The sequence below is a fragment of the Solanum dulcamara genome, chromosome 10 (genome assembly GCF_947179165.1).
Source record: "Solanum dulcamara chromosome 10, daSolDulc1.2, whole genome shotgun sequence".
Lineage (NCBI taxonomy): Eukaryota > Viridiplantae > Streptophyta > Magnoliopsida > Solanales > Solanaceae > Solanum > Solanum dulcamara.
In genome coordinates, this window is record NC_077246.1 from 11,474,065 (window position 1) to 11,618,243 (window position 144,179).

At 35.7% G+C, this 144,179-nt stretch overlaps 2 protein-coding genes and 1 non-coding gene across 6 annotated transcripts; 1 reads left to right on the forward strand and 2 right to left on the reverse strand.

The window, feature by feature from the left end:
- Positions 1–7,323: 7,323 nt before the first annotated feature.
- On the reverse strand, positions 7,324–7,396 carry TRNAF-GAA (transfer RNA phenylalanine (anticodon GAA)). The gene has a single exon. It is a non-coding gene; the product is annotated as a tRNA-Phe (tRNA).
- Positions 7,397–24,407: 17,011 nt separating this feature from the next.
- On the forward strand, positions 24,408–38,321 carry LOC129870365 (dihydrolipoyllysine-residue succinyltransferase component of 2-oxoglutarate dehydrogenase complex 1, mitochondrial-like). Its single transcript, XM_055945126.1, has 15 exons — positions 24,408–24,598; positions 24,689–24,760; positions 24,874–24,948; positions 25,813–25,873; positions 25,955–25,982; positions 32,203–32,273; positions 33,307–33,381; positions 33,466–33,521; positions 33,601–33,645; positions 33,754–34,035; positions 34,138–34,232; positions 37,099–37,189; positions 37,275–37,385; positions 37,541–37,735; positions 37,818–38,321. The coding sequence occupies exons 2-15, from the start codon at positions 24,710–24,712 to the stop codon at positions 38,007–38,009; spliced, it is 1,428 nt and encodes a 475-aa protein (XP_055801101.1). The 5' UTR covers positions 24,408–24,598; positions 24,689–24,709; the 3' UTR covers positions 38,010–38,321.
- Positions 38,322–38,366: 45 nt separating this feature from the next.
- LOC129870364 (uncharacterized) lies at positions 38,367–82,983 on the reverse strand. Of its 4 annotated transcripts, none has more exons than XM_055945123.1 (23): positions 82,741–82,983; positions 75,578–75,799; positions 74,445–74,475; positions 73,803–73,987; positions 72,082–72,238; positions 71,326–71,422; positions 70,634–70,803; positions 66,799–66,971; positions 63,971–64,159; positions 63,797–63,886; positions 60,899–60,979; positions 58,970–59,113; positions 58,645–58,727; positions 51,374–51,515; positions 51,175–51,258; positions 48,649–48,810; positions 48,485–48,572; positions 47,400–47,477; positions 43,709–43,775; positions 43,537–43,636; positions 39,259–39,375; positions 39,114–39,170; positions 38,367–38,860 (listed from the first exon to the last, which is right to left on the reverse strand). In XM_055945123.1, exons 1-23 carry the CDS (start codon positions 82,858–82,860, stop codon positions 38,723–38,725), a joined length of 2,775 nt encoding a protein of 924 aa, XP_055801098.1. In that variant the 5' UTR covers positions 82,861–82,983; the 3' UTR covers positions 38,367–38,722. The 4 variants fall into 4 exon arrangements, with proteins under 4 accessions (XP_055801098.1, XP_055801097.1, XP_055801099.1 ...); XM_055945122.1 differs by having other exon boundaries at positions 63,971–64,162; XM_055945124.1 differs by lacking the exon at positions 75,578–75,799 and having other exon boundaries at positions 63,971–64,162.
- Between the last annotated feature and the right edge of the window lie 61,196 nt (positions 82,984–144,179).

Here is a 144,179-nt window from a genome sequence, read left to right on the forward strand (position 1 = left end):
TAGTGTTTTTTGTGTTTTTAGTTTGGAATTGTGCATGATTGTTACTTTTTTGGTGATAGTAATTTTTGTATGAATTTGTAAATAAATTTGAGTTTTTATTTTATTTTACCAAGTATGTGGTGTTGGTTGGTATGCGTGCTGTATAAATAATGTATAAATTTTGTATACATTGAATTAGTGGTATGGGTTTGGCATGTTGTTACTGATGGACCTAAGTGATATATTGTGTGTATCCGTAGCAGAAAGTGTAGTTGTGGTCGCTGTCAACTTAATGAGATGTCTTGCGGTCATGCCATTACTGTTCTTAGATGAAGAAGATTATTGCTCTTCGTATTACAACAATAAGAATTTTCAAGACGCATACGCAATTTCAGTTAAGCCTCTTTCGTGCGAAAATACTTGGGATATACCAAGATACTTGTTGGAACCTAAATTGATGTTGTTGACACCCAATTTTGGCTCTCTGTATTCAAAATTAACGTCTTCAGGCTACTTGATCGTTAAAAAACACAAAATATAATATTTTGTTTTACACATTTTTTTAGTTTTAATTTTATTTATTTATTTATAATTATCCTTATTTTTTAGCATTTTCATGAATTTGTTTTCTCATTTTTTAAAATAATTTATGAATAAACATTCTTAGTTTCGTAAATAATAGGATTCTTATCCATGTTGACATCGATCCTCCACAATGCAAATTAATCATCGAGCTTCTCCAATTTTAAACAATTTGAAATAATTAATCTTTTAAAAATCCAAAAAATAATATTTTAAATACTTTAAAATAACTTTGTCATTTTATAATTTTTGAATGATATATATAGTTATATATAATTATTTATATAATTTATTACTTTTTATCATTATTCAAAAATAATCTCAAAAAGATTTTATTTTAATTAATTAATTCGTAACTTAGTGTTGACATCCAATTTTGACCGACCTATAACCCATTTTTCGATTGTTATTTAATTAAATGTGTATTCTTTAAATTTTTATTTATTGTATGTTTGAGCTTACATTTGGTATAATATTTAAAATTTTATTATTGTTATTATTATATAAATAATATTATTATTTACTTCATTGGTTATTAATTTAGAATATTGATTCCAATCATCCATCTCCTTTTGACTAATCCTACATAAATTAAAAGGAAGACAATCTTATTTTTTTTTCTTCTTTCAAAAGAAGACTAACACATACTACTCTCTCTATTATCTTCTCTTTTTCTCCCTCACAAACACACCACTCTGTCCATTCTTTTCTCTTTTTCTTCCTAAAAAATACACCACTTTCTCCATTATCTTCTCTTTTTCTCCCTCAAAAAGTCTCAAAAGAAGCTTGTCCTTTCATCTAGAACAAAGCAACTCCTCTCTTGTGGTAAGTAAATCAAATTCGATTTTTTGAAACTGCATAGCTGTTAGTAATTTTGACGTATCTCATTGTATAGATCTTTGTTTTTAGTAAATAAATATGTTTTGGAAAGATGAAACACGTACCTACAACTTTTATGTTTATGTTGGAGCCTAGATCTGCTGTTATTGGTTCGAAAAATAGGACGCAACATAGGACAAGTTTTGTCCAGATTTTTTATTTAAAATTCCAGCATGTACAACCGCTAGTATTTTGATCATATATTTTTGTACAAAATGTATTTTGTACTGATTCTTTTCCTTTTGCAAGCTTAAGACATATATCTACAACTTTCATGAAGGACATAAAGTCCAGTTTTGCCGTTTGGAGTTTCAAATTTTAGATACAACATGAGGTACATTTTTGGTCGGATTTACTGTTTTGATAGCCTTAAGTGTTGTTGTTTGTTGTTGTTGTTGTTGTTGTATAGCCTTAAGTGATAATATGAAATATTACTTCAAATTTATATATAGTTCAAATTGTAATTGGCCAATGAAAAAATCTTTCCGTCGATTTTCGAGGCCTCCCCATTTTAAAAAGACGGAAATTTTAGTTTAAGTTTATATTAGACGTTATATTTTGCAAGTTAAAACAAAGTCCAATAGTGTTAAATCAATAACCTCCGGGTGGCTCCATCTTTTGGAAACAACAAATAGCTATCGCGATGGTAAATTCGGTAAGAAACTAACAAGTAACACAACTTTATCTCTCCTTTTTTTTTTGTTTTTTTTCCATTGTTATTTTACTTTCTTTTTTTTGTTTATAGATCTACTTTGTTTTATGATAGATATAATTATTGTGATGTGTTTCTATTATTTTTTTTACTTTATTATTGTTGTCTCCATTATATCTCTTTATTAGTGATATTTATTGTCATATATGTTTGCTTTTGATTATTTTAATTGATTGTTTAAAAGATAGATAGTTTTGATCTACTTTGTTTTATGATAGATATAATTATTGTGATTTTTTTATTATTATTTTTTTACTTTATTGTTGTTGTCTCCATTATATCTCTGTATTAGTGATATCTATTGTTTGTTGAGTGAAAATTATTATTTTATTTTTGTTTGACTACTTTTGTTAATAGTTTAACTTCATTTGTTTTGGCTATATTTATTCATCACTTTTGTTTATTGGTGGATTATAATTGATGATTAGTGTATACTTTATTTATTTATAGTTATCTTGTATCTATTTTTAACTTTGTTTGACTACTTTTGCTAATAGTTTAACTTTATTTGTTTTGACTATATTTATTCATCAAAGGATTATAATTGATGATTAGTAATAATTTATTTTCTTTAATACATGATTTCTTATTTAATGGATGTTGATATTATTGTTTTTTATTCTTTTTGACTATGTAGGATATACTAAAGCTAGGTTAATTCACTTGTCATTAACTTTAGTATTACTATTTTATTTTTTATATTATCATGTGTTTAAGTTAATTGATAAAATCTTCTCACTTATTTTTTTTGTCATATTGTACCTTTATTTTTGTGGGTGTTGGTGCTTGATGATGTAAATATTCACTAGTTGTTTTTTTTTCTTTTGTTATTTTGTTTATGTTACTATTTTTTGTTGAATTATTGTTGTTGGTTTGAATTTTACATCTTTTATCTAGTGTATTTTTTATTATGTTATTAATTACGCTATTATTGTTTCACTTCTCAAATATCTTATATGTTGTCTCTATTATGTCGATTGTTTCATCAATTATTGGTTGTCATGGCTTTCACGCTATTTTATTGAAATAATTTTATCATTTTTAATTATTATTATAATTCATCATATTAAATAGAGATTACACTTAATAGGTCGATGAAGAAATTACCGTCGATTTCCAAGGTCTTCCATGTTTATAAGACGGGTTTTATTTTTAGTTATTATTATTATTATTATTATTATTATTATTATTATCATCATCATCATCATCATCATCATTATCATATTTATTCCTTACTAACACTTCTATTAAGTCTTTTACAGGTACTCAGAATTGCTTCCTGAGAAAGCTATTCGAATTAAGTTCGAATAAGATGTTTAATTTATTATTGTGTATATTATTGACGTTAGGAAAACATTAGGTCGTTCCTTATATTATTGTTTAAATTTATTCTTTATGTATATTTCATTACATATTTGCGCAATATTTTCATCTCCTCAATTTAAAAGCTGAGTTTAGCTGGGACCTGCAGTTGTGGATTTCGAAGGATGCTGATACCTTCCCTTTGAAATAACTTGAACCCCTTACTTAGGATTCATTGAATTTGTAGACATTTTTAAATAATTGAATGGTCTCTAATTATCCTAAAATTATGGTGACTCCTTAAATTAAACTATTTTCTTTTAAAATCTCTTTTGAACAATTGAATTGATTTTTTACGGATCCCCATGACGTTCTAATAGGGATGTAACACTTATTACAGTTACGCCTCTGAGCTTACTATAAAATAGAATTTTATTTTTTGTAGTATATATACACACATATTTTAAAATTATTTTGATAATAATTTATTCATTATTAATATTTTACCAAGTGTCTGTATAAATATTCGGAGATATTTTCTGCAAATGATATTCAAAATTATTTTTCTTTTCATATGATAAAAGAGTTCTTTGTTCATATGAATAAAGGGTTATTCTTTTAATATTGCATAAAAACTATCTTTTTTATATACATATACCTTTCTCATATTTTTCTACACATAATTGGTGATAATATACTTTACTTACTTAGTACATACTTTTTTTTATATATACATATATTCTTATACAATTTTAGTGTATATATTTTTATATATATGTTTGTTATACTTGCAAATAATAATTTTATCTCCTCCCTTTTTGATGAATTAAGTCTAGTTGGGTACCACATTTTGTGGATTTCGAATGATGCCTAACACCTTCCCTTTGGAATAATGTAAACCCTTACCTAGAATCTAAACTGTTTTTTCGCAGATTGAAACGTGAGTCATACAGGTCATGCATCAAATAGGTTTTCCTTATTTTCCTAAATAAATTAGGTGGCGACTCCATACAATAATTAATCTTTTTCAGAGTCCATATGTTGTGCTTTATCTAACCTCGGTTAAAAATAGGGCATAACAGATGTCACCTGGATTTAGGAGAAAGGTAGGGTGGTCAGCTATTGTACGTTGGAAGGGAGTTGGTGATATTAAATTTAAGAAGGCTAAGGTCATCTACAACACATGTCATCGAAAGGGTCACAACAGGAAGACGTCTAGGAATTATGTTCCTGAAAGTTAATTAAGAATTATTATGTTTAGATTTATTTTAGTTTGACAAACACATGTTGGTATTTTTTTGGTGCTCTTTTGGTAATGAATTTATAATTAATTATGTCATGTTAGTTTTATTTTGTGTATGAAACGTGATTAATGTCATTTGTATCTATTATTTATTGAATGTTGGACGTAATAAGTTTGGTATAAACTTAGCTTTAATTTGAAATTTAATTAACTTTGTACCCCGTTTGTAGGCTTAATAATATACTCGTGTATTATTGTGTATGAAATCTAACTCTTAAAATGAAAATTAAGTATAACAATATGGAAAAATTAAAAAATCTATTGTTGGTATCACACTGGCCTACAAGTTGAAAAATACTTAGTGGTAATATAACAAGAAACTTAATTGAAACAATGTATGAATATGGTATGTTATATCAGAATTGAACTGTCATTTTTTTTACTGGTGTTTGGGTTAATATATTAAAACTTGGTGGTTCAATCTCTACCGTAGCTTCGTCCTCTATAAATAAGGGACTCTTCCGAGGTGTATGATCAACTTTTTGGGTTTTCTCCATTATACAGAACTCATCTATACACTAATTGAAAATTACGTTTTAAAAATGGTGGGGGCTGAAGAAATACAAATTAAAGAAAGAGAAATTACAAAGAAGTTGACGGAGGTAGTTGTATTAGAGACATGGGGGAGGGGGGGGGGGGTTGTCAGTTGAAAAAGGAAAAATGATTCCTTGTTTGTAATGAATATTATTACACATAATTAATGCATCATTTTTTACTTTCTCTTTCTTATTAATTGTGAAAAGATTTAATATGTTTAAATAATTAATTTAAATAGTTGAATTATAAGAATCTGTTAAAGTCTATAATTAATAATTTATAAATAGTAATTGCACAAAAGTTCATTCAGCTGTAATATAAATCCTTAAATAGATGTGTGGTGTGATTTTTCCTAATAATAAACCAATACATTTTTTTTTCAATTTATCGATTAATTTAATTTTTACACACTCCTAATCACGAGGGAAGCACATATACGTTATCAATTAAAGAAAGCACATCGAGACAAATAGGAAAATTGAGAAATTAAAAAGTGGATTGGTTGGTACAACGTTGAATTTTCTATGCAAACTTTCACCCATTGAACATTTGGACTTATTATTCTGATTAGTTAATAACTTTTCGTACATCTGTTTATATATGGGTGTTGACCTAGCCCCTTGTTAATCAAAATGAATTATTCACACTTAATTTGGTTTTTAAAGAGGAAATAACACATTTATTTCACACGTGAATAGTTGCAACGACCGGTCTTAATTATAATGTTGGTATGGACGTTAGTAGTGGAGCCAGAACTCGGCTAAGAGTGTGCAAATTTTTTCGTGGATTATGATAAAAATGTGTGAAATTAAATATACATATATAATCGTTAATATTTAACTTCTTTATGTCATATAATTTTTAATGGAAGGTGTGCACTGAACTATCCTCCGCCTAAGGTGGCTCCGTCCATGATGAACATTTAAGGTGTGTTTGGCATTGAGAAAAATATTTTCAGATTTTTTCATATTTGATTGGTCGAAATTTTTTCAAAAATATTTTCTCTAGGAAAATATATTCTTTAAAATAAAAAAAAATGACTTATCTAGTAAAAGTAGCAAAAATAAGTTTCATAAATAACTTCCGTACTAATTATTTCCTCTCTACCCTCCAACATATCCCACCCCCACACTCCTACCCTCCATCGACACTCTTATAGTATTTGTATAAATCATATAAAATGCTTTTGAGATAATATTTTTGCTTAGTTATCAAATATCTGATAAAGCATTTTCCTTCCTATGTACCAAATTAACACACCCCATGGTCATGGCTCGTTTTAATTGACTCTAATTGAGATAACGATCTTTACATGGAAATTGCAGGAAACAAGCTGGAACAATTCAATGCAGTGAAAATTATTAAAGGAAACAAGCTGGAATAATTCAATGCACTTCATTTTCATATTATATTATTATTATTATTGATTGTCCCATCCACATATATTATATATAATATATAGTGCCACAAGACCCCTCATTTCATCAGAAAATTTGAACACACGTATCCATATTTCATCAGTACTTTCTATGGCTTTGTTCAATTTTTGCAGCTGTTTCTCTGAGTCGTCAGACTCAGAGTCCAGCCAACTCGTCTGCAATGGAGACGTTTGTGTTTTGCGTGATCCCAAGTCTTCTGCAGACAACAATTTCAAGAAGAAGAACAAGCAGAAGCGAAGCCTTAGAATCCAATTTTCTCAAATTTCTCTATGCGCCAAGTTTCAAAGATAACATGTACGTATTGTTCAGAGGCAGATCGAAGATTGAACTCATTATGCTTTTCATTTTATGGGTTCGAAATTTAATATATGTTGTAATTTTTTTTAATATTCTTGTAGTTTCTTTTTTTTCGATTTATATGAGACTATCTATTACTTTTTATAGTTTGTTAGTAGCCTTGGAAACAGCCTTTTGAAGAATACAATATAACGCGTGTTCTCTCACTCCGTTTACTTGGCTCCAAAAATGTGAAACACCAAAGCAGTAAACTGCTCTCTGTAGTCAGATGAAGGAAAAAAGGAAATCTGAAATGCGGTGAACGTGGATCGAACACGTGACCTTCAGATCTTCAGTCTGACGCTCTCCCAACTGAGCTATCCCCGCTTTCGTAACCTGTTTTATTATTAGTAATTATTACCAATGTCTATGGCTAATAAATTATAATACTAGTGCTTTTTAAGCAAAATAAAGCTCTCTCTTTCTCTGTCAGTTTTCATGGGAAATTAATAATCTTTAACTTATTTCCACACTCCCAAAGTCAATTAATAGGTCTAAGGAGAGTTCATGAACTTCTTGCTTTGTCATATGCTTTCCCCGATAACTTTGTCCTTACAAGAATATGTGAATAATAAGATGATTATCCACTCTACATGTCATGTCATGTTAAAAATGAAATTTTATTGCCTATATATAACTAAGTTTTATACTTCAATATATGATATCTGGTGCAATATTAATAGAAATTTGGTGTTTATAACATTTCTCCCCTTTCATTTGTTGATCCCTTAACTTCTCTGATGCAATTTGCATGGTCTAGTTTCTGGGCAAAGTAATATACTCCGAGAATACTCTTTTAATACTTCTTTCATTTTAATTTATTTTATTTTAAAAAAAAAATCATTTTAAAAAGAATATTTCTTTTCTTTCTTGATAACTTATTAATTCCAACTTTTCACATGACATACTTACGATCACAAGATTAAAGGATGTTGTGATAAATTTGATATATATTAATTAATTTAATACAACAAGATTCAGAAATTTCTTTATTTTCTTAAATTTTGTGGCAAATCAAAATAGGACAAACAAATTAAAACTAAGAAAGTATTAAATAACTCAAACTCATATATATAAGTACAAACCAAATTTAGAAGAGTAGTACTTACTGAAATATGGACGGGCAAGACAAAAGGACATTACATCAACTATTTGGTCTGATCATAAGCATTACTTTAATGCACCTAAAATTTAGACACTTTTTGAATGCTTAAATGAACCCCCATTAGTACAACTTTAGACGATGATTTATAACATGGTGAAAATTGAATTATTGTGTTTTATGTTGCTGTGGACAAACATAAGTGTTGAGGATAATTTGGGATTAGGTTGAACTAACATTGTAGCAAAATGATGTCAAAATGGATGTTGAAATCAACAAGAAGCTATAGGGATTCTTCGTTGAAGCTTTGTGTGGAGAGATTTTGGTGTTTCTGATCTGTATTTTGAGAGAACAGAAGAAGATGAAGAAAGAAGAAAAAGAAAGAGAGAAAGGGTAACAGCAGCAATATTATTTCATTGTGTTGACATCGATATTTCTCATCAAATTACACTAGCTCACTGCTATATAAATCACAGTGATTAGCTTCTAAAACAGATTTTGTTATTCTAACTAATTGTTAGTTAGTTAATTTTAACTGCTAATTGGCAAATGACTAATATACCCCTCCTTCTAACTAACTTCTCATTTACCTGCTAACCTTCTTAATCATCTTTATATCACAACAGTTTCAGAAAGCAGAAATCAATTTAGATAGGCTTTATCGCAATGACTTATATAAGGTGTCAATCACACTTTAATGCATAAACACTCAAAAAGAGTAGTTAAGTTCTTAAATTTGTCTTCTAAGCCTTTTAAAATAAGATGGCGTAAAAGAATCTTCATGAGCTCCTCTTGTCTTAACCTAAACTATCCAATGAGTCAAAAAATACTCTCTTTAGTCTATATTAACTAAATTTATGAGGCAATTGCACACCCATTTAGAGAAAAAAATTACGGCATAAATTGAACACCACTTTTCACTTTTGTCCTTTTAATTAGTCTCAAACTATTCTTGAAAATAGAAATAATTCAAAGTAAAATCATAAATATGAGCAATTAACTCTCTTGAACTTGTCTCCTAGAAAATTGATGAAATTTTCAACAACTCTCTTGAACATACTCTCTTGAACATAAATATGTCATTTAACTAAGCCTCATTTCACATTCATGCTCTTTAACTTTGGGTGTGCACAAGTACACACTTAAACTTGTATAAAATTGAACAAATAGACACGCACGTCCTACTTGACATCCTACATGGCAATTTGTGTCCTACATGTATTATGCCACATAGGATTCATGTGTCTACTTGTTCAACTTTATATAAATTTAAGTATGTGCTTGTGGACACCCAAAGTTGAAGGACATAAATGTGAAATGAGACCAAGTTAAAGGATACATTTATATATTATGCCTTAACTTTATTTTGAACATTGAAAAAAGATTCAAAAAAATAATTATTATGAACTAGAGGAAGTAATATGTCACGCCCCCAACTAAAAAAGGGCGGACATCGAGGACTAATACGAGAACATGCTAATATATGTATTAAACTCATACTAAAGTTGTAGACTTATAAGCAACAAAACATATACCAAGACACATACTAAAATATAGGTAACAAAAGGGCTCATTGGGCTACTTTACAACTGAAACAAAATTATGTTTATGAAGCCTCTAAAGAGTCTGTAACTGGAAGCTGATAACTTGTCGGGACAGATCCCCGACCTATCATTTTAACATATGAACATACTTAGAAAAATATAGGTTCTAGGTGTCTGATAGTTCCAAGTAGAGGTGGAGCTTACCAACTGGCAAACTGGAAGTCCCTGGTCTACTGGTAATGTCTGTTGTCCTGAGTACTTGAGCCTGCATTAATAGAAATGCAGCGCCCCAAAAATAAAGATGTCGGTACATATAAAACATGCATGTATCGATATGTAAAGCAGACTGAATAATAAGTAGACATATAAGAACGCTCAAATGAGTAAGATATCAAATAGGCAAATCTGAGCATATGCATGTAGGAGATATAATTCAGACTGGAACTATGACTAATCGCGAGGGTTCTCATCTAACATTTATGTCTTGTTCATTTTTATATAAAATTTTTAGAATTTGCTTAAGTGACATCTTTACTTCATTATGTAGATTTTTTGCTCTTTTCTAAAACTAACTGTCAGGAAGTCACATGATGACCTAGTATCGGTGATTAGTGGCACATGTATGGCATATGTAGCCCATTGTCACATTCATGCGTGAAACCTCAAAATCTAGGTAATGAGGTCTGTTAAGGTGCGCCCCTCGGGGCTTCTATATGGTCTATCTGCAGGCCTGTATAAGTCAGGTGAATCCATGACGAGAAATTTTAACTAACTCTATTTGAATTTTGTGCATAAAATAGCGTCACATGTAGTAGTCTTAAAAATACCCACCCCACTCTATAGAGTAGGTTATAATCTCAACTTGCATATAAAGGCTTGTAATAAGTAACCCATGAATCATATACTCGTGATACAATTATCGATTATTTTCTTTAGCTTAAGACTTATATATCTATGTGATCTATATACATATGGATAATCTATGGCCAACGGGTTCCTATAAATTTATGATACACATGTACCTTGTAACTTCTAAGAGTTTCAACTGAAGACACATATTGTGACGTGAAACATATGACTTCTCTAACTAGAAAAAGAGTACTATAACTCTATAGGTTTAGACTTCAAACATAGAAAGATTTGCAAAATAGTAATACTTCATGTAATCTCATATGACATTTATATTAGGACCATGCGACTCTGGGTCGTGCCTTAATGGCAAAAGAAGTTTTAGCTTTACATACGTTACTTCGGGACTTATTATCTTACGTTGTATCATCAAACTCCTTTGCTGAAACTTTATCTATAAGATAACATCAGATAGGGCAGTATAATAAGCTAATCAAGAATCACAACAAGGCCGAAAACATAATAACAATTCATGAGAGACAAGCTCAATAATTATGATAGATAAATATTGGCACACCCTTCTCTTTTTCTACTTTCTAAGAGAGCTCATGACCTCACTCCTAGATCCTTACTCCACAAGGAACTAACCTCTTAATTATTCAAAATATTCATATAAACTCAAACTCATGGCGTTCGAACACCATCTAGTAAGTTCTTTGTCAAACAATGCCCATTTCTCTTACAAGCCCATAGTTTAAGTTGGTAGAGAAATACTACCATCAATGACACTAATAGGAGCTAATATAAATAGCTACAACATATTCTTAAGCAATTTAGGCATTTCATCAAATATTTGGCGAGCGGCAAGCTTGGAAAAACTATAAAAGTTGCATTTTCTATACCTTAGCCTTCCATTTTATCGTAACAAACTTACTATCTCAATATAGTACAATAAAACCCTCTTTGAATCAATAAAACGTCCAATACATCCTTCTATATACTTTCTCCTCACAAAGTACATCAATTGCAATGGGTAAAACATGGACTCACGACTTTCTATCACTATTCTGTGAGTCCTACCTGTAAATTAAACTTAAAACATATTTTAGAATCATATTTATTAGGCCTAACCCATCGGTGTCCCCTTAGAGTTGGCATCAACTTTCAACTTAGACACCTAAACCAGGAAATATTCATTTTAGACACCTAATGTAAGGGTCTGATGTGTCATTTTGACACTTTTTACACAGTTGGCACCTCGCGTGTTTTCCATCTACCTGAGGCACGTAAAAGCTATTTTTTCATCTGATATGGCATCAAACAAGGCCTATAACGGTCATATCTCTCTTATCTATATATTTATGCCCCGTCTTCTTCATTTTTACCCTAATTTCTTAGCTTGTTTCTCTGATTTGGAAAAAGAAAAAGGCAAAAATCAGTTTTCTCTTCTTCTTTGTTTTTCTCTCTTTCATGTCACTCTCCTCCTACACTTCCATGTAGAGCTTCTCCAACTCTTCCATGGCCTATTTGTATGAATGTCGATATTGTAAATATTGTAATGAAGCACTATTAAAGACTTCTTGGACCCAACTAAATTCAGGTCGTAGATTTTTTAATTGTAAACTTTCAAAGGTAAAGTAATTTTTTATGTTAATATTTTTACTCATATATTGCAACTTTTATTCAATGTGAATCTTAAAGCTCCATTTATTTCCGGTAAGTACAACAAAAGAGGAATAAATATTTTTTGTTAATTGTGGGCTTCTAATTTATTTTTTTTGATTGATTTTGTAGAAAATAGGTGGTTGCGATTTTTTTTATTGGTATGAAGATCGACACCTTCCTCAAGCAAATAAGGTGATTTAGGGTTTGTTGAAGAAAGTCAAGGCTTTTGATGAAAAAATAAATCGAGCAAGAAATATATTTATTGTTGGTGTGATCGCTACTGAGTTGGTAATGTTTGGAATATGGAGATTGAAGCCTAATTGTTCAAATGTGGTGTGTTGTTCAGGTATAGGTGGTGGTCTATCATTAGGTATTGGTGGTGGTGTAGTATTATTTTGATGTTGTTGTTGCTGTAAAGTTGTCTATGTTTTGGATGAAATGAATCTTCATGTTGTTATTGTTGCTGTAAATTTCTAGCTAGGCCACATTTGTATGTATTTTGATGTTATTATTGTATACAATTCACAATTCACATCTTGTTGAAGTGAATACATATTTCACGTATTAAAAGTTCAAAATCCTATAAATTGTTGGATATTATGGTAGCTTTTCATTGCCTTCATCAATGGTATTCTGCAGCATCTCTATTTGAGAAACAAGGCAACAATTGCATTATGTGACATGACAATTTAATACCAAAAATATTTAACAATATCATAATGTAACTCAAAACATAATCCACAATAAACTCAAAGTTATCATTATGCTAAATATCATAATCAGTGGACTGGTTTAACAAGGTTACAATCCTCAAAAGTGATTGCGTTACATAGCAAAAAGTATTCAAAACTTCAAGCTGTTGTTACTTTTTCTTTTTGTTTGTCATTTGCTGCAACTGGGAGGTAGTGACAGCATCTCTATTTTTTCATCTCAAGCCTCTAGGTTTAAAACCAAGGTCTATGCCTGTTGAACTTGCATCCTTAAAATTTGAACCTGTTGGTAGAATTCTTTGACTTGAAGTCTCTGGCTGTTTTTACAGAAAAAGAGAAACCAAAATTAGTAAGTAAGCTGCACTAGTAAAGATTAGTATGTAACCAAAGGAGAAAACAACATACATTGAGTATTTGGGTTCCACTTGCACTTGTGAATATACCAAATCTAACATTACTTGATATACCATATGATGGCTTCTTTGTCCCCCCCTCTTGCAGAGTCTTCTCCAGTTGCTGCAACTCCTCTCTTTTGTCCAATAGTTTCTTTTCTCCTCCGAGGTAGTTGACTTGTTATTCCTCTTGTAAAAGGAATACTTGTATCCACATATGATGGTGGTTGGCTTGAGCTTGTATCATTCACCTTTTTAACTCTACTTGTATCAGCACAAACTATTGTTGAAGAAGCATGCTTGCTTGATGTTGTTGATACAAGTTGGTTGAATGTTGTTGGTTAGGTTGGCTGAAGTTTTTTGGTTCAGGTTGACTGAAGTTTTTTTATTCAGGTTGGCTACTTCCTTGTGAGCTTTGACCAGTAAATTGTGAATTATGGGTAGTTGCTTCTGAACTTTGACCAGCAACCTGAATATTTAAGCACAAAATATATGTTCATTAAAAATTCAACAAGTGATTAATAAATACATAAGCAAGTATAAATTATGTTACCTTGCAATATCTCTTGTTATGACCTTGTTGTTTACACATGGAAGAAGTCTGTTTCACCCCTTGTTTGGACATTTTTCCATACTTCTTTCTTGGTTCATCTTTGCCTTTTCTTCTATTTCTTGCAGGTCTGCCAGGCATTGGTTTAGGTTCAGGAGGTTCAATCCTTGGATTGTTAGTTTTAGGCCATTCTTCATATTTGGAATTGGTTGGATGAAATGACTATAAGCCTTTAAGAAGGTATCCTTATTTAACCAATGCTCCACAACAGGTTCAGGCTCTTGTTCTATGTGGCACAAAGCAGCAATAGCATGTTGGCATGGAATGCCTCTCAGTTGCCAAGTTTTACAACTACAAACTCTATCAACCAAGTTAACTGTATGCTTGTACTCCCCTTCTCCAATCTCAAACCCAACATCAGCATTCCAAAGCACCTTGCATGTCCTAGACTTGTCCTTATTCTCCTCTAAGATAAGTTTAGCCATAGGTACAATATCAGATATCCAGGTGTTGGCAAACTTAATCATGTCCACAGTTCTTGTCATTATCTTTCTCCTAATTTCCTCCAACATGGTTATTATAGATTTGTATCTACATGATATGATCCATGAGTTAAAGGTCTCATACATGTTATTTTCAACTACATCATATTTGGAATGCTCTTGAAGAATGTCCTAACCCATGACACCTTTGGATAATGCAATAGGTCAACACAAATATCCTTACCAAGTTTGCTCATTTTATGAAGCTCATCCTTGAACTTCACTTCAAAACTTACCTTTCAATATCTCCAGAATTGTTTTCTCCTTTCCTCTCTCTTCCAGGTTTGATTCCAATTAGACCATGTCTAGCACACCTTCTAACTTCAGCATTTGATAGCAGTTCATCAACAACTGCATGAAAACCCTGCAAAGAAAACAAAATGCAATTCAATACTTAATAGATAATCTAATAGCTTTAGCAAATGTAATATGTAATTACCTTTTGCTTATCTACCATCATAGTAAGACCCTATCCAGTACCCAACTGCAGGTCCTCTTTCAATTAATTGATAAAGAAATTCCAACTATGCTTAGTTTCCTTATCTACAACTACCCAGGCTATAGGAAACATCTGATTGTTTCCATTCTTGCCAACTGCTACTAGAAGTTCACCCTTACAAGCACCCTTTAAGAAACATCCATCAAATCCTATTATTCTTCTATATCCTTTTTTCCACCCCCCTTTTTAATGCATCCAAGCACATATAGAAGTATACAAACAAATTCTTTTCTGGTGCAGTTTCTCTATCCATTCTTAAAAAAACAGAACTACCAGGATTGATCTGTTTTATAACCTCAGCATAATCACATAATCTTGCAAATTCCATATTCCAGTCACCCATGGATTCTCTAAGAATCATTAGCTTTGTCTTGTAACAGATGGTCCTACTAACATATAATCCTAACTTCTCTCTGCATAATTCTTGTATTTCCCAAATCTTTATGGATGATTGTTTATTTATTTCATCCCTGAATTTGTTTGCTAGGAATTTACTTATACACATTTTGTTCTTATTTGATGAAGAACACTTATGTATAGGATGGTAGTTCTTGATCAAAAAGTTACTACAATCTCTATCAATTGCACCATAACACAACCATTTGTATTTTTCTTTGAATTTACATTTAGCCCTCACTCTATGAATTTCATTAGGCATTAACTTAATCTGATAATTATTTTCTACTACATAATTTGCCAAAGCCTTTTTAAATTGTTTAGCATTTTCAAAAATCATTCCAAGTTCAAAAATAGAGACTTCACATTCAGCAACATACCTAACATTTTTACTCGTCCTTCTTCCTGGTTGATCAACACCCCTAACAGCTACTACATCTAATACATTTGTGCTATTATCACTATCACAGTCTGAGCTATCAATATACTCTTCATCTCCTCCTAATCTGCCAACATATCTATCCTTCTTATTTCTTCCAATATCTTCAAAGCCTCTATCAATACCAGCTTCACCTACTGATATTTCTTCAGGTACTTTCTTTTTTCTCTTAGGATTAAGATTTCTTTTGTTCCTCCTTTCAAATCTAAAGGATCTCAATTTTTCATCAACATCTGAACTATCTTCATTAGGAATGACATTTATATCTGAGTCACTACTTGCAGATCTGACTCATTCACATCTGAAACAGCCTCATTCTCCATATTTCCAACATCAACAGAGTCTTATCATGGTAAAAGACCAGATGGAGTTGGCAATTCCTCTAACTCATCAATTTCATGGACCACATAAACATGAAAGTCATCACCATCTATTAAGTCTTTCACATAGTCTAACAATTGAATATCAAAAGTAACTTGGACAAATTCATTGTTAATTTCATTTTGACAGTAAAAACCCTTCACATTTGTGTATCCAAGGTCTTTAGTGTATGAAAGAAACTCAACAAGAATAAAATAATCTTTATCAATGCCAACGACAAATACATCTACTTCTCCTTTGTAAGTAGGGTTAGGGTCTGCAATAACATGACCCCCATAATAAAAACATGTTAATATATAGTCGTCCATATCACAAAAAGGAAATACCCAAAAAGCCCTTTACTTTATCAGTGCAATTTCAAAAAAAAAACCTAGTTATAAAATGCTAACAGAGAGTGGACACAACCAGAACATACACCTTCTTCTTCAAGGATGAAACATGCAAACACAAGAAGTAGTTGATAGAAATGTCAAAGCCCAACAAAAATGCAATCTCCAACACTTGATTTCAACCTTTAAACCTGGAAATTGGCAACACAAACTAACATAATAGTTAGTACTAACTAAGAATTGAATGAAAATCAAGAAAGATTGAACTTTCATACACTTACCTAGGTTTTGATCGGTGAACTTGAAAAGGGTTTCGCCTTTGAACTGAAGAGACAATGGAGAGACAGTGTTGAAGATCAACTTTTGACCATTTAATCTTAAAGTTATATGACGTGTAAAGTTGGTAGTGTTGGCAGGATATAATTGGTCAACTGATCTATGTGAAGGAAAGTGTAATACACGCTCTAGACTCCAACTTCAGATTATTTAAAAAGTGTCAAAATGACACATCAGACCCTTACATTAGGTGTCTAAAAATGAACATCTCCTGATTTAGGTATCTAAGTGAAAGTTGGTGCCAATTTTAAGAGGCCATACCTCTGTGGAAATTAAAACCACTCCTTACACTTTGTACTCTTCAAGAACAACACATTTTCCTTTAAGAAAATACTTAGTTAAGTATATATTTATGATCATTGTAGAGGAAGACACTTGATTCTTGAAGAAATCAACTAACCTTAAACTTGGGAGAATTGGAGATGATCAAGACTTGAAGAACGCACTTGAAAATAGTCCCAACACTTTCTGTACTAAATGGGAAATGAAATCCCTGAGTTCTATTATAAAAACAACAACTTTGGCTGATTTTTTTTAAAGTGTCACATGTCCCGCAGTGATTGAGAAGTGCGTGTATTTGTCATAGAATTTCCATAACTTTAATTTTACTCCAAAGTCACATTGATGATGAGCGGTTCATTTTGCTGGAAACTAGACTCAAATACCTTTAACTTGATAGGCATATTCAGTCTGATTAAATATATCACTGAAACAAAGTGATTGTAAGCCTTCTAACTCCTTATATATTAGAATATATGCTCATTCAAAGTTAGATGATAAATGAAATCATTTGAAATATTCCTCCGAAATGACCCTTAAACTCGAACCTTTTCTTTAATGGTCTCTTTGACTTATAACTTTGGTGTAACACTTCAAATGACTTAATATAAAAAATACTTGGTATTCATAACCATTTTAATAATATTCTCTCCAAATCACATTGATGCATCAGTGTTTACGAGTTGCAAACGTATGTTAAGTTATGGGTTATTACATAATACCAAGCTGTACAAAAGTATAAAAATATGAAATAGAGTACAAATGCTCAAAATGAAGGGTTGAATTTATTTAGACTGGTCTTATTGGTATCATTATTGTCAACCAACAAAGCCCTTTCAAGGGTATCAATCTCAAGTTCAAGTTTCTGAGAAACTTCATTGATATCACCAAAAAAATTTTTAGACCAAATACTAAGTTTAGTAGCAATTCTTTTAAGCTTGTAATATAGGATCCACATAGGGTTGTCTTAGGGCAAGTTTTAAAATTTTGGATGATTTATAAAAGCAATTAAACAGTACAAGTATAGTGAAAATATACATATACTGAAGTTGAAACTCAAATCATGAAGCATAAATAAGCAACACATGAAATACACTAAACTTGAATCTATTCTCACGCGACTTAGAGCCCGTTTGGATTGGCTTATAAGTTGCTAAAAACAGTTTATAAGTTGTTTTCAATTTTTTTGAGTGTTTGGTTGGCCAACTTAATCATTTTATGCTTAAAATAAGCCCCAAAAATAATTGGGCTTGTTTAATTTAGGCGCTTAGTTTATCTAAAGCAACTTATAAGTAAAAAAAGTATAACTTACATAAATCCCATAGTGTAAGAAGCAAATTACATCTTATTCCTGCTCTTTTTCAATTTATAAAAATTTCCTAAAATATGAGTCATCCGAATACATCTCAATATGCGTGATACATAACAATTGATACATTAATTAGCTGCTCTGTTTCGATTAAAAGGAAAATAAATCATAAGCATTAATATGAAATCCACAAATCAACACAAATCACGTTGATGTCAATCTCTCCCAAGTCATAACAATTTCAAACAATTCAAATTTCAAAATTCCTTCTCTCACATCTCCTCCAAATCTTTCCAGATTCAAAAAAAATTAGAAAAATTATCTGGTACATGATGAATGTATCTATTTTGTTGAGACATTCAGGAATATAAAAAAGCGATGTGAGTTATGAATGATACAAAAGTGATGGAATAGTTGTTGGACAAACTACGGCTTCACCCAAATTGTAAAAATTTCTTTCAAAATCATTGAGAATTATAGAGATATATCATGAATATCTCAATTTTGTTGAGACATTCATGAATCTGGAAAAACGAGGTGAGTTATGAACGATACAACACATGTATTATATTGTGTAGTAGATTTTTTTTATATGATGTTGAGATGAATACATAAATCATGATACACTGTTGTTATGATATTGTATACATTAGTTTGTCCATAAGGTGTTTGATTTTAGGTCTATACATTAATGAGTGGTAGTTATTAGGTATCAAATATAGGCTCTATAACCTTTATGAATGTATCATGTCCAAAGATTTTTTAGATTTTTATTTTCGATCTGGATATATAAGACTTGATACATTACTATTCCTAACATCAGTCGTAAATTGCTAAGTAGTGTACTATTACCAGATACATTAGAGAAGTAAAGATTGTCCGTAATGTATTTTTTTTATATTTGTTCATTATCGTGTTGTCATTATTAAGTATCAGATACATGTATTGTTACCAACGAATGAGTAAGTAACAATAATTTGTATGAACGTATCATGGCTAGTAATGTGTATTGAATACATGTAATACAGAGTACCTATTAATATGAAATATTGCAATTAATATGTATCAATTACATTGCAGTGAATATGTATCAGATACATGTCATGCTAAGGACCATGCAATAGAAATGATAAGGGGTGCTAAGGACCACCACTGGAACTTCACTAATGTATATGTGTGCATAATACACATAGATGCAGTCAAAAGCTCAATATACTTATGTATCAAATACATTATATATTTGGAGATAGGTTCATTTAAAATTGATACACTTAATGTATCACTAAGAGTATGATGTATCAAGTCCATCATATTTTGTATCAGATGAAATAATTTTAAAAATTCATCATGTGAAATTTATAACTTGATAAAATGCATTTGATACATTTTCTTTTGATAATTATATATCAGCTAAATACGAATTTAACATTAAAGGAACAACACATTGTACAAACAAAATTAGGGTTTATATGTATCTGACGATGCAGAATCAGGATACATTCAAACCAATGAATCAACAGAGCATCTAGTAAAAAATCTCAGTCACCAACTTTATGCTTAACGTTACAAACTACAGCACCTTCAGGTATAGATCTGAGAGCAAGTATATTACCAACCATAAGATTAGCTTTTTTTCTAGAATAAATAAACTGACCAGTATACATCCCTTCTTTAGCAACGAACAATTCCTCCTGATGCTATCAAAATTTTGAATATGACAAATTTTAAAAAAATAAAACACAAAGATGAACTGTAAGTTGGAGAAGAAGAAGAATTAACTATGGAATAAGTTAAAATTGATTGACTGGAGAGAGAACCAATTTGAAATTCAATATTGTAATTGTTGTGATTGAGGGAATGAAAATAGAAAGAGGTTGGAGGAGAGAAAATAGGAAGAGAAAACGCGAATTTGGGAGTTGTGGAGTAATGTATTCGGATGATTTGTGTTTTGGAGGAAAAAAGGGGATTTTTGAAATATTTTGAAATGGTAGGAAATAATAGAAAATATGATAAATAAAGATGTATAGATAGGTAATCCCCCCCCCCCCCCCCCCAAAAAAAAAAAAGAAGAAGAAGTTGGGCTATTGACTTATAAGTTAATTTCAACTTATAAACTGCTTTAAATAAGTCAAACAGACACTTAGTACATATTTGTCCATGTCATATCCCATCTTTCATAGTGGGAATTTATTTACAAGCAATTCTACGCGAATCACTTATAACTCTGGCATTTACCTCTGATCGAAGCCAGTAGGTCTTGACGGAGTGTGCCTCTATGAAGATTTCTAATTAAAACCAGACTTTACATCTATAGCAACTATCTATTTAAGCAAAATTATGCTTAAGTATTCAAGCGGTCATTACTTTAGACACTTGAAACATTATCCAATTTAGATTATGTTCACCCACTCAAACGAATTAAGTGGTTTAAATTCATGATTTATGCATTTTTTCAAGCTATTTTATGCTTATTGTTACCTTGTTTGACTTTGATTTAGTAGCAAATACACCTAACTTGTATTGATTATGATATAACTGACTAATTTAGGCATGCTATTAATTCATTCAATGATACGTAGTCAAATGTTAAAAAAATTATTTTTAAATAATAATGCAATTAAAAAGTTTGATACCCTTGTAATATTAGTAAGAAAAATTGACATATTTGTTTTTTTGATTTATCCTACTTATCACAAGCATATGTTTTTTACAAATTATCATAAATCTATGATATTAATTTGTCCAAATTTAGGTATGTTCTTCAACATAACAAAATGTTTTCTTTATTTAGACTAAAATAAGAGACTCTTTTAGAACACTAGGAATATTTTATTCTGAATTAAAACATAAGAAACATCAATACACTGTGAATATAGTTGATTGTAGGTGAATTTACCCAAGAATGGAAGAAAAATGAAAATAGTTGGCTAAGTATTGAGAAAATGCAAAGTCATCATGCAGTGATGCCCATCACAGAGAGATCTAGTCCATTAGAAGGAGCGACATGGTGCCTCAGTTGAAGAACCTCAGAGTTTTGGCCCCAAGTCCCGGAGACAAGAAGTCACCATAATGCGGTACTCAATGTAGTAAAATTTCGACAGGGCACCACGATGGAATAGATATCAACCAAGAAATTTACTAAAGTCCAAGAAAGCAGAGAAGTCAGTGCCACGCGATGCTCAACGCGATAAAATTCACCAATATGATGGGCAGTTCACCGCAATAGAACATGAAGAGGTCCAGGAATTTTTCCAAATCCAAGCCAAAGAAGATGCCATTGCAACGTGGTGCCTAGAGCGGGAAGATTCCCCATGATGGCCAATACGCTCTACTATATTTGGATTCTATCATAATTGTGTTCTATTTAAGAAAGATTTTCTGGCTGAAAAAAATATTTTCTTGATGAAAAGGACTCTATAATATCTCTTTTCTTGGTTTGGGAGTCACTATCGGATAAAAAAGTGTTATCTTTAGAAAATCGAGTTTTCTTTTAATTTGATTCAAATTGGTGGATATTTTTACATGTTCCACTTTCAAGAATGTAAGAAGCCTCTTCATTTGTTATGATATTCATAGCTTTTGTGTGGAGAACAGATTGAGCAGGCCCTATGTTGAAAGCAACAACAATAACTCCTACCAAAAAAAATATATTCTCAAGGCATTCATTTTAAAAACAATGTCATTTTCAACCTTAGAGAATGAGCCTAGATCAGGATCTATAGAAATTGGATTAGGGGGCTTATCGTCAAGGTTGTTGCTTTGCAAAATTTTAACCAAAATGTCTATCATTTGCATACTGATTTGGTTGTGAAGCAAATTAGTCGCCATATTAGAGTTATCAACATGTGACTGAATCATAAGGTGGTTGTGTGGGCCTCTTGTTGTTTCTTTCATAAGGGGCACCCAACTTCTAAAAAATGTTACTTTTTGTTGCCTTCCTAACCTTCTTTGCATAAGGTATTTCATTGAAGGGTTCAAACTTAGACTTCTTGATTTTAGCAAACTTTTACCACTCTTATTATTTTTGAAAGACTAATTTGAGAGTTCATTGTGGTCTCAATAAGAGATGATTCTGAAGCTTTGTTGTTTCTAGTCTCCATACCTATGATCTTGAATTGCAAGAATTTGGAAAGAGTAATTGTCTAACTGGCTTGGAGAGTTATAGCGTTGTTCTTAGTTTCCTCTGCCGTCCTTTACTAACATTGGTCCATGATTCTTCGGTCGCACCAATTTTTAATTCTATAACCTCTCCTAATTCTAAGACAATAATAGTATTTTTATCCACTTTCATATTCTAGAAAGTCTTGCTCTTAGCAGGGAAGGAGTAGCTTATTTTTCTGTAGGCTCTTAAAGTAGTTTGCTTCCCAAAAGTATAAGGGCCTTTGAATTTAGGGTGTTGAGTCCTGCATTTTTGGTTACTATGGCTTTGGGCCTTACGGTGAAAGCATAATTCGCATATGGATTCATACTCAATTTTTGCATGATTATCTCCTTCATTCCTGCTTTGTTTTGTATCTCAATTAGAACTTCATGGTAAATGGTCTGATAATGTGATTTCCACTTTAATTTTGATAATAGTAGGCCTAGTCTTCAATCTATTAGCTTTATAATATATATATACAAATTAGATCTCAAAATCAACACAAAACATTTCATTCGAAGAAGTGCTACTACTAGACTTAGAGGTTAAACCCAACAGGGGGCAAGAGTAGTCTCAATCTCTGGCTTAACTCTGGCTTAAATCGATAGTCCAATTAGAAGTTTCATTTAGATGTCACAGATCGAAATAATATTTCTGCTATACACATTCCTATGATATTCTTCTAAAGCAAAATCAATTAAAACATGATGAAGATTATTCACGTCAATCTCGATAGCTCCTTTGATAGGCATAGTTCTCCCAGTATTAAGATCTTACCCTTTCAATCGAGTGTCAAATTCCAAAAAATTTACCTAATAGTCAAATCGACAAGTCTCAACTAGATTGACATGCTCTTTCTTTGAGAAACACACCTCTGATTTTTTTTTGGCTACCAACCCCTAGAGAGGATGCTCTAGTTGGACTTTCCTCTTTGTAAAATTTACTTTGTTGATAGTCTCTCTAAGAGATGCTAGAAAGTTCAAAGATGGATCAACTATTGAAATATGGGAAAAGAATATTTGTACCCAAAAAGGATAGCTATTTACTAGCAGCTATTCTCTTAGTTTTATACCTTCTGTTTTTCACTGCTAATTCACGTTTAAAGCTTGATATCATCAAAATATATATATACTCTCTATATATACTCTGATGGTATCAAAAAGAGCAATACTTAATTACTCCTTGATACTATTAGATTACATATATAACATGCGGTGTTTCAGTAAAAAGACTACTCAATTACTGTTGATATCATCAAGGTATATAAATATCATCAGAGAATTATATTCCATCTGAGTATATACATGTAGATACAATCAAAGTGTATATATACTCCGATGGTATCAAAGATGAAAAAATAGTGTTTCAATGAATAGAATAATGGGACAGTCGAGTAAATAGTTTGGGCCATGGATCCAATTCGGATAAATAATTTGAATTAATCCCAATTTGAATAAATACTTTGCCTAATGGGTACAATTTGTGTAGTTTTCCTTCGAAATATCGGGGATATATCCAATTCTCTAAAATTAGAATTTACTAACAGAGGGATCTTTTGAAATTAAAGAGGGGAGGGGGGGCACTAGAAAGGGGATTGGGGTGAGGTGGGGGAGTCTGGTGGTGCTGGAGCTGGACGGAAGGCCCTCTAAAAAAGGTTAACAGAGATCGTTTTCAAATCATGTGTTAATGTTTGAGACAAAGAAGAAAAGTGGAGAAAAGAGAAATGTAGAGAGATCGATTTGACAAATGCTGAAAATGGATGTAGTAAAGGTGATTTAATTACAAGCTTAGGGAATGAATAATATATTAACCTAACTTTAGGGTATAATTTGTGTATTTTTCCATTTCTTTAAATTCTCTTTTGGGGACAAGTTGACATTTCTAGTTTATTCTCTCACCTCCTTCCGGAAGACAAAAGCATAGAATAGTCTGAATAAGAAAAAAAAAGCAAAGCTGCTACAAGAAGTGCGAACTGGTTCTCCCTTGAGACTTTCCCTCTCTGTTTCCTTTCTCCATCGGCGCCCTCCTAAACCCTACTCTTTGATCTTCCTCCATTGATTCTTCAGGTCAAAAACTTCTTCTCGTATGTAGCATTTTTCTGTAAGAGATCTACTTTATCGCCACCATCTAAACTTTTTTTTTGATTTGTTTAACAGTTTTAATAGACCAAATCTACGATGCTGGGCATTTTAAGGCGCAAGGTCGCTTCTGGCGCCTCTTCTGCTTCGGTATGTTTTCTGATTTGACCTTTTTTGTTTTTTTAGTTGTATACTATGTCCAGAGCTTTATGATGAGTTGATGAAATAAACACGGCAAATTTTTTGTTTCTTCTTTTTGGCAGCGTTTAGGGAAATCTAGGTATGCGGTTCGACCTGCAGTGTGTACATCTAGAATTTCATCTGAAGCAACAGAAGAGGTAATGTCTATTTATACCGGGATGTAAATGTTATCTTATTAAGATGCAGATTGATTTTCAGTTTTTAGATGGTCAAGTTTTTGCTAATTTTTTTATTTTTTGAACATTTCAACCCGAAATTCTTTCACATTAGTTCAGTTTTAAGATAAATACATTATTGAGCTAGCGCCCAAGGGAGTGACGTAGTGGTCAATAAAGTGGGTTAAGAACTATGATGTCTCAGGTTCAAGTTCCAGTATAGACAAAAAACTAGTCAATTTCTTCCCATATGTATTCGTTCCTTGACAGTATGGAAAGTCTGTATCTATAGGGAAGTCTTGGGGCTCATCCGTCCTAGCCCCTGTGGACAGAGTTACGTGGTAGTGGGAGGTGAGAGATATCACGTGGAATTAGTTGAGGTGTGTGCAAACTGGCTCGGACATCACGGTCATCAAAAATGATATACATTATTGAGCTATTGGGTTTTAGTACTTGGTGATCATTTGTCAATAGTCTATCTTGGTCAATGAAATGATAGCATTGTTTTGAATGTCAGTCCTTAGATGTTACCTGTGGTTTAAGTTACCTTGTCTTTTTCCCCCCTTCTACTTCTCCTTATCTACTGCCACAGATGTAGCTTTCAGCTATGATTGTGTTCTGAATTAGCTAGCTTCCAGAATTCACGATATAATGTTTTGAGATAAACCATCTGATGGTTAAACATGCCATTTATCTTTTTTTTTTTTTGATCCTCTAATTCTGGGATGGTATTTGTCTTTTGAAATTCCAGTCTCATATCTTGGACTGGCTTTGCTCCTTCCTTTTCCTTGTATACTTTGTTCTATTTGAGATTTTAGGGATAACATACTTTTCACATGTCAACAGATATTACTTCTTCCTCGACAATGCGGTCATGCTCGGCATTTCAGTCACCTTGTTTTACCTGGTAATCATGGTGGCTCAATCAAAAAATTCAATATATTCATCTCACGTTGCTATTGTTATTAACTCCTAGTTTTTGATACAGGATGCTCAATGAACTTGAGGCTAGAAAGGTTAGTAACCATTTTCATAACTAGGAGACCTGGTTCGTAAAGTTGTATAGCATGAAAAGATGCACCATATGTTTCCTCCAATTAGCCTTCCCATTTTCCTCCTTGTAAGACAACCATGCTTTAGTGCTATGTTTGGAGGTGAAACCACCCATTGCTTTTTTAATCTTTCTGAATTTTAGTATTGTTGTTAGCTATACAGCTTGATCATTGTTTTTTTTTTGGTCATTATGCTCTACTAGAAGATGAGACCTTGTTTCTGGAAGCTGCCTATGTGTCTTCCTGTACTTAAATGAGAAATTAAAAACTGAGGCAGTCCGAGGCCTCATCTGAATATGAATGATTAAATTGTCTCTAGATCTAAACATTGAATGATTAAGACTATTTGTTTTTTACACTAGAATATGTATAATTCATTTATTTGTAAATATAATACAAAAAAAAATGATTATTTGATTAAAAAAAAAGATGAAACTATGTTCGCTAGTGATGGTGGAAATGGCTAGTTGTCATAGTGGTGATGGTAATGATTGGTGTTGATGGCTAGTAATGATGGTGGTGATAGTTGTGATGACGGATGTTGTTGGTGTTATAGTGATTGTCATGATGGTGGTGATTGTTAGTGGTGGTGGTTGTGATAGCAAAGTTGGCGGTGTTGATGGTGGTAGTGGAAGAATGTGAGGTGGTTGATGATGTGTTGGTAGTAGTTGGCACTAACGAGAGGGGTAAAATAGTAATTTCTTGAGAATTTCCGAAAATGACCCACAAGGTCATTACAATATCCACCACTAAATATGCTGTTCGTCCTCGAACATAAGATAAAGAAAAGTACCTAGAGTCTCAAAAAGCTGAGGTTCCTGGCCCGCATATCAGACTCTAACTCCTAAGTCGCCACCTCAACAGGCCGATGTCGCCACTGCACCTTGATCGAAGAGATCTCCTTGGTCCTGAGCCTACGAAGCCGCCTGTCTAGAATAGTGACCGGCTCCTCCTCATAAGTCAAATCCGGACCCAACTCCACTGTGTCATATTAAATCAAATGGGACTCATCCAGGATATACTTGCAAAGCATGGAGACATGAAACACCGGATGAACAGCTGACAATCTAGGAGGCAAGGCCAACTCATAAGCCACCCCACCCACTCTCCTCAGAATCTCAAATGGGCCAACAAATCTCGGGCTAAGCTTGCCCTTCTTCCCGAATCTCATCACACCCTTCATGGGTGATATCTTGAGCCACACGCGATCACCAACCATGAACTCTAAGGGACGGACCCTTTTGTCAGCATAGCTTTTCTGACTACTCTGGCCTGTTAATAGTTGACTCTGAATCAAGCATACTTGCTCCATAGTATCCTGGAGTAAATCAATATCCAATGCATCCACCGCAACTATATCAAACCAGCCAATGGGTGACCGGTACCTACGGCCATACAATGCCTCATACGGTGCCATCTGAATGCTGGAATGATAACTATTATTATAGGCAAACTCCGCCAAGGGCAAGTGTTGGTCCCATCGGGCATCAAATCAAATCACACAAGCCCTAAGCATATCCTCCAACACCTAAATAGTCCGCTTGGACTGGCCATCAATTTGGGGGATGGAATGCTGAGCTCATGTCTAATTGCGTACCCAAATCACGCTGTTATGCCTCCCAAAAGTAAGGTGAACACTGAACCCTGATCTGACACAATAGAGATAGGCACCCTTGTAACCTAACAATCTAACGAAGGTAGATCCTAGCTAACTGCTCCGCATTGTAGCTAGTCTTCATCGGGAGGAAATGGGCTGATTTGGTCAATCGGTCCATAATCACCCAAACAGTCATACTTACCCAATTCCATGGGTAATCTAAACACAAAATCCATGGTGATATGCTCCCACTTCCACTCGAGAATGGACATCCTTTGCATTGACCACCCGGTTTCTGATGCTCCTACTTCACTTGTTGGCAATTTAGACACTTAGCCACAAAATCAACAATGTCCCTCTTCATGCCACACCACCAATAGTGTTGTTTCAAATCATGAAACATCTTTGTCGCTCTTGGGTGAATAGAATACTTGGAACAACGAGCCTCCTCCAATATCATACGTACCCAATCACTAGTCTTGGTCACACAGATGCGACCACTAATCTTCAAAACTTCCTCTGGATCAAGAGAGGCTGATTTAGCTTCACCTCTCAACACTTTGTTTCGAATGGTCCTAAATTTGTGATCCTCTAATTGGTGTGTACGAATCTGATCCATCAAAGTAGACCTAGCCTCCACAAAGGCCAAAATGCTATGATATGTAGAAATATCAAGTCGGACCAACTGCCTAGCCAATGACTGAACCTCCAAAGCTAAAGGCCTCTCATTCACCTTAAGGAAGGCCAAACTACCCATACTAGATGCTTTGCGACTCAGGGCATCCGCTACCACATTAGCTTTACCAGAATGGTGATGTCATAGTTTTTCAATAACTCCAATCACCTAAGCTGCCTCATGTTCAGATTCGGCTGAGAAAAGAATACGTAAGGCTACAGTGGTCAGTAAAAACCTCACAATGCACACCATAGAGATAGTGCCTCCTCAACTTCAGAATGAACACTACCGCCGCCAACTCTAAGTCGTGGGTAGAATAGTTCTTCTCGTATCTTCAATTGTCGAGAAGCATAAGCTATAACTTTACCCTTTTGCATCAATACACCACCCAAACCGACTCCCAAAGCATCACAAAATACAATAAAGGCCACACCCTCCTCGGGTAAGGCTAGAATAGGTGCTGAAGGCAATAGCTCCTTGAGCTTTTGAAAGCTCGCCTCACACTCATCAATCCACTGAAATGCCACGGTCTTTTGAGTTAGCCTAGTCAATGGGGCTGTAATAGAAGAGAAGACTTGAGCTTTTGAAAGCTCGCTTCACACTTATCAATCCACTGAAATGCCACGGTCTTTTGAGTTAGCCTAGTCAATGGGGCTGCAATAGAAGAGAAGACCTGAACAAACCGACGATAATATCCTGCCAACCTAGTAAAGCTTCAAATCTCGGTAGCCGAAGTAGGCCTAACCCAATCACAAACCGCTGCAACCTTGGTTGGATCAACCATAATCCCATCCTTGGTCACCATATGACCCAAGAATTCCACGGACTCGAGCCAAAACTCATACTTGGATAATTTTGCATACAACTTCTCTCTCAATCTCTGAAGGACGGTCCTCAAGTGACTAACATGATCACAAAAGAGTCCAAATAAGGTCGGAATACTCAGTTCATCAACTCCATAAAAGCAGCTGGGACATTAGTCAACCCAAAGGACATAACCACAAACTCATAATGCCCATAACAAAACCTGAATGCAGTCTTTGGGATATCAGATTTCCCAAACCCTCAATTGATGGTAACCTGACCTCAAATCGATCTTTGAGAATATCGATGCACTCTGAAGCTGATCAAATAAGTCATCATTGCGAGAGAGAGGGTACTTGTTCTTGATGGTGACTTTGTTCAACTGTCGATAGTCAATACACATCCTCATAGTACTATCCTTCTTAACAAATAAGACCGGTGCACCCCACGACGATGCACTAGGTCGAATAAACCCCTTCTTCAACAAATCTTTCAATTGTTCTTTCAACTTCTTAAATTCCGCTAGAGCTATCCGATAAGGAGAAATGAAGATGGACTTGGTGCCCGACTCCAAATTAATCACAAAATTGATATCACGGTCAGGAGGAACACCCGACAAGTCTATAAGAAACATATCCATAAACTCTCTCACCACCCCCGTAGTCTCTAAAAAAGATGACTCCTTAGTCAGATCACGTAAATGAGCCAAATAAGACAAACAACCTTTATCCATCAAACGATGAGCACGAATATAAGATATAACCCCTTAGGATACGAACTCGAATTACCCTTCCACACTAAGCTAGGCAAATCGGGATAAGCTAAGATCACGATTTTTGCATAACAATCTAATATAGCATGATAGGGAGATAATCAGTCCATACCCAATATCACATCAACATCAAGCATGTCTAATAAAATTAAGTCTGCATGGGTCTCTCTACCCGAAAATATCACCAAACTCCCCCGATATACCCGATCCACCACTAAGGACTCACCTACCGGGGTAGAAATAGTAATAGGCACAGTAAGAGGCTCATATATATAATCACTACCCATATGAAAATAGGTCGACACATAAGAATAGGTAGACCCTGAATCAAATAACACTGACGCAGGATGTTGGCAAATCGGAACATTATCTGTAATAACTGCATCAGAGGCCTCCGCCTTCAATCTACTTGGTATAGCATAGCATAGCTGACAGTCACCTCTAGCCTGCGAACCACCATGAGTGCCACCTCCAGCTCCACCCTTGGCACCCTTGGTGCCACCTCTAGTACCCTGTGAAGTACCTCGCACGACTGGAGCGGGAGTAGAATGAACAACCAGTGTCTCGGGCTGTCTAGTAGAAGGAGCACGTCTGGGGCAATCTTGGACCTTATGCCCAAACTCATCACACACAAAGCAGCCTTGAGGTCATGAACCGCGTGGATGATAGCCGAAAGTGTCGACACATCCACCAGAGCCCAAAGAACCACGATAACTAGTTTGACCTGATCTGGCTCCACCTATACAATCTGTGCCCTAAATAGCTGCCTGAACTGGTCTCCTGACAACCATGGGTGCTTGAACCCGAATACTCTCTGCCTCTAGAGGAATGACCACCGAACTGACCTTGTTGATGGAACCTCTTGGCCACGCCTTGTCTAGCATGTCAAATGCACTCTATCATTCTGGCATGGTCAATAATACTCTGAAAAGTACCACTAGATAGCACAAGGGAGGCTGTAGCCTCCTGAAGATAACCAGCGAATCCCTTCACCAGCTTGTGAATCTGCTCAAACTCAGTGGGAGTACTCGACATAGCATAACGAGACAACTCATTGAAGTGAGCCTCATACTTGGATACGAATAGGGAGCCCTGTTCCAATTTGTCAAACTTATCCCTGCGCTGATCATAGAGGCTATAAGGCACGAACCTATCAAGAAACACTTCTGAAAATTGCTCCCAACTCATCATAGGGGAGCCAGCAGGCCTACGAGCAAGGACCGATCTCCACCACTCCTTGGCCACCCCTGTAAATCGATATGAAGTGTAAGCTACTCTATGTGCCTCTAGAATACCCAGGTTGAACAACCTGTCCTGGCACTCAGTCAGACAGTGATAGGTCTTCTCCCCAATCGTACCATCAAATATGGGAGGGGCCAATCGAACAAACCTCTGGAAGCTTTTCTACTCAGCTACTGACATAGCATCACTAGCAGAAACTGGCGGAGCTACAAATCTCGGAGGCACGATAGAAGGCACTGAAGAACCCGGAGTCTGAAATCTAACACTAGGCCCTTGAACTGGCGGTGTAGCGCCAACCACGATAGGAGAGCCTGAAGTACCTGGAAGAACACCAGGAGTTGGAGCACCATCCAACCTAGCCAAAAGTCTCATCAGTAACTCCTGAAGCATCGGAGTACTGTCAGGAATTGCAGGACGCTGGGCTAGCCTCTACTCCTCGGCTTGCTGCTCATAAACATCCTCATGCTCATACACAAGCTTAGGTGATGGCTCTCTAGCTCGTCCACGAGCAGGTGCTTCTCCCTTCACTCGACCTCGTCCCCTGACTCTACCACGTCCTTTGCCTCGTCCCGCGCACTGGGGCTCGAGTAGCAGGTGCAGCTTCACCCTCGATAACTCTGGCTCTAGTCCTCACCATCTGCACAAAAGGAATAGATTAGAGGTATACAACACTTGATATGAATAACTCACACTAAAGGAATCAAAAGAAGGAATTTATCCTAACAGGTATCTTGTATCCTCTCGAAGATAAGTACTGATCCGCGAGACTCTACTAAACACCTTGCTCTTTAACTTATGAGACCGGTGAACCTAGCGCCTTGATACCAATTTGTCACGACCCAAAAACTAAAATTATTTTATTTTCTATTCTCCCATTTTCGTCACCAACTGTATAACAAAAGATGAGATAATATGCCTTGAAGTATGTGCATGCTTTTTATGCTGTACCCTGTTATGATGTTATTCTTGCTTTTTGGTGGATGTTAATGAGTAAAGAGTAAGAGAAATTGATGATTTTGCTACATTTTGCTGCTTCTACTTTTCTTTTCCCCTGTTTTTTGCTGGTCCACATGAATTATTTCACTGTCTGCAGGGGAGCTGTGGGTAATCTTCACACAAGTCTATCACAACAGATTTGCAGCAGGCCTTTTTGTTCAAATAGTGGTATACCTTCTATAATAGTGATTAACCTCGTCTTTTGTTGAATCTTGATAATAATGCTGTATCTGATTATAGAGTTACCAGTTTTGGAAAAAAATAAAAATGCTGCATCTGCTAATGTACAACATGTAGCTATTTAAAATTAAAATGTCTTCTCTAGTTTTTGACACCTGAAATGATTATTACCTGTTGGTATCCTTAGAGAAGATTCCTTTTTCTTTTCCTTTTCTATTTTAGTAATGAAATCTTATGTAGATATTAGTTGAATTTTGCAGGTTCTTTTGTTATTTCCATTATGATCTCTAACTTTTAACATGTTAATTACGATAATCTGCAAATTCCTATTTGAGAGTGTGTGATTAATTTGTATTATCTATCTAAAGATACAGAGATAGCTACTTGGAATGGGATGAAATTAAGTATTCATTTGAAATTTACAATTGATTTATACTCATATGTTGTGAAATGATGGATTGGTTGGATGTTTACTCTTATATATCTTCTTGTTTCCATTTCTGGTCTTCTTTTCACTGCTATCCCTTTTTCTTCTTCTATTGGACTTGGTTGGGATTAAATATGAATACCTTAAACACTAGGACATTTTCCCTTCTATTATTATTACTAGTACATGAATTCAGCTTATGGATATCTTGAAATATGTTAATCCAAAGTGGAGGAATCAGCTGTATATGTACTGCAGTAATGGAGTTTAATGATGACTACTGGTGTTATGTCTAGCATAACTCATGTATTCATTGTGTGCACAATTAGTTGTCTCTCAATTATAGTGACAAAGTTACAATTAATCACTTTGCTTTCATTGTTATATACATGAATTCCACAGAATTGGATTATCATAAGATGTGTCAACAAGTATGGTTGAATGAATGACTATCTGTGAGATGTCTGACAATTTTATTAATAGTTCAGAAAATGCTTAAATTGCCATGTCCTACTGTGCTCAATTGTCTCTGCAATGTGATACAATTACTAACATTTTGTGCCTTTTTCCCCCTCATGTGTATATCTGCCAAAGGTGATCTGGTCGATGCTGTTGTTCCTTATATGGGTGAATCCATAAGCGACGGCACACTGGCTAAATTGCTGAAGAGTATGTTTTTTTTTATTGTGTCCACAATTTTTTTTAAAAATCTTTAGCCCTTGGTTCTTTTAATCTCTCATTCTTTTTATGCAGATCCTGGTGACAAAGTAGAAGTTGATGAGCCAATTGCTCAGATTGAAACAGATAAGGTAATTGAACATGTTTAACTAATTAACTCCAATTTTTGTATGGGTTTCTCTGGAGGTTAATGACTTACATGTCATCCAGGTAACAATTGATGTAACCAGTCCTGAAGCCGGTGTAATCCAAAAGGTATAATATCTTTTCAACACTGTAACTCTTCATTTTCTTCCCCAGGTTTATTATTCTTTTGTTATTTTGATATCAATGGATTTTGCATCTGCTTTTGAACATTTATAGTTTGTAGCTAAGGAAGGAGACACTGTGGAACCAGGCTTCAAGGTTGCTATCATTTCAAAATCCGGTGAGGGTGTGGAGAGTGTAGATCATGTTGCTCCATCTGAGAAGCCATCTGAAAAAGAAGCTCTGAAGCCACCTTCTCCCGTTCAAGAGAAAAAAGAGGAAGAGATAAAACTCAAAGTTGATACAGCTCCTGTGAAGGAGAAGTCTAAGGGAACTTCACCGCCTCCTAAACGCTCTGCTACAGAACCGCAACTTCCACCTAAAGAGCGGGAAAGACGAGTAAGTCTCTTAGACTTTTGAAAGCTTATTGTCACGACACTATTTATTTGAGCATCTGTCTCAATTACTGAATAGCAACATCCGAATGCCCCTTGATAATAGGTTCCCATGACTAGGCTCAGGAAAAGAGTTGCCACTCGATTGAAAGATTCTCAGAATACATTCGCATTGTTGACTACATTCAATGAAGTTGATATGTAAGTTTGGATTGTTATTTTGATAAACAAATTTGTGAGCTTCTTTGTCATATGTTGTAGCCTAAGTTGCTCGGACTCTTCACTTTCGGTGCCGCACCCGTGTCGACACGACGTGGGTGTGGGTGTGGGATCCGTACCCAATCTGGCCAACTAGTTTTGGATACTTTGACCGAATCCGAGAGAAATTCTGAACAGATTCAATGATTTTTGTAAGCAAAACAAAAACTAAGGTGAAATTGAAGAAAATGAAATATCTTGTATATATAACTTTTTATTGCCACTCCCCTTTCTTTTATCTCCTTCTAGGATTCTGCTCTTGATCAATATTTTCTCCTCAAGTTTTCCACGTAATATCTCATAATTTAGGTTTTATAACTCTATTTTTAGATATTCGAATTATTTGTAGCCGAATCCCCGCACCCGTATCCATATATGGATCCATATACCCGAATCTTAAACTTTAGATCATAGAGGATCCGACCTCTAGATCCGCACCCTTATTGGACACCCACACCCGAGTCCGAGCAACTTAGGTTGTAGCTTAAACGTACTGTTATCAGAAAGATAACCTTCTTTGACAACTTGATCTATGTCGCATGGATTCATATAAGGGTACATATTCAGTATATGCCCCTAAACTTTTTCATTTAGAGTTGATTTACCTCTCTTTATAAAAGTGACTCATATATACTCCTACTGTTACACAAATGGCTCACATATACCCTTTTCCTCTAACGGAAGTGAAAAATCAATTTTATATTTAGAATTTAAAATATTTTATTAAAAAATGGGAAAAAGGATAAATATATCCCCGAACTATCGTAAATGGCATCTAAATACCCTTCGTTATACTTTTAGGACACTAATGTCCTTACCGTCTAACTTTTGGGGTGTATATACCTTTGAACTAACGGAGGGACACATGTCTCGATCTTAAAGGCTACCACAATTTTTTTTACCCATATATAATTTAAAGACCCACCCAAATAACTTAGACCCGCCTCCAAATTATAACACAAATCCCCCGACAGTAACACAAAATCTAGAACCTAAATCAACCTCTTCTTTTTTCAAACTGAAAGAATCACTGAAAAGAACTCACCTAAGATTCATCCACCACAAAAAATGGTCAACTCCCATTATTGTATTCACAAGATGTAATACTCCTTACACTAATTTCAACTAACTCCACTTCCTCATTTAAGCATAAATCATCAAACCCGCATTCAAAATCAGTTCTTTCTGATGAAATCTTGTCTGAGCTGCCTTGGTTAGCTTACTTGAGTTCAGGTACTAAAAACGACGTCGTAAAGATAAAACAGCTGCTTCAGCCAGTGTATCATCCGAGGAACTATTATCTGTTGCATCTTGATTTGGAGAGTTCAGATAATGAGAGATTGGGACGGTCAAAAAAGCCAAGTGAAGCTTACGAGGACTCAGTCTTCACTTCTCCGATCATCTCTGATTCTCCGATCAGTCCAGCCAGGATAGCTCCTGTTATAGCGGTTTTCTTGCTCTGCATATACTCGTTCTATTTTTTCAACAGATCCATTTCGGAGAATTTGCTTCTAAAATTGATTTTCAGACATGATAAGGTTGGATTTAGGGAATTAGATGGCTGAATGAAAGTGAAATCGTTTGGGGGGTTATAATTTGGGTGTGGGTCAAGTTATTGGGTGGGTTTTTTCATTATGGAAAAAATCAAATAAATTTTGGGTAGACCTTTAAGATTGGGACATGTGTCATTCTGTTAGTTCAAGGGGTATATACACCCTAAAAGTTAGACGGTAAGGACATTAGTGTCCTAAAAGTATAACAAAGGGTATTTTAGATGCCATTTATGATAGTTCAGGGGTATATTTGTCCTTTTTCCCCCAAAAAATATTCATGTAGGGGTATACTTTATACTTCTCACTCTTTTTTGTTTTTTTAAAATTCAACGGCTAGTTTGAATTTATTATGTTGATGGTCAAATTTATTTTGAACTTTCTTTCTTGTAACATTTATCATATATGCCCCAATTATTTTTTATAGATACAAAAAATAAATTACAATATATCCGGAAAATAATTAGTTTTAAATATTTTTGTTTTACTTTTTTCTCTTTTTTTCATTCACACTTTTTTCCCCATATTCTTACACTAAAGAATGAAAGAAAAAAAATAAGAATAAGAATAAGAAATTCAAATAATGATAATCAAAGAAGTCAAATAAAATATCACGTGTGAAAAGGATCATATATACCCTTACATGAATTTTTTTAAAATTAAAAATCAAAAAAATAAGTTTAAAATTAATTTTTTCACTTCCGTTAAATAAAAGGGTATATGTGAGCCACTTTTGTAATGGTAGGGTTATATGTGAGCCATTTTTATAACGGTAGGGGTATATGTGAACCACTTTTGTAAAGAGGGGTATATGAGTTCTAAATGACAAAATTTAGGGGTATATTAGACCCTTTTCCCTATTCAGCATGTGTGTTAATTTTGCCAACTTTGTATTTTGAAGAATCCACGTGAAGTACCCATACTCATATCACACCTGTTCGACATGGGTATGCCAAAGAAAATGGAAGGGTCCATGTATGACATAACAGGTCCTTTAGACGAGTAAAACTGGTTTACTTGAGTGATTTAGAAGGTCCAAATCTTAGTACTTCCTTCTTTTTGGTGATATTTGTTTTTGTAGCTAGTGATAGTTGAAGTTATAACTTAAGCATCTTTCACAAGTTGATTTCCTGTAAGCAGACTGTTTTTGTTCTTCTGATACATTAGAGGTGCAGGAGCCATTTTTCATAGCCCATGAAGTGAAGCTACACACTCATTATATTAGTTGTATTCACTTTCTTCAATCTTTCATATTGCAGGACAAATTTGATGAAGCTCCGATCCGAGTACAAAGACACGTTTGTTGAAAAGCATGGCGTGAAGTTAGGACTCATGTCCGGATTTGTGAAGGTATGAAAAGCATCAATGTTAATAGTTTTTTTAATATATTTTCGTTGACCAACTCCAATGAAAAAGATCTTATGCTAAATTTCAGGCAGCAGTTAGTGCACTCCAGAATCAACCTATAGTTAATGCAGTTATTGACGGCGATGACATCATATATCGAGACTATGTAGACATCAGTATAGCTGTTGGAACCCCAAAGGCATGCCCACCCTTTCTTTGACTCAATGTTTTGAATTATATTGACAGTTAATAGACAAGTAGTCTGATGGCTCGGATTTGTCCTTTTACCTGCTTTTGAGACCCTACTCCACGTTATTGCCAATGTTCTTCAACTTTCCTTTTCCAATTGTTCAGGGTCTGGTTGTCCCTGTTCTCCGTGATGTTGACCGAATGAATTTTGCTGAGATAGAAAAGACAATAAACGAACTTGCTAAGAAGGCAACTAATGGAACCATCTCTATTGATGAAATGGCTGGAGGATCGTTTACAATATCCAACGGTGGTGTCTATGGAAGTCTTCTAAGTACCCCCATCATAAATCCTCCCCAGGTACTTGTCCTTATTGAGACAAATGGTTTAAAATTTCCCATAGATCCATCTTTTAATTGATGTTTATTGCTTGATTTTGCAGTCTGCTATCTTGGGAATGCATTCAATAGTGAATCGCCCAATGGTTGTTGGAGGCGACATTGTCTCAAGACCAATGATGTACGTTGCACTGACATATGATCATAGGCTGATTGATGGAAGAGAGGCAGTATACTTTTTGAGAAGGATCAAAGATGTGGTAGAAGATCCACGTCGCCTGCTCCTTGATGTTTGAGGATAGATATACAACCATCTCTGGCTTTTGATTTGACTTTTCGTGGTATACCCAAGTGTTTGTGCAAGCTAAAAACCAGAATAAACGTCGTCAAAGTTATTGAGGCCTTTGACATTGCTTTTGTCCCTGATTATTCAATCAAGTTGCAACCATCTATACTTGAGACATAAATAGAGCTATGTAACAATTCAATCTTTCCCTTTCCCTGATTCATCCTTTTCCACAACTCTATACTTTTCACATGATGCCCAAGGATTGCTTGAATATATTTCACCAGCTTTAACTGTTTTTATGCATTTCAGTTTCATGTTATGTAGTGACTTTTGTATCTGTCTTCTTGATTTGAGGCAATACCCTTTTTGGGTACGTGTACTTTTTACAACAGTAAATCCAAATACACAAAGGTTTCCAAAGAATTAAAACTGATTGACAACACAAGCATAGATCATAAACCAATGAACTTTCCCAGGTAAACTATAGAATACACGATCGTCGAAGTGAATAAACCAAAGTAGAAAATTGAAATGAAGAGACACTATAGACATAAAAACCTACTCTCGAACACCAGAGAAATCTAAATTAGTATACATTATGAAAGCTATCAACTTGATGAAGAAGAAAAAAGATGGATGCTTAACTTAAGAACAAAATAAGACAATAGTGACAAAATAAGCTACACTCCAATTTTGCAGAACATGTTATTTTCCTGCTTTTTACGACTCTTCCCTTTGTATAAGTCCACGGTTGTTGAGAAACTCGATTGTAGATTGAAGATATTTGTTTTCGGAGCTCAAAGATAGCTTGGCAGTTTCAACCAGCTTGGAGCAAATATCTGATGCTCCTTTACATACCTACTTAACAAGCATTCTAGGATTAAACGATGGAACTTTGACTATTTACTAGCATCAAACCATACAAGCGATCCAACATTTCAACGTCCGTCCATAAGAGGTAGGAAAGATTTGAAAAAGCTTTCTCTTTCGTAATTGGTATTGGTACCAATTTGAACGTCTTGGATATTAGGTTCATTTTTATATACCAACCAGGACATCAGGTCCTAGAGTCAATGTATTCAGGAAAAAAAAAACAAGAACTGTGACTTACTTCAAAAGAAGATGCAACAGCATTGCAAGCATCAAGTGCTAGATTTCCTCGGGCAGCCTTCAAAGAAAGTATTCAGACTTAGCTTAATAATGGCCCCCTTATTCTTTTATCTTTCATGGAGAGCAAAGGATAAGCAAGATGTTACCTGTATTGGTTCTTGTAAAACAGTATCGAGTAAGCTCTGAAGAAGAACAGTAGAAAATGAAAAAAGCTCTTGCAGATATTGTTGATCACAATAGAACAAAGAGTCATTGCCCATAACCTGGATGCATGATAAATCAATACAGAGAGGGTAAAGCACTAGGACACTAGAAAGACGAAAAATATGTAGCTATCAAATCAAAGGAATGAAAACTAGTAAGAGAATGAAGGTGATTCCTTATTTAGGACAATCTTTCACATATCCATCATTTATTAACGTAGTACCCAAAAGTGCAAGTTGTTATGCCAACAACAATAATTTTATCTGCCAATCTGACCTTTCTCAAAAGAAAAAAATATATTTATAATGGCATTTCTTCCGGTAAATGAAATGCCCACATGTATAGTTTCTCATTCACCAGTAAATAAAATGGACACATGTAGGACGACCTTATATGACGAAATGTCAATACACACCTTGTTTTTTATCAAGTTATACTCGTGCACCATTCATCCTACACACCCTCTGTAATGGCCACCCAAGATGTTGCCGGAAGAAAGCCAAGTTTTAGAACTATCTCGGTGAGAAAACAAGAGAAGAGTAGAGTAATGACCTGATGTATACAAGACACTTGTTTATAGGTGTCAAACACAACACATGACGTAAGATTGAATCCCCTCAAACCTGGGAGTCAACCTTACTTACAAAAGGGAGCACATATGGAGTACTCCTATTCCTTTGTCATCTCATAAGGAATCTAAGAGATCACAAAGAGAAACACGATCTTCTAAATACATACCTTTACACCAAAAGTAAAAAGAGCTAGACATTTTATTTTCAATTTCTGTATACTACTATACTATTATTTTCCTCTTACTTGGGGCTGATACATTTGAGACGAGGGTCTTTCGGAAACAACCTCTCTATCTCCATGAGGTAGTGGTGAGGTCTGCGTACTTTTTACCCTCCCCAAACCCCACTTGTGGGATTTTACTGGGTATGTTGTTGTTGTTTTACCATGCTATCTTGTTGGTTTTTTTAAACGATGCGGCAGCAAAAAGGGGTTAAAATGACTCTCTTTGGATTGAAATGACTTTCAATTGCTTTTCAATAATTTTACTAAGCATTGAGGGGCTTTAAATAGCCAACATAAAATACATCTGCATAATTTGAAATTTAAAATAACCTAAAATATCTCAACAACTCAAACAACCTAACTAAAATTCAAAATTCAAATTCATTTAAACTAAACAACTTATTTTTCTAAAAATTACTGCAGTAACTAAAAGCAAGTTTCAACATATCTTCAAAACATCCCTGGTTCCTTTCCTCCCAAATTGTCCACCAGATACAAACTTAATATAAATACTCTAACAAAAACCCTCAACATTCTTGTAGTACCTCTCTAAGAGAAAAATCATTCTCCCCCCCCCCCCCTTTCTCTCCACTTACACCCTCTCATCAGCAGTTTTAGCAAGGGATGGGATCTTCTTCTTCTCCGTTTTTTTTTTGATAAGGTAAGAGATTATCTTTGCATGGGCATCAGGAAGATGCTAAATTACAAAAAGGTTATAGAAGGGTAAATCAAAAATTTCAGCACTGGTATAAGGAGTCTAAGCTAGAACTAAGGAGCTAATGTGTCCAAAAACATGTCAATGCTATTAACAAAGGTAAGAGAATTCCAAATGAACAAATTAACTAAACATTTAGAGTGTGTTTGGGATGAAGTTGGCTTGAATGTTTTGGAAAATGTTTTCCAAATCAACTTATTTTCCTCAAATTTAAGGAAAATGACTGACCTCCAAAAAGTAAGAAAAACATTTTTCAAAACTCTTTCCCAACCTCACACCTCAACTTTCCACTCTAACTCAAATCTCAGGTACCGATTCCCGATACTAATCCGGGATTCGACTCCTGATTTTTGATTCGAGAGCTGACTCCTGACCTTGATTCGAGACCCAACTCCTGAGTCCCGGGTCGAATCCCAATTTGGGTGTTGGGTCCCGGAAAGATTCAAGGTCGAATCCTGAGTCAGGTTTTCGGGTCGGGTCCAGAGTCAAGTATCGAGGTGGGGTTTCAAGTTGGGTGTCTAGGTCAGATCCCGATTCGCAAGTCGAGTCTCTGTCGAGAGTCAAGGTTGGGTCCTAGTTTGGAAGTCAAAATCTAGGTCAGGAGTCAGGGTCAGGTTCCATATCGGGTGTCGGGGTCGGATTCCGGATTGGTCATTGGGATCATGTCCCGGTTCGGTGTCGGGGTCCGGGTCGGGTCCCAATTCGAATGTAGGGTCTCGGTTTGATTATTGGGGTTGGTTTCTGGGTTAGAAACTATTTTCCTACAAAATATTTTCTACTCTCTAGACAAAATAAAAGATATTTTCTGAAAAATATTTTTCATTCACCAACCAAATACTAGAAAAAATTCTCCACTCACCGACCAAAAATGAGAAAATAAGTTAGAAACCAACTTGTTCTCAAAGAAAAACATTTTCCTTCATACCAAACACAACCTTAGTCTTCAGAGAGTGAGTGGGATTTGAAATTCCATCGAAGCATCTGCGATTCCTTTCATTATAGATAATGAGAAAATGACATGTATCCAAGGAATCTTACAATTTAATCCTTAGACATCTTTACGTATATGCCTACACTCTTTGGTTTGTATTGCTTGAAAGAAAATTAAAGATGCTAACACAAGAAAAAAAGGGTCTATATAAACACGATGAAAGGTTTGTTCTTCATAAGCCTTATCCATGCATTAATCAAGTATCCCTTGGTCCCAAATTAATTGACTTATTTCTCTGCATATTATCCAGAAATAAGGAAATGTGCAGTTCTTCCATAACCTCTTTCTGCTAGCTCCCAACCTGATAATCGACATTTCTGCCACAGCTCTCAAAAACAGTGTACTTGATTTAAGCATAAACTATCAAAGCCGAAAGTTCCAAAAATAACCTACAATGTAACAACAGGTGTTGATGTTATCTCCTGTTGTTGCTTTATAGACAACAGTTAATGATAATACATTTTTTTTCCTTATCATTGTCTAATGCCAAAATAGCATCCTATACTGCATATGACATAGAAAATTCCACCATCCTTGAAGCTCTAGATCTTCATAATGATTTCCAAAAGGCCATTGCTTCTACACATTGAACAGAACTGAACATGATAGCATGACTTTACTGTGAAGTATTTACTAGATCACTCTTTCAAAATCTAACAATCATCCTCTCTGAACTGTGTGGGATGTATAACCTCTGGAAGAATGTTTTCACCTCTTCAAATTCTCAGCCCTGTAAAGGTCTTACAAGAATATATCTCAAGTCACCTGCACACGCCACTTTTATGGACCTCCGCACCATGATCTTGTCACTCTTAACAGAAAATAAATTTGGGAAGCCTTCTTTCGATGTGGTGTCACCATACCATACATCAAGACAGAACCGTATTCAGTAAACAGTTTCCACCTAGAATCCAATAAACATTGAAAAGATCAGCTTCTCTTCATAATCCTTTTACAAACGCTTGTCCCCTTAAGTAGCTGTCACCTCCTTAACATTCATATCAGTCACATCCATACTTCACCTAAATCACCTTCTTCCCATTGCATTCTCCTCACATGTGAATCTCCTTAACCATCTTCCCATAGTAAAAGTATCTAATATAAGAAGAGCCAGCTCATCCAGATGACGGGAGTGAATCATTTCGTTCAACCCATCTCATTTCTTAATAAGCTGACTTTAGCAGGAATATTATTTCTTCCTACTTGGCTATAGCTGATGCATTGCACAGCAGTGACACCTATCCCTTGGATCGGAATTCATCTAATCATCACTAATATAAATGTTAGAAGTGGTTGCTATATAATGTTCTATGTCACCGCTGCCATTAAAAATAATATTCACAAGAGGAGAACAGCCATCCTGTATGCTAAGCTAGATAACAGGATATCAAAGTGCTCGACTTACATACTTAATCAGAAAGGACCTGAGCATATAGGACTAAATACTGAAAGATGATGATGCAGTGCATCTTTAAGAAAATGTTCCCTTTCTTAAGAATATAACACTCCAAATCTTAATATTTACAAGACTAATTTGCTAGGGCCTAATTATAACAGCAGGAAGGTCACCTACATAAATCATCTTTAATTATTTTAGCACAAATGATACCCTCCTACAAGCTTAACCACATACTAATTGTTTCCTAGCATGGAAAACTACACATCTGAAGATAGATGTAATGTACAACCAAGTTCATAATTATGAAACAACGGGAATACCTCATCATGTATTGCATGGTACAGGAGATTATTCTGGGATAATGCAGCAACTGTTAAGATGAGTGCACATAACACCTTTGTCTTCATACTTGGCAGCATCCTATAACACAACAATAGAACATTAATAGAGAATGGAAAGCAAATGATAAAAGGAGATGTAAGGGTGTCTCACCATGACAAGGAGCTGAGGATGGAAAACATATTCCTGGGAATGCTACTGACTCCTAGCTCAATGTTACCTAGAGGGCAAATCCAGGAGATAAGGCAATGTCGTAAGGCTCATTGGAAGTATAACATGATCTTCAATCTAAGATTTTGACATCTAAACATCTTACCACACTTATATCAATAGCTTTTTGCTTATATTAGTTAGGAAGATGTTACCTGACTCAATTTATTTTTCCAAAAACTTCAGGCAGAAAATCAGTTGATGCTTATCAAAAAGAAAATTCAGTTTATGCAGTTCTTTGACAACGTTCTAGGACCTTAAGCAGTATCAAATTATTTGTTCCCAATGTCAAATATATATCCAAATTGTAGAAAATTGGATACCAACTGTGACCAATCTTATGCAAGTGCTTAAAGAGTTCATCTCAAAGAGTTCAACAACTCCATGATTGGCAGCATAATTTCTACAAAATATAGAACTATAACTGATTGAAAACTACAGGCCGATTCCCGAAATGCCTTTCTGGATATTCCTCAATGTCCCCTTCATCACATTAAAAGTTCTATATTTCTATTTCTGCAAAGTTACCAAGAGACATTTCATGATCCAACTCTGAAACTTTTTGCTTCTCCATCACTTAGTTTTAGTGACCATATGATCTAGTAGTACTCTCTAGCCTCTCCTTGCACAATCTTGGACGCTCGACACTCACGGTGAAGAATATTGTAAATATATCGTTAATCAATTAGTATTAGTCCAATTAATTAGATTGATTCTTTCTTGTTTTGGCACTTGTACATTTACTATTTGAATGTACAAAAGCTTGGAGTAATAATTAAGCCGAGTTTCACTCAATTCTTCCTTTCTTGTCAATTTTTTCTCACATGATATTTGAGCATTGGTCAGAAAATGTTGATTGATACTGATAACTTAATTATAGGAGTAGAATGATATTGTATTGAATATAATTGATTATGTGAAATTATTCTCAAAAACAAAATTGATTATGTGATATTGTCTTTCCTTATTTAGTCTTAGGACTCATTGAATAAGTACCCATACTCATGGGTTGTATATTCATAAAGAAATACAAAGAAGCCTTTTCTTCTTCTTGATAATTATTCCAGGGGACCTTGGATATTCTTGATGAGAATCGATCTAGATTGTTTTTTCATTTTCAAACTCTCCATGCTAAAGTCCAAAATCAATTTGGGATTTCTATTCGCACGTTTGTAGTGATAATGTGCCGGAATATTTATCTTCTCCATTTTAGTAGTTTTATGAACTCTCATGGGATCATTTATCAAACATTTATCCTTAATTCCCTATACATCTCAACAAAATGGTACAGTTGAGACTGCTCGCATCCTACTCATAAAATCTCATGTTATATTACATTTTTGGGATACAGTTCTCAAATCTTATTATCTTACTAATCGCATACTTTCCTCAACTATCTCTAAATCAAGTTCCATGACTATTTTGTTTCGCTATTCACCTTTGTTCTCTCTTCCACCTCATGTGTTTGGAAGTATGTATTTGGTCAATAACTCTACTCCAAGAAAAGACAAGTCAGCCCCTCATGCTCTTAAGCGCATGTTTTTAGGTTACTCAAGGGTGCAAAAAGTATATTGGCGTTACACACTTGACCTACAATGGTACCTTATGTATGTTGATGCCGCCTTGTTGAAACTCAACCATACTTCACACTCTCCTCTTCTGACAACCTAAACATTGTTTAGGTGTTACCAGCTCCATCTTTTAGGGATTCTGTCATCATCTCTCCTTCATCTTCTCTCACAATTCCACCATCTATAGTTCACCACCTACAGTTCCGTCATCTACAACTTCACCACTCTTGACTTATCATCGATGTGAGCATGCAACATCAGGTCCAGATGATTCACGTCCTGCATCAGATCTTCAGCTACTATGGACTTGCCTCATAGTCGACTCTTTGCAATTTGGAGAAGTATTTGATCCACTAGTAACCTCAATCCCCTTTATACTTGTTTGAGTTGTCATCTATCATCGGCCCATTATATCTCTGTGCCCTGTTTGTCCTATGTTTTTATCCCCAAGTCTATAGGTGAAACGTTCTCTCATCCTGGATTGTGACTTGCTACTATTGAGGAGGTATCTGCTTTACCCAATAATAGTACTTGAGAGCTTGTTTCTCATCCAGTAAATTTGCATTGGTTGTCCGCAGGTTTATATAGTTAAACTGTCCAGGCGATCAAATTGATAGACTTAAGACTCGCCTTGCGACCAAATGTTACATTCAGATATTTGGGCTTTGATTACAATGGTACTTTCTCACCCGTGCAAAAATAAAATATTTTTGTCTTTTTTTGCATCCATGGTTGATATTTGTAATTGACCTCCTTATTAGTTGGGCATTAAGAATGTTTTTCTCCATGATGATCTTGACGAATGGTTTATATAGAGCAACCACCTGACTTTGTCACTCAGGGGAGTCCACTGGCCTTGTTCGTCAAGTGCATAGACCAGTTTCTGGTTTAAAACAGGCCGCTCTAGCCTGATTTGGTAAGTTCATCACAATTATGCAGGAGTTGGCATGACTTTTAGTGCAACTGATCATTCTGTGTTCTATAGGTATTCTGCTCTAAGTCTTTGGATCAACTTAGTGGGTTATGTTAATGATATAGTCATTATTGGCAATGATCAAGATGGTATCACTGGATTGAAGCAATATCTCTTTCAGCACTTCCAAACTAGGGTCTTGGTAGATTGAAGTATTTTCTAGGCATTTGAGTTTGCTCAGTCTAAGTCAGGTATTGTCAATTCACAACAGAAATATACACTAGACATTCTAGAGGAGACAGGAATGGCAGGCTGCAGACCCATTCACACTCCTATGGACCCAAATGCTAAGCTTCTGCCAAGATAGGGGGAGCCCCTTAGTGATCCTGAAAGATATAGGCGACTGGTTAGTATGTTGAACTACCTTATAGTGACTCGACCTGACATTGTCAATCTTGTAACTGTTGTAAGTCAATTTATGGACTTTCCAAGTGCTAGTCATTGGAATGTAATTGTTCGTATTTCTTCTATATGAAAAAGGACTACCTTTTGAAGATCAAAGTCAAGCTCGGATCATTGGATACATAGACGTGGATGGGCCAGATCACCTTCTTATAGACAATCTACGTTTGGATAGTGTTCTACTAGGAGGTAATTTGATATTTTAGAAGAACAAGAAATAGAATGTAGTTTCTCAAGCTAGTGCAGAAAAAAATTATCAGGCAATGGTTGTGGGCAACTTGCCAATTAGTTTGGATCAAACAGTTGATCAGAAGTTAGAATTTGCAGATATCAATCAAATGAATCAATCTTCTCTTCATATTGTATCAGATCTGGTTTCTTCTACCAGAACTAAACATTTCCCTCCTATAGAAGTTTCCTACTTTATTAGAGCATTTTAGCCATGGTTATTGGGATTTTGGAAAATTTCAAACTTGTTCTGATTTGTTCTAGCCCATCACATACATCTATATGCAGTTCGTTCAAATAAATTCTTGACACTACAGGTTCACCAGGTGGCCATTCTCAAGCAGTTGATATTACTATGTCTTGCTTACAACATGCTGTTCTAAGTTCCAAGATAACAAGCTATAAAGACTTAACAAAGGACAAGCAAAATAGAAGAATTGAAGAGGAACAGATCAAAAACCTGGAATCATAACAATAAGACTGCAAAATTTGCATAATGTTGATAGAAACCCATCAATGTCCTTGGGCATCCTTGAGCCTGCAGATAATGTAATTGCAATTCAACATTTTACCACGGAAAACCATGATAAAACTGGGGTTGAATATCTTAAATCTGGTTGCTTCTTGATACAGCAGCATGCATAACCTCTCAAATTCAGACAGAGGCTTCACAACAGATGCAAAAGACACTTTAATTTGAGTATTTGATCAGGTCCAGAGTCAAAGATATACGGGGTCAAACATGAAAAGATCTTGGAGAACTCAAGTAAATGGAAACAGCAATATGTGCTCCACACAATTATTGCACCTTGTTACTGCTCTGACACTGAGAACTTTGCCTTCGCTTTTCCTCTTTATTATCTTGTCATCATTATATTCACTAATATTATCTCCAACAGTTCAAAAGGCAAAATATCCCATTCCCTAACAACTCAAACGCTCATATACAAAGGCTAGACTCACGGAGCATCTCCAAAACCTCTAAGCTGCACACACCATTTGGTGCAAGTAATTATTTTTTTTAAAGTTGTAAAATGTGAATAGATGCAATAAGCACTTCATCCATCCTCCCAGAAGAGGAAATCATGTCATTTTTAACTGATCATGAGCAGAATATGATTTTTTTTCATAAGCTTGACTTCATTGTTGTTCTCAATAATAAACTAGATGCTTAATTATCCATTGCCGATGTTATGATAGTAAGCTTTCTACTTATGTTAAAGCAAGTGAGAATGAAACTGTGTTACCTTTTATATCAAATAATAAGTCACCTATTATATGTATCATACTGGATATTCCAGGCAATGGCTATATAAACTAACTCAGAATCAAGAGAGGAACTTTACTCCAAAATCAGTTTCAAAAAGTTACTGTAAGGTGGAACATTTACAGGATAGGAAGAGGAATAGAGAAAGCATTGAAAGAAATCATCCAGCTCGATTTAATCTTGTGAAGTGCAAGTCTACAACTTCCAGTCTACTACTAATATGCACCACCAATATGCCCGAGCCATTTGGAGAATAATTCATAGAGACATAGACAAACCTTCCAATAAGTCAACATTATGCAAGCACCTCAATGCTGAATCTACAAGTCCATCTGAGTGAGAAACTAAACCAGCCATTAATGCAACCTAAGAGACCAAAAAAAAAAGATTCTTCCGAATTAACAGCAGCGCAAAATAAGAAAAAAGAAAGAACTAACATTACCTCTGCAGTTTCCAAGTAGAGGTTTAACTGTTTCATATGAGATGGGATAGATGGTATTGTAACTTCACTGCATGCTATACAAGATTTGACAAAAATGACATCAATAATGTCATTCCGTGTAGCTTTAACCACCAGTAAATTGCTGGAATGAACAATCCTTTCCTGAAAGAAGCAGAAGATAAATCTTACAGCCAGTACAATCTTGGTACTGATGAATACCAAAAAGTTACCTTTCTCAAAAAGAGAAGCAGAAGATACCAGAGCTGTCACTCATCAACAAGGACTACTTGGAGCAATAATCAGTTTCAAAATATCTAAACCGAGCTCAAAACTTTCTACTATGTCCAAATTCTACACCATGCTACCTTAAAAGGCAGCCAAGGGATCTTGATAGCACTGTTAAAAGGAAACAACAAGAAAACCTACCACCTCAGTCCCAAGTTAGTTAGTGTCAGCTCTATGAATCCTCATATAAATGGCGCTCCTTTAGACCAATTACAGTCCAATATTCAATAATTTTGGTTTTGGAACACTAGAAATTCTCTATATGCTTTTCACTCCCTTACGAAATTATAAGACTCCATGAATCAATGTACCTAAATCAGCATACCAATATGACTAAGCCTTAATCTTAACTACTCCCTTTGTTCCATTTTATATGATACTCTTTCCTTTTTAGTATGTTCCAAGAAGAATTGACACTTTTCTGTAATTGTAAACTTTTTAACTTTAAACTTCCTGTTTTACCTTAATGAAATGCTCTTCAAACCACATAAATGTCATGGCATATTTAAATCCTTAAGTTGTAAAAGCCGTTCTTTCTTTCTTAAACTTTGTGCCAAGTCAAACACCGCATATAAACTAATCAAAGTAGTTGATATCACCTATATGGATATTTTCCTTCTACTGTGTTCTAAATTTTGTTAAATCTACAAGGGGTTTCAAGAAATTGTAGGTCTTTTGAGACAACTTCCTATCACATATGTCTATTTTAGCTCCCTTTTAACACAGAATGGTGCAAGTTATGTTAGAAAGCAAAGGGCCTTTTTTAACTGGTTTTATAAATAAAGAACCTTCAATAATATTTTCATTTTTGTGGGAAAAAAGGAGTAATTTTGCATGAATCAACTCATCGAACTTACGTTTATTACAAGTCATGCAGTGCAATATAGAGGATCAATTTTCTCCTTTTCTGGGTTAGAATAAAGTATTTATTAATATTATACAAAGTTGGTGTTGTCTAGTACAAATATTTACAAATTACAAGTACATATTAAGCTTCCTAAAGTCTAACCAATATTTATACAAGTTGCAAGTTCTTGTTTACACCAAAAATATAGTTTAGATAAAAGAGAACTCTTAATATGCAACAATGAGTTGTCAATCCTTTCAAAAGTTATTTGTTAACTTTACCCTTTACCTTTCCATGAAAGATTAAGAAACAAATCCGTTCATTTGCAAAAGTCCATGTTTCTTGACCCAAAATAAACACTCTTCTGGCAAAAAAATAATTCAATGTGAATGAACTCCATTGTTTTGCTAGAAAATTATTCTGCTTATCCTCCATGTCTGTAAAGGTTACAAGAGTTCACCATACTATCAAAGTTAGGCTAATAAAAGGAAACTTTTGTTTAGATACTAAAGAACTTATTATGTTCACTGCAGGATGACTATAGAGAAGCTTTTCTTGACTTACCTTTTCATCAAAAAATAAATAAATAACACGGATAAGCTTTTCGTTGCATATCCCATGGTTCAATTGTTCCTAACAATAATCAAAGATTTAGAAAGGACCCTAATAGAATATCAGCTATTTGACACTCCAGCTTTCTGGACATATTTGTTTCCTGTGCACTGCACTTCCCCTAATAGTAGTACTTCTTTAACTGCAGTATTAATAAGTTTGATCTTTTCTTTGGATAAATATTACTCCTTCAATTCCCTAACACTAATCTAAATTCTCCTTGACATTCATATCATGAGTGTTAGTTGAAACAATTGATTGTAGGTAAAAATGTGGACACTCAAGATAAATATTTCCTAACATCCTTTCATGTTTCTATGAAGGAAGACTTCCATAGCTTTGTGAGAAAATACTCCACCACACCAGACCACTTCCAATATACAGGGAAAAACAGGTTAGGGAGAAGGCAATGTGTCATACGATCACTATTACATGCACCACGTCCAGAAATAGCCACACCAATATGCACACATACACAGTAAACGAGGAGAGGAAGTACAGTAAAGGTCTTTCAGGTAAACTGGAAAGAATAGTTCTCTTCAAAACACATAAATAACATCATACCACCAACTGACAGGGATAAAAAGAACTGGGGACAAGAAGTAAGAGTCGAGGATATTGTAAACCTCTACAAAGTGAAATCACATTCATATTACAGAAACATAAAAAGAAATCACATAACCAAAAACTGACCCCTATGCATAATTCATGGAAGCAGAGAATAAGCAAGATTTTTCAGTAATCCATTCAGGATATCTTTGCATATTTTGGAGAACATTAACCTTGACTTCACTCATGCTTCCAAAAGCTCCACGGCACTGAACCAAAAAAGCTAAGTGGCATTCAACTTCAGAACCATAATCAACCTGAATATTATGATCAAGAAATGATTTAGAACAGGTAAAGCACTAATGTGTTGTACTTCACATCTCTTGACCTAACTACAAGAAGAGATATTATTTGCAAGCAATATTTCATTACCATGTGTATAAAACGAGAAACTAAGTGTGCTGAATGGTTGTTATCCTTTTCCTTAATAGTTGAGAGATCTATGCTATCATGCAAGGACCTTGAAACTTCGAAAAGGAATTGAATGGTTGTAGGATCTCGAACACAAGAATTCCTAACAGAGAAAAGAAGAAAAGAAGATAAATGACAATTATATTTTCATCAGATAAACTGACAATTTGTTTTCATTTTCCAAAAAGATCTCTTCCCAATAAAACCATCAGTTACCTTTGCAGCAAATTCAACATCAGCTAAGTTCAATAGAAAGAGTTTAAGGCCAACAATGTTGTATGGGGGTGAATGTTGGGCATCTAAAGAACATGTCCACAAGGTCATTGTCGCAGATATGTGAATATTAAGATGGACGTGCGTTCATACAAGATTAGATAAGATCATAAATGATCACATCCATGAGCAGGTGCAAGTAGCTTATACAGAGAATAAAATGAGAGAATATCGCTTGAGCTAATTTGGCCACATGTTAGGTAGGACTGACTCTAGATACACCGTCTCTTAGATGTGAAAACATGATGATTGAATGTGTTGAAAGAGGACGAGGTAGATCTAAAATCACATGGAAAAAAGTTAACTCAAGAGATTTAGAATGTCTCGGAATTCAGGGAGATCTAGCAAACGATAGAAAACAATTTTTTTTCAGAATGGTAAGCTTTACTTCTATATTATCCACAAGTATACTACACCAAACATGTAGTCCCCCATCACAAAAGTTGTTTCTTTACAAAATCCTAGTATGTCTAATTACAGCCAGTCAATTACATTAAAAACATCTTCTGTGCTGTCTATAACTACTTGTTTACACCAAAATAGTAAAGGCCTAAGCATTCCATCTTGATCTTCTGTATATTGCTTCTTTTGCCTTCAAAACATCTCTGATTCCTCTCTTTCCATATAGTCCACCAAATACATGCTGGAACCATCTTCCATCTCTCCTCCTTCTTCCCTGCATTACCATCACTGATCCAGCTTCTTAGTACTTCTTTGATTCTCCCAGTTTTCACCCACCTTATTTTCCTCTTGTGGATGAACATCTGCCACAGCTGGTCTGTCCATTTACAATGCAGAAAGAAGTGATTGACTGTCTCTATCTGTTCTTCACATAGATAGCATCTAGAGCATAGGTTAAATTTCCTCTTGTTAAGGTTTTCATGAGTAAGGACTGCTTCCTTTGCCAGTAGCCATGTAAATTAGTTTACCTTATAGGGTACCTTGATCTTCCAGATCATTCTCCATGGCCATCCTATCTCTTGAGTATTTGTTGCTGTCAAATCTTTGTAAGCTGACCTGACAGTAAAAATACCCCTGCTATCCACCTTCCACACCGGTCTGTCCTTTTCTTCTGTCAAATTGAAATTTTGAGGGATTGTATTCTGAAAAGCTGCTATCAAGGTTATCTCTCAGTCATTTAGGTTCCTTCTCAAATGGAGATTCCAACCTTGTCCTGTCCATAGATCAGCCACAGTAGCATCCTGAGCTTGGCTTAAATCGTATAGCTCAGGAAAAGTCTGCTTCAGAGGCCATTGCCCACACCATATATCCTTCCAGAAGGCCACCTTCTCTCCATTTCCAACCTTGCAACTTGTTCTTGAAGAAACTAGTTGCCATAGGTTCCTGATGGATCTTTAAACACTACAGTTATAAGGGGTTGTCACCTCCTCTGTCATCCATCTGTCCTGCATACCATAATTTGTTTTGATCACCTCTTTCCATAACACTTCTTCTGGAGATGCAAACTTCCACAACCACTTCATCATTAGACTTTTGTTGTGTATGTTTAGTTCCCTGATATTCAAGCCCCCACCTTTCTTACTTTCCAGTAGCTCCTCCCATTTCACTAGATGATATTTCTTTTTGTCTTCACTTCCTTTCCATAGAAAATTTCTCTTAACAGCATCTAGTCTGTTATTCACACTGGCTGGGGTAGGAAAGACTGACATCATATATGAAGGGATAGAGTTCAATACACTATTAACCAATGTAAGTCTACCACCTGAGGATAGGTATTGGCTTTTTCAGTTTGCTGGCCTTTTCTCACTTTTCTCTATCACACCACTCCATATGCTCTTGTATTTGTTCTTATCTCCTAAGGGCATTCCCAGGTATGTGGTTGGGAGTTCACCCACTTTCCCCCCTAATTTTTCTGCCAAGTCCTCAATGTTTGGCACTGTATTGACTGGGTATATGAAACTCTTTCTCCAGTTTATATGCAGACCAACTACTGCTTCAAAAATGTGGAAGATAACTCTGAGAATCAACACTTGTTCCCCTATGGCTCCACAAAACACTAGTGTGTCATCTGCATATTGCAGATGTGTTACCTCTAGATTATTGCCTGCTCTGTTTCCCACTTGAAATCCTCTGACCCATCCTCTGGTTTTTGTTGTATGTATTAGATTGCTTAGTCCCAACATGGCAAGGATGAAAGGAAGGGGGACAGTGGATCCCCTTGCCTTAAACCCCTATGGGAGGAGAAAAAACCACATGGGCTTCTATTTATCAGAATTGAGAACTTTACTGTGCTGATACATTGTCTGATCCACTTGAGTCACCTTGAACCAAAGCCCATCCTCTGCAACATATTCGTTAAGAACTCCCAATTTAGGTGATCATATGCTTTTTGAATATCCAATTTACATAGGATCCCTGCCTGTTTGTCTTTTTGTCTTGAGTCCACACACTCATTTGCCACCAGCACTACATCCATGATCTGTCTGTTCTTGATGAAAGCCATTTGTTGCCTATCTACTAACTTATGCATCACTCTTTTCAGCCTTTCTACTAGGACCTTTGCAAAGATTATATACTCCCCCCACTAGAATTATGGGTCTAAAGTCATTTAGTTCCACTGCCCCTACCTTCTTTGGGATTAAAGCCACGAAGGTAGCATTTATACTTTTCTCAAAAGTCCCATCCTTGTGGAAAGCCTTAAAAGTTGCCACTATCTCCTTGCTGATGATGTTCCATCAGTGGCTGAAAAAAGCCATTGTAAATCCATCCGATCCTGGTGCCTTGTCCCCAGCACAGGATTTGATGGCATCTACAATTTCCTGTTCTTCAAAAGGGGCCATTAGCATATTATTATCTTCTTCATTGATCACAGGACAATCTCTCATATTCAGGTCAGGCCTCCAATCTTCAGTTTCTAAGTACAAGTTCTCATAGTACTCAATTACCACCTTTTTCACCTCTTCTGGTTCAGTCACTAACACCTCATTGACTATTGTCAATTGTGTTAACTCTCCTGTGTGCCTTTGTTGTTTTATGGAAAAATCCAGTGGTTTTGTCCCCTTCTTTGAGCCAAGTTACCCTGGACCTTTGTCTCCATGTTGTTTCCTCATGGTTTATTATACCTTCAAACTCTGAGATAAGCGCCAACTTAGAAGCTATCTTCCCTTCCTCCAGGCTTCTTTGTTCTTGTATTCTCTCAAGTTCAGCTAACTAATTTAGGACTGATTGTTTTGTTATTTCAGATTACCATTGACAGTTCTGCTCCATTCTTTCAGCTTGTCTTTCAAGGCCATCAACTTTGATACATGAAATCAGGTTTGACATGGAAATTGAAAGATTCCCACCAGCTTCTTATTCTGTCATTGAATCCTTCTGTATTTAACTACCAGTTTTCAAACTTGAAATATATCTTGGACCCCTCCCATTCTCCACAGTGTAGAAGTATTGTAGCATGGTCTGATACCACCATCTGCATTACTGATTGTTTAATGTTTCTGAAGGTTGAGTCCCAGTCTTCTGAGAACAAAAATCTATCAAGCCTGGCAGCTGTGGTGTGTCTCTCTCCACTCCTCCAAGTGTAATTTCCCCAAGTTAATTCTAGGTCCATCAGTTCCATATCCTCAATGAACTCTGAGAATTGTGTCATTGATGTGTTGATTCTGCTGCCATTGAACTTTTCAGATGGATATCTAACTGTATTAAAGTCCCCACACAGCACCCAAGGGCCATTGATTAGACCTCTGACTGCCCCCAATTCCTGCCATGCTTCCTCTCTTTCTATTCTGTCATTTGGTGCATACACACTTGTGATGTGCCAGTTGAGAACAAAATTCATTCCTGTTACACTTCAAGGCACTTGAGTATTTCCCTACACTGCTGGCCATACGTTCCCAAATTCTTTTGTCCCACATTATGACTATCCCTCCCCTTGTTCCACTTGCCTCCAATTGCACATGGTCAGCCCATCTGCTGCCCCATATTTCTTTGACATAGTATGTAATTTCCACTTCTAGCTTTGTCTCCCGGAAACATACTACATCAGCTTTCCATATCTTCAACATATTCCTAACCATACTTCTTTTCCTCTTGCAGTTCAGCCCCCTTACATTCCAAGATATTATGTTTACCTTCATTGTTCCATGATGGCTAAATACCCCCCTCTACTTCTAGTGCCATTACTTATGAATTTGGTGTCCAATTGTAAACTTTTCAATTCTTGTAGCCCCCTCATTTTGCCATTACCCAATTCATTTAGTGTTCCCCTATCTCCTTGAATATTACTCTCTATCTTCATCAGCAGCTCCTTTGCTTTTTCTTCACAACACTTGAAATTGACTCCAAACTCCACACTGAGTCTGACTATATTCAGTTGTATTCATTCGGATATTTTTAGGCCAGGCTGTTCTTCTTCTGGGAGTTGAATTTGCAATGGCACTACATCTACTGTTGTTTCGCGCTGATTATCTTCTGTTTGTTGTTCCAGGATCACTAACTCTTTCTCCCCCCCCCCCCTCCTTCTCCTTGTTTGGCCCGTCTGTTCCTTAGAAATAGCCGAAATTTTGATGTTAATTATGTCGAAATTTTGGGCCATCTCCGCTGATTGAACTATTTCCCATGCTATTGGGTCTTTAAATAGGCCCAATATCTCTTTCTGGCCCATACCCCTTTTGTCTGTCCTTTTATTAACTTTTTCTTTTAAAATTGGGCCTCCTTTGGCACATGCCCCTTCACTTGAAGTACCCACGTGCCCCTTCACATATTCCACCGACAGGGGTTTTGAACCGGGCTGCCCTTCCCCGGACCCCGCGCATAGCGGGAGCTTTAGTGCACCGGGCTGCCCTTTAGGGGTTTTGAAAACCCTTCCCCAGCCTGTCTTTGGATAATGTCCACCGGATGTTTGCCCCTTTCGTCTCTCTTCTTCTCTGATACTCTCACTGTCACCGGAGTTTCACACCACACCGGAATGGTGTATGTGAATCTTTCAGTGTTCACCTCTATTTCCTTGGGGACATCTCTGCCGTCCCCTCTCACTTTAATTCTGGCCCAGTGGAGATGATATATTTGCGAAGTCTCCTCCTCCGTTTCGATATATCCTCCACAACGATTTCTGATTTCCTCGAAAACCTTTTTAGACCATAGAGTCATGGGTAACCCTAGGATCCTGATCCATACCCGGTCTCTCTTGATTTCCGCCGGCCAACATCCAGTGGTTGGTTTCCACCAATCAAGATCTAGCTTCATCCTCTTCCAGATCCATTGGCCCGTCATAACATGCTCTGCTCCTCTCCTTGTCGGAAGTTCAAACAAGAAATGCCCATCGTTCATCGCAAAGACTTTGACTTCTATTGCTGATTTCCAAGAATTGCAAGCCCATCTCCTCACATCATTCAAACTGGGAATTTCTTGTCCTTGATTTTGGAGCTTTCCAACGACACATCTAATCGGAATGTCACTCTTTTTGTGTTGTTTCCCTGATGATATCAATGTTGTTGGTTGTGTTATGGCTATTCGCCGTCTCAACTGACTCCGTCATCCATCTGCTGCGATGAAAAGCTTCTTTATATGATTTCCCCTGTTGCACTTTTTCTTTTCTGTCTATCCCCTGTGCTTTAGCAGGTTCACAAATGAAACCAGCTATTTTGTGTGCTATGTTCCCCCAACCCCCTTTGTTATTAGTTTCAGGTGTAATAATGATTGATCTATTCTTACCCTGAACTGCAATGAAACTGATGTATCTCCCCTTCTCATTGTATTTAAGAGTGCAATAAAAATCCGCAAAGTGGTCCTTCATGTTCCACCTCTTAACTGTCCTCCCCTGTACTTTTGAAGCTTCAATAAATATGGCTACCAACCACCTCAGGACTTTAATGCTAATTTTGACTCTTCTCATCTGGTATTGGCTGCGCTCTACCCATTCAAACCATACTTCTGCTCTGTTTCTTAAACCTTGTGATCTCATACGAATTGAACCCTGCGTTGTAGTAGATACACTCGTTCCCCGCTTGATATGCTCCGGTTGGGTTGCCGGAAGCACCCATTAGAACCTTAATCTAAAAGGTGATTTTCTTAAAAGCTACCAGACCTTGGTTTTCGTGCCTGGGAGCATTTATGTTATGGTGTGTTTATCCAGAGGAAACATGTTACTTTTAGATAGAAAACAATGGAAGTTGAGAATTTGTACAAGTGATGTCAACTAAGAGACTTGGTATTTTAGGATATAACTACTAGAGTATATTAGAGAACCCCTAAAATAATACTTAAGTATGGGTATTGAAATTTTATGGACCAAAATTAGAGCAATTATGACAATGAAGATTCATACAGTTGACCCACCTAGCTTGGGATTGAGGCGTGGTTTTCGTCGTTATACTTTTCGTCGACAATAAGGAGAATGCATTTTATTTATAGGTGAAATGGCAATTAACTTCCCCATCTGAGGGATCATAATTCTGTGTAGTCATCATACACACTCTAAGAGTCAGTAAACTGTTTATGTAATAAATACAAATACATACAGGCGACTACAACAAAGAGAGAGCTCCAGCTTCGTATGCCAGTATGAGTGCTTAGTGTACTTTCCTTAAAATGGTTAGGGAATATTGTTTGGACAATCAAAGTGGTCATTCCCTTCGCTCTTTTGTAGATACTAAACTTAGATAAAGGAGAAAAGTATCCATTTTCTTACAGAGACCATGCATATCCTTAAGATAAACTGTACAAAACCACCCTATCCGGTAGATTGACCAACAAGAAAATTTTGCGATCCATGTTAGTTAAGAGTATACTGTTTCTACATGGATCACGGAGTGCGAGAAGTGGTTATCATCTTAAAATTTCACCCAAGGTTGTTGAGTCAGCTAGATCTTACACACTGACTTTAAACATTGCTTTCCATCTTAAATGGTGCAGGGATATACCTATGCAGGAAATGCTGCAGATTATTGCTCGATGAAACAAACATTGGAATTTAAACACACATTTGGTCAAAACAATTATACCTTGTGGCAATACTAAGGATCCGCATATTGATGATGGTCCTAGAGCTCCCCTGCATCACGCTTAATATTTGATTGAAATGGTTCTGCAAAATGACGACGGTAGTTCGGCTCAACATTTAAGTGATTCATATCCCCTTCTACCACAATATTATTGAACTGATTGCAGGGCCTAATTTACAAGTAAGCATGTCTATTGATGATTGTTTATCATATTTTTATCTGACTACAGCATAAGGTATAAAATGACTAGTAGATGCATAGGACAACTAAGAAATAACAGTAAAAGGAAAATGAATTTAAGTAACCACAAAAACAAGTAGCCTACCAATTGCAATATGTTCTCTAGGTTGTCAAAATCATTAAGAAGCTTCAGAAGAATTGATTGCAGGCTTGATAGTTCATTCTCACCAATCACGTCATCTAATGTGCGCTCGAATATTCCATCTAATATGCTTTCCAGATAACTATTCTGCACAAGAGGACAGCATTAGAAAAATAGCTACACAAACAATTAGCAGCATGTTTGAGGCTTTCACATCCAAGGAGAAGATAACAATTCAAACACCATCATCATATAGAAATATCAAATCAGATGCAATCAAGATAAATTTCATAGTTGGTAATTGGTGCGCTTGGCAAGTTGACCTGCTTTATTTTGAACATTGGCCACCAAAGACTAAATTACCTAATGAACCCCATGCCATATCACCAGCATGGGACGCTCCAACTATTCTATGAGCTACTCAATCCTAACATGAGCTCTAAGATCAGTAAACACTGGCATCTCCCCAACCTCTAATAGAGAATCAACAACACTTTACTTACTTGAGCATCATTTTTGCAAAACAGATTGTGCTTCAAAAGCAGTGAATAAAACTTAAAAAGACCAAAGATAACATAATGATTTTTGCTCCTTAGTTACACGAGGAAAATAGGCCCATAAAGTTAAGAGAATGACATATGGTATACGAGATATATTAGAGATGAGTGCACATCAACATATTGCAAGATGAAAATTATAAGAAAAACACTCAATATAAACCGAGAATACATTGGGTATGAAGGAAAATGTTTCCATGGGAAGTGTTATTTGTTGAAAAAATTTTTTACCTTGGGAAATCATTTTTGGTTTGCCAGTCTTCAGTTGAATATAAAAGTAGGTAACATACGACAATCGTACATGGAGTAGTATAAGATACATGGATAATGTTTGGTAATATTTTCTAGTATTTAAAGCTGACAACAATACTTAAATATTGATTGAATCAAGGTATGAGTAAGATTTAAGATATTAGTAAAGGAAACTGACTTCCTAAGGAAGTTATTTTTCCCTTTTGGTGTAAGTTACTTTCCTTGAAGGTATCAAATTTCACACTTTACCATAATCAAACACAAGAAATAGGTAAATTTATGAGAAGTCATCCAAGAAGCAGACGAAAGATGGTTGTGTCAGAATTGGCTAGTGTAAAGATAATCATTGATGCTGGGAGTTCAGAGCCTCCACAGAGATGGTAGATCAGTTAGGGAAGAAGCCCTTTTAAGTAAGGGCCTCATTGAGAGCCCTATCGAAGCAAACTATTTTTCGCATAAATCATTTCCACCATACCAAACACATCCACATAAGAGAACATAGAAGAATATAAGCACGTAAAACTTAGCCCAGCTAAATAAACTCACCCTCGTAGTGTTACCACTACGATCACTAATTGCTAAAGTTGCAAGATCAAAAAGGCTAGGGCGTAAAACAAAATGGAAAAAGAGGAGATGGGTCAGCAAAATGTGGAGGGTTGGATGTCACGTCTTCCCCTCACATAAATCAAGAAGCTAGAACAAACTTCACCACTGGTTGGTGGATTAGTGACCATTTGAAGGCAAGGATGCAATTCGTAAATATTGAGTTAGGATTTGAAAAAAAATCTCAATCCCAAAATGTCGAATACGTTTCTTGGAATTTCCGACAAACAAAAAATGAATTACTTTAACCAAAGTGAGTTATAAAAGAATAAATGGAATTATGTACTAACTTTGGGATGTACAACATAAATAACTGAGACTAGTAACAATGATTGAAGATGCAAAAGGACCATCACATTTAATTTGAACCAACATATGCTCCAATGACAAGATAGAGACTACAGGAATCATGGTCTAGCAGATGACATCATGCTTTGTAGCATAGCTGCATAAGAGTAAAAGATCTATGGAACAACTTTTAGATATACGTAAACCAATCACCAAAATTCTCTCAACTTACCATGTGTTTCTGGAGAGCAATATCTATATGAGCGTCTACAACATTGAGGTACTCATCAAGGCTATTAATTCGAGAAACAACCTGAAATTATAAATTAATTAAAACTTGGTGAAAAGCCATTATAGCGGAGAACCAAGGTTGGAAAAGCACAGGGAATCTTTTGAGATTAACATGAAGAAAGCTGAACCCAGATAACAAAATAAAAATAGAATGAACTGTGCATACATTGAACTTTTTTTTCTTTTTTTTGTGAGTGTGTGTGGTGATGGGGGGCTAATATAAGAAGATTGTAAAAAGCTATACTTCATGTAGTATAGAGTCAATGTCCTGCAATTTGTAAATATAGCTCGTAAATTGTAAGTGTGTCTATAGTCCTTCAGCTCCTTGTTTATCATTTTGTGCCCGATCCAACTTGCGTGCACTTTGACTATTTCACCGAGTACAAATATCGAGTAACTTTGCCACCAAACTTAGGCAGATGAAAAGGAATCTTCTAAATTTTTAGCCTTTGTTAGGATTTGAACCATTTTCTCCCACTATCTTCATTTCAGCTACACTAATAGCTATGGAATTAGACCCGAACCTGATGAATTTGATTGTACATAGCTGAAAAAGTCAAGTCTTAAATGTGGAAAGTGTGTTGAATGTGAATTAAGGTCCTAAGGGAACTCAAGCACAAAGTTGGGTTGAAATCTTCCTTATCGACGAAGTTTTTCATATGAGTTTGGGAAAGGTCCAACTTAAAACAACATATCTCCTAGAATATAAAGAGTTAAGTGGACCATAACCTATCAAATTAAATGTACTTGAATCTAGTTTCCAACGCAACAAACCTTCCGTCAATCCGATATTGTGCAAGAAGTTATGCACATTTTACTGGACCAACACAGTCTGTGCGATTGCGCAGGTAAGGCAGCGCTACTGCCATTGCTGCGTGCCCAACTGCGCTATCAAGGTATCAGCTACGCGACCGCGCACGTGGAAAACACTATAAAAGCATCCCAAGGTCTTGATTCAACCCCAAGTCCGAAAATTTGCCCTAGAAAGAGAAGTTCTCAAGAACCCAACTTTCTTCAAGGTTCATCCACCATCCAATATAAGATTTGGCCATAAATTATTGATGATTTCTTCATCCTAACACAAATTAATAGCTCCAACTCATGGAATCCATAGATTTCAAGAAAACTTCTCAAGAACTCAAGTGAAGGATTTTGCAAAGGTTGCTTTTTAGAGGTAAGACATCACCCACAAACTCCCACATAGACTTTAACGATTCTAACCTAAAGTTATGAAATTCTAACAAGGTTCTTCATTATGAAATCCTAGGGTTATCAAGAAAACCCACCTCCAAGGTTCAAGAACAAGTTTTTGCTATCTTTTCATCCAAAGATCATACCTTTCTCAAGAATTTAGAGCATCTAAGGTATGTAACGTTATCCTCTACGTGTCGGAACACCTTCTAAACTGTAATTGAGATGGGCCCTGCTTTGATACCATGTAAAGAAATGTATCTTAAGCCTCATTCAACTCCAAAAGCTAGCTCATGAGGGGAGGATTGCCCAAAGTCATATAAGGAGGCCATCCATCCCTTTTTCATCCAATGTGGGACTCTTCAACAGTCTGCATTACTCCAACAAAAAGATTATTACAAGAATCAAGAACAAGAGCAGATTGCTTGGTATATAGACGCATATTAGGCCTAGCCATCTTTTGAAAGAACCTCTACTTCTACTTCAAGATATTACATTCTAGTTGGAGGAAATTTGGGATCATGGATAATCAAGAGAAAAAGCAGGAACAAAAACACAATTGCGAGACTTAGTGTAAAAGAAAAATATTGAACAATGGTAATGGCAACATTTTGCAAACTTTATTGATCAAACAACTAATCAAAGATTTGAAGTTTGCATATTGGTCAAATGAAACTTGTTTGTGATAGTCAGACTACACTTCATATTACATCAAATTTAGTGTTTCTCACAATGACTCGATGTGGTATTGTCTTCCTAGTATTTGCTGTAAATTATGTTACTGGACCCTCTGTAAGATACTCATTCAAACGCAATGGTCTGATCCTTCGATTAACAATATCTACTCGAACAAAAATATTACTGTACAAGAATCAAGGACATGAGCAAATCGTTGGGAATATAGACACGGATTTGGCCAAGTCACCCTTTGAAAAACCCTCTACTTCTACTGATGGATTATGGTTATTACATTCTAGTTGGAGGATCTGCGGCGTCATAGATGAGCAAGAGAAAAAGCACGAAACAGAACACGACTGCAAGTCTCGGTGCAAAAGCATAATATCGAACCATGGTAGTGGCAATTTGCAAAGTTTATTGGTCGAACAACTAATCAAAGATTTGAAGTTTGCATATTGGTAAAATGGAACTGGTGCACCATAATCAGACTACATTACATATTACCAATTTAGTATTTCATTAAAGGAGCAAGGACATAATGTCAGTTTGTCAGATAAAAGATACTCTGATAAGACATTCCACTTAGTTCATAAAGTCAAATTACTCAAACTTGCAGAAATATACCAAGTACCTTGCAAGTCCTTACATAAAATAACTTTGGTACATACGGGTTGTATACACCAACTAGAGGGGAGTGCAAAATATAGTTAAGTTTAAATAAGTATATTCAGATGTAGTATAGAGTTACTATCCCACCTGTGATGATTACAGCTATGTTCATTGTAAAGTGTGACCATAAAAGGATTTAGGAGAAGAAACAGTAGTCTTCACGCGTCATTTCATCTCATTGTTTGTCTCAGTCCTCAAAAAGATAAATTATTAAAAGAAAGAGACAGAAAGAGATGCCCCCAGCCCAGCCCTCAAAGAAACATAATACTAAACAAAGACTTGAAGAGAGACACTGCACTACCTGGATAACCTTCTTCATCACGAGATTGACTTCATTCACATGAGATATGTTTTCGCATAGTCTGAGTCCCAGTAACTTATAATTCAAACACTGTATGGAACAGAAATTATTTTAGGCATAAACAGAACCAAAAACTTCAAGAAGCAGTAACACATGAATCTCGGGATAAAATACCTGATCGAAGGAGTAATCATTGCTACACTCAATGAGATGAAGAATGTCCAAGGCATTAGAACAAACTATTCCTATAGGAAGTTCCCTTAATAAATGGTGAAGAACAAGCGAGACGCATGATGAGTTTCCAAATAACTCTGATTGGTTCCTCCCAAGTCCAAGCCCCATCAGTATGTCTCCAATTTGCAACTGCTGCACATATGCATTACAAGTCAATAGGTTGTTACAAAGTATCTCGATATCTAATTTGCATTTCTTGTAACAGCTAGTGATGTGGACAAACGAAAGAATCCCTCTCTACTCTAGCAACATTTAGTTATTTATTACTCGAGATTTTGAATCAGTGGTGCAAAGTTCTCTTTTTGTGCTTGTGCTTATTCCGGAAAAAACATTAATTGGTCACTGAATGTGTACTAGAAGATTAAAGATTACTTTCTACTGAGAAGAGAAGAAAGAGACCTAGGTTGGTCGATAGGGCAGTTTTGTTTCGATATCTTGTCTAGCAATTTCCCCTTTTCTTTGGATAAAGTTGTTTAGCCCTTCTCTTGGATTGAAGTATAGCAATTAATGAGTAAAAGTTGGTAATAAAGGGACGTGTAGAACAATTTCATTCCCATCAGGGGAACTTTTTTTATTTCTTTTACTTATCATACAATTGTTTTTCTTATTTCAAGTGATACATTGATAGAGAGAGAAAGTTGTGTATATCAATACATTATATTATTTATTGGCACAATCTGGTTCCAAGAGAGAATAGGTCATATATCTCAACCTCAATTCATCTTGAAAAGGAATAGAGAACCTTATAACTTGTAAAGAAATGGTTCTTGGGCCTAACTCAACCCCAAAAGCTAGCTCAAGAGGTGAGGATTACCCAAATCATATTAAAGAGACCACCCATTCCATAAAGGCCCAATGTGGGACTCCTCACAACCCCCACCACATCCAAGACTGGACACTTGGTGTATGGGCAATTTAATATGGGGGGACAATATTGGAAATGAGAATTGGAATGGGTCCGGATCTAATACCATATTATGAAAATGGACATTGAGTCTAACTCAACTCCAAAAGTTAGCTCATAAGGGAAGGATTGCTCAAATCCATACAAGGAGCCTAATTGGGGTGGGTCTGATACCATGTAAAGAAATGAATCTTGGCTTAACTCAACCCCAAAAGCTAGCTCAACATGTGAGGATTACCCAAGACATATTAAAGAGACCACTCATCCTTAAAGAGCCGATGTGGAAAATGGCATACCTTCAATATATAGTCATTTTGTCTCCTTTTTAGCTTTTCCTCTTTTGGTAGACAGTAGCGATGACTTTCTTTTTCTTTTTTAAGGGTAGAACCGGAGAGCTTGAACGAAGAAGTTGGGCTAGGGGAAAACAACCCAAAAGATCTTTCAAAAGTTAGATTTTTTTTGTAGCTCTATTTAATACAGCAACAACATACCCAGTGAAGTTTGGGGAGGGTAGAGTGTATACAGACCTTACCACTACCTCGGGGAGGTAAAGACTATTTCCGAAAGACCATCGACTCAAATGCATCAAACCCAAGTACAAGAAGAAGAAAACAATGAAGAAAGCATAGCATTTAATAAGGAAAGTAGTGTTAAGTCTACAAGAAAGAAACAGTAACATCAGCAAAATAGTGTGATAATTGAAACACAATAAACAATATATGGCAAGAACTATAAGGGTACGACTAGTACTACCCAACAACCTTTGCAAGGCAAGACAACACTCTATCCATACTAACCTTCTAACCTAATATGCAATATTCACTCCTTGCTATCTAGAGTCATGTCCTCAATAATATGAAGTTGTGCCATGTCCTGTCTAATCATCTCTCCTCAATACTTTTTCAGCCTACTTCTACCCCTCCGCGTACCCCCTTCAATCAGTCTCTCGCACCTTCTCACTGGGGCGTCAGCGCACCTCCTCTTCACATGCCCAAACCATCTCATTCTCGCTTCTCTCATCTTGAATTTTGAATAATTAGAATTTTTTTAGCTGAATCCCATCACCTAGATCCATACCCCCGAATCTTAAAATTTACATTTTGCTGAATCCGACCCGCGAATTCGCACCTGTGTCAGATACCAGCACCTGAGTCCGAGCAACTTAGCCCACAGCAACGTCCCCTAACATATACATCTCCTGCCCATTTCCCCTGTTACACATCCTTTCACAGCTCCCTCACCATCTGAATGCCCATCTCTCTCTTCCCCCACTCTATCATGGCCAACAAACTCGACTTCGACTACACCCTACCCTGTTATCTCCTCCTTCCATCCTTCCTCCCTCTCTCAACCTACTTGTTTCCTTTTCTCCTCTCCTCTTTTTTTCCACCCTCCCTATATTACCCAACCTCACTTCACAATCTTTATCCTTTCCTTTCCTCCATTATCTGAATTTTCTCCCTGCTTCTTCCCTTTCCTTGCAGAACCTGATTTCCCAAACAGCACCTCCTTTCCTCTTTCTATCCACTCCTGTTGTGCCAACACTTTCAACCTCCCATTGATAACCTACCTCTGGCTCTGCCAAACTCACTGAATGCATCCTGATAACGCATCATATGTTTTGTTTTTGGTTTCTTAATGAGGTTATCATAAACCCTTTCACATATTAAAAGGACAGTTAATTCTACTAGTGGAGTGATAAAAATTAATTAAAAGAGGTGGAAGCTTAACTACTTATTCCAAACCTCACAGCCTTGTTTAAATAGTAAATGCATCTTTCTGAATGTGAGAAAACACCAAGGCACAGCACACCTTGATGGAAGCAAAACCAGAAAACAAGAAACAGTAGCTGCTAATTACCAACCTCACATGACTCCTTGAACAAGCATTTCATAACATATTCAATAGCTGGTTCCATCAGGCCCAGTTTTGAACTTCGAGTTCCTGATAGAACTCCAGAAGATTTCTCCGCAGATGCAACATGTGCACCATTCATCAGAAGAGTTTTCATGTCCTTCATAGAAATTATCAGATGCCCTGCGAGAAAAAACAAAATGAATATTCAAAAAATACAATAAAACCGATAGCATATCAGCTCACTACAGATGTAATACTTCCCCCAACATATAAAGTTCAAGCTTACAACTCAAATATCTGAAGTACTAGAAAGACTGGGAAGCTCCCAATTCACACTGTGAACCAAAAGGAGAAAAGGGATGGGACGGTAACTTGAAAAGTATTTTTCTGATGCAAAAAATAAATTAGGAAAAGAGTTGTCTGTGATCAGATTAAGTACTGAGCAATCAACTCCACCTTACATTAACTGGACCTGCATTTTCTGACATTCAGTTTCCGCAAATAAACCAATGCTCAAAAGTGGTTCCAAAATTGCATATAGTTCAGCAACAGGTAGATAACTAGAGGGGCTAAAGTCAAAATCACACTTTTTCCATACTTATAAAAAGAACAAAAAGAAGATCACATTTTCCTATATCTTGGCTGGGAGATTAGAGGAGTGTGTGGATTATCTACCATCTAGCAGTTGCAGCATTCTACTTCTTCAACAAAAACAACAACATACCAAGGGTAATCCCACAAGTGTGGTCTAGAGAGGGTGGTGTATATGCAGGCCTTACCCTTACCTTTGTGGGGTAGAGAGACTTCTCCCAATATAGAAATTGTAAATTCCTTGACACAGAAAGGAGAGCAGGAGGAAGGACTATTACTTTGCTCTTGACAGTGAATATAAAAAGCCAACGGAACATTTTTATAGAAGAGGTTTGTTAAGACTCTGTAAATATGACTGGGGGCAGATTCAAAATTCAAATTTGATGCGTTTGACTTCAAGGTTTTTTGCGCTGAACTCACTGTATTTTTTAAATCTGAATGCAGATCTAATATTTATCAAAAGTTTGGTGACTCTTCACATATATATTTAGACTAAATGACGAAAATACTGGGTTCGATTTAACCTACAAGTCAAAGGCTGCATCCGCACTGAATATGACAGAAAATATACATTTTTTAGATATGGAAAGATTTAGAACTCCTCTTTCGTAGAAAAAATTACGAGTAGTGTCTTGAGTTTGTTTCATGTGTCATCAGAAAAGCAACTAGCTGATGTGTTTACCAAAGGCCTCAACAAACGGACTTTTCATACATTGATTTGAAAGTTGGAAAGGTGTGACATCTGTTAGAATAAGAATAAGAACAAGAATAATATATACAATCCTACTTAGAATAGGAATTAGAACAGAAATAGTATATATAATCCTACTTAGAAAAGAATTATATTGTAGTGTCCTAGTTGGAAAAGCAGTCTAATGTAATGTCTATAAATAGGGTCTCAATGTAATAATGTAGAGACACAATTTAATAATATTCTTCTCCAATATTTCTCATATGGTATCAGAGCCTCTACGATCTTGGTAGAGAATCAAAGAGCTTCCGCTACCGACCGGCGCCTATTACCCATATATGCCGCCCGTCTGGCCAATGGTTATGTTAACAAAAGTAGGGCCAATGATATATGTATAAATCTCATATTCAAGGGAAGAAAACTCAGCCAGACAGGTCACTGTGTGTCAATTTTCGGTGACTTTCTAGAGTTGTTTTGTGTCAATCCCATATCCGTCAGTGTTTGTGTAGCTCCGTGTCATCTTTTCAGTGACTACTTTCTTATATCTAATTTGTGTAGCACCATGCCATCTTTCCGGTGACTACTTTTCCATATTTACTTTGTGTAGCACCGTGCCATCTTTCCGGTGACTACTTTTCCATATTTACTTTGTGTAGCACCGTGCCATCTTTTGGTGACTACTTTTTTATATTTAATTTGTGTGGCACTATGCTATTTTTTCGATGACTACTTTCTCATATCCAATTTGCGTAACACCGTGCATCTTTCCATTGACTAATTTCTAATATCTGATTGGGTAGTACCGTGCATCTCTTCGGGCTACTTCTCATATTTAATTTGTGTAGTATCATGGATTTTTCAGAACTACTTTCTCATATCTGAGTTGCATAGCACCGTGTGTCTTTTCGGTGACTCCTCAGATATGATTTATATAGTTCCATGCATCTTTCCAGTGACTCCTCAAATCTGCTTTGCGTAAGGTCGTGCCATCATTATGTATCCTACTCATATAATTTCTCTTTTTCAGTAGGGTCGTGCTGTCAATCCGACCCTACCCATATAATTCTCTTTTTCAGTAGGATTGTACTATTATTCTGACCCTACCCATACAATTCTTTCTTTGTAGGATCGTGCCATCATTTCGACCTTGTAATTTTGTTTCTCAAATAGTGACCACGTTCATCCATCAAATCTAATATTCCGACGCATGAGCACTTTCCGGCGAACGTTTTATAGTGAAGAAGTCTATATGGAGTAACCACCTAGTTTTATTGCTTAGGGGGAGTTTAGTAGCCATATATGTAGATTGTGTACTCTATGATCTAAAGCAGTCTTCTCAAGTTTGGTTCGGAAAGTTCAAATCCACATTATGCATCAAATCCAGTATTTCATGAGATGACCAAACATTGAGATTGGCTGGCATTATGCATCAAATCCAGTATTTCATGAAAAGACTAAGCACATTGAGATTGACTATTAATTTTGTGAAATCGAGTTATCAACTTGCAAATATCTCACCGAGCCCCTCATCAGTCCTCGTATTAATTACATTTGTAACAAGCTAGGTACATATGACTTGTATGCACCAGCTTAAGGAGGAGTGTTAGGATATAGGAATAGGAACAAGAATAATATATACAATCCTACTTAGAATAGGAATAGGAATAGAAATAGTATATAGAATCCTACTTAGAAAATGATTGTATTGTAGTGTCCTAGTTGGAAAAGGAGTCTAATGTAGTGTCTAAAATAGGGTCTCAATGTAATAATGTAGAGACGCAATTCAATAATATTCTTCTCCAATATTTCTCACATCTTTGCACCAACTTGAGGGGAGTGTTGGTTCATTGGTTGAGACTGTAGCCTAATTGAAGATTTGTAGCCTAGGACTTTGTTGGTTAATTGAAGACTTTGTAACCTAATTATAGGAGTGATTGCAGAGTAATTATACGAGTAGAGTAGATTGATATTTTTTCTATAAATACTCATATTTTTTCTATAAATACTCATTCTCATGGGATGTATATTCATCAAGAAGTACAAAGAAACCTTTTCTTCTTCTTGGAATCTTCAGTATCCTCTACTAATAAGGATTCAACCTAAGAGTCAAAACCCTACAAATTGCTACAACATTCACTGCATAGCTAGTACAGCTCCCTACGAAGCAGTGCCTATAGCTGCTATGTTACACTACTTCTCATTTTCTTTCACCCTCTATGATCTTGCTTCTTGCATCAATCCGTTATCCAACTACTGTGTTTTTCCATAGAAGGGGGTCTTCGGGACACTTTGACCATTTCCACTCAGCACAAATATTGGTAACTCTGCTTACCAAGACTTAGACAAATGAAAAGAAATCACTTAGTATATTTTTACTCTTATACAACTATGTTGATTCATTAAGTTTTCATAATTGTAGTTCGCATGACCATTAGAAGCTACAACTTGCTGAGTCAAATATGTGGCAAATTTTATTAAGCAAATATGAACACAAATACGTATTTGCAGTGACGTTATAGCTATCCGTCATGACTAAACAAGTAAACTACATAAATGTTACCTATGTCCCGTTGAGGCAATTTTTGTGCACAATGGGCCAAATATAAGCGGCAGTAAAACGATGCTAATGGATCTGCAATGCCTCTCGCCATCATAACTAGTCGTGGAAGATTATCGGCAGGTTGTCCCGAAAGGAAATGCCAGCAATGGTATATGGCCAGCTCCAAGTATCTGTTCACGAGAGTATTTTTCAAACTGAAGACCAACAGAAATATAAACTCGTGCACAGTTTTTCAATTTTAAGAAAGAAAATAAATGAAAAAGGTGATTTCGGTTTTCTCCCTGCAATGATATCTTGTATAGGTTGCAGACATTCTGCTTTTGTAAAGAAAAAGAGAAGAAGAGCTCTGGTGATTGCATAGAAAAGCCAGATGGCAATGTAAGTCCTAGCTAACTTAAAATTCACTATGCCATCAATACAGCGACAATCTCCAGCTTACATTCTAGCAATTTTTCACTAGTGAACCAAGATTATCACTTTTGGAAAAATCCAAAGATCATTCCTTATATATGTCAATTTTCATTTACTCTATAATGCTTCCAAATCCATTCCGGCATCTCACCTAACGACATTATGTTTATAAATAACAGACACCTAAAGATAAATTAATGAAGTAGAATCCCAAAAATAAAGAAGTAGAATCGCAAGCTATAAAGACACAGGATAGCAATTGCAAGAACTTAGGACCTCACATGCGTGGCAGTAGCTCGCGGATGGAACCAACTTTGCAAAACCAGTTATAGCAGGTTTCTTTGGCTTCAGCACAGATTTCAGTTGCTTGAAAATTATCTGTTATAGATCAAGTGCATCTTTTAGGAAGAAATGGGACTCAGGAAACCAGAACAATTACATCAAGGATATCAGAATACTGAAAACAAAGAAGAAACAAATATTGGATAGATATCTTAGAGATTAGGTATATTAAAGACATTGAAACCTTGTCCTTCAACTTTAAAATAAAATTTTACAAATGAAAAAAAAATCCGCGGAATTCTGAATTGGAATGTTAACAACACCACAATTGACTTATCCAGCATGCTTCACCATATAACCATCCTCTCTGACGGTGATTAATTGTAATGAGAATTGGAGATCCTTAAGGTGCCTATATCAGACTTTGCAGTAAGAGTCAGACTTTGCAGTAAGAGAAATTACATAAATCGTTACCGAGATATCTACTACTCTAACCATGGGCCTAAGGATTCTACATTCTTCCATTACAATGAACAGTGGCGAACTGCTCTATGTCATCCAAACAAAACAATTAGAAAATCTAACAAATTATTTCCAAGTTGATTTATACACGAGGATGATGACGAACTTAAGTACATTAGAAACTAAATTTGGGTCACAGTAAACGCATAAGACAGCAGTGGACCCGGATATTGGAAATTAGGTGCCAGTTGGCCACGAGGAGGCAGAGGTAGAGGTAAATGTGAGGGATATACCTGGTAAATGGACTAATGTTCCTTCTTCAGTGTATTCAGCTTTCTGCCTGATGCGTTCCCATACCATATCCCCAAACATATCTAGTATTTCTGTAGCTAGAACAAAAAGTGTTGGATACAATTGTAGTACAGATGTGTCCGACAGTAACTTAGCAACCTATTCAAGAGAAATCAAGACACATTTAGCTTAAAAAATAAAAGAAGTAGAAAATGCCAACAGGGAACGTGATGTTATAGAAGAGTCTTAAGTTATTATATCTGTGGTTCCATTAGACCAGTTGACTAATTTGATCCTTCATATTTGAATTATTCGTTTTACTGTTGAAATCAATGAGAAGAGAAGAAATGTTTACTGTTAAATGAATTATAAGAAAGTAATTCAATCATGTTCTTTTTACTGTTTATTTTGCTTGGAATTATATTGGTCTATCAGAATATCAGGTTAATAGTGTGTTGTACCTAAACAGATGAATTTATTTTTTCAGCATCAGGTGTTAGCGGTTGGAAGCAGAAAATAAGGGAATAGTCTGCAATGTTTGCCTCAAATCAATGTGGAGATAGAATTAAATTGGACTTATTGTTGCTTGATGCTATATGTTTGTATTAGGGGTGAGCAGTCAGTAGGTTGTTTGGTTTTTAGAAGTTGGTTCAGTGTTTTGGTTTTCGGTTTGGTAAAAGTGAAAACAGAAATCGATCTGAAATTAGTTAGATTTGTTCTTTTATTTTATTTTGGTTTGGCTTTCAGGTTTGGGCTTTATCATGTCGGCCTTTTTTTAGAATCTTCTCCTGACTGGTCATTCAATATCCCTTCTTCTCTTGGATTCATGCCAATTTCTCAGTCTATTAAATCACAATGGTTGAGCATGTTACTTACAACAACAACAACAAACCCAATGAAATCCCACAAAGTGGGGTTTGGGGAGGGTACAGTATATGTTGACCTTACCACTACCTCTTAGAGGTAAAGAGACTATTTCCGCAAGACTCCCAGCTCAAGCAAATCAAAGAAGTAATCAAAAGAAAAACATGAAAGCTAATTTAAGAATGAAAACCTAACTGAATAACCTAAATTTTAAAAAATTAAAACCGAAAAAATAAAAGATTCTGTTCAGAGGGTTTTTTTGCTTGAAAAAGCCCATCCTAGTTTGTAACCACTAACCAGGAATAATCTGAGTCAGCCAAGTATTACTAAATAGCAAACTTGAAACTGACTTATTGAACAAATACCAAATATTTTTAAACGGAGTGGTACTTATACAAAAAGAATGATCACTTGATCAGGAATAACCCGAGTGAACCTGACTGAGCTATGAGCCCAGTATTAAATACTCCATTTGTTTCAATTTGTTTGTCTTACTTTCCTTTTTGGTCTGTTTAAAAAAAATGGTAGTTTTCTTAATTTGGCAACTCTTTAATTTCGAAATTTCACATGGCATGTGTACGACCACAAGATTTAAAGGGGAGGGAGGGGGGGGGAGATTTTGGTACATACGCACATCCTTAGTTTAAAGTCTTTTTTATTTTCTTAAACTCCATGCCGAGTCAAAATAAGACAAACAAATTGAAACTGAGAGAGCAGCAAGTTTGAAATTGACTTACGGTATGAATACCAAATAAAATTGTTAAACTGAGAGATACTTATCCAAAAAGAATGATCACTTGATTAGAAAGTGCAGAATCCAGCAAGAAGCAAATGTGACACAGTTTAGAACAAAAACTACCTTGATTGACAAATTAAGGGAGGTAACACGGTCACTTGCATGCCAGGCACGGCTAATTTCATCTTTAAGTTCAGTTAAGCGTGAGACATACTCCTTCAGGGTGATATATTTAACACCTTCTTCAGCAAATTTCTGAGGATCATCTAGCTCCTCTAGATGTACATTTGCTGAGGGTTTCTCAGGGCCTACAATATTTTATCATCATAGCAATTATTGCCGAGGAAATACAATAGCTAGTCTAACATATCAAACAAGTTCAAATGATACCCTTTACATTTTTCTCAGCTGTATCAGAAAATAAGAAGGTGAGAGAACTATAAAAGTCCATGAAAATAAAGAAAAAGAGCTTTTATATCACTTCTTTTGTCCTAATTTGTATTACAATCTTTGATTGAGCCACACAGATTTAGGAGCCAGATGACTTAATATTGATTTTGCACAGGTAGAAAACTTTTAAAGTAGATTTGGATTAGGTATGCAAGTCATTTTTAAATGGAATAATGTATCACAAGCTTAAATGAAAATGTTTTAAACCTTGCAAAAAGTAGAATATTATTGGGTGACAATATATGTAATTTATTTGGGACACTTCAAACTAAATAATGAGCCACATAAAGTAAATATAGCGAGGATATATCATACCCTTGCCTGTCTTCATAATTGAGCTTGACAACTGTAAGGAGCAATAAAAAGGTCACACAGAAACCCAGAACAATATTAAAACTGAACACATAAAACACAGATTAAGATTTTGTAACTTTTTTGTTGACACCCTAGTTTTTCTTCTTGGTTACTTTTTCCTTCTCTTCTTCTGTTATTCTTTTTAACAAAAAAACTTTTGAAATGACCCAAAGGTAGACAATGAAAATATATTGAAAATATATTAATCTTAAGGTAAAAAAACCAAGAAACTCACCACCATTTACAATTTGTTGCAGTGTTAATAAAGTCCACGACCCTCCACCCAAAAAGGAAAACTTGAAAGAAAAGAAGGAAAACCAAAGCACTTTGGGACAAAACAAACACAATTTCATTATAAGATGCAGCTAGAAACTGCAGCATAATAAAAGAATTTCCATTGAGCATAAATTCGAATTGATAACTAAACTTTAAAACAAATTTAGGGTGTGTTTGGTATGAAGGAAAATATTTTTCACGGAGTTGTTTTATTGAAAAATAAGTGTTTTTCTTAGTTATTTTATGGTATTTGGTAAGTTAACAAAAAAATATTGTCCTAAGAGCAGTTATATGTAATCTAGGAAAACACTATGGGGTGGGAGGGTCGGGGTGATGGAGGTGGGATGGTCAAGGGGTGGCGGGGGTAGGGGTTGGGGGCGTTGTAGTGAGGAAGAGAGAATGATATGGTGATCCTAATCAAAGCCAACAAGCAGGTCGAGCTGACATAGGCGGGAATTTGAACCCCCGGATCGAATCAGAGTTCACGCCGCCCGCCCTGAACAAATAGGAGGTGTGGGCCACAGGTCGCACATAAGCCGCCGGGTCATGATCTTAAAATGTCATTCATGGAACTAGTTTTTCACTCCCTCTAGGGAAGTTATTTTCCTATTTATAAGGAACTTGATTTCCAATATATTTTGATCAACCAAATATGAGAAAATTGAAAAACATTGAAAAGGGTTTTCTCCGTACCAAACACACCCTACCTTAAACTATAGGAAGACCACTAACTAGGGATCCACTAAGATCACCTCCTTTTTGGATAATTTGTAAGTAGCTCAATAGCATGTGTATGAAGATTAAAAAGGCATACTAACCGAAGAAACAGAAATCATTTTGGAGACAGGAAATTTTTGCATCAAGACTTTCTTGTAAGATGTCCACTCCTTTCCCAGAAAATGAATAGTAATATCTCTATATGGTTCTTCTGTGATTTCAGTAGACGTTCCTCCTATACCCTTCATTGAATCCTCTGGTTTTCCATGATTCCCCCTTAATGGATCAAAGAACTCGTCCCTGCCATAATCTGTAACATCAACCTACAGACTCAACCAAGCGATGGAAAAATTAGGAAATGACCAAACATCTGGATATGCTGAGAACAACAGAGCCCATGATCAATCATTTTTTATTTTTTTTTTACGGGAAGGGACCCTACACGAGGCTCCCATGATCAATCATAGAGTAAGGTTATTGACTTAACAATCAATGAACCTTAGGTGGTATATTGGTATCACCATTATAATCTTTTAGAATATTGAAGCACTAACAGTGGAACAAGTTTAGCTACATATATGGCATACAAAATCATCTGATTTTCTTTTTCTATACTGGTTTTAACTCTTTTTGAACTAGCTTATAATTCCCTTCTCTTATAGGAGTAGTTTCTTTTGTCTTAAGTATGTCTTCTCTTTTTCTATTTTTTAAACTGTAGCGTGCGAACCAGCTCACTAACCTATTTTGTAAGTTACAAGTGTGGGCTCTTCCCACCAAAACTTAGGTGTGCTTCATTCCTGCACAGGCTTGGGTGCACTTCGTTTGTCTTGAGTCTTAACGTAAGGAGTATGGGAAGTCCAACAACTATAACCTGCTCTGGTGAAATTGCATTGCATGTATCCCAAAATAAAGTAGAAATCATGTGTGAACATGTTGAAATATGGATGTGAATACATGGCTTGTAAGTTTAAGCATTGTTCGATTGGGTGTGTCCATTAAGTTGTTGAGCTGTTAATTCTGTTAAGCTGTTAACTCTGTTGTATTAAGCTTAGCTGGCAGTGAGCTGTCAAAAGGTTGTTAGTCGGTTAGGTTGTTATTGGGTGATTAGTGAGTAGATATTTTAGGAGTGGTCCACACATGTATCTAAAGGTGTTAGACCAATTCTGCTCATTTTCTCAATACAGAATTTCCTTTCTCTGCTTCTTCTTCCTCTTCTGAATTCCTCCATTTATCAATTTGCGAGCATCAAGCTCAGACTTCATCATGGTATCAGAGCAGTCAATGCTGACTGTGTAGACAATTGATTGAGACTAGCTCAGAGTTTATCCGTATAGCTAGATCTAATTTTTGCTTCAGACATAGAAGATTCATCAATGGCGGCAAATAAAATTGATAAGAAAGATACTCTCTACATAGGTCCCTCAGATGCTTCAAGCAGTGCTAATCCCTATCAAACTAACTGAATCTAAGAATTATGGAGTGTGGAGCAGATTGATGAGGATAGCACTGTTGGGAAAGAGAAAATACGGTTTCGTAACAGGTTCATGCATAAGGGGACTGTATAGAGATGAATTACATGAGCAATGGGAGACATGCAATGGCATCGTATTGTTTTGGCTGATGTGTACAGTCTGTGAGGAACTTCTTAGTGGAGTTGCATGTGCTACCAGTGCTTTTGCAGTTTGGGAAGATTTGAGGGAACAATTTGACAAAGTAAATCAAATGAAAATTTATCAGTTGCACAGGGAAATCACAACCCTCTCACAAGGTACTAACTATGTTTCAACCTATTTCACAAAATTGAAAAATTTATGGGGTGAATATGATGCTATTGTACCTTCACCAAGTTGTGGTTGTCCTAGATCTAAAGACTACGAAGATCATCTATATCAGTTGAGGTTAATACAATTTTTATGTGGATTGAATGAATCATATAAACAAACACGTAGATAGATCTTGTTGAAAGGCACTACTCCATCTGTAAACCAAGCTTATGCTATGATAATTGAGGATGAGATTTGGCATTCAGCTTGTTTAGTTACTGTGAATGAGAAACCAGATTCAATAGCTATGTGAGCCTGTAGAAATCAAGGAACTCAAAACTATAATCAAGGAAATTCAAACTATAGAGGAAGAAAGGTGCTTTCACAATGTGAATACTGTCATGTCCCTGGACATACCAAGGAGAATTGTTACAAGTTGATTGGCTACCCTGCTGATTAGAAACAAAGGAGGAGAACTGGAAATGGTAATGGCTATCCTAAGGGAACATCTGGACATGGTAATTCTGTAGGATATGGGAACTTTGGAACACATGGAGGTCAGTCTAGTAATTCTGGAGGATATATAAACTTTGGACCACATGGAGGTCAGTCTAGCAACAATTGCCAACACGCTTTGCTTCAGCAAACAACATTTCTGGAAGCCATGGTGATCAGAATCAGACTGCTTCAACTAGTCATGATGTGAATAATGCTTTTGTGGCCAAACGACAAGTTTCACAGATGATGAGTACAAGCAGATATTGAATCTATTGAACAAGGATACAAAGGAGATTCAAACCAACATAGTTTGACCAAATCACAGAAGGATAATGTAAATTTGCCCACAGGCCGGGGGGGGGGGGGATATGGGAAGAAGAAGAGGAAGTTGGGAATTTTTAACTTTAATTTTTATACAATTTATTTCTTCTTGAATTTAATATTTTTTTAATCAAATTTATAGCATTCACTAGCTTTAAAAGTTGTAATACCACGCACTACATCCGAGTCAGCAACTAAAAGCCACATAAGTTCGGTTAAAGATCAGAGGTGTAAGGGTTGAGTTTCATTGGGTTTAAGTGTCCAGTTGGAAAAGTCGTGAGTAGAAAGGTCTAGTTGACAATCCAAGCCAAGTATAAGGGCCTCTCAGGCTATTCCGTCTTTTCCTAATAGTGACTCTAGAACATCTAAGTCTTTTCATGTTGTCCCGGGATCTTTGGGGTCCATATAGGACTCCCACATTTGATAAGAAGCACTATTTCTTGACAATTGCAGATGATTGTGGTAGATATACTTGGGTTCATCTGTTGCAGCTTAAATATCAGACAATTGTAGCAATCAGAAATTTCTTCTTAACAATAAATACTCAGTTTGATGTACAGGTTAAGGTTGTGAGATCAGACAGTGGCACAGAGTTCTTTAACTCTCAATGCAAAGACTTATTTCGCAATATGGGCATATTACATAATGAGTAACTGCTCTCATACACCACAACAGAATGATAAAGTGGAGAGGAAACACAGACACATATTGAGTATAGTTAGGGCCATCAGATTTCAGTCTCACAAGCCCATTAGATTGTGGGGTAAGTGTGTCATAGCTGCAGTATATCTAATGAATAGACTACCTTCTTCAGTTGTGAATGGGAAAAGCCCATATGAGATGCTATACTTTACGACTCCTTCATTATCTCATTTAGGGTAATTGGTGGTCTATGTGATTCTTCAGTAGCTCCCAAGGGTGATAAGTTTGCAGAAAGAGCTAAGCCTGCAATTCGTATAGGATACTCTAAAACTCAGAAGGGATATTTGTTGATGTACATTCATAAAAAAAATTCTTTGTCAATAGAGATGTAGTGTTCCAGGAACAGGTTTTTCCTTTTGCAGGTTCACAGCCTGCACCAAAGATTTCAGACTCACAGACTTCAACTGCCATTGATGTTGATTTCTTTGAAGCCTGCCCTGATGATCGTGCAGATACAGATGCATTACTCTCATCTGAGGTACTGGTTCAGGACACTCCAGCTACTGAGCTTCCTGAAGCACCACTAGAAGCCATCTCAGACATGTTGCAAACTGATGAAGGGTCACCCTACACCTCCTAGAGAGCAATCTATGTCACCACCTCTTGAGATGCCTATCAGGAAGACCACCAGAGTCAACAAACAACCTGTTTGGATGAAAGATTATGCAACTCCTAGCACTAGTCATGGAAGCAGATATTCCATGGCCAATCATCTCTCTTATGATCATACCATTCCAGCTTATCACAGTTATTTAGCCAAGTTTTCTACCTTGATAGAACCTTAAAATTTCAGGCTGCAGCTAAGTATGAAAGATGGATCTAGGCTATGAAATTGGAGATCCGGGCTCTTGAGGAAAACAAGGCCTGGATGGTGGTGGATTTGCCCCAAGGCAGGAATGCAATTGATTCAAAATGGGAGCACAAGATCAAATATCAGGCCAATGGTGAGGTGGAGAGATTTAAAGCTAGATTAGTGGCCAAGCGGTATAGGCAAGAGGTCTTGATTACCATGATACTTTTTCTCCTGTTGCCAAGATGGTCACGGTGAGGTGTGTTATTTCCCTTGTTGTGTCCAAAGGTTGGTCTTTATGTCAAATGGATATTTATAATGCCTTCTTATAGGGTGATTTGTATGAAGAAGTATATATTGAGATGCCTGAGGGTTTTGGCCTGCAGGGGGAGAAGAAGGTTTGCAGATTGCTCAAGTCCTTATATGGCCTCAAGCAGGCTTCTAGACAATGGAATATTAAACTTACAACTGCCCTCCTGAATGCAGGATTCATCCAGAGTGTTCATGACTATTCCTTATTCACTTTGAAAAAGGAGGGAATGGTGATCATCTTGGTGTATGTTGATGAATTACTTATCTGGAAGCAATGTTCACATGATTCATGAGGCCAAAGAAGAAGTGCATCAGCAGGTCAAGTTGAAAGATTTGGGAGAGCTCAAGAATTTTTTGGGCATTCAAGACATGATATCCAAATCTGGGGTCATTCTGCACCAAAGGAAGTACATATTAGAGCTCATTTCTAATATAGGTCTCACTGGTGCAAAGCCAGTGTCTACTCCTTTAGAATTCAACTTGAGGTTGACTACCTTAGAGTTGATTAAGCTACTGCAATACATGAGATGCAGTCTTGAATGATATCACCTCTTTATCAGAGGCTGATTGGGAAGCGTATGTATGCTACCATCACTAGACCTGATATAAGTTATGCAGTCCAAACTTTCAGTAAGTTTATGCAACATCCCAAAAAGTCACATTGGGAGGCTACGACTAGAGTGGTTAGATATTTGAAAGGTACAATTGGACAAGGAGTCTGGTTGCAAGCTCATCCTACTGAAGAATCGACTTGTTGGTGTGACTCGGATTGGGCTGCATGCCCTAATACAAGAAAATCAGTAACAGGTTATGTGGTTAAATTTGGGGAGTCTCTAGTGTCCTGGAAATCAAAGAAGCGACAGACTGTTTCTAGATATTCAACTGAGGCTAAAAACAGGAGTATGGCCTCAGTTGTGGCAGAGGTGACCTGGTTGCTTGGGTTGTTCACATTCGGATGCATGTCACAGTATTGAGTGATAGCAAGTCTGCAATGCAGATAGAAGCCAACCCAATCTTCCATTAGAAGACTACGCACCTAGAGATTGACTGCACTTCATTCGAGATAAGATTAAGGATGGTTTGGTGGAAATAGTGTATGTTCCTACACAACAACAAATAGCAGATTTGTTGACTAAGGGTGTGGGACAAGCTCAACGTCATTGCCTGCTGGACAAGCTTGGTGTTCTCAACATATCGGACCCTCAAGCTTGAGGAGGAGTGTTGAAATATTGATGTGAATACGTGGCTTGTAAGCATTGGACATTGTTCCATTGGATGTGTCCATTAAGCTATTGAGTTGTTAAGTTGTTAACTCTGTTGTATTAGGCTTATCTGGCAGTGAGCTGTCAAAAGATTATTAGCCGGTTAGGTTGCTATTGGATGATTAGCGAGTAGATATTTTAGGAGTAGTCCACACATGTATATAAGGGTGTGGATACAGCTGTAAAGTGCAGTTCTGCTCATTTTCTCATCACAAAATTTCCTTTCTCTACTCTTCTTCTTCCTCTTCTTAATTCCTCCATTAATGAGTTTTGAGCTTTTATCACAATACTTTGCTATCGCTATTGTTCCCGTCTTGTAAAAGTTGCATCGCTTTACTCTTCTTTTTTTTTTGCAAGTATGCTATATATATTGTTTTTCTCTCTTACTTGGGACTGTGACTTTTGAGCCGAGAGTCTTTCGAAAACAGCCTCTCTATCTCCATGAGGTAGTGGTAAGGTCTGCGTACATCTTACCCTCCCTAGACCCCACTTGTGGAATTTCACTGGGTATGTAGTTGTTGTTGTTGTTGTAATGAGTTTTGAGCTTCAAGCTCAGATTTTTATCAGAACACAAAAAATTTGAATGCAGTTCTAACTTATCAAAATCTTAATTATGAAAAAAAAAGTTTTTTTTAATTTATTTATCTCAAAAAAAATAACTTTTTTTTCATAATGAACCACTGGGAAAATCACTTCACCTGTAGCTAATTAGCTTAATTTTTTTTTTTTTGATGACCACGGTGTTCAGGCCAACTTTTGTTGATCTCAACGAATTCTACGGGATACCTGCAACCTTCCACTAGTAACAGGTACCAGGTAATTTTATCCACCAAGGCTAGGACAGATGGAAAGAATCACTGTTAAAATTGACAAGATTCTAGATAGTCTTAATGTAGAACTTGGTAGGTGAAAGTTTGGTAAACTTGGTAGGTGAAAGTTTGGTAAACTTTGACATCTTGACAAAATGTGATGTCATGGATGACATTAAGAGCAAGAATTTATTCTTATAAAGAGGTAGCTCTTGATTCATTTGAAACATACCTCAAAAACATTTTTCTCTTGTCTTTTCATATTCTAAGGCATTTGCAAAATACATTAGAAAAGTAGAGAATTGATAGAGCAATTCTCTTAGTTGTATTTGAGATCTCTCCCCTTTCTTTGTTAATATAAAGGCAGTTGTTCTCTGGTGGACATAGGATCATTCTGATCCGAATCACGTTACATATTATTATTCTTCCTTGTTTTTTATATTTTCACATTTTCGCTGATAATCACCTATTGTTTTTGTCTCCATTGGTAGTTGCACCTAAGACCTAATGAATCTCAACCACCTCATTGATCACTATACCACACCCTTAGGTGCCTATTTAGCTTAAATTTTTCAAATTGAAATTTTATCCACATTTCTTTTTGGCTAATCTGTACAGAAAAAATAGAAGATTCAAGTATTCAATCATGATAATGAGTAATTCTTTTGTTTAAAACCCTGATCATACCTTAAGTGAAATTGTTCACCGTATATTCCACTACACAAAACTTACTACTTTACAACATTCTCCATTGATTCAAAGAAGTTGCTGCGATTAATATAGACAAGGAAGAGAAAAACATTGAACCTGGTCACAGGAAGGTGATTGAAGGGAGAGAGGATGACTCTCTGCTACCACACGAGAGAGGGAGTGAACTTGTTCTTCAGCTTTGTAATCTCGATGTCGAAATTTGAGTTCCATGACCATGAAGAATCAAAGTGCAGTATTAGCTACACTATGCTATGAGGTCCGATTCGTGCACAAGAGCTTTTGACTCCGTTTGCTATCGGGATTGAACCTTGAGACCTGTGAGCTGTTATGGAAGCATATTTTGAAAAAATTAAATTAAATTGTGGAATATTTGTTTGGGGTGAGTGTAATTAGTTAATGGATCAAGTACAATAAGTTTTTGAATAGTTAATGTATAGTTAAAGGATTATTTTAGGACTTTTATGACATTTTCTCTATTTTTGGGAGATTAGTTTTCAAATGGCAAAATTTGCTTTAAATTTATTTTTGTGTTAAGGTATAATCATTGTTTTCATTTGAAATTTCTAAATTTTTATATTTTATAAAAAACAAAAAATCTACTATTTCAAATTTGTTTTGCTTAATTTGTACTTAATTATTACATATTAATGCATTGACCACGAAAACTTTTTACCTTTTTCTAGAGTTGAACTCCAGAAAACACATTTGGCCATAAAATTCTATTCTCTTTATTTTTTAAAAATTTGAAAGAAGAAAAGAAGATGTTTTCACTTTTTTCACTCTAAATTATTCATAAAAAGTCAAAAATAAATCCAATTTATATTCATGGTAAAAACACAAAAAAAATTACTTTTTTTAAATTTCACAATGAAGCATGGTCAAACACCCACTTAATTTCCTTAAAAAAATCTTGATTTCAATAGATTTTTCTTCAGATTTGTAAACCATTATCAATAATTGAGGTCTTCCATCTCTTATGTTGAATAATATTTGCTTTGTATAATTTATTTATTTATTTATGGTTGTTAAGGTTAGGGGTTTGGGTGTAAGCAACAAGAAAATAAAGGAGGATAAGATCCTGGCTGTTGATCATGAGAAGATGAACGATTGTGATTGAATCTTGATATGGGTTGGATCAGATGGCCGAAAAGGGTGATTCGGATATGGGTCCAATTTGGATTTGGGGTTTAGAATTGAGTTAAATTGGCTCAGTTTTGGCTGAACTTGACATGAATTAGATAAGCATTGGTTAGAATTTAAATAATTTGATGAGAAAGATTACATAAGTTGCTATATAATTAATTAGGTAAACAACAATATTGTGCAAAACATTATTCCTTGAATTAAAATTAATAAATTTACGTAAAGACATGAATAAATAAACACTTAATTAATTATGTGTGCGAGTGCGCACACATATATATAATTAAAATTATTTATCTAACCAACTAGCAACTCAAGTAGGGTCTAGAAAGATCAAAATTGAGTGTTAACAGATAATATAATAAATCCATTTAACTTTTCTTGTAACACAATATTTCAAATAGCCAATACTATGTTATTTGTAGACGACATAGTATTAGTTGATGAGACACGAGATAGAGTTAATGTTAGGTTGGAGGTTTGAAGACAGACTTTGGAGTCCAAAGGGTTTAAGTTGAGCAGGACCAAGACAAAGTATTTGGAGTTCAAAATTTGGTGTTGTGTTAGATGAAGCAGACGTGGAAGTGAGGCTTGCCACACAACCTATTCAAAGAGAGGGAGTTTTAAGTATTATGGGTCTGTACTCCAAGGTAGTGAGGACATCGATAGTGATGTCACATATCTCATTGGGGCAACACGAATGAAATGAAGGCTTGCTTCTAGAGTCTTATGTGATAAAAAAGTATCACCCAAACTTAAAGAGAAGTTTTACAGAGTAGTGGTTAGACTGTCCTTTTTGCATGGGGTGGAGTGTTGGCCAGTCAAGAACTCACTTGTTCAGAAGATGCATTTTTCGGAGATAAAGATGTTGAGATGGATGTGTGGGCATACTGGAGCAACAAGATTGGGAATGAGGTTATTCGGGAGAATGTAGGAATGACCTCTGTGGTAGACAAGATAAGGAAAGTTAGAAGGAGTGGAAGACGTGTATTAGGGTAGAAGGTTAGTAGGGGTGAAGGTTAATAGGGCTAGAGGTTAGTGGAGGATTAGCTTATTATGTTGTGTATCGTTTTTTGATTATCACACTATTTTGATGTTGTTCTTGTTTTTTCTTGTAGACTTTACATTGTCTTTCTTATTAACAACTTTACTTTCTTCATTGTTTCTTCTTCTTCTTTTACTTGGTGAAGGAATTAAATTCGGGCATCCATGTGGGTCAATTCAAATCCATTTAAATAAGGAAAGAGATACAATTATTCAGAATGCTTTTGAAAAGTTGTATCCTTTTACAATAAATAAAAGAGAAGAGACACAATTATTGATCAGAATGTTTCTCAAAAGTTGTATTCCTTTACATTCATAAAAGGACAGTCTTAAGAAAAAAGAGCACACTTTTTCCTTGCTTTCTTCGTTCTCCAATTCCTAAAAGTTCTATTGAAGATTCTTGTGAATACTTCTTCTCCAAAATGGAACAAACTTTTGTAACAGGTACGCAATTATAGACTGTGACTTTTATACAGTGTAGTTCATTTTTTAATGTGATTACACGGTTAGATTAGTGAAACAAATTCAATGATCCTACAAATTATGTGTTTGAGTAGATTCTTCATTGGTATCAGAGCCTTGCATTTTATTTGTTTTCTAGTCTAGATGGGTGTTGAGAAAAGTCCCTTTTTACTGAATTCATTGCTGCAATTTTTTGATGTTTTGGCGTGATAGTCATATGCAAAGAAAAAAGTGTTACAAAAAAGTATTTTTTTATGACAAAGAATTTTGTGAAACTTTTGTTAAAGATACTGACCCTTACATGGACAAAAAGGAAGTGATTTTTTTAATAAAAGGAGTCATCATTAATAGCATTATATTGCATTGACTCTTGAAAGTTAATTCCAAAAAAAAAATAGTTTTGGAAAATGTATTCATTTTTATCCCAACAGGTACAAGGGTTTGGTCTTTTATGTTTAAATTCGGTGTTGAAGGTAAGACATAAAATAATAGATTATTGTTCTGTTTTTTCTTAGTCAAAACTTTTTTAAAATTGTTAAAGGCTTATAGCCATATACTTCCAAAGTGTTTTTGGGAATTAGGCTATATATATATATTTTCAAACTCTTATTATGGAAATTGCCTGTAATAGGAAGTCCTCTTTTAATTAGTATTAATTTTTCTTTGAGGCATTTATAATTATATGGTAGCAGTTATGTATTCTCATAGTGTGAATAACTTTCTTAAGAAACTGCCTATTATTTTTAAAATTGTCTCAAGTTTTTTCTGCTATGATGTATCAGAAGAGAAAATTTCAGTGTTTTATAAATTCAAGTGTATGGCTACTGGGATGGCTTATCTTTTAAAATAAATAAATTGTGGGCATTCAATTATCATAAAAATTTGAGGGTAGATCGTAATTAATACTCTTTGTTAAACCCCATACAATCTTGTTCATATGTGGTTAGTCCTAATTATTTTCTATATGTGTTACAGAAAATCATGATAATGATAAGGACACCCAGACGAGTTTCCACAAAGCAACAGAAGGATATGGTGAAAACTTTGATTGACAATTTGTTTAATCTTTCGCCAGAATCCAATGTTCAAGATGATATCTTACAAGATTTGTGAAACACATAACGAGAATTAATGAGTTAATTCAAAAAATTGTGTCGCCAGGGGGTTTATTAACTATGGAGAAGAAATATATGGCTTTACAGTCTGCATTGCCTGATGATTTTCAAAAGAACTTAGTTGATAAATTTTGGCATAAGTTACATCTCAAAAAGTTGAAATCTTACAAGTCTTTGGTCCAACATTTTATGGATAAATGCATTGATTTGATAGTTATGAAAACTGTGTGTCATTCTCATTGGCTGCCTATAAGATATAAATTGCCTATGGACTTGCGTATAAATTTTATTTTATCTATTCCTATTCACTAAGAGATATTACAATGATAATATGTATATTATTTGTAGTTGTATGAATTTAAATTTATATTATTTATGCAATTACATTCTTAATAGAATTTTTCTGTATTTGTTATAGAATTATGCATGTTTAGTGTTGAATTATGTAATTTAAGAAAAGTGGTTCTTAGATGATTAATTGTGTTAAATTTATGACCTACTAGAATTCAGATGATGATTGGGAACTTAGTGAACTTTCGAATATGAACTAATATGAAATGAGTATTGACATAGTTAATTATCTTAAGAATAATTATGTATATGAATTTAGGCTATAATTTGTACATAGTTGTCTCACGTTATTTTATACTTGTAACAGTATGTCAACTGCTATAAAAATATTGTTGCTGAGCTTGACAAAGGTGATAAGCTTAGTGAAATATGGAACATGAAAACCAATTATGTCCTGAAAGAGCATGAAACTCTTGAAGTTCTAAATGTGTCTATGACACTTCCTGAAAATGGTAATACCCTCCAATATGTGAAAGTCTTAAATAACCCTAAAGTTAATCAACAAGGAGAAAAAAATGTTTCTACTCCAAAAATTTATAGGAATATGGCTAAGCTTAAATGCTATAACTGTAAGAACAAGAGACACTTTGCTCGTGATTGTCCTGGGCCTAAAAAGGTACATGACCTTATGAACAATTTATATAGTGATGTAAATGTTTCTTGCTTTGCTCTTTTAACTAAGTCACTTCCTATGTGGAATGTAGACTCGGGAGCCACTAAACATATAGAAACGGAAAAGGATGCATTTGTAGATTACCGACATATCCTACGAGGATCCAAATGGGTGTATGTAGGAAATAACTCCAAAGTGGAGGTTAAAGGGATTAGTACTTGCAAACTTGAAATGTGTGGTGACCGAACTCTGCTCCTACATGATGTGCTATTTTTTCCATTAATTCGTTGTAATCTAGTCTCTGTCCGAATGTTGATTAAGTTAGGATTTAATTTATTCTTTAATGAATATGTATTTGGACAAGACAAAATATGGAACTAGTTATTTTTATGATCGGTTCTTTGTATTAGATGTTTGTCAAAGTCCCAATAATAATGATATTAGTTTTTTCTTATTTACGTCTTTTAATTGTGAGAATGATGTAAATACATGGCATTCTAGGCTTGGCTATATTGGTCAATAAAAAATGAACCGCTTAGCTAAGAAAGGTTTGCTTGGCACAATAAATAAAGTAGAATTGTCTACTTGTGAATCTTGCCTAGCCGGAAAAACTGCAAGAAAACCATTTGGGAAAGGCACAAGAGTTGTTACTCCATTGCAATTAATTCATTATGATATCTATGGTCCAATGAATGTAAGGGAAAGAAATGGTGCTATTTACTTCATCACTTTTGTTAATGATTTACTCGATTTGGTTATATATAACTGATTTCTCACAAATTTGAAGCTTTAAGTTGCTTCATTAAGTTTATGAACTTAATTGAGAATCAATTAGATAGAAAAATAAAATATCTAAGAACTGATCGAGGAAGAGAGTATTTGTCTGATGAATTCAAATGATTATGTGAAGAAAAGGGAATTCAAAAATAATTAACTACTTCTTATAATCCACAACAAAATGGTGTTGTGGAACGATGAAATAGAACCTTTTGAAAATAGTTAGGTCGATGATGCCGCAAGTAAAATTGACAATCATCTACTGGGTGATGCTTTGCTCACTGCTGCATTTGTACTTAATCGTGTCCCTTCAAAATCAGTTACAACTACGCCATATGAGTTACAGACTAAATAAAAGTCCGATTTGAGCATTTTAAAGCCTTGGGATTGTGTTGCTTTTATTCGCTATCCTCCTTCTCAATATGGAAAATTAGATCCAAGGGGAAGAAAATGTATCTTTATAAGATACTCTAAACAATCAAAGGGTTATGTGTTCATAGGTGAATAAAATAGTGGCACTTTAACTAAAATTGAGTCACGTGATGGTACACTCATAGAGAATGATTTTTCTAAGCAGGCCGAGATAGGTCAAGACTTATCTCTTTATGAAATTACGGATCAGATCATTTCCACTGTCGAAGTTCAAATGGATTTGAGTTGGAGTCATTTTAATGATAATGAATTAGTTCTTTTTTCCACAGTACACTGTCTGAATCAAATTCTATTAATATTTATGGTTCGAGTGGGAGTAACTTATCAATTGATAAATCAATTTGTCAATCTCAACCTTGATGAACAAGTCATCCACGAATTTCCCATCGTCGATTTGAGATCGAAGGGGAAGCATTATAGTTACACCGGATGATATAGAGCCAAGAAATATAAATGAGGCTCTCACATGTCCCACTAAAGAAAAATGATTAAAAGTAATGGATGAGGAGATAGAGTCAATGAAATCTAACCAAGTGTGGAAATTGGTTGATCTACCTATAGGCCAAAAAGCTATTGAAAATAAATGAATTCTCAAAATCAAGCGTAAGATAGATGGTAGTATCAAAAGATTCAAAGCTCGCATAGTAGCTAAGGGGTACACACAACATGAAGGGATTGATTATGAAGAAAATTTTTCACCTATTATACGCTTTAATTCAATAAGATTAATTTTGTCTATATTGGCTAAGTTGGCTTGTCATATCAGGTGACGCGGAGAAAGCAGCTAAGAGCAAGAAGAAGTTGGTTTGTAATCAACACCTGCCGAAGGAAAATCTTCTCTTTCAATTCCTTAAAGGAATCAGAATTGTTTAATTGCATCAAATGAATATGAAAACTACATTTCTCAATAGAGAACTAGAAGAAGAAATCTATATGGAACAACCTGTAGGTTTTATGAAGAAAGCAAAGAAAATAAAGTATGTCGATTTCAAAGGTCGATTTATGGCCTTAAATAATCTTCAACATAACGATACTTACGTTTTAATAATGTGATCATATCGTATGAATTTGTTAGGATTCATGAAGACCATTGTGTGTACATCAAAAGACTCAAAGATAAGTCTGTGATCTTATCATTGCATGTAGATGACATACTAATAGCTTCAAGTGACATTGATTATATAAAAGAAACAAAAGAGTGGGTATCATCTACTTTTGAGATGAAAGATATGAGTGAAGCATCATATATTCTTGAAGCTAAGATTTCAAGAGATCATACGAAGAGATTGTTATCTCTTTCACAAGAACATACTGTAACACCCCCTAAAACGTTGTATGTCAGTATTTCAATTCTCGATAAAAATGATAATGTCTCTGTATTTTAAGCATAATTTTTCCTAGAATAGTCTAAATTAGGTGATTCAAATTTATGCATAACCACAACATCATTTCCTACAACTTTGAGGAAGAACATATCTTAAGATTTGGAGTTTAAGTAGATCAAATAAATTACTCTTTGCAAGACATAGTGTTGTGACGGAATGGAGTATTTATAGAATAAAATTCATATCTCGATGTACTATGCTCCAAATTGGATGATTATTGAACTAACTGAAACTAGACTGCTATATCTACAATTCTTATGAATACACCAAATCCTAATAAGGAATTTATCTTATTCAAACGCAGCTTCGAAAACGGATATTCCGTTAAAAGAGATCTCATCTCACCTACCATAGAAAGATCTAGAACCATTTGGCATCATCCATGATATCAAAATCCTCTATTGAATTTTCAAGATCATCCTTTGTAATTAATTTTATTTATTGTTAGGTCCCTCCTCAATACCTATAAATACCACCTTATTTCCTCATTTTTATTCATCAAGCTTTTCTTAAGCAACTCTTCTCTCTATACACTTCTTTACTCATTCTCAAATATAGTTTTAGTTTTAGTAGTATAAAAATAATATTTCGGTAATTCTTATACTCTGAGTAGTACACAAAATGCTCCGGCAAGAAGAAAAGTGTCACGACCCAACTCTGTAGGCCGCGACTGGGGTCTGACCTGGACCCCCCATACACATATCTATTAGCTGAGGTCATATTGAATCGTAAATAAGACAATATCATGTAACAGAGCCCCACTAGGCGATAACATTTTCATAAACTGTAGCCCTTTTTATTTGTATCACAACATGACAGGGCACGCAAGCCGACAAGGCTGCCCTAACATAATAACATACATCATATATCATGTAGACCCAGCTGAATCAGACTGACATACACAACCCACATATACATGTCTGCTGACCTCTAAAAATATAACTGACAACATATGGCGGGACAGGGCCCCCGCCGTACCCCTAAATAAATAAAACGATGATACACATCAGTGGCTAGTGCCCAAAACTAGGCTCCGATACAATGGAGCCTCTTCCAGCTGAGCTAAGCGGGATCCTAAGCTGTCGGACTCCCAAAACCCATACCTGTACCTGCGGGCATGAAATGCAGCCCTCCGAAGAAAGGGGGGTCAGTACGACATATGTACTGAGTATGTAAGTATAACATAATACAACTGGAGGCATATCTGAAAAAGATAAGCAGGGGATAATATATCAAATCCGAAACCTGTACCTGTACTCTGTGAATCAGGAAAGCATGCATGCTCAAGTCATACCATATAGCCAGCCCTTTCAGGGGTCCGGTGAATCATATCTATAGGACCATCATAGGTCCGGTGCCATCTCCACCTTATTACATCACATCATTATATATCTATACACGTATCCTGGCCCTCTATTGAGGGACTTAGTGAATAATGCAGTGAACTGTGCACGAGAACATATCCTGGCCCGGGACTCAGGGAAAGAAGTGTTACAATATACACGAGTAGAGTAGTGAGTAACTATATGTAATTTAAATCATTATTAGAGACTTGACCATATAAGAAGATTAAAATTTTATCGGAGGACTCGAGTAGTAGTGTAGTCATCTCGAGTGACTTCTAAATGCCATTATGGGCAATATCAATTATAATATCGGGACTCCTAGACATGTACTAAGGTAAAGCCAAATCGCTTATGGAACCAGAAACATTTGTTGATAAATAGTCTGTAAGACTTGGAGCCTGTACATTTGTTACCATTTTAACATATAAAAGTTTCCAGGGAAATAGTTCGACTACTGTAGGAGTTCTATATTCAGAAGTAAATAAGAGATGTTTGAGGATGGAGTTACCCCAGAGCTCAGATCATATTCAACTTACAACTAAGACAAAGACATGCCCAAAAGAAGAAAAAGAATAAGCTTTATGTAGTCTGTACTTTGTTTCAGATGACCTTCATACAAATATTTCATACCCGACCCATTATAGGGCTTGGTGAGCCACTATGGCATTCAAATCTCACTTTTGTACCAAATACATATCAAGAGAAGGGAAAGATAGTTTCCCATACACTATTCTTTAGCACGTAGAAGCCTTAACAGGTAATACTCAATCCTTGTAGGGGTGTTAACACTTAACTGTAGTTAGGGATTATGGGGCGTACCTGGAGTTCTGGGAATGGAATTATTCCCACATTCCACATACAATTCACTTAAGGCTAAAACTTGCCAAAAGGAAAGAAAGATAATTGTACGTGCTTATACCAAAACATGCCACAAGAAAGCTTTACATACCTTGTCTGAGTTATTCCTTATCCTGTTCGCCTCATCGTCCTTTGAACCTATTCAACGTGAAAGTAATATGAATATCAACCACTCTTAACTTTCCAGCATCTTAGGTTACACCTTAGGATTAATGGAATCTATTTCCTTAGTCGTCTCCTCGACTAGCTCTTTAGTTTGTTAAGGCGTTAACGAAAATTGGACAGCACCTCCCCTATAATGTTCCCTATACAAATTTACAATTAGGTCCATAAGACCTACATCCAACCAACAACAACAACTTGCAGCAATTCACACCATCAATATACAACATAACTCCAAATGACTCATTCAAAAAGACGATATCAAAATAGGGTGTCTAGTCTTTATTCTATAACGCCTTTATTTATACGACACGAGGGGTCATGTGGTTGAAACCATAGGCATAAAAACCCCTTTTATAACGCATTTAGTCCCTGCAACAACACATAACACCCCTGCAGCAACAACTCACAAGAAAGCCACTTTATTTCAACGACAATTCACTTTTAGCGACGACAATTTAGTTTATGCCGAACGTCAAGTGTTCCAATGATATTTACATACTTACATCCATCTATAGGAAGTGTAACATGCCCCATAACAACACCATAAATCTCAAATTTAAAGAAGAAACCTTACCTTGCCCGAAATTGGCCACAACTCGCCAAAACTACATCTCGGAAACTCCTTGATGTGCTGAAATGGGGCGGACTGTTTGTGCCACCTCTCCGCTGCCCCAAATTGAGATTTTTGGTTATAAAACACTATTATATCACCGTGGAACACCTCAAATAATTAATTCACGGAATAAAACTCGGAGGCTTACCTTGGCATCCCCCAAACCCGTAGCCCTCCTTATTTGTTCTTCAAGTTTTTCCTTCAACTTTCTTTCAAGTTTCTAAGTGTAAGGTTAAAGAAAAGATGCCTTAGTCATCATCATATACATATATATACATATATACGTCTCCACGCGCTTGAGGAACACCGTAGCTAATTAATTCACGGAGGAAAAATCGAAGAACTCACATTTAATTCTTCAAAAACGTTGCTGCCTTGTTCCTTTTGGTTCTTCACGTTTTTCCTCTCATTTGGCTGATGTTTTTGGATGGAAAATAAGTTAAGAGTCATCCAATATGTATATATACACCTCCTTAGGAGGTGACACGTGGCAGCCTCCTAGGGTGCCACCTCGTCCAAGCTTCCAACACAAAACTGCCACGTGGCAGCATGGGGTCCATCCCAAGTAGGTGAGTCACCTGCTTGCTTGTCACCTGCCTGCTTGTCACCTGCTTGCTTCACTTTCGTAAGTTCGGAAACTAGTTTTTGCTCCCTCTCGTAGGTTCGTAATTTTGTCTTATTTTAAGAGCCTATGTAACCCATGCTACCCAAGCTTGGTACGTACTCCAATAGTTTAAGTGTGTAAGACTTCCAAGTTAGTAGCTTACGTAGATAAATCGAGTCCTACGACCCATTACTTGGCCTCTAATTCCTTCCGGACTCTTATGATTTCATCTCCAACCTTCTCTAGTATGGGGTATCACATTCTCCCTTCCTTAGAGCCGTTTGATAGTGTCATAGAGTATCTGGCTCACATGATAATGTCCAAGGAACTTATGAGACATTCCGAGTTTAAAAAGGGTGGGGTGTAACAAAAAGGCTAGGGTCCAAGTTCCAATTCGGAGTAAAGCTTCCGATTTAAGATATGTAAGGCTTTCATAGCATCGGATTGAGTTTGCCCATGCGCAAAATATTTAAATTCATTATAATTGAGTTATAGTTGAGTTTTATCCAAATCTTGAATTTTAAATAAGTTAATTCTTCTTCTATTGAGTTAGATATATTTATGCATTAATATTATTATTATTTTCATCTCTCATATTATTAGAGTTATTGTTCATGGCTACTTTCCTATAAATCCTAATTGATTTGATGTTAATGAATATTTTTACACATGTTTTAAGTAAAGATGTTGGCTTTTTAATATTTTCATTGATAAAAAGAGTGATATGAATTAATACTATATATGTATTTTATTGAGTTTGGAAAGAGCAAAAGAGTTGAGTTTAAATGAACTTGAGTAAATGATGTTTTGAGAAAGATGTTTTGATGAGCTGTAAATGATGTTTTTGAAGTATAATGATTGATAAAGAGGTAATGAGATGAGTTTGATGATTTAAATTAAAGTCCAATGAGACTAGATGATTAGATTAATATGAGCACATATTTTGGGAGTAGTATTGAGCACCGAGTTGGGTAAGAGTTTAATTGACTCAAATACCAAAACTACGTAGCCAGCATAGGATAGAGGCTATGCCTCTTAAGTCCCAAAAAGAGGACTTTGATGAGTGGATCCAAGATAGTGATGTTCTTTACCCTAGCAAGGTATTGGATGGATGTGGTAACGACATCGCTTCGTTGTATCATCGCTAGCTTATAAGTGATGGTTGTTAGTTAGACAAACTCCCAACTGAGTAAGCATTTCTTATTATTATTTGCATTACATATTAATGTTGAGATGATGTTGAGTTCTGAGCTGAGTTTTTCTGAGAGGAATTTCTTGATACATGTCCTTACATTCCTGCCATTTTACATACTCATACATTCTACGTACTGACGTCATTCGACTGTATCATTTTATGATGCAGATACAGGTGTTAGAGATCCTCAATAGGCGCATCGTTGAAGATCATTATTTTTCAGCTATTTGGTGAGTCCTTGTATTCGGAGGAACTCTCTATTCTTTTATTATTTTTGGGTATTATGTTTCTTTTAAGGTAGCCATGGACATGTCATTGGCACCATCTAAGAGTATTAGAGGCTTTATAGATAAAGTTTAATGATGTAATCAGAGTAGTTCTCCTTAGAAACTACTTCTTGTAAGAATTATCTATTTTTCCTTTGATGCTGATGATGACAAGCCCACATTAGTATTCTTAAGTCTTCCACTGATGAACAAATGAGTAATGAGATCAAGTGGTTTTTTCGGAAGGCAGAGATGGTTTCTGAGTGCCGGCCACGCCTAGGATACCCTCTCGGGGCGTGACACATACATTAAGAAAGTTCTTGAATGCTTTAATATGCAAGACTGCAAACCCATAAACACTCCAGTTTTTAAAAGTGAAGTTTTGAACTGAATGATGTGCCCTCAGACTCCACATGAGAAGGAACAAATAAGAAAAGTTCCTTATGCCAATGTAGTCGAAAGTCTTATGTATTATATGATGTGTACAAGGCCGGATATTTGTTATGCCGTTGGGTTAGTTAGTAGATATCAATTTACCCGAGACCATAATATTGAAAAATAGTTAAAATGATATTGAGGTATCTCAAAGGTACTATTGATTATCTTTATGTTATCAAGGAAATGATTTTCAACTCAAAGGCTACACTGATGCTGATTGGGGAGGAGATTTAGATGAAAGAAAATTCACCTCTGGGTATGCATTCTTGCTTAACAATGGCACCATATCATGGAGTAGGAAGAAGCAGTCATGCATAACCTTGTCTACTATGAAAGTTAAATTAGTAGTATTTTTATCTGTTGTGCAAGATGCTATTTGGCTTAAGTATTTTCTGATTCACTTGGATGTGTATAACAATCTTGTTGAGCCTGTCACAATCAGTTGTGATTGTCAGGCTGTAATAGCCTACACAAAAGATCCAAAGTACTATGGAAAGATGAAACATATTGATATAAAGTATAATTTTATAAGAGACGTGATAGTACAAAAAGAAGTGAATGTAAAATACATATCTACGCATCAAATGATAGCATATCCCTTAAACAAATCCATAGCATGTGATGCTTATGAGAGACATGTGAAGTCATTGGATTTACGTAGATGCTAGTGTATTTATATTTGTCTTTTTCATGCATGTTCATGTAAATTCACATTATTGAAGTTAATGTTGATTTATGCCTAATTTCCATTCTTGTTGGTTCATATACATATATCATTTTATGTTGTGTACGTGAATATTTTGAGAATAAAAAGTATGTCAAGAAGACAAAAAGATTGGCCTCTTCATACAGGCAATCGCCTCTATTGTTTAAGTGACAAGGAGAGATGAGACAGTGATAAATTGATTATTGTCAGAACTGATGATAATAGAGAGCTGAAAATTTATAATCAGAATATCATTTATCAGTTTGTGTTTAATCATATGTGATTAAAAATGAGTTAGTCTATTTCGAATGCCAGATATGAGTTCTGAAGAATAAAATATTGAGTAGATTTGTGAACTCAAAGTTAGACATGAGTTGTCTGAACTATCATCTACACAATATTTATTAATGAAAGACATATGCTCCCATGGGGAAGGAGCCAATACTGTGATACATATTTCATACCAGTATGCATATAGTGACCCACAGGGGCGATACAAGTTTAGTCTCTACTTGCTATTGTGTGAAGCCCTAAAAATTATAAGTAAGTTTTACATTGTATCCTCATGACTTTAATCAGTTTCTTGAGATTCAATTTGGTGTTTGCTATCTTAGTATGTTGCTAATAAATCATGTTTGATTGGGTCTGGCGGGACATTATTAGAAAAGCATATCACGTTGAGATTAAGAGATTCATGAGATGAGGAAGATCATAAGTATTTATGTTTGTATGTGAGACAAGAGTATAATGATGAACTCAAATTTAAGAAAAAAAGATGATGAGAAATATAAATGTGATAAATGATCTAGGGTACTCAATACTATAATCTACTCTAAGTTTCATTGTTTGAGATGTTATATATTCCTAACAGATGTATAAAAATAAAGCTCTCGAAGTATACATTGGTCACACAATATAGTCATCAAGTATCAATGCTAAAGAATAAGAATGAGATTTGACCCACTATGTGTGAGTGGGAGATGAAGAAATTAAATTTGGGGCACTCATGTGGGTCAATCCGAATCCATTTAAATAAGGAAAGAGACACAACTATTCAGAATATTTTTGAAAAGTTGTATCTCTTTACAATAAATAAAAGAGAAGAGAAACAACTATTCAAAATGCTTCTGAAAAGTTGTATCCCTTTACATCTATGAAAGGGAAGTCTTAAGAAAAAAGATCACACTTTTTTCCCTTGCTTTCTTCTTTCTTCCTTTTTCAATTCCTAAAAGTTCTATTGAAGATTCTTATGAAGATTTCTTCTCCAAAAAGGAGCAGACTTCTGTAACAGGTACACATTATAGACTGTGACTTTTCTATGGTGTAGTTCGTCTTTGAATGTGATTACACTGTTAAACTAGTGAAACAAATTAAATTATCCTACAAACTATGTGTTTTAGTAGATTTTTCACTTGGGTTTGAGACACTTGAGCCGAGTGTCTTTCGAAAACAGTTTTTCTACCTTCTTGAGGTAGTGGTAAGATCTGCGTACACTCTACCCTTCCTAAATCCCACTTAGTGAAATTTCACTAGGTATATTGTTTCTATATCAAACTTCCTCTAAGAAATATTTTTGCCCTAATATTAAAATCTTACTTTACAAAAGAGCAAAGAAAACATCATTGATAGAAACAAGATATTTGAAGAATGGCATCACAATATATTGGTGAAATCATAAGAAGTACAAAGGACAACATAACTCGTAGGGGTGTTCATGGTCCGATTTGACTCTATTTTTGGCTAAAACTAAACCAAACCAATTAAGGCGGTTTTCTTAATATTCAAACCAAACCAAACCATTATAGTATAAATTCTATCGGTTTCGGTTTTATCAATTTTGTCGATTTTATCGGTTTAGTTCATTTTTTACGGATTGAAATAATATATTTTATAATGCAAAAAAATTGACAAGCTTATTTACTAGCTTCATACTGCAAATCAATAGAATTTCAAAACAACTGCCATTAATCTTCCAAGATACCTGAACTCGTTTAGAAATAGTGAGGACTGAAGAAAAGTATATAAGCTAAATAAGTTACCATCTAAAGTCCAAGCTAGATCTATAAGAGAGAAGCAAATATGGTTCCAATAATAACAAACTTGAATATGTTCTGACTGGAATTATGTCTGATATTCTTATAAAGTATATAAGCTAAAATGATAAGGTCTAAAAAGGGCAAAATATCAGTAACATAAATCCATAAGTTGGTGGATTATTCAACTCCTACGGTCCACGAAGGAAATGAATTCAAAAATAAAGAATTGACAGCCTGTTTTGACTGTCCAAGTTCAATACCAAATCTGAGAAAAGGAACCACCAGAACAAAAAGAAGTCCTTTAAGAAGCATCATTTTTTCACTATTGCATGAGGTAATTGAAGCATTCCAGCCATGGCCAATAGAAAACTTGCTACTTTACCTTTCTCCAAGATGAAACTATTTGAAAGAAAACTGAAAGCACAGATTAGCACAGTAGCATATGCAAAAATAGCCTCGAAAGAAATTACAAAATTTTCACCACGAGGAAGATAGCAACTACTGCATAGTAGTACAACCTTCACAACAATAAAATTAAGAAGGCTAGCCCATAAAAGGTTAATTTTATACATTACTTTTTTATTAATCAAATTGAGAAAAATAACAAGGTCTTTAAACAGTCCTCAGAATGATCAACATTCAAACAAAAGAACCATATACCCAACTGTCACCAGAGAAAGATCACTTAATTGCTTGTATAAAAGTGTGATTAAATACAAAATATAAGTCAATAGCATAATTCAACAGTACTTAGGTGAAGCAACAACAAAAACCTGAAAAATTAACTACCAAAGAGAAAAACAGTTGCATTTCGAATTTCAATTGCAACATCCAAACTAATCAATGCTCAAGGTTGTGCCAGCATATTCTGAAAAAAGAACGAAAAAAGTTTAACAAAGTAGGCGTTAAAACTTTTTAAAACATAAAAGACATATTCATAAAGAGTTAAATGTGTAAATTTACCTTTTTCAACTATCTCAAGTTTCCAAATTTCTTCTAAAAGATCTTCAAGCTTGAATTCTTTGAAAGTTGATCTTAACCAATGTTAAGTGCAAATAAGAGCTTCTACTATCTTTGGAGATAAAGAATTTCGATAAGAGTCAAGAATCCGACCACCGGTGTTAAAAGTTGATTCAGAAGAAACAGTAAAAATAGGAATAGAAAGAATATTTTTTGCCATCCTAGAAATAATTGGATATCTAGCCGAAGAAACTTTCCACCAAGCCAAAATATCTAACTCTTTGGTCTTTTCCAAATCATCTTCCAAGTACTTCTCAAGTTTTGATTGATTTTCAGTATTGTCTTCATCTACCAGATATTTCTCCTATTGTGATTGCCACATCTCGCCACTATGCATGGTATCAATTTCATCATTCAAGATTGTTTGACCATCAATTTTATCGGTATGAGTCCTACAAAAAGAACTCATGTAGTAATCATACAAGCGACTCAAAGAATCCATCACCTTTTTCGATTTTTCGTCTCCCACCAAACAACCATAAGAGTTTTTAAACAGATATTCCACATATTTCAATTTGTATCGAGGATCTAAAACAACAGAAATGAATAATGACTTGTTCATACTTTCAAAAATATCCAGTATTTGTTAAATTTGAGCTCCATCTTTTTAGCCATGCCACTCAAAATAGAATCTTCACTACGAACATATTTGCAAATTATCTTTTGAAGATTAAAGATCTCATGGAAGAAAGAATTGGAAGTAACATATGAAGTTCCTGAGAATTTCAAAGTTACCTGGTAGAAAATCTCAAGGAACTTAATGAAAACTTTAACATTCTTCCAATCATCTATCGATGGATGCCCTCCCATATTATTTGTTTCTAAACAATACTTGAGATACTTGTGATCATCATCATACATTCTTGAAAATGCCCTTTCAAATTTTACAGCTGTATCTAGCATCATATATATGGAGTTTCACCTAGTCTCAATATCTAAAGTTAAAAAACCATGAGTGTCAATCTTAACCTTCTCGACAAATAACTTAAAGGAATCAAACCTTCCAGCTGAGGACTTAACATATTTGATAGTATTTCTTACACGAGAAATAGACTTAGTTTGTTCACCGAATGCTTCTTTCACGATCAAATTTAGAATATGAGCATTACATCTAACATGTAAGAACTCATTTCCTAAGATGCCTCCTTTCCAATCCTCAATTCTTCTCTTCAAGTGTTTAATTGCAGAATCATTAGCAGTTGCATTATCTAAGGTTACCGTGAATATGTTATCAATTTCCCAATCAAATAAGCACACCTCAATTCCCTTAGCAATTGTTTTACCCTTATGATCTGATGTTTGGAAAAAGTTGAGAATTTTCTTTTTCAGATTCCACTCAGCATCGATCTAATGGGAAGTGACAACCATATAAGTTAGATTTTGAAGTGATGTCCACGTATCACTAGTAACACATACACATTGATTATGAATAAGCTTTTTAAGCTTTTCTTTCTCTTCTTGATATATTTTCAAACATTGTCTAGCAACAGTCAAGTGAGAAGGTAATTGAAAATTAGGCAAAGTAATTGCCATTAATCTCCTAAAACCTTCCCCTTCAACAACTTTAAAAGGTTGTTCGTCAATAATTACAAACTCAGCAATGGATCTCCTAATCTCATTGACGTTAATCACAACCTTTTCTACAATGCATGTACTATATGCTTGTTCTCCTTTTTTAACTACCTTGATTCTTGATTGATTTCTGTCAATAATTCTAAGAGGAAAATTAGGAAAAACCTCATTTAAATGTCTCCATGGAGTTGAGGTCCCATTCGTACTTTCAGAAGCAAAGTTACTAGTACAGTAGTTACATTTAGCCCTTTTCTTACCCCAATTATCAAGATATTCAATATAATGTTTTCAAACGCCGGATGTTCTCCTGTCACTACTCACAAGGCTACGATCAGGGTTGCAAAGAGTTATTTGTTTCCGCTTTTAAGTATGATTGGGAGTAATATCACGAGTTTTTTCACCGTCAAGCTTAGGTTCCAACAAAGTAGTTGGAGATACTTTGTTGGTTACCTCCAGTGGCTCCACCTCTTTTTGAGTAGTTGTAGTTTCCATCTAAAAAAAAGTATCCAAAAATTTAAATAAATAGAGAAATCCAAAATTATTAGATAAAAACTAAATCAACAGAAAAAATCTAAATCACTGGAGAAAATCTAAAATAACAGAGAAATAAAATAAAAAACACATACAAGATGAAAGACTAGAGAAACAATTCATTAAAGTAAAACTTCAAAGAAACTAAAATAATTACACAAAAAAAGAGTAGGAAACATACAAAAAAGTAACCAAAAAAGTAAAAGGAAGAAAAAGTTACAGACTTACAGGGATTAAAGCTTCTTGCACTCAATTGTTATCATGAGAGACTGAGAGTAGAATATAGGTCTACAGGGTTTGGGAGAAAATAAGAGGGAACTGAAAATTTAATGAGGGAAAAAACTATTTATGCTAACTATTTAGTAAGGGTTTTTTATTTTACTTTAAACGTAAATGGGCTTGGGAAATATGGGCTAGACTTTTTTCTTGGAATGGTCCTAAATTATGAAGAAGTTAAAAAATAGATAAAGTTTAATAAACATATATAAATATATATAATATTTTAAATATGTATATATTTATCGATTCGGTTCGGTTTAGTTCGATTTTCTTTTTGGGCAACATCAAACAAACTAAATGTTATTGGTTTTTAAAAATCTAAAACCAAATCAAACAAAACCAAGTCGGTTTTTGGTTTATTAAATTGGTTTGACTTGGTTTATCGGTTCGGATCGGTTTTTCGGTCTCGTTCGAACACCCCTGATAACTCGTATCAAAAAAGAAGAATAAAGGGTGAAACAAATCCATTAATGAATTTTATCTGTACATAATATATTTGCATTCCATGAATAAGGAAATAAATTTACTCTCTCGCATCAGAAATTAATTAAAGATCGATTCATGATTTAAACTTAATGAGTTCAATTTTAAATTTTTTAGTATTGAACTCGTCATACATGTCACGCCCCGAGAGGGTACCCTAGGCGTGGCCGGCACTCAGAAACCATCTCTGGCCTCTGAGAGAACCACTTGGTCTCATCACTTATTCATTCATCAGCGGAAGACTTAATAAGAATACTTATATGGGCTCTCCATTAACAACATCTAATGAAAGAAGAATTTTTTTTTTAGAAGAAGTAGTTTCAAAGGAGAACTACTCCAATTACATCATTAAACTCTGTCTATGAAGCCTCTAATACTCTTAGATGGTGCCAATGACATATCCATGGCTACCTTAAAAGAAACATAATACTCAACAATAATTAAAGGATAAAGAGTTCCTCCGAATATAAGAAGGACTCACCAAATAGTTGAAAAATAATGATCTTCAACGAAGCGCCTGTTGAGGATCTCTAACACCTGTATCTGCATCATAAAACGATGCAGGTCGAATGACGTCAGTACGTGGAATGTACGAGTATGTAAAATGGCAGGAAGGTAAGGACAAATATCAAGAAACTCCTCTCAATAAAACTCAGCTCAGAACTCAACATCATCTCAACATCAATATGTAATGCAAGTTTAAAATATAATAATAAAAATAATAGTAACAAGCAATGCTTACTCAATTGGGAGTTTCTCTAACCGACAACCATCACTTATGAGCTAGCGATGATACAACGAATCGATGTCGTTGCCACATCCATCCAATACCTTGCCAGGGTAAAGGACATCACCATCTTGGATCCACTCATCAAAGTCCTCTTTTAGGGACTTAAGAGGCATAACCTCCATCCTACGCTGGTACGTAGTTCTGGGTTTGAGTCAATTAAACTCTTACCCAACTCGGTGCTCAATACTACTCTCAAAATATGTGCTCATATTAAACTCGTCATCTAGTGTCATTGGACTTTAATTTAAATCATCAAACTCATCTCATTTCATGTTCATCAATCATTATACTTCCAAAAAAAACATCATTTTACATCTCATCAAAACATCTTGCTCAAAATATCATTTTTCTCAAATTCATTCAAATTCAACTCTTTTGCTCTTTCAAAACTCAATAAAATACATATATATAGTATTTATTCATATAACTTCTTTTTATCAATGAAAATAATAAAAAGCCAACATCTTTACTCAAAACATGTGTAAAAAATATTCATGAACATCAAATCAATTAGGATTCATGGGAAAGTAGCCATGAACAATAATTCCAATAATATGAGAGATAACAATAATAATAATATTAATGCATAAATATATCTAACTCAATAGAAGAAGAATTAATTTATTTAGAATTCAAGATTTGGATAAAACTCAACTATAACTCAATTATAATAAATTTAAATATTGGGCGCATGGACGAACTCAATCCAATGCTATGAAAGCCTTACATACCTTAAATCGGAAGCTTTACTTCGAATTGGAATACTCTTGGACCCCTAGCCTTTTCTTCTCGCCGGTTTATTTTGTGTACTACCCGGAGTATAAGAATCACTAGAGTAGTATCTTTATACTACTAAAACTAAAACTATATTTGAGAAGGAGTAAAGAAGTATATAGAGAGAAGAGTTGCTTAAGAAAGCTTGGTGAATAAAATGAGGAAATAAGATGGGTATTTATAGGTGTGGAGGAGGGACCTAACAATAAATAAACATAATCATAAAGGATGATCTTGAAAATTCAATGGAGAATTTTGATTTCATGGATGATGTCAAATGGTTCTAGATCTTTCTATGGTAGGTGAGATGAAATCTCTTTTAACGGAATATCTGTTTTCGAAGCTGCGTTTGAATAAGATAAATTCCTTATTAGGATTTGGTGTCTTCATAAGAATTGTAGATATAGAAGTCTAGTTTCAGTTAGTTCAAGAATCATCCAATTTGGAGCATTCTACATCGAGATATGAATTTTATTCTACAAACACTCTATTCCGTCACAGAACTATGTCTGGCAAAGATCAATTTATTTGATCTACTTAAAATCCGAATCTTAAGATGTGTTCTTCATGCAAGTTGTAGGTAATGATGTTGTGGTTACTCAGAAATTTAAATCACCTAATTTGGACCATCCTATAAAAAGTTATGCCCAAATTACTTTAGCCATGAGAGAACATAATCAAAATACTTTTAGAACATGATCAAAATACTTTAGAACATGATCAAATTTCTTTAGAACACGATCAAAATACTTTTAGAACATGATTAAAATACTTTAGAACATGATCAAAATCTTTAGGCATGAGAGAACATGATCAAAATACTTTTTAAACATGATCAAAATACTTTAGAACATGATCAAAATACTTTAGAACATGATCAAAATACTTTAGAACATGATCAAAATCTTTTCATTCCTTCATATAAGAACTTTTGATAAATCAACAATTTAATGCATTTAAAAGCCAATATAAGTTAATATAAGATAGGTAATTAAATTTCATATATTTAATAATCTATGCATTTGGAATTATGATATGAAAAATCCATAAAGTTTCATGCTTGAATAGAAAACTTTGATAATTTATTTGGACTTCATGAAAGAAAGGATCCATGAATCAATAATATTTATGGGGTGTTACAATATCTCCCCCTTGGAATCATTCGTCCTCGAATGAAGATGAACTAGGAGACATCAAGAATGAGTATCATCAAGACATCAATTTCTCATAAACTCCATTACTAAAATTCAAGAATATACATCAACTCAAAGGTTGGAGTAAGGAATATTACCTTAAACATCATCATCGGAAGGCACAAATAGTTGAGGATATTTAGCCTTCATATCTTCTTCAGCTTCCCATGTAGCCTCTTCAACAAATTGATTTCTCCATAGGACTTTGACAGATGCTACTTTCTTAGTTCTTAATTTGCGAACCTGACGATCAAGAATCTGAACTGGAATCTCTTCATAACTCAAACTCTCTTTCACTCCAATGCTCTCAACTGGGACAACAAGTGAAGGATCTCCCAAACACTTCTTAAGCATAGAGATGTGAAACACGGGATGAATAGCAACTAATTCTGGGGGCAACTCCAATTCATAGGCTACATTACCTACCCTCCTCATAATCTGATAAGGACCAATGTAGCGAGGACTAAGCTTTCCTTTCTTTCCAAATCTCATCACACCCTTCATGGGTGAAACTTTCAAGCATACCCAATCGTACACTTCGAACTCTAAATCTCTCCTCCTAACATCAGTGTAGGATTTTTGGCGACTCTGAGCTGTCCTCAACCTTTTTTGGATGGTTTTCACCTTCTCCATAGCTTGGTGAACCAAGTCTGGTCCAATCAACTCAGCTTCACCAACTTCGAACCAACCAATTGGTGATCTACATCTCCTTCCATACAGAGCTTCATAAGGAGCCATTTGAATACTCGAATAGAAACTATTATTATATGCAAACTCAATAAGGGGTAAATGATCATCCCAATTACCTTTGAAGTCAATGACACAGGCTCTTAACATATCCTCCAAAGTCTGTATCGTACGCTCTGCTTGGCCATCTGTTTGCGGATGAAAAGCAGTACTAAGGTTCACTCTTGAACCCAAACCCTTCTGAAATGACTTCCAAAATTGAGCAGTAAATTGAGCTCCCCTATCAGAGATGATAGACAAAGGAACTCCATGCAGTCTAACAATCTCTCTAAGATACAGTTTGGCATAATCCTCTGCAGTGTTGGTAGTCTTCACTGGCAAGAAATGTGCCGATTTGGTCATCCTATCCACAATCACCCAAATAGAGTTATGCTGTTTGCGGGTTCATGGTAAACCGGTAATGAAGTCCATATTGATCATTTCCCACTTCCATTCTGGGATCTCTATATTCTGAGCCACTCCACAAGGCCTTTGGTGCTCAACTTTAACTTGTTGGCAGTTTGGGCACTTGGACACAAACTCTGCTATATCTCTCTTCATTCCACTCCACCAGTATACTTCTCTCAAGTCATGATACATCTTTATTGAACCTGGATGGATGGAATACCTAGAATTATGGGCTTCTGCCATGATTTTCTCTCGAATACCATCAACACTTGGAACACATAATCTTCCTTGATATCTCAACACTCCATCTCCCCCTTTGGTAAAAGCCATTACCTTCTGCTTGTGAACCTCATCCTTCAGTTGAAGAAGAATGGGATCCTGATCTTGTTTTTCTTTCACCTCTGCAACTAGAGATGATTCAGCTCCATTTCATACTATTATACCACCCTCACTAGAGTCAATAAGTTGAACTCCCAAACGCGCAAGTCTATGCACTTCCTTTGCCAACTCCTTCTTTTCCTCTTCCACATGAGTTGTACTCCCCATAGATAACCTGCTAAGAGCATCAGCAACTACATTTGCTTTACCTGGGTGGTAGAGAATGCTCATGTCATAATCCTTGAGCAACTCTAGCCATCTCCTCTACCTTAAATTTTGCTCCTTCTGGCTGAATACATATTATAAGCTCTTATGGTCTGTGAACACATCCACATGTACACCATAAAGATAGTGACGCCAGATCTTAAGAGCAAATACCACAGTTGCCAACTCAAGGTCATGAGTGGGGTAGTTTCTCTCATGAGTCTTAAGCTGCCTGGAGGCATAGGCAATGACCTTACCTTTCTGCATCAATACACATCCCAACCCAACTCTTGAAGCATCACAATAGGTTACAAAACCATCCGTTCCTTCGGGTAGGAATAGTACTGGAGCAGTAGTCAATCTAGCTTTCAACTCTTGAAAACTTTTCTCACAAGCATCAGACCATTGAAACTTAGCCTTCTTCTGAGTCAGCTTAGTCAATGGTGAGGATATGGATGAAAATCCCTCAACAAACCTCCTGTAGTAACCAGCCAAACCTAAGAAACTCCTTATGTCGGTTGGAGAGGTAGGTCGGGGCCAGTTCTTAACTGCCTCAATCTTTTGAGTATCAACTTGGATTCCATCCCCAGATATAATATGGCCTAGGAATGCTACAGACTCAAGCCAAAACTCACACTTTGAAAACTTAGCATACAACCCCTCCTCCTTAAGAGTTTGAAGGACAATCCTAAGGTGATTAGCATGCTCACTCTTACTTCTAGAGTAGACCAAAATATCATCGATGAAGACAATTACAAACGTATCTAGGTATGGCTTGAATACTCGGTTCATGAGGTCCATAAAAGCTGCTGGAGCATTTGTCAATCCAAAGGACATAACAAGAAACTCAAAATGACCATAGCGGGTTCGAAAAGCCGTCTTCGGGATGTCACATTCTCTCACTTTCAACTGGTGATAGCCTAAAGTTGGTCAAATAAATCATCTATTCTGGGGAGAGGGTACTTGTTTTTAATGGTGACCTTGTTTAGTTGTCGGTAATCAATACACATTCTAAGGGACCCATCTTTCTTTCGCACGAATAGGACAGGAGCGCCCCAAGGTGAGACACTTGGCCTAATAAACCCCTTATCTAGGAGGTCTTTCAGTTGTTCTTTCAACTCTTTCAACTCAGCAGGAGCCATCCTATAAGGAGGAATGGAGATAGGTTATGTATCAGGAAGGACATCAATACCAAAGTCTATCTCTCTATCAGGAGGGATTCCGGGTAGATCCTCAGGAAAGACTTCAGGAAACTCATTCACAATGGGAACTGACTCAAGAGATGGAGTCTGATCATTAATATTTTTGACTCGGACTATATGATATATACATCCCTTAGAGATTAATTTTCTGGCCTTAAGGTAGGAAATAAATTTACCCCTAGGCACTACAGAATTCCCCTTCCACTCTAAGATAGGCTCGTTTGGAAATTGAAACTTGACAATTCGAGTCCTACAATCAACTGAAGCATAACAAGAATAAAGCCAGTCCATGCCAAGAATCACATCAAAATCAACCATGTCCAACTCAACTAAGTCAGCCATGGTATCCCTATGATAGATTGATATAGTACAATTTCTATAGACCCTTTTAGCTAAGATAGACTCACCAACAGGAGTAGACACACTGAAAGGCTCAAGAAGACACTCAGGAAGGATCTCAAATTTACTAGCCAAGTAAGGAGTCACAAAAGATAATGTAGCACCAGGATCAAGTAATGCATACACATCAAAAGAAAGGACTCAGAGCATACCAGTAACAACATCGGGTGCATTTTCTTGGTCTTGGCGACTACCCATAGCATACAGACGGTTGGTTCCCCCACCTGCACTTGAAGCTGCACCTCTATGATTACCTCTATTCTGTGGAGCTGCAGAAGAAAACTGAGCTCTACTACTTCCATCTCCCTGCCTCTTTGAAGGACACTCATTCTGGAAGTGACCTGTCTTTCCACATCCGTAGCAAGCATTGGTGCCCACACGACACTCTCCCAAATGGAGCCTCCCACATTTAGCACATGGTGGTTTTCCTCTAGAACCTTGAGCCATACTTAATTGGGACTGAGAACCTTGAGATCGAAAGTTTTGGTGACTTAGCGATCTCTGATCATACTTGGTATTAGGTGTAAAAGCATTTGTTGGGGAAGGTGCATAATTGGAAAACCTTTTCTGAAAGAAAGACTTGTTACCCTTCCCTTGCTTCTGCTCATTCTCATGCCCAGCAGACTTAGCCTTCTTGCTTAGGTGTTCCTCTCGGTCCTTTTTCTTGTCATCCTCAACCTGCTGAGCATACATCATCAATCTAGAAAAATCCATGTCAGAAATCATTAGCATTGCCTTACATTCTTTCTTTACATGTTTGCCTAGGCCAGAGACAAACTTCCTCATCTTAGACCTCATATGAGGAATCATTTCTGGGGCATATTTGGACAATTGAATAAACTTCAAACTATACTCTTTCACAGTCATACTCTCTTGCTTGAGGTTCACAAACTCCTCAATTTTTGCTTCACGTAGCTCTTGGGGAAAGAAGTTATCAAGAAATGCTCTTTCAAACTCATCCCAAAGAGCAGGCTCTACATCCTCACCTCTACTTTCTTCCCACTGATTATACCAGACATTTGCCACATCCTTGAGTTGATAAGACACCAATTCAACCCCCTCAATCTCTGTAGCATGCATCGCTTTTAGTATTTTCCATATCTCATCAATGAAATTTTAGGGGTCTTCATCAACGTTGGAACCCGTGAAGACCGGTAGATTCATTCTCAGAAAATCTCTGATCCTCGTGGCAGCAGACGACTCTTGATAACTAGAGCTAGGAGTTGGTGAACTCTGGCTACTATTTCGAGCAGCCACCAACTGGGTGAGCATAGCAATCGCTCCTCGAAAATCTTCCTCAGAAGTAGGAGTGGTCTGAACAGTAGGTACTTGGGGTACCTCAGTAAACCTTGCAGGTCGGCCCCTAGTTCTCCGTGGAGGCATCCTGACTGTGGAACCTCAGTGCTGGCAGCGTTCCTTTGACTAGCTGAACGTTTAGGAGGCATGTCTGAAACGTGTAAACACACGAATTAGAAAGGAAGCTTTTATAGAGTTAAACTCTATCGCACGAACTCAGATTATGAAAGAAGTGAAACAATTCCTAATGTCTTATAGCCTCCTGATTATAAGTATGGTGCATGACACACCTATAAGCAAGACTCTACTAGACACAGCTTCATAGACACCCTAGGACTTTTGAACTCTGTGCTCTGATACCAAGTTTGTCACGCCCCGAGAGGGTACCCTAGGCGTGGCCGGCACTCAGAAACCATCTCTGGCCTCTGAGAGAACCACTTGGTCTCATCACTTATTCATTCATCAGCGGAAGACTTAATAAGAATACTTATATGGGCTCTCCATTAACAACATCTAATGAAAGAAGAATTTTTTTTTTAGAAGAAGTAGTTTCAAAGGAGAACTACTCCAATTACATCATTAAACTCTGTCTATGAAGCCTCTAATACTCTTAGATGGTGCCAATGACATATCCATGGCTACCTTAAAAGAAACATAATACTCAACAATAATTAAAGGATAAAGAGTTCCTCCGAATATAAGAAGGACTCACCAAATAGTTGAAAAATAATGATCTTCAACGAAGCGCCTGTTGAGGATCTCTAACACCTGTATCTGCATCATAAAACGATGCAGGTCGAATGACGTCAGTACGTGGAATGTACGAGTATGTAAAATGGCAGGAAGGTAAGGACAAATATCAAGAAACTCCTCTCAATAAAACTCAGCTCAGAACTCAACATCATCTCAACATCAATATGTAATGCAAGTTTAAAATATAATAATAAAAATAATAGTAACAAGCAATGCTTACTCAATTGGGAGTTTCTCTAACCGACAACCATCACTTATGAGCTAGCGATGATACAACGAATCGATGTCGTTGCCACATCCATCCAATACCTTGCCAGGGTAAAGGACATCACCATCTTGGATCCACTCATCAAAGTCCTCTTTTAGGGACTTAAGAGGCATAACCTCCATCCTACGCTGGTACGTAGTTCTGGGTTTGAGTCAATTAAACTCTTACCCAACTCGGTGCTCAATACTACTCTCAAAATATGTGCTCATATTAAACTCGTCATCTAGTGTCATTGGACTTTAATTTAAATCATCAAACTCATCTCATTTCATGTTCATCAATCATTATACTTCCAAAAAAAACATCATTTTACATCTCATCAAAACATCTTGCTCAAAATATCATTTTTCTCAAATTCATTCAAATTCAACTCTTTTGCTCTTTCAAAACTCAATAAAATACATATATATAGTATTTATTCATATAACTTCTTTTTATCAATGAAAATAATAAAAAGCCAACATCTTTACTCAAAACATGTGTAAAAAATATTCATGAACATCAAATCAATTAGGATTCATGGGAAAGTAGCCATGAACAATAATTCCAATAATATGAGAGATAACAATAATAATAATATTAATGCATAAATATATCTAACTCAATAGAAGAAGAATTAATTTATTTAGAATTCAAGATTTGGATAAAACTCAACTATAACTCAATTATAATAAATTTAAATATTGGGCGCATGGACGAACTCAATCCAATGCTATGAAAGCCTTACATACCTTAAATCGGAAGCTTTACTTCGAATTGGAATACTCTTGGACCCCTAGCCTTTTCTTCTCGCTGGTTTATTTTGTGTACTACCCGGAGTATAAGAATCACTAGAGTAGTATCTTTATACTACTAAAACTAAAACTATATTTGAGAAGGAGTAAAGAAGTATATAGAGAGAAGAGTTGCTTAAGAAAGCTTGGTGAATAAAATGAGGAAATAAGGTGGGTATTTATAGGTGTGGAGGAGGAACCTAACAATAAATAAACATAATCATAAAGGATGATCTTGAAAATTCAATGGAGAATTTTGATTTCATGGATGATGTCAAATGGTTCTAGATCTTTCTATGGTAGGTGAGATGAAATCTCTTTTAACGGAATATCTGTTTTTGAAGCTGCGTTTGAATAAGATAAATTCCTTATTAGGATTTGGTGTCTTCATAAGAATTGTAGATATAGAAGTCTAGTTTCAGTTAGTTCAAGAATCATCCAATTTGGAGCATTCTACATCGAGATATGAATTTTATTCTACAAACACTCTATTCCGTCACAGCACTATGTCTTGCAAAGATCAATTTATTTGATCTACTTAAAATCCGAATCTTAAGATATGTTCTTCATGAAAGTTGTAGGTAATGATGTTGTGGTTACTCAGAAATTTGAATCACCTAATTTGGATCATCCTATGAAAAGTTATGCCCAAATTACTTTAGGTATGAGAGAACATAATCAAAATACTTTTAGAACATGATCAAAATACTTTAGAACATGATCAAATTTCTTTAGAACACGATCAAAATACTTTAGAACATGATCAAAATCTTTAGGCATGAGAGAACATGATCAAAATACTTTTAGAACATGATCAAAATACTTTAGAACATGATCAAAATACTTTAGAACATGATCAAAATACTTTAGAACATGATCAAAATCTTTTCATTCCTTCATATAAGGACTTTTGATAAATCAACAATTTAATGCATTTAAAAGCCAATATAAGTTAATATAAGATAGGTAATTAAATTTCATATATTTAATAATCTATGCATTTGGAATTATGATATGAAAAATCCATAAAGTTTCATGCTTGAATAGAAAACTTTGATAATTTATTTGGACTTCATGAAAGAAAGGATCCATGAATCAATAATATTTATGGGGTGTTACAATACTATTAAAAATATGATTTCAAATATAATATTTATTAAAATTTTAGTAGATATTTACATACATATGTATATATATTCTTCATGCCGAAAGTTATTGGTTGAGATGAGCTGATAGCCAAAAGGCTAGGCAGTACTATGACCTAAAACAATGGCAACAAGATGGATAATAGTTTTCCAAAAACAGAGAGGACAACAAAGAAGGAAAAAATAAATAAATAAAAGGGTCTCTAATAGTCTCTCTATCCATTTTTACTTGTTCACTATACTAAAAATAGAAGTCCAATAATACTTGTCCAATCTATGAAATCAAAAGATAATTTACACTTAGTTCCTAATTCACTCTTATAATTAATTAGTTGTCATTTTTCTATTACATTTTAAAGACATTGTATTTATTATAGCCAAAGGGTTATATGATAAAATTATTCTTCTATTTATAGTTTCTTAAGAATTGTGCAAAATTAATAGTGGACAAGTATTATTGAACGGAGGGAGTAATAAGAACATATTCTCAAGAAATAAATATTGATGAAATTGTTAGAAAAGGCTTCGTTCGATGCCCTGAAATTTGTGCCGAAAGAATACTCAGATGATAAGATATTATCAATAAAATTAGTCATTAGCCCGTGTGTAGTGACATGTTGGCATTAAAACACACAAGATAATAAAAGTGAAAATTTTATAAATGCCATATTTAATATAAGAAATTTCGAATTGTGATAGTAGTTTCTAACTTTTAGGTTGTAGCAATAAATAGCTTTCAAGTTATAACAGATTTGAAAATAATATGCATTAATTAAAGTATTAAAAATTAAATACATACAATTACTAAAAAATCGAATAAAAAAAGGTATTTTATTTAGTTACTAAAAAAGTTGGGATTCCCATCAATCCTCAATATTAAAAGCCTCAATTTTCTCAATCATTTGATTTGTTGTAACTGTAAAACGAATTTACTGTCCTTAAATTACTCAATTAGTTGATGGGGTAAGATATATTCATTTCTGATAATTGTTTTTATTTTTTTCCGAAACTCTTTAATCTCCTTCTTTCTTACCAATTCAGCCGATTTTTTTGTGTGGGTTTAACAATCAAATTCAGTTGGTATTCAAATGGAAAGTAAAAAGTTTGATATCGATATTAGTTCAATACGGTGGTAGGTGGTATTGGTCAATTTAGTTATCCATTCAATTTTTTTTTTCAAACTCTGTAATCTAAATTTTCTTATATTTTCAAACAAGTCATTAGTTTATGTAATTTTTTCTCAAATAGTTGCGCATAATGTGGTTATGTGGTTGAACATGTTTTTGATATGACAATCTTTTCGTTTTAAATTGTACGGAGATGCAATATTTGTTGTTGTGTGTATAAATATGGTGCGAAATCTGTATAATTTTCAATATTTAAAATCAAATTTTAATATTTTTTGGTATATTTTTGTGTCTGTAAAAAATGATAAAAAAAAATTAATCTGTTAGTAGATAAACGTTATGAGTAGTATAAAGATTTTATAATTTGGCGACATTTTGCACATTTTTTTTGTGTAGTACATTTGATTGAAAGTAATAAAACAATGTATGAATATTGAATGAATTTTGTATAATAATGTTATAAGTCCTTACAGTTGTATGAAATCTTGTTATGTGTTATTTTTTTGTGTTTCATACAACTGTAAGGACTTATAACATCATTATACAAAATTCATTCAATATTCATACACTGTTTTAGTACTTTCAGTCAAATGTACTACACAAAAAAAATGTGCAATATGTCGCCAAATTATAAAATCTTCATACTACTCATAATGTTTATCTACTAACAGATTAATTTGCTTTTACCAATTTTTGCAGACACAAAAATATACCAAAAAATATTACAATTTGATTTTAAATATTGAAAATTATACAGTTTTCGCACCATATTTATACACATAACAACAAATATTGCATCTCCATACAATTTAAAATGGAAAGATTGTCATATCAAAAATACGTTCAACCACAGAACCACATTATACGCAACTATTTGAGAAAAAAAATACATAAACTAATGACTTGTTTGAATTTATGTAAGAAAATTTAGATGACAGAGTTTCGAAAAAAAAAAGAAAAAAATTAAATGGATAACCAACCTGAACAATCCCACCTACAACCGTGTTGAAATAATATCGACATCAAACTTTTCACTTTCCATTTGAATACCAACTAAATTTGATTGTTGAACCCACAAAAAAATCGGCTGAATTAGTAAGAAACAAGGAGATTAAAGAGTTCCAAAAAAAATAAAAAAATTATCAGAAATGAATATATCTAACCCCATCAACTAATTGAGTAATTTAAGGACAGTAAATTTATTTTATGGTTACAACAAATCAAAATCGAGGCTTTTAATGTTGAAGAATGATGGGAATCCCAACTTTTATGGTAACTAAATAAAATACCTTTTTTATTCAATTTTTTAGTAATTTATATATTTAATTTTTTAATACTTTAATTAATGCATATTATTTTCAAATCTGTTATAAGTTGAAAGCTTTTTATTGCTACAATCTAAAAGTTAGAAACTACTGTCACAACTCAAAATTTCTTATATTAAATATGACATTTATAAAATTTTCACATTTAAAAATGGGTTAAGTTGGTCTTGATATTTTGTCCATCATAAAAAATTTTTGTAAAAATATCCTTCATTCATTTAATGAAAATTCCTTGGATAAATTTGTCTTCCAAATCTAACAAAATATAGAAAGCTTGTATTTTGGTAGCTAAATGAAACTAAATTATTTTCGTTCTTTTCTTTCTTTCTCTTTTTTTCCCTCCTTTTTGTCTCCTTCTTCTTTTTGGTCACGTTTCTCTCCTTTTAGTTTTCTTTTCCTTTCTTTTTTTTCTACTTATCTTTATCTTTTTATATTTTTTTTAAATTATGAAATTAATATTTTAAATAAAATCTATACATTTTGTACTTATTTTAAATAAAATGATTTTTAGATTCAAATGCCAAGGTTCAAGACAATATTTTTCACATTTACTATTTTAAATTTATATAAAAAAATTGTATGTATATATATATATATATATATATATATGGTTTAAAATTTCACAAAATACTCTATAACTATTGCTTTAGAGGCAGTATTTAGCCCACAAACTTTCAAAAAATAAGTTACGTCCAATGGACAAGAGTTGACACTATCTTATTGTGTCTTGATTTATGAGATGCTCTATAACTCTTGTCTTAGAGGCAAGACTTAGACCAAGAACTTCACAAGTTAAGCTCCATGGACAAGAGTTGACACTACTACATTGTGTCTTGATTTATCATATGTTTTATAACTCTTGCCTCTTATCCCAAGGACTTTTAAACAACAAGTTAATTAAGCCCCATGAGCAAGACTTGACAATATCACATTGTCTTTTGATTTGTGAGATAATAACTATTGCCCTAAAGTAAGACTTGTTAGTCCTAGGACTTTCAAACAACAAGTTAAGCCACATGGGCAAGAGTTGACACTACCATATTATGTATTGATTTATTAGATGCTCTATTATAACTTGCCTTAGAAGAGAGACTTAGGCCAAGGAATTCAAAGAACAAGTTGCGCCTAATGGGCAATATTTTACATCATTTTTACTAAGTCTAACTTATAGAGAACACAATAACTTTTGTCTTAGAGGCAAAACATAGCTATGGGGTTAAAATAACAATATATGCCTCATGAACAATAGTTTACACTATTTCACTATGTCTAACTTATGAGATGCTCTATAATTCTTGCCTTAGAGGCAAAGCTTGGACCAAGAACTTCAAAATAACAAGTTACTCCCTATGGACAAAACTTGATACTACCATATTGTGTCTTGATTTATGAGATGTTCTATGACTCTTTCATTAGAGACAAGACTTAGCCCAAGGACTTTCAAATAACAAGTTGCGCTTCATGGACAACAATTTCCATCCTTTTCACTAAGTCAAACTTATGAGGAACACAATAACTTTTGCCTTAGAAGCAATATATATATATATATAGAGAGAGAGAGAGAGAGAGAGAAATAGAAGTAGAGAAAAAAAGAAAAAGAAAACAAAATTTGAAAAAAAAAATGAAAAAGAAAAAAAGAGGAGAAAAAATAATAAATAAAAGGAAAATAATGAAAGAGAAAAATGAAATAAAAAAGTTGAGAGACAATTGAGCATGGAGAATTATTTAAAAAATATTTAAAGTGTAGAGAGACAAAAATGTAATTTAACCCAACTTAAACTGGATAGAAGGGCATTTTTGTAATACTTCTCTTATGGAGGACAAAAAATCAAAACCAATACATTTGGGGAGCATCTTATGTAATTTTCTAAATAAGAATTAGGATATTTGAGATGGAGGGTTGGGTTTGTGACCGCGTTTTTATGTCCCTATGTTCCCTCGTGTAGCAACTATTGGGTTTTAAAGTTGTGAATAGGAAATGAAAGGTTGTGACCTTTACAAAAAAATTGTGACTGTTCCAAAATATTGTGACTTTTCGAAAGGTTGTGACTTTTCAACAAAAGTTGTGACTTTTTTGAAGAGTTGCGACTTTTGTGAAAGGTTGTGACTTTTGTGAAGGATTGTGATTTTTTCGATAAGCCACAATAAGCACCTGTTCACACTACCCTTTGTTGTCTATAAATAGAGAATTTTTCTCTCATTTTTAAAACATTGAATTCTCCCTCTTCTGCATATATTTTCTTTCAAACAAAGTTGAGTCTTTGTGTGATTTTATTGCTGGCTTTTGAGTTCGCTGAAATTATTGAAGTTTGAAGTACCGCTACTTCTTTAATAGTTTATCCGTTTTATCTTGGAAGGAAATAATACTTAACCTCGGGTATAGTGGGGGGATTAAATTCTTTAAGGACACACAGTGAATTCTGTGGACTCAGATACTATTTTTTATTTTCATATTTATTGTTTCTGGTGTGCTAACCTTAATATAGGAGGGATAACAGCGACATGGAGCTAAAAAAGAAAAGAGAGGGATGACATTTCTGTCGCTTTTGGGGTGACATAATAATCTGTCCCTGTTAGAGTTACTGAAGCAATCCGCATTCATGATAATGTTATTGTATATCTATTTTATAGAGATTCAAATAAAACTCTTGTGCCTTCAGCATAATACCTTCTCCTTCCCGGATTCTTTAATCTAATACGCAAAGAAAAATCTCAACTTTGTCCTTCCCAAGATTTCAATTGATCTTTGCACTTTTTTTCCTTCAAATAATATGAGAAAATCCATTTTTTATCATCCCATAATGAGATAAACTTGAGCTTCTCGCTTCACCAAAAGAATACGAAAAAAGAAATAAAAAGATAGACCGCTAAGCAAAATGAGAAATTAATATTTATAATTAAACAGAAGCAAAATACAAAACATTTAAAACTGTTTTTGTAATATCCTTTTCTTTTTTCTTAACCTTTTCACCAACAGAGATGATGTCTTCCATAAGGATTAGGACAAAGAATAGTTAAACTCTGAAATGATCAATTCCAAAACTAACAAATTTGACATGACAAAAATTTATCTACATGACTATAGATACAGTAATCTCATTTTTTTTATATGCTTCTTAATTTAATTTTCCTCCAATTTTTCTCCTTCAAATTACAAAAGAAAATACAATGTGGCTAGTCAATACGATCTCACCATCAAAAGGACTACTACAAAAAGAAAGTCGCAACATCCGTGGTACTGTTAGGACAAAGGGCCAGGAAAAATGCAATAGTAGTATGCTTTGCAAGATAGTCAAAAAGGGAACAAAATGCGTTTTGAACGTGTAGTCAACAAGAAAGGTGCAATATGCGGATTTTACGCGTTTCTAGTCTATAAATAGAGGGCCTCTTGCCCCCATTTAGATTATCCCACAAAATACAATCCAAAAGAGTAAGAACACAAAGAGAGTTATACACCAAGATAAATATTGTAGTCTTGAGTGTCCTCTTTAGTGAGTTGTTCCTTTTACAAGAGAGAAGTGTTAATTGTTATTTTCTCCTTGTTTTTGAAAGTAGTGTACTCCCATATTATCATAGTAAGATCCTTCTACCCCTTGGTTTTTTCCCTTTATCTGTTTGAGGGGTTTCCATGTAAAATTCTTTTGTCCAATTTATTTTCATTATTTATTATCATATCAAATTTTAGTTGTAGTGCTTCCTCCTCCAAAAGTGGTATCAAAGCCCTCGATTATTCTGTTTGTTTTATGCAAAGGTACTATTTGTGAATAGTAATTTTTTGTGAATAATAAAATTTGATGAAAAGTACTATCCATGTAAATAGTAAATTTTGGTGACGGTAAAATTTGTCACGATTGTTCGCAAAAATATTCAGAAATAATCTAAAGGTGTGAAGCGAATAACCAAGTCAAGTACTATAAAGTTTGATGTTGAGAAGTTCAATTGGACTAATTTCTTATTGTGAAAATTGAAAATAAGTGCGATATAGAGAAAAGACAATTGCTTAGCTGCAATTGAAGGAAGGCTCACAGACATTACTGATGACAGCAAGTGGAACGACATAGACAGCAACGCAGTTGCTGATCTACACTTGGCACTAACTGATCAAGTGTTGTCTAGTATGGCTGAAAAATAGACGGTGAAAGAAATATGAGATACTCTTACGGGATTGTATGAGGCCAAGTCTTTGCATAATAAAATCTTCTTAAAAAGAAGATTTTATACTTTTCAAATGGCAGAGTCCATGTCGGTTACTAAACACATCAATACTTTGAATACTCTATTTTTGCAACTTACAATAATGGGTTGCAAAATAGAGGGGACTGAACGTGCGGAGCTTCTACTTCAAAGTCTACCTGAATCGTATGATCAACTCATCATCAACCTGAAAAACAAGGAAGACGGATAAGCAAGTTCGCAGGAAGCTGAAACTTTGATGATGGTGAGAGGAAGACCAATGGAACGTGGCCCCAGTAGGAGTAACAATCATGGTAGATCTCAATAAAGAAGTAAGAAAAATATCAAGTGTTACAACTATGGCAAGAAAGGGCTTTTTAAGAAAGATTGTTGGTTCAAGAAGAAGAGTGAACACCCTGAGTCATCAAATGCTCAAGGGAATGTTGCAAGTACCTCAGATGATAGAGATATTTTATGTAGTGAAGCAATATCAAATAATGAAGGAAGAAAATATTTCACTGATGTCTGGATCATGGACACATGAGCAACATGGCATATGACTTCCCAGAGAGAATGGTTCCATCAATATAATCCTACTCAAGAGGGTTTGTGTTCATGGGAGACGATCATGCTTTGGATGTTATTGGTATTGGTTCCATCAAAATAAAGATGTATGAAGGCATGATACTCACCATCCAGGAGGTACGACATATAAAAGAATTGAGGAAGAATCTATTGTCTTTGGGATAATTAGATGATAATGGATGTTCATATAAGACTCATGGTGGAGTCATGAAAATATCAAAAGGAGCTCTTGTAGTGATGAAAATATAAAAACTTCCTGCAAATCTATACGTGCTTAAAAGTGAAACACACCAAGATGGAGAAGCATCAACCCCGTCAACAAGTTCATTTGAAGAATTAACAATATTGTGACATCATAAACTTGGTAATATGTCAGAATGAGGTTTGAAGATTCTTGCTGAGCAAAAGCTTCTTCTAGGGCTCAAAAAGGTTTCACTACCCTTTTGTGAGCATTATGTTACCAGTAAGCAACATAGACAGAAGTTTAGCAATTCCTCTGTTAAAAGCAAGGAAATATTAGATCTGGTCCACTCTAATGTCTGGCAAGCACCAGTGGAGTCCCTAGAAGGAGCAAAATATTTTATGTCATTTATCGACAATTACTCCAGGAGAAGTTGGGTGTATCTAATCAAAAGAAAGACATATATTTTTTTGATTTTCAAAGAGTTCAAAGTGCGGATGAAACTTGAATCTGAGAAAAAGATCAAGTGTTTGAGGACAAATAATGAAGGAGAATACATTGGTAATGAATTTGATAACTTCTATAAACAAGAAGGTATTAAAAAGCAGTTCACGGTGGCATATACTCCACAACAAAATGGAGTAGTAGAGTGGATGAATAGAACCTTGTTGGAACAGGCAAGAGCTATGTTGGCAACTACAGGGTTGGAAAAACCATTATGGGCAGAAGCTGTCAAAACCACATGTAATGTGACCAATCGATCACCATCAACCACAATTGATCTGAAAATGCCAATGGAGATGTGGACAGGAAAACCAATTAAATATTCTCGCTTACATATATTCGAAAGTCCTACTTATGTTATGTACAACACCCAAGAAAAATTGAAGTTGGATCTAAAATCTAGGGAATGCATTTTCTTAGAGTATGCTGATGGAGTCAAGGGGTATTGCTTGTGGGATCCCACTGCCCGCAAGATGGTAATCAGCAGGGATGTTGTGTTTGTTAAAAACAAGATACAAGAAAAATAAGGTAGCACTTTGAAAGAAGAATCAGAGACTACTACAATTAAAGTTGAAGAAATAGAAGAAGCTCTAGTTTCTTCTGAGGCAGCACCAGAGCACGAAGAACAAGAGCAAGATGAGATCAAAACTCTACAAGTTCGATGGTAAACTAGGGAGAGAAGAGAACCAGCTTGGCACTCAGATTATTCTATAGAGGGCAATGTTGCATACTGTCTATTAACAGAGGATGGAGAGCTTTCAACTTTGTACGAGGCTATGAAAGGCCAAGAATCATCTCTGTGGATGGAAGCAATGCAAGAAGAAATTGAAGCTCTTCATAAAAATAAAATATGGGATCTTGTTCAATTACCGCAAGGAAGGAAGGACATTGGAAACAAATGGGTCTACAAGATCAAATGCAATGGTAATGATTAAGTGGAGAAGTATCGTGCAAGATTGGTGGTAAAAGGATTCGCTTAGAAAGAAGGTATAGACTTCAATGAGACATTTTCTCTGGTGGTTCAACTCACAATAATTTGAGTGGTCCTGGCGATGTGTGCTACATTTGACTTGTACGCAGAACAGTTAGATGTCAAAACTGCATTTCTTCATAGAGAGCTTTAAGAAGAAATTTATATGCTCCACCTAGAAGATTTTGAAGAACAGGGAAAAGAGAACTTGGTTTGCAGGTTGAACAAATCTCTATATGGTCTCAAATAGGCGCCAAGATATTGGTATAAGAGATTTGATTCCTTCATTATAAGCCTTAGATACAACAGACATAGTTCTAATATTTGTGTTTATTACAAGAGATTTGATGATGACAATTTTGTTATTTTGCTATTGTATGTTGATGATATGATGGTAGAAGACCCCAACAAAAATTATCTCATAAATTTAAAGGCACAATTGGCTAGAGAGTTTGAAATGAAGGACTTGGGACCAACAAACAAGATTCTAGGGATGCAAATTTACCGAGATGGAAATAATAGGAAGATTTGTCTTTCTCAAAAGAACTACTTACAGAAAATCTTGCGACACTTCAAGATGCAAGACTGTAAGTCAATTTCTACCCTACTTCCTATTAATTTCAAGTTATCCTCAAGAATGAGTCCTAGCAATAAAGCAGAGAGGATTGAGATATCTCGAGTACCATATGCATCAGCAGTAGGAAGTTTAATATTCGCCATGGTATGTACAAGAACTGACATTGCACAAGCAGTGGGAGTGGTTTGTCGATACATGGCTAATCCTGGTAGAGAGTATTGGAATATTGTTAAGAGAATCCTAAGATATGTCAAGGGTACCTCAAATGTTGCAATGTGTTATGGAGGATCAAACTTTACTATTAAAGGTTATGTTGATTCAGATTATGCAGGTGATCTTGATAAAAGCAAGTCCACCACAGGTTATGTGTTTACTCTTGCTGGAGGAGCTGTAAGCTGGGTTTCAAAACTGCAATCTATCGTGGTTACATCTATGATAGAAAAATAATATGAAGCAACTACACAAGCTAGCAAAGAGGCAATCTAGATGCAGATGTTACTAGAGGAGCTCGGGCACAAACAAGAGAAGGTTTCTCTGTTTTGTGACAGTCACAGAGTTTTGCCTCTTGCAAAGAATGCGATATTTCATTCAAGGAAAAAGCACATACGAGTTCAGTATCACTTTAGTCGTGAGAAGGTGGAAGAAGGCAGTGTGGATATTTAAAAAATTCACACTAATGACAACCTAGTAGATATATTTACGAAGCCGATCAGCACTAACAAATTTGTATGGTGTCGATCTTATATTGGCTTAGTAGAAACTGTCATGCCCTAGGAGGGTACCCTAGGCGTGGCCGGCACTCGAAAGCCATTTCTAGCCTCCAAGCGAACCACCTGGTCCAGTCACAAATTCATTCAATCACATTCTCTCAGCGGAAGACTCAGTCAATGAAGTACTATTCATAATTTAGGGCCAAAGGCCAAATAACTATCAAATCAACCAACAGTTATAGAAGAACTACTCAAAAGAACAATCCAACATTTTTACGCTCTAGTCTATGAAGCCTCTATCAATAATCTAAAAGGTGCCAATGACAAGCCCATGGCTACCAACCTTCAAAATAAGGGAAATAACACAAAACTATATAGGAAACTCAACATCCTCTAGAAACTAGGAGGACTCACCAACTAGCTGGGAGTGTATGGATCTTCAACGGTGCACCGGTTGATGATCTCTTGCACCTGTCTCTGCATCGTATGTCTCTGTATCATGAAACGATGCAGGCCAAATGGCGTCAGTACATGGAATGTACGAGTATGTAAAATAGCCGAATGAAACAATATCAGAAAGGACCAAATCAACTCGGGAATCTCAACTCAGAAAGAAGTACAACTCAACAAGCGTCCTAAGTCTAAGCAAGAATATAGTTTAGGCGGGACCAAATCACATACAATTCAACTCAATCCCACTCAGAGTACTATCAAGACCTATGTGGGAGTTTCTCTTATCCGACAACCATCACTTATGAGCCAGTGACAGTACAACAAACCAATGTTGTTGCTGCGTCCGTTCATACTTTGCCAGGGTATGAACGAATCAACCAATCATGGATCTAATCCAACCAATTCCTATAATGTCAGGACAATAATTTTGGGGAAGTATCCGACTTTAACGGTTCAATCCCCTCCTACGTTTGGCGACGTAGTTATTAGATTCGAGTATGGACTATACTCTTACCCAATTCAGTGCTCGATACTTTTCCCAAGACTCAATGCTCATAAAACTCCATCCAATCAACTCAATCAAGTCATATCGACAAGTCTCATTTAGAACCTTGTCAACTCATCAACTCTAACACCATCAAACATCTCCCAATCATACTATCCGATCGATTCCAATCATATCTTTCAAGAGTAAATTTAAATGTACATTTATAGCATCATACAAACATATCCAACCATTTCTCTATTCATTTAACACATCTTTGGAACTCATCACAACTCCAAGGTTTTAGAGCAATAATTTAAAATAAACAACATATTTAAGAGAATTAGCATTTTTGTCATAATCCACATAGTTAAGAAAATCAATAAAGCATGTTTAACAACTCATCTTCATCAACTCATACTTATATGAAGGTTTTTTTTTAGAAATTTCTTGTCTGAACAACATCAACATAACAAGAATCACATTAATGGATGACAAGACTCATTTAGACATAGGCCTATCAAGAAACTCCATTCTTATGAACATTTAACCTCAAAGAAAGTGTAGGGCACATGGGTGGACTCAACCCATGTTTTGAGTAGCCTTACATATCTTAGTGGAGATTTGAAGAAAACCTTGATGTTGGGTCTTCAATGGAAAGCTTGAATCTTGAAGCTCTTGGAGGCACTTCTTGTTGAAGAAGGATTTGGAGAAGAAGAAAAGGAGAGGGAAATTTTCTAGGGCTTTTAGAGAGAGAGAGAGGGACTGAAAATAGTCCCAAAAACGTCCCAAGGCTGTGTATATATAATTTGGGGAAATACTCAAATTGCCCTTTCACCAAAATCTGGAAAATAGGCCAAAAACACTCTTGGCCGGATAGTGGCGCATCGCGCCACTACAGCGCCAAGTCGAATAGGCTTAAAAACCCTGCAACCCAATAGTGGCGCGTCGTGCCAGGGACCAAACTACTGAGGTATTTTTATGGTGCGATAATGGTGCGTCACGCCCTTACAGCGCCAAGCCCAAGTTTTTTGGGTTCTAGAAAATAGGCTTAAAAACCCTGCACATCTCGTAGTGGCGCAACACGCCAGGGACCAAACTACTGAGGCTTGTTCCTAGTGCGATAGTGGTGTGTCGCGCCACTGCGGCGCCAAGCCCAGATTTCCATCAGTTGTCACCCAGGCCTGAAATTTCTGCAGTACCTGTCCGTCTTAGGATCATCATATATTTTGACTCCAAACTCTAAAAATTATATTCTTGGTGGAGTTGGAAAGAAGACTCGACAACCTTTAATTTAATAGGTCGTGGGCCACCCCGATCATCATATTTCAAATGATATGGCCATTAGAAGTCGACCCTTATACAAACTCCCTCAACAACTTACCCAAGACGAATCCTTTTGGATTTATCTTGGCTCTAAGGATCCCTTATGACCCCACATTACCTCTAACACTCTTTAATTACTTAGGAACTCATCCTAACTCATGCATACACTTCATAATAATCGAGTTAAACCCTACACGTATGCAAGAAAGGTCCGAATCTTAGGGAGAAATTTTGGGGGGTGTTACAATAACTCTCCCTTGGGATCATTCATCCTCGAATGATGAGTAAAGCAATAATGGAATCTAGGTACAAATCACAATCAGAATTCAGCCAATCAACCAATCAAATTCCCAATTAAATTAGAAAAAAAATTTACTATCCAAACTCAAAATGCACAAACGAATTCAAGTCAAGGGAATGAGCATTACCTTCAACATTCTCATTGGTTGGCACGAATAGATGGGGATATTTATATTTCATATCTTCCTCCGCTTCCCATGTGGCTTTCTCAACAAACTGATTTTTCCACAGGACTTTGATTGAGGCGATATCTTTGTTCCTCAATTTGCGAATTTGGCGATCAAGAATTTGGACTGGAACCTCTTCATAGGATAAGCTATCCTTAACTCCAATACTATCAATGGGGACTACCAACGAGGGATCGCCTAAGCACTTCTTTAATATCGAAACATGAAATACCGGATGAATAGAGGTGAGCTCCGGGGGTAACTCCAACTCATAGGCGACACTCCCAATCTGTCTCACAATCTGGTAAGGACCAATGTATCGAGGACTAAGCTTCTCCTTCCTTCCAAACCTCATGACGCCCTTCATGGGTGACACTTTCAAATATACCCAATCATCCACCTCAAACTCTAAGTCTCTCCTCCTCACATCGGTGTAAGACTTTTGGCGGCTTTGGGCTGTCTTTAGCCTATCTTCAATAACTCTCACCTTCTCCATGGCTTGGTGAACAAAATTAGGCCCAATCAACTCAACTTCACCCACCTCAAACCACCCAATGGGTGATCTACACCTCCTCCCATACGAAGCTTCATAAGGAGCCATTTGAATGCTTGAATGATAGCTTTTGTTATAGGCAAACTCTATGAGAGGTAAGTGATCATCCAAATTTCCTTTGAAGTAAAGCATACAAGCTCTCAATATATCCTCCAACATCTGAATGGTGCACTCCTCTTGGCCATCCGTCTGGGGATAAAAGGTTGTACTAAGGTTCATCTTTGAACCCAGCCCCTTCTGAAAGGATCTCCAGAATTGGGAGGTGAATTGAGCTCCTCTATCTGAAATGATAGACAAGGGAACCCCATGCAACCTGACAATCTCCTGCATGTATAACTTTGCATAATCTCTTGTGGTGTCAGTAGTCTTAACTGCCATAAAGTGAGCTGATTTCGTCATTCTATTCACAATCACCCAAATCAAATCATGTTGCTTCTGGGACTTCGGTAGACCTGTGATAAAGTCCATATTAATCATATCCCACTTCCATTCTGGGATTTCTATATTTTGAGCTAGCCCACATGGACTTTGATGCTCAACTTTAACCTGTTGACAATTCAGGCACTTAGAAACAAACTCCGCAATATCTCTCTTCATCCCTCTCCACTAGTAGATTTCCCTCAAGTCGTGATACATCTTTGTAGAGCTAGGATGAATAGAGTATCTGGAACTATACGCTTTGGCCATAATCCTTTCTCGAACATCATTGACATCTGGTACGCACAATCTATTTTGGTACCTCAACATACCATCTCCCCCTTTGGTAAAAACCATCACCTCCTATTTGTGAACAACTTCCTTCAATTGGAGAAAGACGGGATCTTGGTCTTGCTTTTCTTTTACCTCTTCCATGAGTGAGGATGCAGCCCCATCCTGAGCATTAACTCCACCTTCATTTTCTCTTCAAGACGAACTCCCAATCGGGCTAATCTTTGCACCTCTCTAGCCAATTCTTTCCTTCCCTCCTCCATATGGGTAGTGCTACCCATAGAGAACCTGCTAAGAGCATCAGCAACAACATTAGCTTTACTTGGATGGTAGAGGATTCTCATATCATAGTCTTTGAGTAGCTCGAGCCATCTCCTCTACCTCAGATTGAGTTCCTTCTGGCTGAAGACGTATTGTAAACTCTTATGATCGGTAAACACATCAACGTGCACTCCATACAAGTAGTGGCACCAAAATTTTAGAGCAAATACCACAGCGGCCAGCTCAAGGTCATGAGTTGGATAATTCCTCTCATGAACCTTAAGTTGTCTTGAAGCATAGGCTATCACCTTCCCTTTCTGCATTAGCACACAGCCCAAACCAACTCTAGATACATCACAATAGATCACAAAACCCTCTGTTCCATCGGCAAAGTTAGAACAGGAGTAGTGGTTAGCTTGGTCTTTAATTTTTGGAAACTCTCCTTACAAGCATCGGACCATTGGAACTTAGCCTTCTTTTGGTTCATCTTGGTCAATGGTGATGATATGGATGAGAATCCCTCTACAAACCTTTGATAATAGCCGACCAAGCCCAAGAAGCTTTTTATCTCTGTCGGGGACGTAGGTCTAGGCTAATTTTTCATTGCCTCAATCTTCTGAGCATCAACCTGAATACTATCTCCAGATATAATATGGCCTAGAAAGGCCACCGATGCAAGCCAAAATTCACATTTGGAGAACTTTTCATACAATACCTGGTCTTTCAAAGTTTGCAAGATGACTCTAAGATGATGGGCGTGCTCCTACTCATTCTTGGAGTAAACCAAAATATCATCTATGAATACAATCACAAACATATCAAGATAGGGTTTAAATACTCAGTTCATGAGATCCATAAAAGCTGTAGGGGCATTAGTCAACCCGAAAGACATCACCAAAAACTCAAAGTGGCCATAGTGGGTCCGAAAAGCTGTCTTTGGGATATCACACTCCCTCACCTTCAACTGATGGTAGCTCGATCTTAGGTCTATTTTTGAGAAACAGGTGGCACCTTGAAACTGGTCAAATAAATCATCTATCTTGGGGAGAGGGTATTTGTTCTTTATGGTGACCTTGTTCAGCTGCTTGTAGTCAATACACATTCTAAGGGACCCATATTTCTTTCGCACGAATAGGACCGGAGCACCCATGGTGAGACACTCGGCCTAATGAATCCCTTATCTAACAAGTCCTTCAACTGTTCTTTCAACTCTTTCAACTCAGCCAGAGCCATTCTATATAGAGGGATTGAGATAGGCTGGGTATCAGGAAGGACATCACTTCTAAAGTCGATCTCCCTATTAGGAGGGACTCTAGGCAGATCTTTAGGAAAGACATTAGGAAACTCGTTGACAATCGGAACCGACTCAAGGGATGGAGACTCAATACTGTCATCTTTTACTCAAACAAGGTGATAAATACACCCTTTTGAGATTAGCTTCCTGGCCCTAAGGTAGGAAATAAACTTACCCTTAGGTATGACAGGACTACACTTCCACTCTATGACAGCCTCATTCGGGAATTTAAACTTGACAATTTGAGTTCTACAATCAATAGAGGCATAACAGACATAAAGCCAGTCCATGCCAAGAATCACATCAAAATCAACCATGTCTAACTCAACTAAGTCAGCCAAGGTATCCCTGTGATGAATCGACACAGTGCAATCTCTATAGACTCTCTCTACTAAGACAGAGTTACCGATAGGAGTAGCTACGCAAAAAGGCTCACGAAAACATTTAGGAATTTTATTGAATTTGCTAGCCACATAAGGAGTCACAAAAGATAGAGTGGCACCCGGATCTATCAAAACATAACAGTCAAGAGAAGAGACTCGAATCATACCCGTCACGACGTTTGGAGAGTTCTTCTGATCTTAGCGACTACCCATGACATATAGGCGGTTTGTAACTCCACTCATACCTAAAGTAGTGCTCCTCTAATTACCTCTAGCTGGCGGTGCGGTGTTAGAAAACTGGACTCTGTCTCCCCATGTTGGACACTCCTTCTGAAAATGGTCCATTTGGCCACACTTATAACAACCATCCCTCCCCGCTCTGCACTCTCCCAAGTGGAGCTTACCACACTTACCGCATGGCGGTTTTACCTTCGAACCTTGACCTACGGTAGCTTGGGATTGAGAACTCTGGGGTCTGAAATTCTGCCGACTCTGTCCCTACCTATCGTACCTATTTAGCGGCATAGGTTCACTTGCGGTAGATGAGGCATAGTTGTAAGGCCTCTTCTGGAAGAAGGACCTGTTACCCTTATTCTACTTCTGTTCATTCTCATGCCCAGCTGATCTTTCTTTCTTGCTCAGATGCTCCTCTTTGTCCTTCCTCTTCTCTTCCTCCACCTGTTGAGCATACACTATATATCTGGAAATATCCATGTCAGAGATCAACAATGCTGCTTTGCACTCCTTCTTCACATGTCTCCCCAATTTGGAGACGAACTTCCTCATCTTCGACCTTATATCTAGGATCATTTTCGGAGCATACCTGGACAGCTGGAAGAACTTCAGGCTGTACTCCTTAAAAGTCATACCTTCTTGTTTCAGATTCACAAACTCCTCTACTTTCGCTTCCCTCAATTCTCGGGGAAAGAAGTGGTCCAGAAAGGCTCCTTCAAATTCATCCCACATAGCAGGTTCAGCATCCTCACCTCTACCTTATTCCCATTGGTTATACCAGATGTTTACCATATCCTTGAGCTGGTAAGATACCAACTCAACCCCTTCAATCTCCGTAGCATGCATAGCTTTCAGGATTTTCCATATCTCATTAATAAAATTTTGGGGGTCTTCATCAACCTTAGACCCCGTAAATGCCAGCGGATTCATTTTCAGAAAGTCTCTAATTCTGGCGGCAGCAGACGGCTCTTGGGAACTAGAGCTAAGAGTTGGCGAACTCTGGTAACCATTTTGGGCAGCCACTAATTGAGTGAGCATAGCAATCGCCCCTCGAAAATCTGCCTTCGAAGTTGGTGCAGGTGGAGTAGTAGGCATTTGAGGTGCCTCCGCATACCTCGCCGGTCGGCCTCTAGCTCTCAATGGGCGTACCTCTGACTGTGGCATCTCTGCGTTATCAGCATTCCTCTGGCTAGCAGTATGTTTAGGAGGAATTATCTGTAACGTATAAACGCACAAATTAGAAAAGAGGTTTTATAGAGTTTAACTCTATCGCACGAATTTAGAGTATGAAAGAAGTGAAACAATTCTTAATGTCTTATAGCCTCCTAATTATAAGTGTGGTACACAACACACCCATAAGCAAAACTCTACTAGACACGATTTCATAGAATCCCTAGGACTCTTGAACTCTGGGCTCTGATACCATGTTTGTCACGCCCTGGGAGGGTACCCTAGGCGTGGTCGGCACTCGAAAGCCATTTCTAGCCTCCAAGCGAACCACCTGGTCCAGTCACACATTCATTTAATCACATTCTCTCAGTGGAAGACTCAGTTAATGAAGTACTATTCATAATTTAGGGCCAAAGGCCAAATAACTATCAAATCAACCAACAGTTATAGAAGAACTACTCAAAAGAACAATCCAACATTTCTACACTCTGGTCTATGAAGCCTCTATCAATAATCTAGGAGGTGCCAATGACAAGCCCATGGCTACCAACCTTCAAAATAAGGGAAATAACACAAAACTATACAGGAAACTCAACATCCTCTAGAAACTAGGAGGACTCACCAACTAGTTGGGAGTGTATGGATCTTCAATGGTGCACCGGTTGATGATCTCTTGCACCTGTCTCTGCATCGTATGTCTCTGTATCATGAAACGATGCAGGCCAAATGGCGTCAGTACATGGAATGTACGAGTATGTAAAATAGCCGAATGAAACAATATCAGAAAGGACCAAATCAACTTGGGAATCTCAACTCAGAAAGAAGTACAACTCAACAAGCGTCCTAAGTCTAAGCAAGAATATAGTTTAGGCGGGACCAAATCACATACAATTCAACTCAATCCCACTCAGAGTACTATCAAGACCTATGTGGGAGTTTCTCTTATCCGACAACCATCACTTATGAGCCAGTGACAGTACAACAAACAAATGTTGTTGCCGCGTCCGTTCATACTTTGCCAGGGTATGAACGAATCAATCATGGATCTAATCCAACCAATTCCTATAATGTCAGGACAATAATTTTGGGGAAGTATCCGACTTTAACGGTTCAATCCCCTCCTACGTTTGGCGACGTAGTTATTAGATTCGAGTATGGACTATACTCTTACCCAATTCAGTGCTTGATACTTTTCCTAAGACTCAATGCTCATAAAACTCCATCCAATCAACTCAATCAAGTCATATCGACAAGTCTCATTTAGAACCTTGTCAACTCATCAACTTTATCACCATCAAACATCTCCCAATCATACTACCCGATCGATTCCAATCATATCTTTCAAGAGTAAATTTAAATATACATTTATAGCATCATACAAACATATCCAACCATTTCTCTATTCATTTAACACATCTTTGGAACTCATCACAACTCTAAGGTTTTAGACCAACAATTTAAAATAAACAACATATTTAAGAGAATTAGCATTTTTGTCATAATCCACATAGTTAAGAAAATCAATAAAGCATGTTTAACAACTCATCTTCATCAACTCATACTTACATAAAGTTTTTTTTAGAAATTTCTTGTCTCAACAACATCAACATAACAAGAATCACATTAATGGATGACAAGACTCATTTAGACATAGGCCTATCAAGAAACTCCATTCTTATGAACAGTTAACCTCAAAGAAAGTGTAGGGCACATGGGTGGACTCAATCCATGTTTTGAGTAGCCTTACATATCTTAGTGGAGATTTGAAGAAAACCTTGATGTTGGGTCTTCAATGGAAAGCTTGAATCTTGAAGCTCTTGGAGGCACTTCTTGTTGAAGAAGGATTTGGAGAAGAAGAAGAGGAGAGGGAAATTTTCTAGGGCTTTTAGAGAGAGAGAGAGGGACTGAAAATAGTCCCAAAAATATCCCAAGGTTGTATATATATAATTTGGGGAAATACCTAAATTGCCCTTTCACCAAAATCTGGAAAATAGGCCAAAAACACTCTTGGCCTGATAGCGGCGCATCGCGCCACTACAGCGCCAAGTCGAATAGGCTTAAAAACCCTGCAACCCAATAGTGGCGCGTCGTGCCAGGGACCAAACTACTGAGGTGTTTTTGTGGCGCGATAATGGCGCGTCGCGCCCTTACAGCGCCAAGCCCATGTTTTTTGGGTTCTGGAAAATAGGCTTAAAAACCCTGCACATCTCGTAGTGGTGCACCGCGCCAGGGACTAAACTACTGAGGCTTGTTCCTGGTGCGATAGTGGTGCGTCGCGCCACTGCGGCGCCAAGCCTAGATTTCCATCAGTTGTCACCCAGGCCTGAAATTCCTGCAGTACCTGTCCGTCTTAGGATCATCATATCCTTTGACTCCGAACTCCAAAAATTACATTCTTGGTGGCGTTGTAAAGAAGACTCGACAACCTTTAATTTAATAGGTCGTGGGCCACCCCGATCATCATATTTCAAATGATATGGCCATTAGAAGTCGACCCTTATACAAACTCCCTCAACAACTTACCCAAGACGAATCCCTTTGGACTTAGCTTGGCTCTAAGGATCCCTTATGACCCACATCACCTCTAACACTCTTTAATTTCTTAGGAACTCATCCTAACTCATGCATACGCTTCGCAATAATCGAGTTCGACCCTACACGTATGCAAGAAAGGTCCGAATCTTAGGGAGAAATTTTGGGGGGTGTTACAGAAACGTAACATTGCAGTAATTGGATAGAAAGGATGGTGTGAAGACTTAATTGATTCTCAATTAAATCTTAAAGTGGGAGAAAGCAAGATAGTCAAAAAGGAAACAAAACGCATTTTGAACGCGTAGTCAAAAAAGGAGGTGCAATACGCGGATTTTACCCGTTTCTAGTTTCCTATAAATAGAGGGACTCTTGCCCTCATTTAGATTATCCCACAAAATACAATCCAAAAGATTAAGAACACAAAGAGAGTTATACACCAAGATAAATATTGTAGTCTTGAGTGTTCTCTTTAGTGAGTTGTTCTTTTTACAAGAGAGAAATATTAATTGTTGTTTTCTCCTTTTATTTGAGAGCAATGTACTCTCATATTATCATAGTATGATCCTTCTACCCGTGGTTTTTTCCCTCTATCTATTTGATAGGTTTTCACATAAAATTCTCGTGTCTAATTTATTTTCATTATTTATTATCATATCAAACTTTAGTTATAGTGTTTCCTCCCCCAAAATGCTTCACCCATTCTTCAGACCTCTCTAAAATCCACAAATCCATCTTGCTTGTATACCATCTTAAATGATCGATGACTGCTAATTTTTCCTCCACTTTTATCAAACTATAAGACTTTGTTGACTCATATTGTATATCTTTCCACAACGAGATAGCTTTGAAATATTTTGTTCTGACATTAAACGTCATTAGTCTGACAATATGTAATCATCATAATTCTGTACTTCTTCTTATCTAGATCGAAACCTATTAAATAGTAACGATGAGTTTATTTGTCAACGAGATTAAGACAACGAAGAGATCTCACTTTCCTTGCAGTGGGATTATAAATAGCAGGCAGCTGCACCCGACTCCGTAAACAGAACAAACCTTTAACATAACTAAATCTATCATGACTAATGTCATCTAACTCCTCATTATGCGGAGGTTTTCTATGTTTCACTTTCAAGTCTATGGTATACAAGTACTTCCTTGAATATTATGCAAGAAGTTTGGTTTTGTATATAGAGCGGTTTGATGGATATCTACAAAAGATACATCCGATAGAATAGAGTTGTAAATTTGAAAAAGGCACTTGAAGCGTAATAAAGACTTGATAGGAAGTCAAAAAAATATATCCAATACGATATCAAAAGGTATTTCAGATTTTATTTCAACACTACTCTTCATCTTCGTATCCCCTTCCATCATAAAAGCCTCTTCCTTCCAGCAAATTTAGGATATTTTTAGAGAGATTTTCAGAATCCAAAAGAAGAGAAAAAGAAAACTCTTTTCCTTTTCAATAATATTTCCGGAAAATATATGAGAGTATCCTTACGAATTTTATTTCTTTGAAAGTCTGTCTTCTACTAGACTTGTTAGACATGAATAACTAGTTTTGTGATCCATTACAAATTCTTTTACTTAGTATCTAATCTACTAATGTTTTTAAAATTATTATACAAATTTGAAAAAGAGTGAAAATCATCTATGCTCCTCAATTTAGCTTTAAAAATCAAATTTCTCCCCAACCTTTGAACAATAGACATTGTCTTCCCTTAATTGTCTTCCCTTATTATACTAAATGTTTATTTTACCCTTAACCTTTTCAATCATCCGTCTATGTAATATTTTTTGGGAGCTTATATAATATTTTATTTTTTAACCTCAGTATTTTACCTATAATTTAAATAATTGTTATTTTAATAGTAGTAATGATGTTAGTCTACTACTTGTTATTTTAGTTAAGGAAAAAGGGTCTGATATACCTCTCAATTTTGACATTTAGAGATAATATACCCTTGTTATAAAAGTGACTCATATTACATAAATTACTCACATATATCTCTACTATTACAAAAGTGGCTCACATATACTCTTCTACCTAACATAAGTGTAAGCTACTTTTATAATGGTAAGAATATATGTGAGCCACTTCTGTAAAAAAAAAGTATATTAGATCTAAATGATAAAGTTGAGGGGTATATCAAACCCTTTTCCCTTTAGTTAATTGTTTTCCATCTAAGACTTCTATTCCTATAATAATTTTGTTAAGTAGAGTAATAAGGTGAATATCGTATGCTTCTACAACGTGAAGGGTCATAAAATTCTTATTAATTATTTCCTTATATTTATTATATTTATCAGCTCCTATATTGACCTTACCCGAGGAGGATGGACTTCACCATATATTTTGATGCTTCCGGTGTTGATTTAGGTGGAGTTTTGACGCAGAAAGGGAAGGCAGTTGCCTATGCTTTTAGACAGTTGAAGGCTCATGAGAAGAACTACCCTACCCATGACATAGAGTTAAGAATAATAGTATATTTGTTGAACCTGTGGCGTTATTACTTGTATGGTGTGCATTATGAGGTATTCACCGATCACTAGAGTGTTCAGTGCATCTTCAATCAGAGGGATCTGAACTTGGGACATACAGATGGATTGGGCTACTAAAGGACTATAACATAACTATTTGGTATCACCCGAGAAAGGCCAATATGGTGGCCGATGCTTTGAGTAGGAATTTTCCTAGTATAGGGAGTCTCGCGGCAATTAGTATTGATAGGAGACCCTTGGCTAGAGATGTTCAGAGATTAGCCAACAACTTCATCCGATTATGGGTCTTTGAGGAGAGTGGAAGATTTATTGCTTTCATTGAGGCTCGTTCCTCACTAGTTAAGCAGATTTGGGAGCTACAATTTGAGGATGAGAAATTATGTCTCATTCGAGACAAGGTGTTATAGAGTGAAGCCAATAAGGCTAAACTTGATTCAAAGGGTGTTTTGAGGATTGAGGGTAGGAACTTTGTGCCCAAGGTGGGTGATCAGATCAGATTGATTCTAGAGGAGGCTCATTGTTCTCAATATTCTATCCATTCGGGCGTGACAAAGATGTATCATGATATTAGTCAGCATTACTGGTGGTTTGGGATGAAGAGGGACATCACAGAGTTTGTGTCTAAGTGTTTGACTTGCAAACAGTTCAAGTGTGAGCACCAGCGGTCTAGAGGTATGATTCAGAGGACGCCCATTCCTACTTGGAAGTGGGAGAGTATTGCCATGGCCTTTCTTGTAAGTTTGCCTTCCACCATGGGTGGTTGTGATTCTATATGGGTGGTTGTTGACAGACTGACCAAGTTTGCGCATTCCATTCCATTTCAGGTAAAGTACAAAGCGGAAAAGCTAGCCTAATTATACTTTTTTTAGATCATTCGGCTTCATGGTTTATCGATATCCATCATCAGTGTAATGACCCGTTAGGTTATTTTGAGAACGAGTTTTCTTCCCTTCATAAAAGACTCATTCCGTACATTTAAATTGTAAATTTTAGACTATTCGATAACTTCATTTAATTAATTGATGGGTGATTTTAAATAATTAATTTAATTGATGGGCTAAAGTGTTAATTTATTTAATATCCTATACCACTTTTCTTATATTTATTAAAATAAGTTAGTAGGGTTTGTAAATTTTAATACATAATTAGTTTGGAAAAGAAAAAAAAATAATAAAAGAAAAGATTTTTTTTTATATATATATAATCTGATGGCCTAATGCCATCAGATATAACGAAAACAAAAAGACAGAACAACGGCGCAACGAAAAAAAGAAGAAGAAGAAAAACTGGGGGAAAAAATACGGAGAAAGAAAGAAAAGAAAGGGAGAAAAGAAAAATAAAGCACAGGAGAAAAATAGGGATTTTCATTCTAAAGCGTCAAGGTAATTATTCTCATCCTTTCCATTAAATTTTCATGTGATTATGAACATATTTTTAGGGTATATTGGTGGAGAAACAATGTTGAAACAAGAAAATATGACCCTAGGGTTCTTCATATAAAATCTTGATTTGGGGGTCGAATAACGATCCGTTTTAGCTGAAATTTGACATGTGAGTTTATTTTATCATGAGTGAACATAATCGGAAAGAAAATTTCAGATTTGACTTCAATGACATAGAATGAGTTAGTTCCTGAATTTTGATATATTAAAATAGATAATTAAATATTAGGTATATTATATTTTATGAATTACATTAAATTTATAATATTGGGGAAATTAGAACCTAACCCTAGGCTTAAAATTTGGAAATATGAGAGTTGACATGTTATTTGACGTCAACATTAAGAACTTGATTATAGATTTGGGTAGGTTTTGGGTCTAGGCTAGACATATAATAATATGGATGTTGTTAGTTTCAAAATCTTATTGTGGTTATTTATTTGACTAGATTACATTGATTTGGAGACTCAACGAAAAGGGAAGGCTCAAGTACCAGTGTAATTGCTTGATTAATTAAGGCAAGTGAATTTCTAAACCTCAGTTTAAGCTTGTAGATGCTTGTATTTTTGTGTTATGTGTATTGGGGAGTAATGAGAATTAAACTGGGTTATTGACTGTATGGTTGGCCTTAAAAATGGAGATAAGGGGTATAAAATGGTGATCTAATGACATGTATTGGTGAAAATGATATGTTGTGATTATGGATTTATTTTGGACATGTGAAATGACTATGTTGATGTGAGATAAGAAAAATTATTATTGTTGTCATGTTATTATCGTGAATTATATGAACATGAATTGAATGCATTGGTTCTGACATATTATGTGAGACTGAAAATAATACGAAACAAAAGAGGTCAGGCCATACGCTCCATGACAGGTATTATAAAATAAAGGGGTCGGGCCACACGCTCTGTGGCAGGTATTATGAAACAAAGGGGTCGGGCCACACGCTCCGTGGCAGGTATTATAAAATAAAGGGGTCGGGCCACACGCTCTGTGGTAAGATATATATATTGAGGGGATGAGCCACACGTTTCGTGGCAGGTTACATGGACAGAAATGTCCCCCATGGGTTCCGGACTGTAATTCAGCGAATGTGTACCGATAGGACAGACATACATCATCTCATTGCATTTTATTGCATTTTGTTGATATTTGTGAATTCGTGTTTACCCCTTTATTGCTCTGTATATGCTGAACTTGACTTGATATGATTCATTGATGAGACTATTAATGAGTATTCGTGGACTGTATTACTGTTATTATTGTACAAGTGGAGAGTTGGGCTGGTTTTATGCAGGTTGTAGTTAAGGAGGTTCGGTTGGGAGGACAGGAGTACTTGTGTCTATCAAGTTTGGCTTAGTTTTAGTTATCCACTTGCTGAGTACCGTGTTATTTGGTACTCACCCCTTGATTCCACACTTGTGTAGGTTGTGAGCCGGACCTGCTTGATCTTCTAGAATTTTCTACCACTTCTAAGACTATCATTTCGAGTGTTGAGGTAGCTGTTACATCTATCTAGCGGACACCTCTTACTTTTTTATTATGTTTTAGTCCTATTCTAGAGACAAAGACATTGTGACTATATTCTCTTTCGCACTTCGGTAATGTATTAGTGGCTTGTACACATGACAACCAGTCTTGGGGGATTTTGAGATTATTTATTTATTTTTGACTAAGTTTAACCTTGCTTTATCTCAATTACTTTCGCATTTACTTTCCATTGGTTATTAGGCTGACTTATATCGGTGGGTTGAGATGAGTGCCATCACACCCGGATTCGGGTCGTGATAATCAGATCGGGGCTCGTTGTTTACTTCACACTTTTGGCAGGCATTACAACATGGTTTGGGTTCTAGGATTGATATGAGTATAAATTTTCACCCACGGATTAATGGTTAGTCCGGGTGGACGATTCAAGTATTGGTGGATATGTTTTGAGCTTGTGTTATTGATTTTAGTGCTAGGAGGGATCAACATTTTCCCTTAACAGAGTTTGCCTACCAAAGTGAACTATTTTAATAAAAGCTCCACTCAAGGTCTCAAGTCACTAAAATCACATTTGATCACATTGAGAACCGTGCCAACCATCTCCACAACACAAACAAAGTGTGAAAATGCTAAGGGGATGGAAAAAATTTATCATTTCACACAAAAAAGTAATTTCTCAAGAATTGAGACATTTCGAAAGAGGAGCATGCAGATCATATTTGCATTGTTTAGGGGATTTTGAGAAGACAAAAGTTGTATGCCAAGTTTTTGAAGTGCAAATTTTGGTTGACTTTAGTTGCTTTATTAGGGCATGTGGTCTCAGAAAAAAGGGTGATGGTGGATCCCCAAAATATTCAGGCAGTTAAGAATTGGGTTCGTCTAGCTCTGTGACTGAGGTTAGGAGCTTTATGAGTCTTGCTAGCTATTATCACAAGTTTGTCAATAACTTTGCTTCCATTACTACTCATTTGACAAGATTGACTCAGAAGCAAGTACCATTTGTATGATCTGACAAGTGTGAGGGGAGCTTCCAAAAGCTCAAGACACTACTGACTATAGCTCATATCCTATCATTGCTAGTTGAATGTAAAAATTTCATTGTGTTTTGTGATGTTTCATATTAGGGTTTGGGTGCTTTGTTAATGTAAGACATGAATGTTATAGCTTATTCTTTAAGGCAATTGAAGCCTCACGATAAGAACTACCCAAACCATGATTTGGAGTTGACAGCGATGGTATTTGCATTTAAAATCTAGCAACATTATCTCAATGGTGTCAGGTGTGATATGTTCACAGACCATCGCAACCTGCAATATTTGTTTACATAGAAGGATTTGAATCTAAGATAGAGGAGGTGGATGGAGTTGTTGAAAGATTATGACATGGCCATCCAATATCATTCGGGTAAGACTAATGTGGTGGAAGACACATAGAATCAGAAATGGTCAGGATGGGCTGTTTGGCTTGTTTGGGGGTGTCTAAGCGACCTTGGCTAGAGAGATTCAAACTCTAGCATCCAAGTTCATACAATTAGGTATTTCAGAAAAGGGTGGAGTGTTGGGTAGTATCGAGGTTAAGCCTACATTTTTGAAGAAAATCAAAGCCAAATAATTTAAGGACGTGTAATTAACAAGCTCCAGAACAAGGTGGTTTCTGGGGAGGTCTTGGAGGCCACACTTGATGCGTGTGAGGTGTTTTGTTTTAGAGGATGGATTTTTGTCCCTCGAGTTGATGACTTGGTTCAAAATGTGTTGGCAGAAGCTCATGGTTTGCGGTACTCTATGTATCTGATTGCGGTACCGAGACTTGAGGTAATTTTATTGGTGTCCTAAAATGAAGAAGGACATAGTTAAAGATATGTCCAAGTGTCAAAATTGTCTGCAGGTGAAATTTGAGCATCAAAGGTTGCATGATTGCTTCAAAAGATACCCATTCATGAGTACAAGTGGGAAAATATAGCCATGCACTTTGTAGTGGGTCATCCTAAGACCTTGGAAAAGTATGATTCAATTTGGGTCATTGTGGATAGGCTGATTAAATCAGCCCAATTTATTCAGATCGAAATAGATTATAACTCCCAGCGGTTGGCTAAGATTTACATCAAGCATATAGTAAGGTTGGACGAGGTACCCCCTTCCATACTTTCAGATAGATCTACGCAATTTAATTTTATGTTCTGGGGCAAGTTATATGAAGAGTTTGGCATCCAAGTCACTTTTAGCACAACTTTTCATCCTCAGAAAAATGTAGCACAAATTTTCATCCTCAGACAAATGTAGCATAACTTTTCATCCTCAGACAAATGTTCAGCCGAAGCAGATGATTTAGGTGCTGGAGGACATCCTGAGAGCATGTGTGATTGATTTTAGGTCCCATTGGGACTAGTTCTTACTGTTGTATGATTTCTCATTCAACTACAGTTATCACTCTAGTATTGACATGGCACCATTTGAGACACTTTATGAGAAAGGATATAGATCTCCCATAGGGTGGTTTGGTGCAGGTGATTTGAAGACTTTAGGCATTGACTTGGTAAAGAAAGATAAGGAAAAGGTGAGAGGTATCCAAACTAAGTTGTTGGTAGTTCAGAGCATACAAAAGGAATATGTGGATCAAAAGGTTAGGGACATGATATTTTAGGTTGGTGATCAGGTTCAGTTGAAAGTATCATCAATATAAGGAGTAATGAAGTTTAGCAAGAGGGGTAAGATTATCCTCTAATATATAGGTCCATTTAAGGTTCTCGAAAATGTAGGACCGGTAGCTTACAAGTTACCATTTCCACTCAGTTTGTCCAGAGTCCATCCAGTTTTCCACATATCAATGCTGAAGATATACCATGGGGATAGGGAGTACATTATCCATTGGGATTCAGCCTTGCTAGATAAGGAACTTCAGTATGAGGAGGAGACAATTACTTTTCTTGATCGGGATGTTCAAAAGTTGAGGATGAAAGACATCAGATAGATGAAGGTTCAATAGAAGCATCATGTGGTTGAAGAAGCCTCTTGGGAATTTGAGAAGAACATTTTTCTTGTTCGAGGATTAAGGTAATACCTTTCTCTTGATTTAGCTCATTATTTTCTTGTTTGATCATTCAGGAACGAACGATCGGTAAATTGGTATTTGTTATAATGACTCTTCCTGTAGTTATGAGTTAGGTAATCATAAAAAAATTAGGTGAGATAATTTCTGGGTTTGGGAGTTGTAAATTTCAGGGTAGGCTAGGCTCAGACAAAAGCTGAGTGAGGTGAAGTCTAGAGAAATCTAAGAAAGATTGGATAAAATGTCTAAGTTTGATTGGTTTTTCGTTTAGCTAAGACATTAAGGAGTCCATAGGACTTTTCAAAATTGAATTCGAGTGAGTAAAACTTCCGACATCAAACTTAATGTGAAGGAGTTAGTCTAGGACGTCAAGATTTGAAGGTGTGTTGCAAAATGAGCAAAATTGGAGGATTTCTAAGCTTTTTTCCCATGTCAGCCGCAATAGCGGGTGACACACTGCTACCACGATGACCACTACTGCGGAATTCCCATAATAGTGGGAGTAAAAGGTGGTCTACCCTGCTATAGGACAGGCTTTTGCTATATCGGAACCACAATAGCTGGATTGGGTCCATCGCTGTAAATGTAGAAACTTCACCAGAACGTTCATTTTTACTCAAAAACAATTTGGGGAAGGGTAGAGGTGATTTGGGCAAATTTATATCAGTTTTCCATCAAGATTCTTTGTAAAGGTAAGTAATTTATTTACCTAATCTAGTAATTCAATTTTTATACCTTAGAATCGATAGTTATGGGCCTTGGAGAGGGTTTGGTTTGAGCTACGATGGAAAATCTGGTGAAACAAGGATTGTTGGATGTAGAAACCTTGGCTTTGTTTATAAACTGTTTATTCATGATCATATTACTGTAAGTCGGTAGTGTAACCATAAAATTGGTAGTTCTGGGTGAATTATTGGTGGAAGAGCCTTGAGTTGGGTGGAATGATCATGATATATGCATGGGATTTGGGATTAAGATATAATCGGAACATATTTAGGCCAGTTGGGGTTTATTTTGTGTTTGTGTTATTATTTTTAGACTAAGATCAAGGTAAAGCTTCACAAAAAGGGAAGACTTATGTCTGGTATAGCATTCAGACTTGATTCGACTTAGGTGATGATTAAATTATTTCTCAAATTACGTTATGTGTTCATGCTAACTATTTTGTTAGTATTACCTGTATGTTACATGTTTTATGGGATAAGGGAATGAAATTTAAGGATATCCGGTTGTCAATCTCATGAAATGAACTGTCTTAAATACTTATTGGTTTTACAAGTGTGAATTGTTTGTCATTGTGGTTGTAGTTGTTGTGATGTCTGTGACTTTCGATTGGCAAGGGTACCATGCCTGGTATGGGATATCTATTGGTTGACCCGGGTTTCAGACCTGATACATGCTCTATTATGGTTGGTTCGGGTACCATCCTGGTACATGTTTGGTTGTGCTTTTGTATGTCGGTCCCATGAGTGAATTGAATATTATTTCTTGTGAAGTAATTATTACATGTTGGTCCATGAGTGACCGACTTATTGTGTTTCAATGCTGGAGTGGTTCTTGTGTAGACCAGGATAATATGTTAAACATCGTAGATGATGTCTTAGGGATCCTTGGGTGGTCGGGTTACTTGAAAAGGGTGTGGAATCGCAAATATTGTTGTTGTTGTGATGTTGAACATGCCTCATGTGGTTGTTAAGTTAGTTTGATGGCTGAAAGTCTTGTTTATATTCACTGACTTGGGTTGTACATGTTTTGTCCTATTTTACTAAATTATAATTATATGTTCATATTTCGTATATTTGGAGTTGGCCGATGATCTTATTAGTACACTATTTTTTTCGTGTACTGATTCTACACTTGCTCTTCTTTTGTTGAGTACAGGGCATATTCCAAGGGCTGATGCACAACCTGAGTTGTGATACAAACGTTTCCTGAATCTAAGGGTGAGTAGCTTCTTCTGAACTGCGTTGGATTCATCTATACTCTTTAGTCCATCGTTCGGACTTAAATTCTTATATTTTGGATTGCATCTCCGTATTCTAGACTATGTTAAATATTATGCTATGCAACTTTAAGATTCTAGAGGGATTTTTTCCGCAAGTTTTTCTATTAACGATTTTAGTTATGAATCTTGACTTTAATTAATGCAATTGGTTTTTTGCTATTTTGTTGGTTAAGTGTTGGCTTGGATAATTGGTTCTCTCACTGGGGGTTTAGCATGGGTGCCTCTAATGGTGGCTTAGGTCGTGACATACATTCATCATACAATCATGCTTATGAGCAAAACACTTTTAATAGAAAAAACGACTAGGAGACGAAAAACTGAAATCACCACATGATTGGCACCCGACTTTGACTGTTCAATAGAAATGGATCTAGAAGCCCATATGGGGTTGTCTGAACCCAATTGATTTATTTCAAATAGTGTATTTGTGTTAATAAATTTATAGCAATATATATAAATAACAGTAAAATAATTTGATTGAATTGTCTCATTTAATTAAAAAGTTGTTGGTGTAATGTACCACAATTACAATAAATTACAATTGAAAATAAACTGACAAAAATGAATAAAATATATATTTAGGCTGAGGCGTAGATATCTCCCTCTCTTTAAGGAGATTCAAGCCTAGTGAGACATAATCTACACCGATCCAACAATATATCCTTGACTTGTCCCCTCCAGGATACAACAACCCAATAACGTTATGCAACTAGTTGAAGAGTCCAAAGTTTCACCAAAAGAACACCTTCATTCAACATATAAATACTCTTTTTTGTATAGTGAAATAGTTGAAAACTTAGAATAATTTCTTGTCTCAACTCTCTCTTTCACTACTGTATGCCGCAATATTTTTCCACACTTAATATATTTCTTCTCATACCCAACACAAAGAAAGATGCATCATTATTTATAGGTGAAAAAAATCTTCTATGCAATCAATGGATAGAATGAAGGGTAGCAATGCGGGTAGATAAATGTGATAGATGTTAATAAGTTACAACAAACTAATGGTCATATAAGTTACAAGAAACTAATGAACATGAGAGTTACAAAAACTAATAGTCATCTTCTACCACAATTTATACTCATTAACACATGCACTTAATATTCTATTTTAATAATATATTGCATATACACCAACATTCTCCTACTCAATTTAATATTAAAATAAGAGAGTTCACTAATTTAGTTGAAGGTAGACTATGATACATAACGAAGGTGTGCTCTGCATTGAACCTTCGTGGAGTAACACATTAATTTTTACTCTAGAGTTAGTAGTGGTGT

Bases quoted from the DNA above. Each gene is read 5' to 3' on its own strand.
- LOC129870364 (XM_055945122.1), bottom strand. From the start codon at position 82,860: ATGGTCATGGAACTCAAATTTCGACATCGAGATTACAAAGCTGAAGAA. The intron at 72,239-73,802 runs GTAGTTTTTGTT...TCTCTTGAATAG, and splicing joins CCCTTAATTTGTCAATCAAG to GTTGCTAAGTTACTGTCGGA. The intron at 43,637-43,708 runs GTGAGACACCCT...GTTGTGTTATAG, and splicing joins ATCCTCAGCTCCTTGTCATG to GATGCTGCCAAGTATGAAGA.
- LOC129870365 (XM_055945126.1), top strand. From the start codon at position 24,710: ATGCTGGGCATTTTAAGGCGCAAGGTCGCTTCTGGCGCCTCTTCTGCT. The intron at 32,274-33,306 runs GTATACCTTCTA...TATCTGCCAAAG, and splicing joins GCCTTTTTGTTCAAATAGTG to GTGATCTGGTCGATGCTGTT. The intron at 34,036-34,137 runs GTAAGTCTCTTA...CCTTGATAATAG, and splicing joins CTAAAGAGCGGGAAAGACGA to GTTCCCATGACTAGGCTCAG.